This window comes from Metopolophium dirhodum, chromosome 7 (genome assembly GCF_019925205.1).
Source record: "Metopolophium dirhodum isolate CAU chromosome 7, ASM1992520v1, whole genome shotgun sequence".
Lineage (NCBI taxonomy): Eukaryota > Metazoa > Arthropoda > Insecta > Hemiptera > Aphididae > Metopolophium > Metopolophium dirhodum.
Genome location: NC_083566.1, coordinates 15,120,481 through 15,264,659, shown reverse-complemented (window position 1 = coordinate 15,264,659; position 144,179 = coordinate 15,120,481). Strand labels below are relative to the sequence as shown.

The following is a 144,179-nucleotide window of genomic DNA, read 5'->3' as shown; positions in this document are numbered from 1 at the left end:
AGAATTATTTATTTCATTATAAATCCTTAAATTTATCTTTTGAGAGTTCATTGAATGGACAGTTAAAAAAACTGTGTACTAGTTATAGTAAAGTATGTATAATATTCCATTTACGTTAAGGAACCTCAGCGATGATCAGTTTTATAACACTTATTTGTCAACTTTGACCATCTGTGTGGTTAAGCCACTCCGCTGTGCACAAATTGTCCGCTGATGTTCCTTCTTAACATGAATGTAGTAAAGGAATTCATGGTACCATTATGGTTTGTTTAATAAAGCGTTAAAAATTAGGTAAGGTGGTAAGGGGCATACAAGCATAGCATGCCCTACCCAAAATATTGAGTAAGAAAATAATTTATGAATAACTTAAATTAAATTAAAATATAAAATGTTATCAGTATCTATTGTGTAACTAATAATTATATTTAGGTAGGTATCCGAGCGGTCTAAGGCGTTGGTTGCGACATAGCCGACGCCAGCTCAATTCCTTGGTCACGGGCGGCATTTTTCTTCGGGCAAGTCACAGTGACCGGAGAACAAGTGCCGCCATCCCTCATCCGGGCATGGCATATACCTACGGGTGCCCTATCAAAAACTGCCAAACCCAACACGTGTTCCCCCCCCCCCTACCGACATTAAAAACGTACAAAACCAATACAGTTAATGGCCATAGATGCTGGGCTTAAGAACAAAAAAAAAAAGTATAGGTTTATTATTTACTTTTTTTTGGGGGGGGGGGTGGGGGTCTGTAGCCATAAAATTAAGAATTAGAAAATTAGTACACAATTTTAATTTTTGTTATGATTTTTTATGTTTTCAAAAAACGAAATAATATATATAATAATAATAATAATATGACAAAACATATTAAATTTAAATTTCTTTCTTTGCCACTGTTGGCAAATTTGTCAAATAAAATATCATCTGGTATGTCAATGTCTCTATGAATAGCTAAAAGTGCAAGTCCCACTAGTCTGGATTCTGAAGTTGTATTTCTTAAATACGTTTTGAGTCTTCAAATGTCGAAAAGCTGCGTTCAGCTGGTGGATACTGGTATTATAGCTGGTATTTTTAGTAATTCGTACATTTTTGGGTACATTAAATTATCACAGACACTCAAATCCTCTATAGCAGTTGTAGGCCTAAAGTTGTCTTAAATATTCTTCCACTTAGCTTGCCAAATTTCGTATACTCTGCTTCTATAACGTTTTAAATACGAATATGGTTTTTCAACTGCAATACTTGGTAATACATATTGACATATTGTAATGAAGTTATAGTTTCATTATGAGGTATAAATATATATTTTTAAAAATAAGTCAAAATTACGATAATTCAGCAGTATTGCACGTTAAAATTAAGCACCATGTACCGAACTCAAAGGTATAATCGTTACGATCGAAATCGTCAAGACACATTACACGAATAACTTGTTCGTTACTTATAATTCTTTATAAAATTATACTGAACTTTTACGATTTACATCTGATAGGACATAATAGCAGACTTAACAAACAATTCCTGGATTTCGGGGGTTCGTTCTCGTGGTCTTGGTCATCCGTAATTATAACAGAACAATATTGTTTTGTGGTACAAATGAATATTATTATATTTTCAGTATAGTTATGATGGGGAAAAATCTTTGTGTCCCAGTCACTAACCTAACTACACAAACCGCTGCCAATGAATAGAGTTATAAATGCTAAGTGTGTAATTGAAATTAAAACAATATTATTAAAAAACTACAGATCATTTATTCATTGTAATAATATTTTTGAATTTTTACAAAAAATGCATATAATATTATGGAATGTTGTATAGATTAAATTTGTTAGTTGAGTTAGTAATACGTGTATTGTAAAGTTATTATTTATTACTTTATTAGTATAATTGTGAAATTAAGCATAATTTAATTTTAGGTTATGTAAATAGTACTAGTAGGAACTTAACTTAGAAAAATACGTTGAAAATAAACTGCATATTAATACTATAATTTGTTTGGCACAAATCTAATACAATTTACATACCCATTTATAAAATAATACTTTCGAGATATTTTGAGCAAAATTAAAAATTAAATTGTATTATAATGGAAAAAACAAAAAAACAAAAAAATATACTAAGAGAGATCTAAGTTTGGTAAATAATGAAACATAATACAGAAATAACAAGAGTTGTAATTTTGGTTTAGCAAAGAATATCTTAATGAGGAAGAATAAACAAGAATTAAAAAAATAAAAACCAAAACCATAACTGTGCGTTCAAATTATAGGAAATTTGACTTCAGTCGTAAACACAAAATGTAATTTACGAGAGAATTCACACATATTTATACAATTATGTATAGTTAGTTTTTTCTTAAAAAAAATAATAATATAATATGGTGTCTATAATCTAATTTTGTTATGTGTGAGTGTGTGATGTATAATAGGGTATTAAGGATACATTGTTATGAAAATTGCCAATCAAACTTTATCGAGAACCAAAAAAAATCATAGAAGCATGTTCAATTAATCACTAAATAGTTGGACTACAATCTTTTTATCACTATTTTAGTTATGAAAAAATATTGATTAGGCTAAAAACCTCTTAAAAAAATGTATATATTTATAATCTTGTTTGTTCATTCCATCTAGTGCCACTTGCCTTTTTGCGCAAATATGTCAGCACGAAGATTTTGAGCAAAGCATATGCCTAAAATCTGAAATTTAAAATTAAACAATATCAACACACAAATTAAATTGAAAATTAGTATGCTATACATTAAGCTGATACCAAATTCAAAACATTTAAATAATAATATTTTAAAAACGTGCACTGATATAATAATATATCTACATTAATAAAGTTAAAATTGTTGCAAATAACTGTTAAAATATAATATAAAATTTATAAATTAAAAAAATAGGCAAGAGATCTCATCTTATAAAAAATATAAAGATTATATTATATGGTCAGTAATCAGAAAATTATTAAACAACAATATAGCCATGACAAATTAGTCTATTTTGTCACAAATTTAGCTACATTTTTATAGTGTATTATTGTAACAAACTTCAGTGATTTAACTCAAGTTAAATAATACAATAATTGTTACATACATAATATTATGTTAACAGAATATCAGGCTGTTTGAGTAATATCAAATATTTTGCTTGAATTAAATAAAAATATAGAAAAATAATGATTAAATAAACATAATATATAATAATATTATAAATCAATAACATAAACATTTTTAGTCGAAAGTAAAATTTTTATGTTTTGTAACATTTTCAAGTAAACTGTAAATTAGTATATACCCTCATTCCTTGTTTTAATTTTCATTAAATCTATAATAATTTTTCTAGGTTTTTATGTGTCCACTAACATTTTTTAACTATTTTATAATAAAAAACAAGAATTCAAAGTGTAATTTTAATTGTAAGTGGTGTAAAACCACACTAAATTATTTAGTATATTCATTGAGATTTAAAAATGATGGGGGTATTTTACTATTTTAAGTGTCTAAGAAATTTTCAATATAAGTATCATGTGGAAATTATCTCATACTCAATAAGGAAATAAAAATTACATTTGAATTAACGAGCAGAATTGTCTTATCTAATATATAAATATATATTTTTGGTTATTCAAAGGGTATTTTGTTTTAGGACTAAAACATTTTTAATTAATCTAACTCACCTTACAAAAAGCTGATATAAGACACACAGTAGCTATAAAAAGCATGTTTCTTTCTAGCCATTCTTCTCCAGATTGCAAACATCCTTTTTCATTAATGATGAGGTCCACCCGTTTTCCGACATCGTCGGTCTACGTACAATTATATACAAGCATTGGAAAAAAAAAAAATGAAAAAATAAATAAAAATGAACATACAAAATACTGGAAATGCAAAACAAACATGCACAAAAATAATAACTACACCATACAACCAAATATCAAAACACAAAAAGCACATGCCTAGTTAGCGAGAAATACCGAATACCTGTAATATGGTGACAGTCATAACTGTTGTTAAGACTCCAATAAAATTATCCTCAACCCATTCCTCAGCAGCCCGCATGCAACCTCTTTCATATATATTTCTTTCACCTGTTTGCGTTGGTAAATTTAAGCTTGTCCATTTTTCAGCATACTATAATCGCCAAAATATGACAGTATTAGAAGTATTAAATGTTAATAGTTATTAGAAGCTTTTATTAGATTACACTAGATTAGAGGTTTCCAAACTTTTCACGGTACAATTTATTTTGGAAATTGTTTAAATGTTGACAACCCATAACATACTAATGAGATTTTTTTTTAATCATTGTCAAATGCTATCTTTACAATCAGTGGCGTAGACAGGATTTCTGTAAGGAGGGGGGATCAAAAAAATAAAATGTCATAGGGAAGGGAAAATTGTAAGATCCCGACCCTCTCAAAACTTTTTACTTGGGTAGTAAAATATTTAACAATAAGGAACAATGAATATAATTTAAATTGATTCAACATTCACATCAAATATAATATGGAAGATTATCCACTCCAAAGCCAATGGGTGGAGATCTGACCCCCATGTCCCCGCCACTGTTTACGATAATTTAATTTCTTGCAGTGTTGTGGTAACACATCAATCATACACTTGTCATCATTGCGGATAATGATAAATTATGAAACTAAATTCATTTATCGATGTAAAATAGAGCCATACGGAAAATACTGTATCATATACTTGTATTTATACATACAATTATACAGGGTGATTCATAAAGCGTAAAACACTCATTATCTCAAAAAGTATTAATGTTTTTGAAAATATTTTTTTTACATAGTTTCAAGTTGTTAAAAAACTATGTTTTTATTAAAAAATTATATTTTTAAATATTTTTTATCTATATAATTTTTTAAGTTTTTTTTTTTTTTTTGAATGACAGCATAGAGTTTTAAATTCATATTCCAAAACAGAATATTTTTCTAAGTATTTTGATTTATAAAAATCTAATTTAGGGCAAGTAGTCTATGAGGTATAAGCATTTAAAGTTTAGATGGGCGGAGTGTAGTGGTATGGTGTTACCCCGCAAATGTGTGTCCACTATTCCCGCTTGTCTAAACCTTAAATACTTATAACTCATAAACTACTCGTCCTGAATTCAATATTTATGTATTAAAATACTTAAAAAAATATTCTGCTTTGGAAAATGAAATTATAACTCTATGCTGTCATTCAAAATAGTAAAAACTTAAAAAAATATAAGGATAAAAAATGTTTAAAAATATAATTTTTTAAATGTTGTTTTTTTAACAACTTGAAACTATGTAAAAAAATATTTTCAAAAACATTAATACTTTTTGAGATAATGAGTGTTTTACGCTTAATAAATCACCTTGTATATTAAATATTTTTTAGAAATCTAATATTAAATATTTTATATTATAAAAAGAAAATATAAGCGCAACCTACTTTTTGGAACCTCTGCACTAGAATATGTTTTATTAGATCTTTATAAACAAAATGTATTAGGTATATAATTTATATTAATTAGAATTATCTTAACATATTATTATAAATACATACAAACATTTTTATACTTACAAATCCTACTTTCCTCACGTCATATCCACACTGTTTGTTTTCTACTATTTCCTATGAATAATGTTTGAATTCTTTAAATATATGTATGGACCATAGAATTAAGATTGATATACTTATAAATAATAGCTTACATTAAGTTTACGTTTGCAACAAGAAAAAGGTACTCCACATGCTTCTCGGCTGCCCACCTTTTGTGAAGAGCAGTTAAAATAATTGTTAAAATCCCAATCTTCAGGACCTTTGATTCCACAACATTGTAACTTAAATAAAAAAAAATATATATATATATATATATTAATTATATATAATAGATATTATGAAAGAATATTATAACTGTGTTAAATAATATAAGATACCCAGTCTTCCTGTATCCAGTCAATAAGATTTTGCTGATCAGGGTCTTCCCTATAATGAACGATGAATGTTTGAAGTCCTTCAGTGGCTTGTGATTTAATCTATTATTTATTAATTCATTAATATATGTTTAAATAATTACTTCATAGTTAATAAAAGGAAAAAGTTAACTTACAGAATCTTTAAAAACAAATGTTAAAACTCCAGCAGTTAACTCAAGTATCAAAATAACAGCTAAGAGAACCGCATACTAAAATAAAATAAAATGCATTTTATTTTGATACATAATAGTAATATATATTAATTTAAAAAACAATTTATTATTCTTACACTCCCAAGTAAACATGTGTTTTCACGTAAAGCTCCAATGCAACCCGTGAAACCTATTATAAAAGTTATTCCACCTGAAAGAATTAAAACAATTGTATACCACATGAATGATCTGCAGAAAAAAAATCCCCAGTAAAATTATACTGGGGATTGACTAAATATAAATAATTTATAAGAATTATATCATTTACATACTTTAAGAAAATACTAGGCAATATAATCACATAATATATACTGTTACATATTATATTATTTACATTTTAATTTATATACAATTATTATTATTACTATAAGCATGGGTATCGTGGCATACATTTTATATAAACTAACAATTTTTAATATAATATAGATACAATATTAATTTTTTTTCTAATATATAATTTATAAAATAATTCTTATACATTATTTATATTTATTCAATCCTTGGTATAATGCCAATGAGGATTTTTTTTCTAACTACCCCATGTGAATACCTAAGTGTTAAATGTATTACTTACCAATTAAAATTAAAGCAAAAGCTGGATCAAGTGCTAAATGTGTGAGTTTACTGAGATTATTAAATGCATTTTTTTCTGTCCATGCCCAAACGCCCACTGCCATCACAGATAAACCAAACATCTAAAATTGTAAAATTAAAACATTAAAATAATAGTTATGATAAGAATTTAATTTTATATCTTACCCAAAATAACACATTAAAACTGAATATGATGTACTTAAGACAACAACTAACTTCACTAACTTCTTCTCGTCTATACTTCTGTTGAATAGCCATATCGACCTACTTCGACTAGATTATGTTGATATAAAAAAAAACTACTACTGAAACATATATACCAGTTAATATAATGCAAATATACATAAATGGGTGAGAAAATTGTTTCTTATGCGATGAGTTATTTACCGAAGATGAACTGGCTACTAATTGGTAGGTTACAAAACCATTAGTAATTAAACTAAATGTACTGCAAGACGATCAGGTTTAAAATTGATGAATAATTCATTTTAGTACGCATTAGTTAATATTAACTGAAATGTACGTTTGAATTAAGTTTTAAAAGAGTTTAGAAAAAAGTTGTTGGATTCATACATAACGATTTGCTGGTTGACTACAACCAAAACTCAAAAGTCAAAAGTAAATACTGGAAACAATATTAAGTAAGTATTAAAAAGTAAGTTGAGAGCTTCCAGTTGAGAGATTAGTTTTTTTCAGAGATAAGAAAAATAAGTACATTGTTATTGTGATTATGAGGTCGTAATCAGTGTGTCCATGTAACCAAGTGCAACTACAAGTGAACTGACTATTTCATATCACAAATCTAAGAGACATGTAAGGTTGGCGAACTGGGAATATATGTGATAAGTGATTACCATGATTTAAGATATTATTTACTGATTGTGCGTTTCGTAAACACGTGCTTCAGAATAGATTCAATACTTAGGCTGTTGCGTGTTTAAATAATAATAACAAGTACCTACCGTGTACAGAAGTACTTGCAGTCGCTACACACAATTTTAAATTAAAACTCTTGTTTTATCCAGTTCGACATAGGTATAAAACATTTTAAACATTGCATCTTATAAATATAATTCGTCTTACGAAACTAATTAGGAACAGTCAATTTTGAAAAGTGACTACATGCATTATTCATTTGATCGGTAATTATATTGTCAACTTGGTATTTTTTTTTATACTACTATAATATAAGTTAATTTAAAAATTTAAACATAAAATATTTTACAATAATATTGATTAATGTTGTGTTCAAAACTATTGCAGTATTCTTAACATTGTGTCTGAAAATTCGTTGGTCCAAACACTCCAAACTAGTGTAGAATTATCTTTCCTGAACCAGTTTAATTAAATAATTAATTGTATCAATAATATTATGATGCAAACATCCTGGTGAGTTTTTTTTTCACACTGGTTTGGGCGTACACATTTCTAATGTAACTATGAATTTGCATATTTGAAGTTCTGTGTCTTACATTTTGACCAGTGAAACTTGTCTGTGACATAATCTTTTGGGATAATATTGTATGTACAGTATTATAGTTAAGAGGTTAAGATAATTTTTTGGATTTAAAATATTCAGTCTCAGATAAGTTATGATAATATTTTAAAGTTTTTAGTCTTAGTAGTATTTTTATTTATTTCAAGGTTAATACTATTTCTAAACAGTTTCTAATCCATTATTTTAAATTAATATAATATTGTTCATTAACACTAAATATTTAGAATTAGTTGGTAGTGTTAATAGAATTTACAATTTTTATTGTACCTCATAAGCAAGGCGCGGAAGTTGTCGCAGATGCATATTTTTTTTTGGTTAGTCTTATAGAACATCCAAAGTAAGATTTAAATTTGTTTCACCTTCCATGATGCATACAACATTTTATTTTGCTATTTTTTGATAAGCTATTTTGGAAAAGCTCATGTATTGAAATTCATTTTTAGTAAAGGAACCTAATTCCTGAGCAGTGGTCACCTTAATACTACCATTTTTTAAAAATTGTATATTCCATGATTCCCAATTTATATCTAGTGCATATTTTGGCATTTATAATTTTATAAGTTCATATATATATATAAACCATATATTTACTATTTAGTGCTAACTTCTGAGCCCTGCTCATAAGTCTTATATTTTTATGGTGTGAATAATGTACACAAAAATACTATTATACTAAAAGAATGTTAGTGTTGTTATTATTACTGCTGTTTATGTTTGAAATTATAATTTATAATTTTTATTTCAGAAATCATTGAATTAAATTCTTACAACATGTATCGTCCAAACGGTCAGACAAATTTCACACCAAATGGGCCTTATCAACAATCACAGCCATATCAAACCCCTAGATCTTTTCAGCAGGGTCAACAATTTGGTCCACGATTTCAATCACCTCCCCAACAGTTTACACCACCCGCTTCATTTTATCAACCTTCCCAACAACATCATGACCTTTCAATCCCTCCCTACCAAGTTCCTGATACTGCAATACCTCCACCTTTTTATCAACCTCCTCTCCAAAATCAACTTCCAATTCAACATATTGAAACACCAGCAAATCCTAAATACCTACCCCCATCAGCTGGTCCTTGTTTCAACCAACTATCAGTATCTCCCTATAGAACACCTGGACAAATATATGTACCTCCTAACCAAAATTATAGCCAACCTCCCCCTGTTCAAAATTATAATAATTGTCCCCCAATTCAAAACTTCAACCACCCTCCTCCCATCCAAAACTTCAACCATCCTATTAAACCCCCATTTCAGTCTGTCAATCAAAGTTGTAATCAACCAATGGGCTCTCCATACCAGTCTCCTATTCCTGGTTTTAGTGCAACACCAAATAATATATATCAACCTCAAGTCCTGAGTCCTGAATCGTTGAAACGACCATACAAATTACCAGCAGATCAATGTTATCAACAACAGCAGTCTTCATTTAATTTACCTAGACATGAATTCAACCAAAGGCCTTCTTTTAGGCCTCTGGGACAACAAAGATTTCCTTTTAACAAGCAAAATCCAAGATATCAGCAATCACAACATGGTAATAGATTTCAATTTCAACCAAAACAGCAATATCAAAATTATCGCCCTAGAGGAGGCCCTCCTCCTAGTTTCAATAATCAGAGTAAAGAAAATTTTATATCTAAAAAGGATAAAAATCAAGTAGCATGTGAATTAGGTGATTGTGACTTTGTGGGACATGCAAGTGCTGTTAAAGAACATCAAAATTTGCATCATAGATTAGGACTGCACAAGAAAGTGTTATATAGTAATAATTCAGACGCTGTTCAAAATTGGATCGAAGAAAGAAAAAAGTGAGTATTGTAGTTTAGCTAGGATATTAGAACATATTATTCCAGTTATCAGATTTTTAACATTTAGTATAATATTTGCAGAAAATGGCCAACTAAAGAAACTATTCAAATAAAAGTAGATGTGGAGGATGAAAAAAATAAGAGAGGGGAACGTATAGCAGATGAAGATTTCCAGAGGTTTAATAAAAATAATAAATCTAATAATTCTGGTAACTAATAAATTATCTTTTATTGTAAAGTAGTAAAATTGTTTACTTCTTATAATATAATATCTTGTCTTTAGGAAATAAAAGGTTTAATAACAGAAAACGACCAAGATTTAATGGTGAGTTTATACAACCTGTTGAAGAACCAATGAACGGAAACTTGAAACGCTTTGCTGGAATAGTTGGTAATTTATATTTTATATTACATTTACACAATACTGTCTAATTATTTATACTAACAGACCTTGCATGTAAAAACTAAATGCATTACTTTTTTTAAAATGTATTGAGTTGAATAAAATAATGGCCTAATTCACCACATGTAATTCCCTAAATTAATTAAATTAAAATAATATTTAAATTTTAAGTGATGAAATATTGTTTTTCCAATATTATTTTATCACATCCAAATATTGATAGTCAAAGTTACAATTAATATTATAATACATATAATTTTCATAGATTTTAACTATCATTTAAGACAAAAACAGATTTTTTTACTTAACATTGATTTTTAGATTCTGAGCGAATGAATGTATTGATTTTACAATCTGTGGTTTTTTTAATTTCATCACCCTTTAGGGCAGTAAAAAAGGTTTCAATTTTATACTTCCGCATCTTATATTGTAAGAAAGTGAATCTAGTTAGTAATTTGAGGGGTCATAAGTAAAAAATTCCTATTAGTTATAAAAACCATCGGGGAAAAAAATTAGGGAAACCCAGTTTTTGACAAAATTGTTTTTATTTTTTTAGTGCAACTTAAAAACTAATGACCTTAGATACCAAAGGTTTATTTGAAAATGTTCCATATATAATACATTTGTCAACACATTTTAACTATTTTTGACCTAGTTATAGTTACAAGAAATTTTTTTTTCAATAAGGTATTGTCATTAAATAATTTTTTGTTAGGTCAAAAACCTTTAAAATTTAATACTTACAAGGTTCCTCATAAGTTATTATTTTTATAATTTAAAAATATTAAAGATATAGGCACAGTTTTTTTTTAATAATCATTTGAAGTTTAAATTATGCAAAATGTACCATATATTTACAAATAATTTTGTAGCTTAAAAATTTCTAAATTAATCAATTTTTATAGGTAGCTAAGGGTTAAAAAGTTTCACATAAGTATTTAAACAAATAATTTAAAAATTTGTAACTACTGTTTTTTATTATTATTGTTTTGTACACATAATACAATTTTCAAATTCAATCTTTTTGGCAAAAATAAATCAATGTTCTGTAGTTCCATGTTACTATTAAAAAAATTAATTACTTTAATAATTATGTCATATAATATATTTAGTAATATAGGCAGAAAGTCTTCGCTCAGAATCGTTTATCGTATATAATTATATAATATCATGGAATTCAAATTTAACAAATCCATTAAACTGACGCTTTGATCACCTAGAATGTACAGCAAAGCAGTGCAGTACCCACTTGCACACTTTTTTTTTTAGGTTTATCTTAAAATCATTCAAATTGGTATTATACATTATTTTGTTTTATCAATATATTAAATAATATAACGGTACCTATAATAATACCAACAAATTTCAAAGTTTTTGATTAATGAGAGAAGATTAGATGATAAGTGATATTGAACATTTCTAAAAAATAATAATTACTCACGCTAAGGATTATAAAAAAAATGAGTTTAAACTTTTTCTTAAATTGAATTTTTAACCGTTGTATTTTAATATTTTTAATTGGTTTTAAACATGGTTTTTATATTAAATTATTGTAAGTCATTAATTGTATTTAGGTATGTAGTATTTTATCATTATTAATGTATACACTGTGTAATATATTTAAATGTATTTATATTAATTAAATGTTATAATTTAGGTATATTGTTTTATTTTATTTCATGCAGATATCATTAAAGATGAACAATTAGAAGAAACCAATAAACCAGTTGCTTTAAAACTAATACAGGAATATGATCAATCTAGTGATAATCAAAGCGACAATGAACCACCTGAAGAAATGCCTATAGTTAAAAAATCAGGATCACCAGATAATAAGAATGTATCAGAACAAAGTGAGAACCCATGTACTACTTCAATTATAGAAGTTTTAATAACAGAGAAAAATGAAGATCCAAGTTCTACTTCAGTAATAAATGACAAAAAAGTAGATTCCACTACATTAATTGATAATGGCAGTAAAGCAATAAGTACAGATGTGAACATTGATATATGTACTAAAATAAACGATAAATATGTGAAAACCGTTAATGATCGTGGCCAAAAGCGTAAGAACACTTCCAAAAAAGAATCTAAACCATTAAAAAAAATGCCACCAATGAGAACACCGCGAACTGAAGTTGTTGAAAGGAAGGGTGCTCTGTTGGAAGCCGTAAGTTGATTTTTAAGTCTATCACACATAATATAATGTATTAAAAAAATATTTAAATCGTTTTAGTTGATGGGAGATTTAATGCGCAGTGAAAGAAACACTATAACTCAGTGTATTTGTTACATCAGAAACAACATGAATCGTTTCTGTAAAATTCAAGTCGCTTAAGTATTGGCATTTCGTTCTTATTTGTCTTTCTTTTGGAGCAACATACAATATAATAATATGTGTATTATTCTTTTAATTTACAATTGTTATGAATTCATTTGTATTTGAATATGGAGATTTGTTATGATTAAAACTACACTGGTAATTAATCTATATATAATATTTTTATATTACAACACTATTGACAACAGATTATATGTGGCGTATTACAAAATGTAAGTCCATACAGTACCATAAGTACACAATATTGAAATTATATTACTTTTTATGTAATTGACAAACGTCAAAATATGCATACTAAATAAATAATTATGAAGTATAATGTGTCGAGCGGTATTTATTATAAAAAAGACAATGCACATAATATCATGACAAAATAGATAAGTATGATACCAACATAAGTCATAAATAATAATAATATATAATATCGGAGAACAAATGACGTCCTTTTTGTGGTGGGAGAACCTGTGTGTTGCGTATCACAAAGTTGATAGCATACCTATCTATTTTGGCATGTATAATATAAATTATAATACAATACATAACTGTTGGAACTTGGAACACTAAAACTTAGTTTGATCTTAAAATTTATTTTATTACAAAATTTGTAAACTTTTAAATTTAATTCTAAATAATTAAGTTTAATACAATTAAAAATATAATTTTAATTATAACTACATAACAATTATATAAAACAATGAATTATAAGATAACATGTGTATAAATAAAAAGGAATTTCCCTTTGTATACACATGCAAGTTTTGATGTTTCCTGGTTGAGATCATAGACCTATAAACTAATGGACAGCGCATTCCACTTCGTTCTGCCATCAATGCTGGATGATCATATAACCATATAACTGAGAGACAAAAAACATTAAGTAGTGAAGGAGCCAGGATAAAGCCCGCTAAGGAACTGCATACATTTTACTATATCATTGGTCAACTTTTATGCTAATATTGTGTACTGACATATGGATTGTTAAATTATCTCTTTTAGAAAATAATTTCTTACACACCCCACATTGAAATAGTTTCTCCCCAGTGTGGATTCTTATATGACAATCAAGTCCGGATCTCTGAGAAAACCTTTTTTGACACACATGACAAATGAATGGTTTTTCTCCAGTGTGCGTTCTCATATGTCTAATTAAATATTGTTTCATAGAGAATTGTTTTTCGCAATAATCACAAACAAATTGCTTTTCTCCAGTATGAATTCTAATATGATTACTAAGTATATCTTTACGGCGAAATGATTCATTACAAAGCTCACAATTAAACGGTTTCTCACCCGTGTGAGTCCTAATGTGTGATATAAGGTGATGTTTTAGCGAAAATAATTTCAGACATATTTCACATTTAAAAGGTTTTTCACCAGTGTGTATTCTATAATGAGTATCGAAATGGTATTTACGGGTAAAAGATTTCTCACAAATTTTACATTTATACTTGTCCATTTTGTGATTTGTTATATGAGCATCAAAACGATACTTATAGAAAAATGACTTCTTACAAATTGTACATGTATAAGGTTGTTTCGTAGTATGACTTCTAATGTGAGAATCGAGATTTTGTTTATTAGAAAATAATTGCTGACACATATGACATTTATACGGCTTTTCTTTAAACTCTACACTACAGAATGTTTCAAGACATTTAACATCAGATTGAAATTCTTTAGTGTTATTCAACATTTCATTATATGGTTGATATGATAACATGTTTGATGCTGACATTAGAATTCTTGATTCAGTGTCACTACTTTCTGTGTTGTTTTCATATTTTATAGCTAAGACGTCTGTTGTTTCAATACATTTATCATTGTTATACATTTCTAAGCCAAAGTCATGATTTATATCAGTATCTATGTTGTTCACATTATTTGATTGAGGCTCGATCTGTTGGCACAAATGACAGAAGTATTGTTTCTCTCCTGTGTATGTTTTCATAGAAAATTGTTTATGACATTTTACACACATAAAAAGTTGTTCGCCTATGTGAGTTCTAACATGCTTGCTCAGTATATCTTTGCGGGTAAACGATTCATTACACATGTCACAAGTGTAAGGCTTTTCACCTGTATGAGTTCTGATGTGAGATAAGAGATGATGTTTCATTGAAAACAATTTCTCACATAGGTCACATTTATAAGGTTTTTCACCTGTATGTGTTCTATTATGGATGCTAATATGGTATTTACGTGTGAAAGATTTATCACAAATTTTACACTTATATTTTTGTTTATCGACATTGTGACTTTGTATATGAGCATCGTATCGGTATTTGTAGTGAAATAATTTTTGACAAACAGTACATGTATAGGACTGTTTTATTGGCAGTTGAATTCCGAGGTGAGTATCAAGGTTTAGTTTATTTAAGGACATTTGTTGACTTTTTTTACATTGATGTTCAAGTTTCTTTGATTTATCACTACAAACATCATAATTATCTTTTTCCAATTTCTTGTGAATGTCAGTTGGAATATATTTTTGATCACTATACGAATCTGATAGAATCATTTTGTTGTTAGTATTATTTAATTTATTATTTGTTTCATTAAAAAATAAACCATCAACAATAATATTTGATCCAAGCTTAATTTGTTGAATGCCGCAAGTGTCCATTTTTGAAATTTCTGCACAGGCAAGCATATTTCTTATATAGAAATACCAACTGAAAATTAAAACGTTTGTGAACACTTAATTAAAAGTATTTTAAAATAATCATAGTCAATAATAATATTGGTATATTATTTATTATATATATATAATATATAATATCTATCCCCATAATTACGCCCCTAATAGAGTATGTTAAAAATAACATACATTTGATAATTATTTGGGTTAAATGGTTTAGTTAAAAATTTAACACACTTAGGGCCAGTTGTACCATCTCCAATTAAAGTTAACCGGAGTTTAATCGGTCAAATTTTCCCGGTTAAATATCTGTTATCAGCTGATTAAGCGTAATCGGAGTTTAATGGTATAACTGGCCCTTATGTACTTATGTAGTCTATGGCAGAACCAATAACCATATTTTAATTTCTTATAAAGAATTATAAATATGAATGGTTTGGAATTCATTTAGAAATACTATTTTATACTCATTTATAAAATAATATTTTAAATGTAGAATTATCCTATATGACAGAAGACATTATAATTATTAATAGAACTGTAAGTAAACCACATGTTGTTTTAATAGTTAAAAATATACATTTTATTTTAAAATTGCTAAAATATGCATAGTCAAATTACGAACAACATGAAATCATTACAAATTCCATTTATAGTAAACTTTTAAAGTGTGACTTTTTTTAAACCAATCAGATAAGGTGCCCATAGAAGAGCTAATCAGAAAGCATTGACTAAATCAATTTACTATTATAGAAACATACGTGCCATTGACATGAAATTAATCATGTATTGTTATACATAAGCAATCTAGATGAGAGCCTTAATCTACAACCAAACGCATCAGTCTATCACTAATTGGTGCAAAATTAATGTCATGTATGTACTACAAGGTGTATGTTTTATCTAAAACATGTGCCTTCATTTTATAAATTTAGTGTTCAGTGGTTTAATGGAACTGTTTGTTTCTAAAAATTACATTGTGATCAATGAAATTTTGTAATTTTATCAAATTAGTCCATTTTCAATGATGGTCTATGCAATCAGTTTTTTTTTCCAGCTATAAATTAACCAAATCAATGAAATATAGTGAGATTTATATGATATAAATGTTGATATTTGATTTTAATTTTAGATTGTTGTGTTAAGCTACAGATAAATAATAATAATAATATCGTGGAATTTAAAACAATCGGACCCAAAACGGGTAATAATTTTTGAAAAGTTGAGAGAAAACAGGATCAGTTGTGGAGACTAGGCCTATTCCAAATAGCCAATAGGTACATAAATAATATGATTTGTAATAAAACAAAAAACAAACATTCACGCCTCACACACAATGTACATGATACATCGGGTACTTACTCTCAAGTCTCGGCTTGACGTGATTAGATTACCTACAGATGTGGGTAAAATTTCTAGTGACGGCACGCAGGGAAAACGAAATGCATAACCAACCCGTGTGTAAAACAAATTAGATTTTTTTCGAAAAATCATTTACATTTTTAGAAACGAAACAAACGTAGTCGTCACCCGGTCGGCCGTGTAAAAACAAATATTACTTACGTTACCGTCACCGAAAACTTTTCTGATTTTCACTTTTCAACTTCGGGAGTTCGGAAAACGGAAAATTGATCGCAGGTAGACAGGTAGGTTACTCATAATGGTTATAATAAATATTAATAAATAACAATTTTAGACACTGTGGTAGCTGGTTCGTGGTTATACAGTAGGTGGTGAGGATACTACTTGTGTGCTGTGGCGCTCAACTCACAAGTATCAACTTACTTCATTATTGCTTATCAGTCCGTGGTCCGTAGTAAATATTATTATCACCTATCTGTGCATTCTCGTATTCTTCTATTATCTATGTTCTCGTCCAATCACAGCACGGTTTAAGATATATATATAAATATCTCCCGGTTAACAAAAAACAATCCCATAAAGCGCTAATTGTCATGCCAAACAGTGAGAATCACGAGCGTCTAGAGACAGTAGAGACAGCTGCTGCACAAGACCAAATATATTATCAATTATCATATCGTATTTCTTATCAATTATCATCGTCATAAAATTACCATAATAAATTGATTTTTTTTATTCTGTGGTTAAATCTCTTTTAATTCATAATTATTGTTAACCTTAATCTTAAAAACGCTATCAAAAAAATAATTGTTACAGAATACATTATTCAGTATAATATTGTAGTAAGCAAGTTACTACTTAACAATAAAACAAATTACACAGGTGCATAATTCTACTATACGTCTATACTATAATTTAGATACTGTAATTCGGCATAAATCGGATAATAGTAACGACGTTAAGGGTTCTTTCTGTATATTACATTTTAATGTCTTGGGTAAGAGACGGTAGATATTAGGAACTCACTGAACCATAATTTGCTCTGTATACGACAGATGTTCAAATATAAAAATATATACTATATGATTATTTTGATTACAACGCTGTACGCTGTACGCGACGATAGTCATTATAAAAATATTAAAATTATATTAAAAAGATTATTTCAAATTTAATACACAGAATTATACTGGAAGTCATAATATGCGTGGGCTGGAACAATGTTCACACCAACCACATCCGTGAGACGAGATACAGTATCTATAGGCAAGGGGTACGGGGAACTGCATATAAAAGGGAGCCCGAATCGGCCTGTTTTCAGACGTGTACTACCACCCATTAGTGCAAGCACCTTCACGCCACTCTGTACGAGCATATTTTGGACTTAGAAAAATTATCAACAATATAATAAAATTCACAATAAAACAACAACTGTCTTTTATTTATTATCAACCACGACTACAACATCAAACAAATTGTCTGCGACCTGCAACTATAATATCTTGGCAGCCACTTATCTACTATCAGTACTACGATAGTAGGTACCAAGCTACCGAGTATATTACAATATAGATATTGTTGTCTTATAAATAATTAAAAAGTGTAGCTTATAAAAGTTATAAAAATAATAATAAATATATAAAAATTATTAAATAACAAGTCAACTTGTTGTTCATATGCATGGTCAAAATGTGGATCTATATGAACATAATGAGACTCTTCTTTGCCATTTAAGTCATCTATTATTTGCTGTCTTACATTTAATGTTGGCTTGTTTAATCGCTGTTCCTCAGGTATTTTTAATCTTAGTTTCTTTGATGAAAAAAATCGTAACTGCTTTCCAACATTTTTATTTGCTAGTTCAAGATTTTCATTTACTGAAATAGTAGCATTGCTCTCCTGTTCATTCATATTTTTACAACATTTGATATTCACTTGATTTCTCATGTAACAATTTTCTTATTTTATTGTAATTAAAAAACGAATGACAGTAGATACTTGAAAATTTCACTGAATGTTTATATTAGCATTTTCTATATACCATAAAATTTATAAAATATTTTGACTCTTTTTGAGCTGTTTAGGGACATTGTCAGTTTTCAATTTTTTTAGTTTTTTTTTTCTATAAATATCAATAAAATTTTATTTGTTGGGTAAAAAAGCGTGAAAATTGAATATAAGGCTCCTGATATATCGTTCTAATAGCAGTTGAAAAATATTAAAAATACATAGGCACAATTTTTTTTATAAGCATTTAAAGTTCATATTTTGACAACATTTATCAAATTTTTAATTTATTAATTATTTTGTAGTTAAAAATGTATAAAATGTTTAACTTTTATGGCTAAGGATTGAAAATTTAAAACAAGGCTCCACGTAAATAGTTAATATATAAATTACTTTATTCACAATAATATCATCAAATATACTGGGTAATATCATAGGCTGACTGACCGTTTTCGCTCAGAATCATTTTTCTTATACAATGATATTATATCATTGAATTCAAATTTAACACCATCCATTACAGTGACCCACTTGTAACCTACTGTACAGCAGAGCGACATCCACTTATCCACCCTTTTTTTAAATTATTTTTAAACAAGAGAATTGTACAATCTGTAATTTAAAGTTTTACAATAAGCACAAGTGATAAAAGAATAATATAGAAAAGACGAAATAATAGGGTAATGACAAACGAGTTGATAATTACGATTATTTACAACAATTCAGACAGGGGGCATGAGACAAGAGACCATCCATTGATGGGACTTCGTGGCGTGTGTCGGTTAAGGTTAGTCTAAAAGTAAATCACTACACCACGTTCGTTTTAGTCGCCTTCTGGGGTCACCAGGGATAGTGGGGATAGATAGTTCCGAAATCAAGGGATTGCGGTGATTGTGGAGATTGGTGTGCATGCGTTTGTAGAAAGACTTTGCAACGTTTTTAACTGTTTGCATGTAAAGATCTTTATGGAGAGTATCATTAGATATGTAAAATGGGGCATTAGTTATTTGTCGAAGGCATTTGGATTGAAAAGTTTAGATTTTATTAATATTGGAGGGTTTGGCAGCACCCCATAATTGGATGCCATATGTCCATATTGGTTTGAGGAGTAATTTGTATGAGATAAGTTTATGTTTAAGGTTTAGATGTTTAGATGTTAAGAGAAGGCGTAATTGACGAGTCCGATTATTTAGAGCAAGCTGTTTTGTGTGGTAGCGAACGTTTTGGGCAGATGGAAGCGGAAGGTGATTAAGGAACACAGGAGGGCAAACAGCTTGCCGAAGCGTGAACGTACAGTGGACGGATTTGGTTTCATTGACTTTTATCCCCCAATCTTTATACCATATTGATAGGAGATTTAGGTGGTTTTGGATGAAGTTTGAGGCCGTTTCAGGATTTGAGTGGAGAGTCAAGAGTGCCTTATCGTCGGCATAGTCCCCAGTAGTAGTATAGGCAGTAGTAGGTTGATCAGATATGAATAGATTGAATAGTAATGGAGCTGCAACTGCTCCTTGGGGGACACCAGTACAGATCGGAATATTTCGGATATAGCAGAACCTGAACGGACAGAGAAGTGTCTGTCTTTAAGATAGGATTTAAACAGCAAATAATAGTAGGGGGGAGAATAGTTTTAAGCTTAGGAGGAGACCTTCATGCCAGACAGTGACGAAAGCTTGCGCCACGTCGAGGAATACACCTGTGCATATTAGCTTTTTTTCCAGAGCGTAGGAGATGTTATCAACTAGGCGATGGATCTGGTGAACGGTTGAGTGATTATGACGAAAACGAAATTGGTTGTTTGGCAGGTTAGATTCAATGACGGGTAGCATGCGCTTTAGGGTAATTTTTTCAAAGATTTTTGAAAAAAATGGAAGAAGGCTGATTGGTCTGTAAGATTTAGGAGAGTCTGGTGGATTTCACTGCTACTTCAGATGTTATTAAGTCATAACCTGGGGTTTTGCGACGAGGAGAGTGCTGTATTGCGTGTTCTCCTTCGCTTGGGCGAATATGTTTAGGTGGAAGGGCCATAGGTAGAGTGCAGAATAGGGAGCGGTTTACTGTTTCGATTTGGATTGGGCATAAATTGTTGTGTGGTTGAAAGGTAGTGGGGAGGTGGTGGGGGAATATATTTGCTTTTTCCAGATCAGTGATGGCCCAAGACCCATCAGCTTTTTTCAAAGGAGGTACAAGAGTTCGGGAGCGAAGTATTTTTCTTGTGGTTCGCCACAATGAATTATCGGTAGTAGATAGAGAAACAAGATTCCTCGTAAAGTTTTCTGATCTAATTGAGGCCAATGTTCGTTTTAGTTTATTCGAGAGGTTGTTAAATTTACGTTTATCTGAGGGGTATTTAGTTCTCTGCCAGATGGATCGGGCTTTTCGTTTTTCTGAAATTAGGGCCCTAATATGTAGGGGTATGTAGGGCTTTTTCTGGGTGAAGAGGGCCAGTAGGTCGGAGAGGGAGGGGCGTGTATTTTATAGTTTTTGATGTAGGTTAGAGCTTTGAGGGTATTACCACGAGGATTATTTGTACGGCAGCCCTATTGTATGTGTTTTGCGTTAAAATCACCCCCTATGATAAATTTTTGTCCAAGGGTGTTGAAGAAGTCGTTAAGTTGGTTATGGGTAATAGTTTGGCGAAGAGGACTGTAAGCTGCATAGATGTTAATAGGTATATTATTTAGTGTTAAGGATATGCCACAGGCTTGAATATGATGTGACTGGATGTTAGGAAGAGGGAAGAAGATCAGTGATGATCTCACTATGATAGCGGCTCCAGCGTGTGCTGTGCCATCCGGGTGGTTAGTTTTGAAAGTTTGATATCCAGGTAGATAAAAGTTTGAAGAATTAGTGAAGTGTGTTTCAGAGATGAGTGCAATATCAATCCTATTGTTTTGGAGTGTAGCTAGAATTTCATTTTTGTGGTTTGCTAGTCCATTCGAGTTCCAGGTTAGGATGAGGAGAGACTTGGATGTAGGATTACTTGGCATTATTAATATTTGTGAGATTTGAGAGGACAGTGGTGAGGAGTGCAATTAGAGGGTTTAAGATGGCTTTGAACTCGTTGAGGAATTTAAGAAGATCACTTTCGTTGTTGTTAGAAGACATAGGGTTAGGTTTTGGAGGTAGGTGACCCTCAGTTACATTTGCATACGAACGTGGCTGTGGCTTGGACGAGAATTCGGTAGCTGGGGGGTGTTGTTGAGATTTCTTGCTTGAGAAGTTGTTGTGCTTGCGAGTTAGTTACTTGTATACAGTACATCCTTTATAGTTGGCTGGGTGCGCACCTTCGCAGAGGGCGCATTTAGCCGGAAGATCTGGAGATTTTTGACCGGAGGTAGAGGGGTGTTTTCCACCGCACTTGACGCACATGGGGTTGTGAGCGCAGTAAGTGCGGGTGTGGCCGTAAGATTGGCAGTTTTGGCACTGTGGTATTTGTCGCTTTTTGTATGGTTCTTCAATTCTGATTTTCGTGTGCAAAAGAGAGGTTATGGAGAAAATATCGCTATCACTGTCGTTTGGGTCCAAGTCGACAAAAAAAAGAGGTAGAGGTGTTTTAGTTTGTTGGTGTCAACATTAGTCACGTTTCTTACGGTGTGGCCAATTTCTTCTATAGCGGATGCGATGTCAGCCTCCGGAGTAGAGGGATGGTGGTTTCTGATAACTACCCTTAGGGGTTTATCAGATTGTGGTTGATATGTGTGGAATTGTGCGTTGGTTTCTTTTAGGTTATGAATTATATTTCTGTAGCTGTTAGGATTGTCCGCTTGGATTTTGAGGCGAGTAGTGGTCGATTTGCACGAGAAACTATCAGGGGCAGAGACTTCTGTTAAGTGGTTTCGTAGTCCAAGGTAGTCATGGACGCCTTTGATGAATATGGGTGGAGGCAAAATGATTTTAGGTGTGACTTCGGTGGTATTCTGTTGCCCCTGATTTGAGTTCTCTGATTGAGCGTCAATTTCATTATTATTATTGGTGTTGATATCGTTGTCGTCGTCCGTGGAGAGTGGTGCGAACCAGTTTGGCGTAAAGAAAAGTTTAGTTTTCTTAGAAGTTACGATAGGCGGTTATTGCGATGGAGAGGAGGATGATGATGAAAGGGAACGTTTATTTTTATTGTTACTAGTATTTTTACTACTGCGGCCCACGATGGAGTATTACTGTTTTGCGCATGCAGACTGTAGGCATTCCCCCACTTTGTGCCATTTAGTGTATGACAAATACGTGGCAATGCGCGGAATCGAACGTGTTTTCGTCGGGCGATAGTAATACTCTCTCGTGGGCCGCAGTATAGTAACAATTTTATTTTTCACAATCTTAATTGGGGATACAGTTGGCTTTGGTTTTGGCATATCGCAGGTTTATTGTTATCTGAGGTCCAAAGGTCGCCGCACGATACGGTGACCGTGGCCTTGCGTGGTTATGTAATCTTGTGGTTGTTACGTAACAGAAAATATTTGTCGTGATATTTAGAAACTATAATAGTAGAACTAGTAAATAAATTATACTACTGCATTTGAGAAGGTAGCTCTTCCCGTAATGTGTGGATTGGTCCTTGGTAAGACGTTGACGGAGAAGAAGTGAGATTTTATATTTTTTCCTGATGCAAGACAGAGGTACAATGGAGCGTAATCCGAGAGAAGCATCGAAATGCGTGCGCACTGTCGGACTGCTTGCGCGAGACTCCAAGTATATTTGATGATATTATTGTGGATAAAGTAATTTAAATCAAGACTTTTTAATCGTGTTAACTATGTAGGTACCTATACGTTTTTAAAATTAAGATAAACTATTAAATACAACGTATACATTATTTTATTTTCAAAATCTGGCACTTGTAAGATACAGCGGTAAATGGACTTTTTTATCACGCTGGATCCAAGTATTATATATTCAGTGGCGTAATTGGGGTGTCGCAAGTGTCGCACTTGCAACACCAAACAATTTTCAGGTGTTGCAAAAGTATTGTTTTCTAAAAGTATCGATGATGACATTAATTCCGGATTTGAAGTTAAAATCATTATTTAATAATATACAAAACTTTAAATTTGTATTCCGTTTAATTGTTTTAAATAATAACATGAAATACATAATATTTTATCAAAATATTTACAATTTGTGAATATTAATTATGCTACTGTAATCAACATGTCTAATAGCACTTCAAATTTACTAAAAAAGATGTTATCAGAAATTGAATGTAATAATAGATGGAATGAGGCAATGAAGATGACCAAAACCAATAACAATATAACATTGATCCTTCCAAAATACCTCGAAAAAAAATGTTCCGTGTAAGCTAGGTGGTGGGGAAAAGGGGTCTCAAACTTTGAATTTAAAAGATTACTATCGTATTGAAATTTACTATCCAGTCTTAGATATCATAATTAGAGAAAATTAACAACGTTTTCAAGAAAAATAGCTAGATATATTAAATTGATTAAAAGAAATAATAATCAATGATAATCCACCACATGAAGCATTAAATATTGTTTGTAACACCTATAACTTTGATTTAAAGTATCTGAAAACGAAATTGAAGTTTATAATAGAATGTTTAAGTTGAAGTACTCCAACATAGAAACAACTAGTATTATGGTAAAGAAAATAGAATTTATTAAGAATGATGATTTTCAAAATGGATTTCTCATGTTAACATCAATTATTCGTATATTTCTTACTATACCAACAACAACTGCCAGCTGTGAAAAATCATTTTCATGTTTAAAACGACTTAAGACTTATCTGAGGACCACAATGGGTCAAGAACGATAAAGTAATCTTGGTAGGTACATTACAAATTGAAAAAAGGTGGGTAAGTGGATGTCACTCTGCTGTACATTCATTACCGGCTGTGTGACGGGGAGTATAAGGCTATTCCCTCGGGGGTTGTTACACCTTTAGCCATTTATCGCGAAGGCGGCTCCTTCACGCCTTATGACACGGGCACATCCCTCCGGCGGGTTGGACCAGGGCGCCTTGGCGCCAGACTGGTTGTCCCCTGTCGGCTACTCTCTTACAGTGTAGATCGGTGGGTTTCGTTTTTACTCTGCTGTACAGTAGGTTACAAGTGGGTCACTGTAATGGATGGTGTTAAATTTGAATTCAATGATATAATATCATTGTATAAGAATAACGATTCTGAGCGAAAATGGTCAGTCAGCCTATGATATTACCAAGTATATTTGATGATATTGTGAATAAAGTAATTTATATATTATAACCTATTTACGTGGAGCCTTGTTATAAATTTTCAATCCTTAGTCATAAAAGTTAAACATTTTATACATTTTTAACCACAAAATAATTAATAAATTATAAATTTGATATATGTTGTCAAAATTTGAACTTTAAATGCTTATAAAAAAAATCGTGCCTATGTATTTTTAATATTTTTCAACTGCTATTGATATTTATAGAAAAAAAACTAAAAAAAATGGAAATTGACAATGTTATGGTGTATAGAAAATGCTAATATAAACATTCAGTCAAAATTTCATGTCCCTACGGTCATTTGTTTTAGAGTTACATCAAAAACCAAAATCGATTTTCTCGAAAACAGATTTTGCGTAAAAATTCCCGTTTTTCCTTAATTTTTCTTTTGTTTTTCACGTCGCTTGTGAAAACTACTGGGCTTTACTTTTACTTTTGACCCCCCAAAGTACCAACTAGATTCACTTTCCTATCAGAAAAGTTACTATTGAAGAAAATCCGAGCACTTTTACTGTCCTAAAAGGTGATGACAGACACAGAAATAAAAAAAAAATGGTGGATAAGTGGATGTTACTCTGCTGTACAGTAGGTTATAAGTGGGTCACTGTAATGGATGGTGTTAAATTTGAATTCAATGATATAATATCATTGTATAAGAAAAACGATTCTGAGCGAAAACGGTCAGTCAGCCTATGATATTACCCAGTATATTTGATGATATTATTGTGAATAAAGTAATTTATATATTAACTATTTACGTGGAGCCTTGTTTTAAATTTTCAATCCTTAGCCATAAAAGTTAAACATTTTATACATTTTTAACCACAAAATAATTAATAAATTATAAATTTGATAAATGTTGTCAAAATTAGAAATTTAAATGCTTATAAAAAAAATTGTGCCTATGTATTTTTAATATTTTTCAACTGCTATTAGAACGATACATCAGGAGCCTTATATTAAATTTTCACGCTTTTTTACCCAACAAATAAAAATTTATTGATATTTATAGAAAAATAAACTAAAAAAATTGAAAACTGACAATGTCCGTAAACAGCTCAAAAAGAATCAAAATATTTTCAAAATGTTATGGTGTATAGAAAATGCTAATATAAACATTCAGTGAAATTTTCAAGTATCTACAGTCATTCGTTTTTTAATTACAATAAAATAAGAAAATTGTTACATGAGAAATCGAGTGAATATCAAATGTTGTAAAAATATAAATTTCAAACGCTCATAAAAATTTAATTTAAGTTTCTTGTAGACATTTTTTTTTTTTGATAAGGGTAGACAAACTTATGAGTAATCTTATGTTACATTTTCAAATCTTAGATTTAAAAAGAAAAATTTTTATGAATTCTCAACTCAAAATAATTTGTTAATTTTCGTGATTTTTCCGTATTTTGTCAAAATTTGAACTTTAAATGCTTATAAATAAAAACTGTGACTAAGGATTTTTAATTTTTTTCATCTGGCTTTGAAACAATAACCTAGGAGCCTTCTATTAAATTTTCAAGCTTTTTTACTCAACAGATAAAATTGTATTGATATTTATAGAAAAAAAAACTAAAAAAATAAAAAAAAAACACACATCATTGTAAAATCAATACATTCATCGCTTCGCTCAGAATCTAAAACACACATCATTGTAAAATCAATACATTCATCGCTTCGCTCAGAATCTAAAAGAAATATCAATATGGAGAGAGGTGTATGCATATTATTTAAAGGTCCACGATCACATAATAAAAATTGCAACACCAAAAATATTAACCAAATTACGGCGCTGTAATATATTATTTAACCTAACCTATTTATATTAGTTTAGGTATTATGTATTATATATTATTGTAATATAGTGTAAATACTTAATACTAAATTAAAAATACTAAAAACTTAAAATTAATTTTAAAGAACTAGGGGTTTAGGACAGCGGTTCCCAAACTTTTACGACCACGGCTGCACCCTTTGGAAAAAGTTCGTGTTTCATGGAACCCCTGCAATGTCTGTAAAACGAATATTTTATAGCAATAGTAAATATACTATTATTTAACTGAATTTTTTTAATATCAAATAATTTTCTTAATATTCACATACATCTGGCGGAACCCTTAGGCAGGCGTGGACTGGTAAAAAAGGGCACGGGACATGTGCACAATTTAAAGGGCAAATAACAAAAACTGTTGGGGCAAATTTAAAACATGTATAGATTATTTATAAAATATTAATATATTTTATTTTGTTTTAAAAAAATATTAAAAATTGAATATACGTCGGAAACGTAAATAAGTACCAAGTTACAACAAACTTTCAAAATTAATTTATTAATTAATTAATCAAAATTGTACAATATTATAGATTACTAATAATCGTAAGTTGGTAATGATCTGCTGTTCATTAGGTATTTAGGTGTCTTGAATCTTTAAATATATAACAAATAATATTAGGCAAATATATTTTAGAGCAAGGGATTTAGATAGGTTCCGTGAAACATAATTTTGAATCAGTGGTCTAGAATATGTTGGAAATTTGGAATGCCTGCATTTTGGCATACGCTATAATATGTCTTAGCTGATTGGATCAGGAAAATGTAACGCAAACGTTATTAAAACGCAATTTTAAAAAACATGCTATTTTGTATTGAAAAACGAACCAGTTTTTGATTTTCACATTAATTAGAACTTAGATATTAAAATGAACACAATACATTTATTCAGATACGTGCAGAGTATAATATAATATCTACGTTAATTCATCCTTATCCTTACCATACTGAATAAGTGCTCCTCGTGTTTGTATTTTAATTATTTTATTATTGATACGCGTGATGTTTAAATTTTTAGTTCAAAAAGATAACAGTGTGTTACAATTATATAAATAATTATATTATAATATCATATTGACTGATTAAATAAGATTGATTTTATGACGTAATTATAAACTATTGTAATAATTATTTAATGCCGCAGCGAACTCTTTATTTTCATTGTACATATTATATTGATATTACAAAATGTATAGTGTATACCTTCTGTCATCATACAAAAATAGATTTAGTTAATTTAATTGGGTAAAATAATCATGTTTTCAAATTTTTTTTCAGTATTTTAACTAAAATCATAAATAATTATCTACATCTTTGTCAATCATAATATAGTTACTATAGTTACTATAGCAGGGATTCCCAACTGCTGTACCGCGAAATTATTCGGATGTGCCTTGTAATTTTTGTCTAATTATGTGTGCTAAATATTATAATCAAAAATATAATTTATATTTAAGATAACATTGATTTCGAAATTCCCTTGAAAATAAAAATTGATAAAATGTCCAGATAAAACAGGCAACGGCTATAATTATATATCTATACTTGTCTTATATTAGTACATTACTAGGCGATACGGATATTACAAGCAGTTGCATTAGCTATTGCATTGACTATTACCACAGGCTGACAGACTATAACGGTTATATGAAAACATAGTCTGTGCTGTTACTCAGTATAGTGAAAAAATTAAACACTATTTTCCATCGTTGACAATATCTGCAGATTGGGCTGTGTTGCCATTTGATTTCACAGACAATGTGAATGAACTTCATCTTACTAATGACGAAAAGAATGAGTTATTGATATAATGATATATTGTGTTCCAGTTCTACTATCCGAATATTATTCAATAGTCAGGAAAAAAACATAGATTCCTTCTGTTTAAGTTTAGCTTCATAATATCCAGCTATTTTTCAGAAAGCGATACTATTGTTATTAGTGTTATTACCATTCACCACGTCATATCTTTGCGAATAGGCATTTTCTGCACTAAACAATATAAATACACGCAGTAGAAATTGTTTGAAAAATATTGAACCCGATTTATGTATTGCTGTTTCAACTGTTTCACCCGAATAGAGGAACTATGTAAAAATTACCAGTCTCAAATATCACATCAAATTTTTATTTTTTTTACATTTATTTACATTTAATTTATCATTTAATAAAAACAATATATTATAATTAGGTATTATACATTAATATGACATTATTTATATTCATTATTATTTATTTAAGTGTGCCGTGGAAATTTTTAAAACGATCAAGTGTGCCGTTAAATAAAAAAGGTAGGAAATCGCTGTACTATAGTAAATTATGTCTTATATGACACATACATTGACTAGGTATGCATACGGGAATTAGTAATTTATTGTATTATAGTAGGTACCTAAAATAAAATCCTATGGGACATGAATATAATTATTTTGAATTACAACAAAATAATTACCCTCCCCCCCTCCCCCTACCCTAGAAGATGAGTCGAATCCGTCACTGATATGATTTAATTTTGGATATTACTACCTAAACCTACATATTATTATGATGATTAGCTCCGTTTTTTGTCTAATCTATATGTTTATTTTTATTCATTTGATTTTGATATATTATTATATGAATATGAGGGCGATTGTAAACTCTCCCGATTTTAATAACATGTAAACTCTCCCGGGTTTAGTCCAATACTACCTGACGGGAAGATGTAAACACTCCCGGGTCTACTTCAGTGCGAATTAAAAATTTTCCAGAGGTAAGTTACAAATATCCCAAGTATTAATGCATGATAATGTATTAATATAAAATAACTAATTAGATTTCAGATCGTTATTAACTATACCTATTGACTATAATATATCATATTACATTTACTTGGGGACCTACCGGTTATCAGTTACCACCCACCCCTCTATTTAAGAAAAATCTCAGAGGCAATTGCTTCTGAAATTACCATTCACCACGCCACTGCCCGGGTCTACTTCAGTACTACTAAGTTAGGGAGCTTAGGGCCTCCATCGGTATAACTAATAAGTAATAACGTCTTCCACATTGACAATTTCAATTTCTTCACATAATGTAGTGGCAAGTAAGAAATATGTAGCTGCAGAAATTAAACAAATGGGGATATTATATATTATAATATAAAATAAAAGTAACAGTATAAACAAAAAACAAATATTTGTACTATAATAAATATGAAAAATACCTCTTTTATAGATGGTACAGAAACAAATTTCAGTTTTTGTGATTAAACCCACTTTTTCTGTTACCTATTTAAGAAATCTATGTAACATAATCATTTTATGGATCCTATGGACTTAGATATTACGACGAAACAATTTGATAATGGTAATAATGATAATAGTTATAATGAAATAAAATACAATGTTTATTAAGAAAACATACAATGTAAAATAACACTAATGAATAATATTGTACTATACAGGGTGATCGCAAAAAAAGTGAATTATATAAAAATAATAATAAAAATCAAAATCAATGTTGCTGTGAGCAATAATATTATAGTATTATAGTATTTATAATATAAAATTTAAAATGATAATCACAATCTCTACAGTGTAGTCAATTCATAGGGTAGCAAAACATTTAAAACAACTCGGGAGAACTTTTCACACATTTCCTACAGGTAAACATAATACCTATTGACCTGGGAGAGTTTACTAGTTTTAAAAATCGGGTAGTTTACCACCGCCCGAATATGTAATAGTAATTGTAGTAAAGAGAGACGTGGAATCGTTGAACGGTGGCTCAGATTGGAAAACAAAAACCGCTGACAGAGAGACCTGGTTGTTCCGTTGTTCGACGGGATGGTCCTAGTGGACGGTAATACACAAGAAGAATTATATGAATATATAATACATTATATTTTTTTTGAATAAATTAATATATTACATGTTTACATAAAATTGTGCCTATATATAGTATATAGGCATATAGCTTTACAATATCCATAACTCATGGATGTTCCTATGCGATTAAAAATAAATCAATATTATGTATAAATATTAAAATATCTATATAATATGCATATTATGCGTGTTATCATTATGTATTTATGTGTAGTATTTAAGTAACTTGTAACCTTTAAACCATTTAAATTAATTTTATATTTCCGGATGTTTTCTCAGGTTTTTGTTTTACGTTTCATAAAAATTAAGTATAATTTCTCTATATTTTAACAAGTACAGTTAAACTTGAAAAACCATATGTCCTTATAATTTTTATTATGATATAGTTTATAATATTAAATATTAAAATGGCTAGGGTAAAATTTTAATTTAAAATTATATTTTAATTAAAAACTTAAAAACTTCAATACTTTTCAATACTTAAATAACAGTTAAATTAATTCTGTAGCCTATAGAAATTTAAGTTGACATAACAATGTGTTTAACTTTAACGTTACAGTATATTGTATATTATGTTTGTGTACATAACGTACGTAAACAGTCAATACAAACATAATACAACTTAATATTTACAAATCGATACAAAATACATTATATATGTGTGTATACGTGGGTAAATTGGTTGCAGCAGAATTAATGCAAATAAAAATGTTAAAATAATTTTTAATTCACTGTGAAATATTCAAGTGCAAAAAATACTCTGGTTATCATTATTCATTACTTATATTTATCTCCATTTTCATAATGTTAGTGTTAGTAATTAAAATGTAGAGGTACCTTCATATTTATATAAAAATGAGTGCGAGGGCCAAAAGGGTAATCTATATTTCCTAGCCTCGTTTCGTGTATTATCGTGTTGAAAATGAATAAAACATTTTACTTGCGGAGAAAACATATTTTGTAGGTTGCTGGTTAGCTATTAAGTGTTTTTTTTAGAGTGTTGCATGTCGCTTATTTATTATGGTACCTAAAATATTGATTACAGTCGTGTTCAGTCTATGCCGATTGCCGACTTGTAATTGAGTAGACCGAAAAAAAAGCGGCATTGAACTATTGAAGATCAGTCGTTAAGTCGAATAAGTGCATCGGCTATCAGCTGTAATGTGATGATGAAAAATATTCTCGATTGGTTATTCTATATGATGCCCGCGTTATTGATTTACCATACGTGCTCACTGCTTAGTGCTAATACGTCAAAGCATTTCGCACCACTATAAATTATAATAATCGTTTACATAATAGAACATAAAGTCACGGAAAATTGATTTAATTGTATTATACCTAAATACATTTTAGGACTTCGGGTAGTGCAATTGTGGGTACAAACGATAGGTATAACGGATAACAGTTATATCGTTAGGTACATATAGATAACTTGGCTATAAGTATCACTGTTATATTTAGATTAATTTTTGTTTACACTACACAACACAGGTAACACCTGCACTCTGTAGGAGCCTATCTAATATAATATTATTATTTATTATAATATATTACTAGTTATGAGTTATGACGAATGTGACCGTTCATTTGCTCATTATAGAAGAACTAAAAAGCCGTATACCACCGTAGCTTCGCGGGTTCCACACTTCAACAATCATAATATAGTCAGCCTTTGCCAAACAATACGTCATATTATTACATTATATATAGGTACTAAGGTACTTAAAATACTATCGTACGCTGAGAAATCGAAATAATAACCAATCGGTACGCGCGTAACAATATAGGGAAAGGAAAATAAGATGAACATTTTCCTTTATCATTATTTACCGATATGCTTTGACGCAATAATAATAAAAGTATACAACGTAATGACGGTACGGTAAACAATATGCCAATATAATAACATAATGTGTGCCTACGTTCGCTCGTACGCCTGTTAATAATTATGCTATCTCGTCACGCCGCCCGCCCGTCGAACTTAATAGGTATATACTATATTGTATATACGTAATAACGTCGATATTCACTTATATTATTGTAAATTTGCAACACAGTAATGTACGAGTTTGACATTATTGTATTTCATGCTAAGTAGGTTCACGTAACTTCATAAGACATAATTTATGTGTGCGACAAACCGCTCTGGAATGACTGAAAAACGCATTAAGAAATGCACACGGCTCCAGAAAAATCACAAATTGGAATTTTTCAAGCCCTCTCACCTCCCCCCCACCACTACACACTTACTGTACACACGATTTTATCACAGATTTTAATATTATGATCACAAATACATAATAGTTAGGTACAACCGAGTCAAAAGGCAAAATTGAATAAAATATCGTATAACAAAAATGTGTGAGACAATAACTTATAAGTCCCAGTCTAGTTTTATGGGGGAACGTTTAGGCCAGACCTCGCGCCGACTGGATTCAGCGACAGAGTACGTGATGTAAAGAAATTGCAAAAAGTCTGTCGATTCGCCACCGATTGCTGTGATGTCCCGAAAAACAAAAATCGCATACAGCACTACAGCGTACCTAATTCATTATTTTCGACCGGCAAATGAGTCACAGTCATCAGAACGGCGCGGGCGCACCCACCGACCCAACCACAGACACGCCGTTTGAAAACCACCAAGCACCGGGTGCCGGGTGGCGCAAATAATTCGTTCGGCCGCTACCGGCGGCAGCACATGCGGCGAAAACTGTCGGTTCTCCCGGCTGAAATGCCGAATGATTAAATCCGTATAGCACGGAGGGATCCGACGCCGCCGCCACGACTCGGGACCGCCTCGGTACGATATCGCTGTATCAGCAGTACGGCTTTTCTCGCGTCTCCCGCCGGCAGCGCCCCCATTTGTGCTCGTGACGCCGAGTCGTGTTTCGTCATCGTACTCATACTCGATACTTCATAGATTAAAGAATAGTAGTGTCGTAAGCGTAACGTAAAACATTGTTATTTAGTTTTGTCGTCGTGAGTCGAGACCGTTATCGTTCCATCCGTGAAATACTTATATCCGCCAACCACGTTACTACGTTAGTCGCGCGTCATCCGTAAATACTAAATAGGTGTGAACGTTTTATTCGTCGTTCTCGCACGTCGTCCGGCCCGGAAGATTTCAGAACGACCGGCCCCCGGTGGTGCCCAGTCGTACACATCCCATCACTAACGGAAAGTCCGTCATCGTGTGATGAACTTGGTCGTCCAGCAGTAGGGTAGTACATCGTTACAGGTACGTACGGATGCTATTACTTAACTCGAGCAAGCGTTTCCTCCGGTGAGCGAGCAGTGAGCGCGTGCGCGCGCGCGCCCGGTCGACCGACCGTACACGTGCCACGGAGAACTGTTGTAGCCGCCCGCCGCTGTAGGGCCTACAACAAGTGTTCTGCCGCAGCTTGTACGACTCTCGTGGTGCGACCTTGGGCACGTGTTGTTTGCCGAAATTGCATGTATGTCGAATGTGTTGCGGCGGCGATCGTCACTGGTCGTAGGTGACTACTGATTACTGACTAGTCGTTCATTCTGTCATTTTGACCACAACTTAAATTTAAAAATGTACAATGGTTATCTGTTTATCTTTCGCATTTGCCTCCCTCTTCTCCCGTATCACCCCTTCGTGATCCTAATGCCGCGCAGAGTATATTCCTAGCTGTCGTTTCTTTTCTTGCAAAATGTTTTTTTGTTCATACCACCCCACTCCCATTGGTCATCACCCGTCCGCTAAATTAAATTACCCCACCATCTGACGATCTGGGTCGTTTATGCACGCCGTGCACTATTCGAGCGTAAAACCCGTCCATTTGAATTCACACCGATATATTTAGATTTCGAGGCGAGCGTTGTAGCCTGTAAACACTGAGCAGTTCGTAGTTCGTACGCCGATAACCACAAATCCACAACTCACTATAGGCACCTACAGTGGTGTATTTACAATTTCCTTCTGGGAGGTGATATCACGAAAAAATCGGAGCATCAGATGATCAGTCAGCAGCTTTCCTGGGTTCCTTTAATCGTTATATTATACTGCATTTATGTAAGATGCTCTAATGAACTTATTATTTTAATGAAAAGATACTGAAATTGAACAAAATAAATAAAGTTCTGGGTGGCTAGATCTCCACTGAGTTACCAGTATTGTTCCAGCGCCAGTGGCTTAATGGACACCCTATAATAATGATAATGTGTACTTTGGACTTCTGTATGTTGAGGGGAGTTGTAGTCCTGACATTTTTTTTAAACAAAATAATGTATCTTGACAGAGTCACCCTTGTACAGTTATAACTCTATTGAATAGTATTAATTGTTTTAGCTTACATTAAACATAGTAGATACCTAGGTATTTTTAAAATTTTACAACAAAAATAAAGTTAACAATATTATCTATACACATTTACCCAACTAAATCTGAGTGAGCTCCAAACAATTATGGGGAAAAAGGATTCAGCCACCGCTAAGCTACGCCATATACATACTTCTGTGTACCAACCTAAATTATGTAACCAGCAATATTTATAGCCCACACATTGTTTGTCTAATCCTAGCTGTCCTTATTGTTCTGTCTCTGCTTAAAAACAAGTTGATTATTGTTATAGACAATAGGTACCTCATATTATATACTTATCGTTATCACTCATGTTTGTTGTGATTATTCATCTGTTTTTTTTTTTAAATTCATAAATTATAATTGAACATATTATTTCACATTGTGCAAAAGTTGCCAAGATAAATCATACACAGTATGGCAAACCAGGTTTTAAATTTTTAATCATAAGGTTGTTCAACTTTTATATTTTATATTAAAATGATGTTCATTAGTTAAAGAAGACATTTTCATGGTTGTGAATTGTGACAATATATAATTGAATATTTTTAATATGTAAAATATAATGTGTGATTTCTCTAATATAGATACTCAGTATGAGTAATATATCAGTATGATACTACGACAGTATAATATCACATTGTTGTAATATAAATATGTAATTACTAGGCATCTAGGCCTAATTAGTTTTATCTAAAACCTATTAAAGTTCTCAGAATATATTTTTAAATATGATGATATGTTAAACATTAAAATTACCAAGCACCAATTATGTTTTATTTAAAGTTAATACCTATTTTGTAAAAATATAATTTTATTAGTTAAATTAAGAGTACATGCTTGTCTCTTAATGGCATTTTATACGAATTTATTAACTAGTAATAAGTAATAACTGATAACTAATAACTTACTCAACTAAATAAATACATATAAATCAAATATATAGATACATATGGTATGGTTCAGGAGTTCAGGATGTAGAACTGTTGGTTTGGAATCAAATATATTAAATATTGAGATACTAATAGTCAATAATTGTTAAACTTTGTTCTTATTTACTAACTAATATATAATTTAATAATTCAGTACTCTAGTCACTTAGTATTTGAATTAATTAACAAAAATATTTTAGATGCTTGTTAAATTTTAATTTGATTAGGTAATTAAAAAAAAACCTTTGGCCAGTTTTTTGTTTGTTGTATTTATATCCAAGATACCAGTAAATTAACCCATTAACACCGTGCGTTGCCATATGGTACGAAGATTTTTTACAATAATTTTTGAGGTATAATATATGTTTTCAAAAATTTTTTTGTTAAAATTGTAAGTATAACTTTGACACCAATGGGTTAAGTACCTAAAGAATAGTGAATTTCTAAAAGAAATAGAAAATTCCCTAGGTATGCAAATTGATTTAAAATTTGTAAATAAAATACTACAATACACGTTTTCAAAAGAGAAAATGCTAATCGGCAACCAATTTATATCCGGTGGCGTGCATTCCCCACAATTTCCTATTGTTAGTGTGATCACATAGATCTCAACGCACCAATCGAATCATACGACATGCACGAAAAAGGTATGTTGTCTTTTAAAAACGGGTATAAACCTAACTATTCAGTTTGATTTCTTTTTTTCTTTTGGTATAAAATACAAATTATATTATGTATCACATATTATGTTTTATTTTATTTTTACCTAAATTTCATATTTTTCACAGTTAATTATATCAAGGTATGGAAGAATCCGAAGGAATTACCCAAAATGGGACAATACATCTCACCCAACGAAATAGGAAACAACCTCATCAAGCAATTGTATGGCGCAATGTCATGTTGTTTGGTTACCTTCATTTGGCTGCTGTTTATGGTGTATTACTAATGTTTACCTCCGCTAAAATTGCTACAACTATTTTTGGTATGTTCAACAACTTAAATATTTAATATTTCTAACCTAATAGTTAAATATATATTATTATTTTCATTTAGCAATATTGATGTATCAAGTATCTTCAATTGGTATTACAGCTGGAGCTCATAGACTTTGGTCACATCGGGCGTATAAAGCCAAATGGCCATTGCGTGTGATATTAATTGTATTCAATACAATAGCCTTTCAGGTATTTTTTTTTTTAATATTATTTTTTAACTATTAACTATTCTAAAAAGGTATTGAAAAAAATTGAGTTTTGTCATTGATTAAATATCCAATCAATATCGGTATATTTAATCAATGGTAGAACCTTACCTTGAAATTTGCTTTAAATCGTTTTCGTCACCATTCATCTGAAATCTGAGTTTATATAATTTGTTTTTATCCTGAGTAACAAGACGGATATTTTAATAGGTAGAAGTAGGTAGAGGTACCTATTAAAAAAAAATACAATTAAAATTCTTATTTAATGCATAAGTTACAACATGCTGGTGCAAGTATAATACCTAGACATGGCTTCAATTTAGTAATACATTATGTATATTGATGTTAAATATTAATAATTTTAATTTTGTTTGAAACCGTCTAAACATATGTTTTATTTGGTTAATATGATACACTCAGATCATTCAAACTTTTAATGATTTGGATAATTTGAATAAAATATTAAATATAAAAAGTAGCATATAATTTTCTTGAGTTTAATGACACAACTATCTAAAATATAAATATTAATACATTTTTTTGCAATTTGACCGATTTAGTAGATTCTAATTGTGATGTACAATGATTATATTTTATGTTTTTAGTTCTATACATTCATTTAAACATATCGATTTTATAAAAAATATTGAATTAGTTTTAAATTTGAATAAAATTAAATTCAATATATCTGTATCTTCAAAAACATGAAGGTACTATTATCTATTAATAAAATACCACTTTAGTCATAAATACTGGTTGTAATAGTAAGCCAATTTTCCAATTTTTATTAAGTTTTGGTTTTTTTATTATTAAACTTTAATCTGTGTTATGTGCCGAATAATTTTTAAATTATTTATTTGTTATAAACCTGTGCCTTTTTATTTAAAATATCTCGTTATTTATTTGGAAATGAAATGAAATATAAATAATCGATTCAATAACGGATATAATGTAATATGTTAAGCATTGAATCTATTATTTTGTGGATTTTGTTTAAAAATCCTTCAAAGTTCATCATTAAAGTATCGTATGTATAGACGATATTATAACTTTGAATTGTTTGTATCCATTGCATTAATTCTAAAATATAAATAAAACAATTCTTTTTCATCTTTTAATTCATTTATTCTAGACTGTATTTTATGTTGGTGAAAGTGCTCGTCAGACGAGATTAGGCACAGAATATGGAATATTTAAAAATAAGTATGTCCTCTTAAGCATTTTTAGTAATATATGAGTGAATTAGAGCCAATAGTTGAACTTCTAAATTACTCACGTATAAAACGTGTCTTATACTTATTGCATTTATCTTATTACCTTTAGTAATAGTACCTATACACAAATAAATATAATCATCAATAATTAAGGTTACTACCATTTGTACTACTTTAATAATACATCATGTATATAATATATTGCTTTTTAAAATATTAATATTTTAATTGGAAACTGATCGCTTCTATCATAGTTAAAGTATTTATGTAAATGTTATTTGTATGCTTACTTTAGTTGTTTGTTGATATATTTTGTCAAATACCATTTTTGGCAATAAATAACAAAAGATTCAATTTTAATAATTGTCAATGTTTATATATATTTTTTTAAATTGCAATTAAATATTATACATACAATAAAAAACCCATACATACAACAGACATTTAAATCCTATAAATCAAAGAAATTAGTTAACATCTTAAGAAAGTTACTTTAATAAAAATAATTTTAATTATACACCTATAACTTATCTAATCATTATAATCAGATAAATATTTTTAATTTTTTAATTTTAATAATTTTTTTAAATGTAGTTAGATTATTTGAATTATATTTGTACAATATAGTTTATCTCAATTGTAATATTTTGCTTTACGTCAGTTTTTCGTTTTAGAGTGTTAAATTTTTGTTTTATATAATATATTAAATATATCATTTATAAAACTATTTGTAGTTATTAGTCGTTCACAAATATTTTATTAAATTATGCATACTATGACAATTTTTTTATTTGGGATTTTAAAAATGTATTTATGTTTTAGAACCATGTGTATGAATGGGCTCGTGACCATAGACTACACCACAAGTACAGTGAAACAAATGCAGACCCGCATAACGCAAACAGAGGATTTTTTTTTTCACATGTTGGTTGGTTGTTATGCCGAAAACATCCAGAAATTATGGAAAAGGGACGTGGTATTGATATGGCTGATTTACTAGCTGATCCAGTTGTTTCCTTTCAAAAAAAGTAACGTTTTTATTAAAATGTCAATGCTATACATTTATTATGCAGTATAGTTGTGTAACAACTGCTTAGTTCTTAAATTTAGCTGCTTTTGTACTCAATTTGAGCATTTGTCTCACAACTACTCTCCACTACTCCAGTCTCTTGGCTTGTACTCTCTGGCTGACAGGAGGGTTGAAGCTAATGCAAGATTTCTTTGTAAGCTATTGAAAGATGATATTGACCTCCTAAACTATCTCAACTTCAAAATCCCATCCTTTAACTCTTGTATTTTCCCTCCTTTTCTTATTCCCGTGTGCATTGCCAATACGTAACCACTTGCCAACATTTTCAATTAATGTATTTATGTATAAAATTTACATATATATTTATGAGTTATACTTTTAAGTTTTACTGTTATGTTGAAAACTTTAGGCAGGTGACTGTATTTTTGAAAATAAATTAATAATTATTCATTATAAATTACAGGTATTACAAGTTCCTGATGCCATTGTTGTGCTTCATTTTACCTACAATACTACCGGTGTATTGTTGGGGTGAAAGCTGGGCAAATTCTTGGTTTGTGGCCACTATGTTTCGATACACTTTCTCACTTAATGTTACATGGTTAGTAAATAGTGCTGCACATATGTGGGGTGGAAGACCTTATGACAGGTAATAATTAAAGTTATTATTGTAATTTAACAATTAATGACGTACCATTTACTTTTTTATAACTTTTATTATTTATTTTAGGTTTATAAATCCTTCTGAAAACATAACTGTAGCTTTATTAGCTTTGGGAGAGGGTTGGCACAACTACCACCATGTATTCCCGTGGGATTACAAGGCGGCAGAATTGGGTGATTATAAACTCAATATGACAACTGCATTCATTGATTTTTTTGCTAAAATTGGATGGGCATATGACCTGAAGACCGTGTCACCCGATACTGTACGTAAACGTGTGGAACGTACTGGCATAAATGGCCGTGCAGATACTCGATCATCGTGGGGTTGGGATGACAAAGATTTGCCACAATCGGAACGCGAAGCAGCCACAATTATTAACAAGCAAGGATAACTTGAGCCAAAGAATGTATTTCAAATTTGTATTATGCTTCAGTTAATTGTATTCTGAGTGCCACCATCTGTATTATGTTGTATATATTAATATTATCTTTGCCACGATTAAAGTTTATTTGTTTATATATAATCATTATGGTTTATATTTGATAAAGGCTGTATTAAGGGACTATGTTTGGAGGAGTAAACATAACTTTGACGCCCCTAATTCAGTATACGTCATTTTTTACAAGTGAATAACCAAAAAAAAATTTCATCAGTCATCTAGTCTTGCTACACATTTTGTCTTTTACAACATATAGAAATACATAAACCAGATACTATTTATATAAATTATTTTATTTTGAAAAAAAAATATTATATTAAAGTATAACATGTTTACACCGTCAAGGCTATGATATTATTATAACAATAAAATCTATGATAAAAGTTTAAACAATATTGAATATAATCAAACAATAAACTACGGATTCGTAGTAGTAGGTACATAATAATTGTATGCAGGCAGTGCAGCGTCTATAGTATGTTAATATAATGATATTATTAAAAATAGTACTTAGGTATTACGGAAACAGAGTGCATAAGACCACAACACTACAACAGCGTTCTCTCCATAGACTTAAAATATTAATTTTAATGTTATCTTTGGCATAATATGCACAACTTACGTCTTGCACTGCTCCTGTCATATAAAGAAAAAAAAACGTAGAATTATTATTTATAATTCCTCTTATATTTGAGAGGTTTTAATAATTAATAATAACAAGTTTTTTTTTGATGGGTTGGTGTTTCCCCTATCCTGAAATTCCTAAATACTTACTGCACTGCTCATTTTATAGTGTGTCCCTGACAAAAACTTACTCATTTATTAAATAGTTAGTTATTGGGTTAATTATTATATATGTATTAACTTTTAAGATATGAATTACTCATATCACATTAAATAAAACCTTTCATATTATGTAAGTATTTCATATTTGGTTAAAATTATTATTCTTAACCTTAATAATAGTAATCTATTGTATGTACCAAGAATTACAATTGAAATATATTTAAACCAACCTATTTTTTTTTCGATACTATCTAGAAGAAATTTTAAGCTAAGGGTATAAATAATCTTATAATGGGAAAAATTAAAATTTTTGAAAATCATGATATCAAGTCTTGAAGTGTGTAAATGTAGCATTCAATATTAATATTTTTTGACTGGATTAATTTAAAAAACTTATTTGTAAATCTGTCATATTCACCTCAAATTATACATGTTTACACCAAATCATGTATATAGTAATTGTTTTTGGTATACATAATATATTGGTAATTAATATTATATTTATGTACAAACTCGTATTGAGTCTTGATGAACAATTACCAATTTATTACTTTACTTTAGAAACATTGTCCAGTCTTTGGCTGCAAATCAATCATTTTGTTAGGTTATGTATAGAGTGTGGGTTAATATGCATTAAAAACAAATCAAATAAGCGTTAAAAAATCATAAATATGCATAAAAATATTTAAAAAAAAATTTTATTTTTTAAACATTTAATTAAAACAATATTTTAAAATTATGAAACACTACTATAAATACTTTTCTTCATTTTTTCTGAAATAATGTCAATGGTCAATGGTTGTAATCGATATTTCCTTATCTCATTATACATTTTTTATTTAACCGATTATTGATCTAAGGTCATCTTTGGAAAAACCGATTATACCTACAAGTATATCTATTAATTTATTTTGATTTTAGCCGAAACAATAGAAGTGTAATATTTTTTTCTTATATTACAATAGTATATATTTCCAAAATGTCTAATAAAATATCGAAATATGCACTAAGTATTATGAGAGCTCCTAGTTATTTATTAAAATCAATGAAAATCCCAAAACTATTGTATATAAATATAATTAATAATATCTATATATATTACACAGTCATACTCGTAATATGATTAAGTATGTTAGGTAAGTTAAATGTGTCATGAGGCAAAACAATTATGAGTTTTCTCATTTTTCCTCGGACTCAAAAGCTAGGGTTCAACCCAATTATGCTTTACTTATTTTAAATAACAAAAACACTTAATAAAAAAATTATTATTGTAATTTAGGAACCATTCAAACAGTTCTCTTTAATTTTAATGAAATCCTGGTTGTCTCGTGCTGGTCCCTTCTCATCATTGGAAGTCCTCCGCTTCCGGTATAGTCTAATCCCTCCCGTGGTGTCATCGGTGTGGATGAACAGCGTGGTCGGTGACACCTTCGACGACTCGCGATTGTGCGTTGCGTGGTGTGCCTAGACGTGCTGTTCATCTTGGTCCCGTTCGTTGCGCCTCAGGCTGGAGCTTGACCCGCTTTTCGCCTGTTCAATACTCCTCTGTAGTAGGCCTCTTCTTCCCGTTCGTCTTCTTTTTTTGTAGTCATTATGGATTCAACCATTTTAACCAGTTCGTCCCGATTCGTTTTGGCCTGCATCAGCATACGTCTCCTCGAGACGGGTTCTTCGGGCAGGTCGGCTGGCAAGGGGCCGCACAGAATGTCCTCTACGTCCCCGGCGTTCAGGGATCGCCTCAGGATCTCGGTTAAGCGGGCGTGGTCGTCCAGCCATCTTGGGCAGGAGAACACTGTGTGCTCGGCTGTGTCATCTGGGTCCATGCAATAGACACAGTACCTGTCGTCGGCCTGTTTGAATCTGTGCAGGTAGCTCCGGAAACAGCTGTGTCCGGAGAGTGCCTGCGTCAGCTGAAAGGTGAGGCTCATTTCTGGTTTCGCTAGCTACCGTCCGATGTCGGGCAGCAACCGGTGCGTCCATCTCCGTCCGACGGCCTCCGGAGTGGCTGCTGACCGGTCCCATCTCGCTTGCCAGGAGTTTATGGATATTTTCCTCTCCTCGGCTTTGGTCGCGGCCGTTGTCGTCGGTCCTAGCTGCTCCGCTAGCTGATCCTTCACTCTGGCCCGTTCGTGGACGAGGAGGTCTGCCGGCAGCATAGACGACAGTACTGATGACGCGTCGGTGGATATCGTCCTGTAGCCTCTTATGGTGCGGAGGGCGGTGGTCATCTGAGACCTGGACATGGCGAGGCGATTTTTCGCGGTTTTCGTCCCTCGGACGGCCCAGGCGGGGGAGGCGTATAGCATTCTACTATTTGCGACCGACCCGAGTAACGCTCTCTTGCTTTGGGACGGCCTGCCGATGTTGGGCATGAGCCTGCCTATGGCGAGCGCCGATTGAGAAGCCTTGAGGGAACTCTGATGGATGTGTTTAGTAAACGACAGCCGCGTGTCGAGCTCAACGCCGAGGTACCGCATGGACGGTTTGATTGGGATCGCGTGACCTTCTACGAACGGCTCCGGGTCGACGTAAATGTTCTTCCTCGTTAGGACAACGGCCTCAGTTTTAGCAGGGGCTAGCTTCAGTCCGTTGCTCGTCATCCAGTCTGAAACCTTTTCCAGCACTGGATTGAGTAAGGTTGCTGCTGCCTCTCCGTTGCGGGCGATGCCTAAGACGCACACGTCGTCGACGAAGGCCACTAGTTGGACGCCCGACGGCATCTCCAGTTCCAGCAGTTTGTCGTAGAAGACGTTCCACAGGGATGGTCCAAGAACCGAGCCCTGGGGGACGCCGCAGGTGACGTTCCTGCTGAGCAGCGACTGGCCGACCTGGAGTTTCCTACCGTCAAAGTAAGATCGTATGGTGTTGTTCAGATATGGGGGGATCTGACTTGCTCGTAACGCGGCATCGATTTTCCTCCATGGCGCGGTGTTAAAAGCGTTTTTCACGTCTAGCGAGACGGCCACGCATATGTCCCGATGCTGAACGACGCCCGTGGCCGCGTCGTGAGCGGCTTGGAGCACTCGCTCGATTGCGTCGACGGTCGACCTGCCGTTGCGGAAGTCGTACTGGGGTTTTCGGACCGCTGACCTGTGTCGTCGAGATGTCGGTTGAGCCTGCCGAACACCAGGCGCTCTAACAGCTTGCCGGCCGAGTCGAGCATGCACAGTGGCCTGAAGCTCGATGGTTCGTCTATTGGATTGCCGGAACCTTTGTGGAGGAGCACCAGTCTGGCCGCCTTCCAACGTGTTGGAAACTCTCTGCGGGCCAGGCACGCGTTGAAGGTTTTTAGTAAAACCTGAGGACGGAGTCGCGATACGTGAAGTAGGACCTCGTTGGGTATGCCGTCGGGCCCTGTAGCCTTACCCGCTGGTAGTCTTTTGCAGGCCGTGAGGATGTCGACCATGGTAAACTCGTGGAAGTGGTGAGTCACTTAGTCTATATAACAGACACCTATATTATATTTATTATTATTTAAAATATACGATGCGTTTTCTTTACCGTTCCCAGACGTCGGGTAATGCCACAAAAAAAGTTATATCGGTACCACACTTATCTAATTAGTCGTCTACTACTGTTAATTAAACTGTATAATTTTCGTTCTTTCTGGGCTCTGTTGGCTGTTGGGAGTTCGGACCTCAAAATAATTGTTAATTAATAATATGATACGTCAATCGCTAATTATATCATATATTTTATAATTATTTTTTTATTATGTATGATCCTCAATAATTGTTATAATATAATCGTCGAACACACTTCTTCGAAACGAGTCCGCGCGTCGTATTTATACAATGCAATTCGTATTTCGTAGTACGTAGTATACGACACACAAATATGATATTATGATCGAATTATCTGAAGTCGACTTAATATAAATTTTTTATTAAACATGGTACATTAGTGATTGCCGATTGGTACGACAATGATAAACAATTGTACCGGCAAACGGACCGGTAGCCGGATGGCGGACCGACCTGTTGTTCTCGAATCCACGAACTCGTAACGTCACGGTTAAACATTTAATAAATAATCCAAGTTCGCGTTACAGAGTACTCGAATATGTTGGTATCAGTGCGGCGGCGATTCGGAAAATCCAGTTAAATTCTTTGTAGTTCTGTATTTTTGATTTTCTGAAATACCCCCGTCGGCCGGCGTCCACCTTTTTTTTCATTTTATTTGTTTCTAAATCTATTAAACCCGTCTCACGAAAAGCCCTAAATTCGTATTGAACAGCAAAAGAAATACGGAATATCTACGATGAATGTTTTCTTTGTATTATGATTTATGATACCAAGTATTAAGTAGGTATAGGGATATATAATAATGGTGTATTAGTGTGTATATTACAGCTTTAAGAATCATTTTATGCTCAGACAGCCCAACATTTTGTGAAAAAATAAAAAATGTTTATACTCTTATTACTATTCTATGGTATGTAATTTTGTTTATGCTATGAACAATAATATTATAAGCTTATTATATCATAATAAATAGGTAGGAACATTATCCATGTTCTCGTTGGTTTTTTAGATTACCTATATATCAATTTTCTAGCTAGTATTGAGAATTTTTAAATTTTAATATTTTACAAACTCATATAAGTTGGATTAAAAATTAAAATATCATGAAAAATCAAAGAGAAAACACAGATATTGTTCTTACCTTTAAGTTTGATAATAGCCAATAGGTTAATACATTTTTATATTTAATATAATAACACAAAACTGGAACTACTGAACGTACGTTTTGGTATGTTATGCGTTATTTCCATTCCCGATGTTTGTTTATGCTTAGGTATATACTTATTTTAATAATATGTATTCTAAAAAATGTATGCGTAATTATATATTTATTTTTTATAAACCTGCATAATTAATTTTATTTATACTTCCGGGACACAATATTACATCACATTCGTGTTGACATCAATTTTTTGGTGTCACTTATTTCATAACTATACTGTATAAATTTGAATATTTAACTATTTAAGTATTAAACTTTTTACTTTTTATACAGCAATTTAATTAGTGCATTGTTGACCACCTTTTCAGTTTTAGGTTCTGTGCGGAGCGATAAATGTATTGATTTTACATTGATGTGTGTTTTATTTATTTTTTTTTTATATAAATAATATTGAGCCATCTTTACCTATAATTTATTTTAGTTTTTAATAATATATTCATAATTTTTGAGCTGAAAGTTATATAATACGATTTGCAATTTAAATGTCTATAAAAACCTGAACGTTAATTCAAGGCTATTAACTTACTTTGCTTTATCAATATCCTCCCCATTTTCAATTGAAATAAAAAATCTATAATAAAGTTTTAATTCCTAAGGCCGGTGTCACCCTTGGAGATATTCCACAGAGGAATCCAGTTACCTATTAGTCCCAGGGTTGTTATGTTTAAAACACAAATTCTGCTTTTTACTTAAAAATCAGTCTATTGGAGTAAATAAATAGTTTAAGTAATAAGTATATTTTATAGATAATATAATTTTATTTTTTTGGTAGTTCGTTATATTCTTTATAGTCTTACATAATATACGGGATGTATATAGTAAATTAAACGTATATTATATTTCATATTTTTTACAGTTAATTATATCAAGGCATGGAAGAATCCGAAGGAATTACCCACAATGGGACAATACATCTCACCCAACGAAATAGGAAACAACCTCATCAAGCAATTGTATGGCGCAATGTCATGTTCTTAGGTTACCTTCATTTGGCTGCTGTTTATGGTGTGTTACTAATGTTTACCTCCGCTAAAATTGTTACAATTATTTTTGGTATGTTCAACAACTTAAATATTTAATATTTTTAACCTAATAGTTAATGTATATTATTATTTTCATTTAGCAATATTGATGTATCAAGTATCTTCAATTGGTATTACAGCTGGAGCTCATAGACTTTGGTCACATCGGGCGTATAAAGCCAAATGGCCATTGCGTGTGATATTAATTGTATTCAATACAATAGCCTTTCAGGTATTTTTTTTTTTAATATTATTTTTTAACTATTAACTATTCTAAAAAGGTATTGAAAAAAATTGAGTTTTGTCATTGATTAAATATCCAATCAATATCGGTATATTTAATCAATGGTAGAACCTTACCTTGAAATTTGCTTTAAATCGTTTTCGTCACCATTCATCTGAAATCTGAGTTTATATAATTTGTTTTTATCCTGAGTAACAAGACGGATATTTTAATAGGTAGAAGTAGGTAGGGGTACCTATTAAAAAAAAATACAATTAAAATTCTTATTTAATGCATAAGTTACAACATGCTGGTGCAAGTATAATACCTAGACATGGCTTCAATTTAGTAATACATTATGTATATTGATGTTAAATATTAATAGTTTTAATTTTGTTTGAAACCCTATAAAAATATGTTTTATTTGGTTAATATTATACATTCAGATCATTCAAACTTTTAATGATTTGGATAATTTGAATAAAATATTAAATATAAAAAGTAGCATATAATTTTCTTGAGTTTAATGACACAACTATCTAAAATTTAAATATTAATACATTTTTTTGCAATTTGACCGATTTAGTAGATTCTAATTGTGATGTACAATGATTATATTTTATGTTTTTAGTTCTATACATTCATTTAAACATATCGATTTTATAAAAAATATTGAATTAGTTTTAAATTTGAATAAAATTAAATTCAAGATATCTGTATCTTCAAAAACATGAAGGTACTATTATCTATTAATAAAATACCACTTTAGTCATAAATACTGGTTGTAATAGTAAGCCAATTTTCCAATTTTTATTAAGTTTTGGTTTTTTTATTATTAAACTTTAATCTGTGTTATGTTCCGAATAATTTTTAAATTATTTATTTGTTAAAAACCTGTGCCTTTTTATTTAAAATATCTCGTTATTTATTTGGAAATGAAATGAAATATAAATAATCGATTCAATAACGGATATAATGTAATATGTTAAGCATTGAATCTATTATTTTGTGGATTTTGTTTAAAAATCCTTCAAAGTTCATCATTAAAGTATCGTATGTATAGACGATATTATAACTTTGAATTGTTTGTATCCATTGCATTAATTCTAAAATATAAATAAAACAATTCTTTTTCATCTTTTAATTCATTTATTTTAGACTGTATTTTATGTTGGTGAATGTGCTCGTCAGACGAGATTAGGCACAGAATATGGAATATTTAAAAATAAGTATGTCCTCTTAAGCATTTTTAGTAATATATGAGTGAATTAGAGCCAGTTGAACTTCTAAATTACTCACGTATAAAACGTGTCTTATACTTATTGCATTTATCTTATTACCTTTAGTAATAGTACCTATACACAAATAAATATAATCATCAATAATTAAGGTTACTACCTTTGTACTACTTTAATAAATGTATATAATATATTGCTTTTTAAAATATTAATATTTTAATTGGAAACTGATCGCTTCTATCATAGTTAAAGTATTTATGTAAATGTTATTTGTATGCTTACTTTAGTTGTTTGTTGATATATTTTGTCAAATACCATTTTTGGCAATAAATAACTAAAGATTCAATTTTAATAATTGTCAATGCTTATATATATTTTTTTAAATTGCAATTAAATATTATACATGCAATAAAAAATCCATACATAAAACAGACATTTAAATCCTATAAATCAAAGAAATTAGTTAACATCTTAAGAAAGTTACTTTAATAAAAATAATTTTAATTATACACCTATAACTTATCTAATCATTATAATCAGGTAAATATTTTTAATTTTTTAATTTTAATAATTTTTTTAAATGTAGTTAGATTATTTGAATTATATTTGTACAATATAGTTTATCTCAATATTGTAATATTTTGCTTTACGTCAGTTTTTCGTTTTAGAGTGTTAAATTTTTGTTTTATATAATATATTAAATTTTATCATTTATAAAACTATTTGTAGTTATTAGTCGTTCACAAATATTTTATTAAATTATGCATACTATGACAATTTTTTTATTTGGGATTTTAAAAATGTATTTATGTTTTAGAACCATGTGTATGAATGGGCTCGTGACCATAGACTACACCACAAGTACAGTGAAACAAATGCAGACCCGCATAACGCAAACAGAGGATTTTTTTTTTCACATGTTGGTTGGTTGTTATGCCGAAAACATCCAGAAATTATGGAAAAGGGACGTGGTATTGATATGGCTGATTTACTAGCTGATCCAGTTGTTTCCTTTCAAAAAAAGTAACGTTTTTATTAAAATGTCAATGCTATACAATTATTATGCAGTATAATTGTGTAACAACTGCTTAGTTCTTAAAATTAGCTGCTTTTGTACTCACAACTACTCTCCACTACTCCAGTCTCTTGGCTTGTACTCTCTGGCTGACAGGAGGGTTGAAGCTAATGCAAGATTTCTTTGTAAGCTATTGAAAGATGATATTGACCTCCTAAACTATCTCAACTTCAAAATCCCATCCTTTAACTCTTGTATTTTCCCTCCTTTTCTTATTCCCGTGTGCATTGCCAATACGTAACCACTTGCCAACATTTTCAATTAATGTATTTATGTATAAAATTTACATATATATTTATGAGTTATACTTTTAAGTTTTACTGTTATGTTGAAAACTTTAGGCAGGTGACTGTATTTTTGAAAATAAATTAATAATTATTCATTATAAATTACAGGTATTACAAGTTCCTGATGCCATTGTTGTGCTTCATTTTACCTACAATACTACCGGTGTATTGTTGGGGTGAAAGCTGGGCAAATTCTTGGTTTGTGGCCACTATGTTTCGATACACTTTCTCACTTAATGTTACATGGTTAGTAAATAGTGCTGCACATATGTGGGGTGGAAGACCTTATGACAGGTAATAATTAAAGTTATTATTGTAATTTAACAATTAATGACGTACCATTTACTTTTTTATAACTTTTGTTATTTATTTTAGGTTTATAAATCCTTCTGAAAACATAACTGTAGCTTTATTAGCTTTGGGAGAGGGTTGGCACAACTACCACCATGTATTCCCGTGGGATTACAAGGCGGCAGAATTGGGTGATTATAAACTCAATATGACAACTGCATTCATTGATTTTTTTGCTAAAATTGGATGGGCATATGACTTGAAGACCGTGTCACCCGATACTGTACGTAAACGTGTGGAACGTACTGGCATAAATGGCCGTGCAGATACTCGATCATCGTGGGGTTGGGATGACAAAGATTTGCCACAATCGGAACGCGAAGCAGCCACAATTATTAACAAGCAAGGATAACTTGAGCCAAAGAATGTATTTCAAATTTGTATTATGCTTCAGTTAATTGTATTCTGAGTGCCACCATCTGTATTATGTTGTATATATTAATATTATCTTTGCCACGATTAAAGTTTATTTGTTTATATATAATCATTATGGTTTATATTTGATAAGGGCTGTATTAAGGGACTATGTTTGGAGGAGTAAACATAACTTTGACGCCCCTAATTCAGTATACGTCATTTTGTACAAGTGAATAACCAAAAAAAAATTTCATCAGTCATCTAGTCTTGCTACACATTTTGTCTTTTACAACATATAGAAATACATAAAAACCAGATACTATTTATATAAATTATTTTATTTTGAAAAAAAATATTATATTAAAGTATAACATGTTTACACCGTCAAGGCTATGATATTATTATAACAATAAAATCTATGATAAAAGTTTAAACAATATTGAATATAATCAAACAATAAACTACGGATTCGTAGTAGTAGGTACATAATAATTGTATGCAGGCAGTGCAGCGTAGTATGTCAATATAATGATAATATTAAAAATAGTACTTAGGTATTACGGAAACAGAGTCCATAAGACCACAACACTACAACAGTGTTCTCTCCATAGACTTAAAATATTAATTTTAAAGTTATCTTTGGCATAATATGCACAACTTACGTCTTGCACTACTCCTGTCATATAAAGAAAAAAAAACATAGAATTATTATTTATAATTCCTCTTATATTTGAGAGGTTTTAATAATTAATAATAACAAGTTTTTTTTTGATGGGTTGGTGTTTCCCCTATCCTGAAATTCCTAAATACTCTACTGCACTGCTCATTTTATAGTGTGTCCCTGACAAAAACTTACTCATTTATTAAATAGTTAGTTATTGGGTTAATTATTATATATGTATTAACTTTTAAGATATGAATTACTCATATCACATTAAATAAAACCTTTCATATTATGTAAGTATTTCATATTTGGTTAAAATTATTATTCTTAACCTTAATAATAGTAATCTATTGTATGTACCAAGAATTACAATTGAAATATATTTAAACCAACCTATTTTTTTTTCGATACTATCTAGAAGAAATTTTAAGCTAAGGGTATAAATAATCTTATAATGGGAAAAATTAAAATTTTTGAAAATCATAATATCAAGTCTTGAAGTGTGTAAATGTAGCATTCAATATTAATATTTTTTGACTGGATTAATTTAAAAAACTTATTTGTAAATCTGTCATATTCACCTCAAATTATACATGTTTACACCAAATCATGTATATAGTAATTGTTTTTGGTATACATAATATATTGGTAATTAATATTATATTTGTGTACAAACTCGTATTGAGTCTTGAAGAACAATTACCAATTTATTACTTTACTTTAGAAACATTGTCCAGTCTTTGGCTGCAAATCAATCATTTTGTTAGGTAATGTATAGAGCGTGGATTAATATGCATTAAAAACAAACCAAATAAGCGTTAAAAAATCATAAATATGCATAAAAATATTTAAAAAAAAATTGTATTTTTTAAACATTTAATTAAAACAATATTTTAAAATTATGAAACACTACTATAAATACTTTTCTTCATTTTTTTCTGAAATAATGTCAATGGTCAATGGTTGTAATCGATATTTCCTTATCTCAGTATACATTTTTTATTTCACCGATTATTGATCTAAGGTCATCTTTGGAAAAACCGATTATACCTACAAGTGTATCTATTAATTTATTTTGATTTTAACCGAAACAATAGAAGTGTAATATTTTTTTCTTATATTACAATAATATATATTTCTAAAATGTCTAATAAAATATCGAAATATGCAATTAAAATTGTAAAATAAGCCCTTAAAATAGAAAAAAAATGGGTAAATGTCAAATTATGCACTAAAAATGTTTTCATTTTTTGAATTGTTATGCCATGAAACAAATTTTGTGCTCACTTAGCATATCATGCAATTAACCAGAACAAATAAGCAAATGCATATAAATCCGCGCTCTAGTTATGTATAATAACTATTAGCTAACTTATAAATGTAATACACTAATACAATTCATTTGAAGATCATAATGACAATTTAAGTATAGTGGTGGTTATACCACTGATGTAGTGATGTGTAGGGATGCCCAAATAATATTGATGTTATCTCGATATTAATGGTTTGATATATTATCAGTCTTGTCAATATATTCGTCTCGATATATCGTAAATAATTTTTATATTTTTATTTTATATATCATGATATATAAATACAGAATATATGATTATATATAATTCCATAAATTGAATAAGGTATTTAAGTTTTATCAATATTAATATTTATCTTAAAATATATTTCAAATATCGATATTTATTATTTTGATATTGATGTCAATATAAATGAACAAAATTAAATTCAGTTTAGACATCCCTACCGATATGATAAAGGAATAATCATATTGTGTTCACACTCATAGGCAATAGGCCTAATTGGAATTACTTCTAGTAATAAGTCTTAATAAAATACAACTAAATTATTCGTACATTGTGTATATTTTCAGTGTAAATACAATTGTAATATTAACATGATCAACATAATTTTAAAAAAATGAAATCATTTGAAGTATAAAAAGAGATTTTAAATACATGTATATAATATTTATAAATACAATAAAATAAAAAATTTCATTTTATAATAATAAAGGCTAGGCGCCAGAAGGTATAGATGAACATTATTATAATTTTTTTTTTAATCATACTTTTTATTGATGACAGTTGTTAATTTTCGATCTTCAATTGAAATGTTAGAATCATCCCATCCCCAGATTCCATCACCATCAGGATGTGAACCATCTCCGGTCCTATTGGCTCTTTTTAAAACCATATCATTTGAGACCACTTTCATATCATAAGCCCAACCAATAAGTGAGAAAAAGTCTATGAATGCAGTTGTCAAGTTTGCTCTGTAATTTCCAAGTTCAGCCGCTTTGTAATCCCATGGAAACACATGATGGTAATTGTGCCATCCTTCGCCTAAAGCTCCAAGTGACACAGAGAGATTTTCAGATGGATTAATGGATCTAAAAATAATAGAATATTAACAAAAATAGATACCAATAGAATTAACTATTAAAGACTTACTCATCATATGGACGTTTACCCCAGATGTGAGCGGCACTGTTTACCAACCATGTCATATTCAAAGTGAAAATATACCGCAGCATTGTGGAAGTAAAAAATGCATTAACATATGTTTCGTTCCAAATATAAACAGGTACTATTGTGGGAATGAAAAAGCAAAACAATAATAGTAATGGAACATAAAATCTGAAACAAAAAGTTTTGAATTTTTGACTATCACAGATCACATATTAATTATTTAGTAAGAAATAAAGTTATTGAAAATTGGATCTTACGTTTTTTGAAACATAACTATGGAATCGTTTTTTAAATCAGACATATCAATTTTTGAGCATTTGTCGTAGTAATCTGGGTGTCTACGAACTACAAGCCACCCAATGTGTGAGAAAAAAAATCCCCTCTTAGCATTATGTGGGTCTGAGTTTGTATCTGTATATTTGTGATGAATTCGGTGGTCCATGCACCACTCATAAATATGATTCTAAAAATTAAAAATAAATACATTATTATGATAGGTTATAATATATAGGTTTATTAAATATATATTAACCTCAAATGCCATGGTACTCATCAACATTAAAATAAATCGTAAAGGCCATTTTGCTTTGTATGATTTATGTGACCACAAACGGTGAAGTCCAGCTGTTACACCTAAACCTGATATTATCCATGAACATATTCCTAAAGAAAAAAAAAACAGTAAAAAAATTAATTATAAGTATTATGAGAGCTCCTAGTTATTTATTAAAATCAATGAAAATCCCAAAACTATTGTATATAAATATAATTAATAATAACTACATATATTACACATTCATACTCGTAATATGATTAAATATGTTAGGTAAGTTAAATGTGTCATGAGGCAAAACAATTATGAGTTTTATCATTTTTTCTCGGACTCAAAAGCTAGGGCTCAACCCAATTATGCTTTACTTATTTTAAATAACAAAAACACTTAATAAAAAAATTATTATTGTAATTTAGGAACCATTCACACAATTCTATTTAATTTTAATGAAATAATTTATTTCAAACTACCTACATCATATTTATTTTCAAGATTAAGCTAATAAGTAGGTTACTAATTATTGAACTGATTAAAAATTAGTAGATATTTAAACATAATATAAACGTACCATAAAATGTTGTGAGTAATTTAGTTGATGTAAACATTAAGTATAATCCATAAATAGCTGACAGATGACCAAAAACAAAGAATAATACAATGCTCCATATTATTTCAATCTTTACTGGTTCGAGAGAACTCGACATGTTATTCACTCTGTCTTGTTTATTATTGTCCACTGAAGTGATATCTGTCTAATATATAAAACAAGTATAAAAAATCTATTCCACTCATATTGTCACGTAAAATCCTGGAGACAAAACGACGATTAGACGTCAAAAAGTCAACCAAAATGCCATTTTCAAAAACATAAAATAATTAATTTTCTTCAACATAACAATTTACCTCCATCATCGTGTTCGTCGCCGTGTCCTCGGCTCCGGTGGCGTCCATGGCTCTGGAAGTGTTCATTCTTTCACTGGTTGCGGTGGATTCACGTAAACTAATGATTATCCAAGAACCGCGATTGATTTTATATACCTGTGGAGAAGTTCGGAATTCAGATTGTTGAGATTAGAGCCGGGTCAAAGGTGGTAGACATACACATCTTTGGAACGCGGCTGAAAATAAAAACAAGATTATATATAACAAGTGTCACAGACCACAGTCCAAACACCACATGCACAACTGATCACATGCAACGTGCAGTAAGTGGTGAGTCACTTAGTCTATATAACAGACACCTTAATTATATTTATTATTATTTAAAATATACGATGCGTTTTCTTTATCGTTTCAGACGTCGGGTAATGCCACAAAAAAAGGTATATCGGTACCACACTTATCTAATTAGTCGTCTACTACTGTTAATTAAACTGTATAATTTTCGTTCTTTCCGGGCTCTGTTGGGAGTTTGGACCTCAAAATATTTGTTAATTAATAATATGATCAATCGCTAATTATATCATATATTTTATAATTTTTTTTTATTATGTATGATCCTTAATAATTGTTATAATATAATCGTCGAACTCACTTCTTCGAAACGAGTCCGCGCGTCGTATTTATACAATGCAATTCGTATTTCGTAGTTCGTACCTTCGTAGTACGTAGTATACGACACACAAATATGATATTTTAATCAAATTAACTGAAGTCGACTTAATATAAATTTTTTATTAAACATTTTTAAACATTTTTTTGTACATTAGTGATTGCCGATTGGTACGAGAATGATAAACAATTGTACCGGCAAACGGACCGGTTGCCGCCTTGCCGGATGACGGACCTACCTGTTGTTGTCGAATCCACGAACTCGTAACGTCATGACCACGGTTAAATATTTAATAAATAATCCAAGTTCGTGCAACGCAGTACTCGAATATGTTGGTATCAGTGCGGCGGCGATTCGGAAAATCCAGTTAAATTCTTTGTAGTTCTGTATTTTTGATTTTCTAAAATACCCCCGTCGGCCGGCGTCCACCTTTTTTTTCATTTTATTTGTTTCTAAATCTATTAAACCCGTCTCACGAAAAGCCCTAAATTCGTATTGAACAGCAAAAGAAATACGGAATATCTACGATGAATGTTGTCTTTGTATTATGATTTATGATACTAAGTATTAAGTAGGTATAGGTATATCTAATAATGGTGTATTGGTGTGTATATTACAGCTTTAAGAATCATTTTATTGCTCAAACAGCCCAACATTTTGTGAAAAAATAAAAAATGATTATACTCTTATTACTATTCTATGGTATGTAATTTTGTTTATGTTATGAACAATAATATTATAAGCTTATTGTATCATAATAAATAGGTAGGAACATTATCCACGTTCTCATTGGTTTTAAATTCTGAGTGGAACGATGAATATATTGATTTTACAATGATATGTGTGTTTTTTTTTTAAATTTTTTTAAATTTTTTAAATTTTTTTATTTTTGTGTCTGTCATCACCTTTTAGGACAGTAAAAGTGCTTGGATTTTCTTCAACAGTAACTTTTCTGATAGGAAACTGAATCTAGTTGGTACTTTGAGGGGGTCAAAAGTAAAAATTTCTCAGTAGTTTTCAAAAGTGACGTGAAAAACAAAAGAAAAATTAAGGAAAAACGGGAATTTTTACGCAAAATCTGTTTTCGAGAAAATCGATTTTGGTTTTTGGTGTAACTCTAAAACAAATGACCGTAGGGACATGAAATTTTTACTCTTTTTGAGCTGTTTACGGACATTGTCAGTTTTCAATTTTTCAAATTTTCAAGTTTTTATTTCTGTAAATATCAATAAAATTTTATCTGTTGAGTAAAAAAGCTTGACAATTTAATAGAAGGCTCCTATGTTATTTTTTCAAAGGCAGATGAAAAAAATTAAAAATCCTTAGTCATAGTTTTTATTTATAAGCATTTAAAGTTCAAATTTTGACAAAATTCGGAAAAATCACGAAAATTAGCAAATTATTTTGAGTCGAGAATACAAAAAAATTTTTCTTTTTAAATCTAAGATTTGAAAATGTAATTTAAGATTACTCATAAGTTTGTCTACCTTTTCAAAAATAAAATGTCTACAAGAAGCTTAAATTAAATTTTTATGAGCGTCTGAAGTTAATATTTTTACAACATTTGATATTCACTCGATTTCTCATGTAACAATTTTCTTATTTTATGAAAATATTTTGACTCTTTTTAAGCTGTTTACGGACATTGTCAGTTTTCAATTTTTAACATAAGGCTCCTAATATATCGTTCTAATAGCAGTTGAAAAATATTAAAAATACATAGGCACAATTTTTTTTTATAAGCATTTAAAGTTCAAATTTTGACAACATTTATCAAATTTATAATTTATTAATTATTTTGTAGTTAAAAATGTATAAAATGTTTAACTTTTATGGCTAAGGATTGAAAATTTAAAACAAGGCTCCACGTAAATAGGTTATATATAAATTACTTTATTCACAATAATTTCATCAAATATGCTTGGTAATATCATAGGCTGTATGACCGTTTTCGCTCAGAATCGTTTTTCTTATACAATGATATTATATCATTGAATTCAAATTTAACTCCATATATTACAGTGACCCACTTGTAACCTGATGTACAGCAGAGCGACATCCACTTACCCACCTTTTTTAGATTACCTATATATCAATTTTCTAGCGAGTATTGAGAATTTTTAAATTTTAATATTTTACACACTCATTTAAGTTGGATTAAAAATTAAAATATCGTGAAAAATCAAAGAGAAAACACAGATATTGTTCTAACCTTTAAGTTTGATAATAGCCAATAGGTTAATATATTTTTATATTTAATCTAATAACACAAAACTGGAACTACTGAACGTACGTTTTGGTATGTTATGCGTTATTTCCATTCCCGATGTTTGTTTATGCTTAGGTATATACTTATTTTAATAATATGTATTCTAAAAAATGTATGTGTAATTATATATTTATTTTTTATAAACCTGCATAAATAATTTTATTTATACTTCCGGGACACAATATTACATCACATTCGTGTTGACATCAATTTTTTGGTGTCACTTACTTCATAACTATACTGTATAAATTTGAATATTTAACTATTTAAGTATTAAACTTTTTACTTTTTATACAGCAATTTAATTAGTGCATTGTTGACCACCTTTTCAGTTTTAGGTTCTGTGTGGAGCGATAAATGTATTGATTTTACAATGATGTGTGTTTTATTTATTTTTTTTATATAAATAATATTGAGCCATCTTTACCTATAATTTATTTTAGTTTTTAGTAATATATTCATAATTTTTGAGCTGAAAGTTATATAATACGATTTGCAATTTAAATGTCTATAAAGACCCAGACGTTAATTCAAGGCTATTATCTTACTTTGCTTTATCGATGTCCTCCCCATTTCCAATTAAAATAAAAAAACTATAACAAAATTTTAATTCCTAAGGCCGGTGTCACTCTTGGGAATATTCCACAGCGGAATCCAGTTACCTATTAGTCCCAGGGTTGTTATGTTTAAAACACAAATTCTGCTTTTTACTTAAAAATCGGTCTATCGGAGTAAATACGTAGTTTAAGTAATAAGTATATTTTATAGATAATATAATTTTATTTTTTTGGTAGTTCGTTATATTCTTTATAGTCTTACATAATATAGTATAGTCGTGTACATACTTATATGTTATAAGAGTAGTTTTTTATTAAAAATATTTTATGTAATTTATTTGTTAATTATATAAAAAAATAACGGAATGGGTATAAGCTATTATCTATAATTTATACATTTATTATGATATATATACCTTTAAGTATTAACTTCAGTTATTACCTAGAACTTTACTTTACTTTAATATTATCTAAATTTGAACTTTAAATATCAATAGTAAAAAAATCAAGTTTAGGTATATACTATAGATTTTTTTGGTTTCAGTTACTACTAGGTACTTATGAATAACCTTCTATTAAATGTACAAGACTTAGTTATAACAATTTAACTTTGACCTCTTAAAAATAGCAACTCTATTGAACTATATATATCTAATTCTTATTAGAAACTATCCTTCTTAATTATTCCTAATTTATAATAACTATCAATTAAACTTTTGCCTAATGTGTGATAGGTATTCATTAGTCATTATTAAAATTATTTGAGAAGTTGTTTTTACTTTTTATTTATATTAATTATACGGAACAACATTGATTATTGTTTGGATAAGTTAATTTTTTTATTATAATAATATGACGATTTTTTTATACGAACATTATTTATTTTAATTTTTACAAAGGTAGTCAAGTTAAGAGGACGCCACACCCACATGTGTTGTCTCCGTCTTACAAACGCGTAACATACCAAATTTACGCTTAGAAATTCACGTTTTATGCCGTTAGCTTAAAAATATTAGAGTGAATACCTATTATGAAACTGGATGGTAACAACATTATCTGTGTTTTGTTGTAAGATTTTTTACGGTAATTTAGTTTTTAAGTGAGTTACGCGTGTATAATAAATGTAAATTAAAAATGCTCATAACTTACTTAAAAACTGAATTATCGCAAAAAAACTTCCAACGGAACACAGGTAATATTCTTACCATCAATTTTCATAATAGGTCGATTCACTCTAATTTTTTAATTTACATTTATTTTACACGCATAACTCACTTAAAATCTGAATTATCGTAAAAAATCTTACAACAAAACACAGATATAGCAGTCATACTAATTTAAGTCGTAATATGACCATGACTGGTATAGCAGTTATATACCTATTAAAAGTCGTAAAATGACATGACTGCTAGAGCAGTTGCGTTTCTTATGGCTTCACCACATTGGAAATTATCTAGTGCCCTATTGTGATTTACTAACAATTCGGGCAAAAAAAATATATAAAAATCTATAGACTATGCCCAATCAGAGTGATTATACCTACCAAATTATAGTAATGTGCATAACTGAATTAGCAGTCATGTCCGTCAACGTGGTAGTTAGTATATTGTTGTTTATATGTCCAAATTATAAATAACATTACAATTTTGGTTTAGTCTTATTTATTTATTATATTGATAATTGATTGGACCAATTAAACTTTGATATAATGTATTTAATATTTATTAGGTAGCACACAGTTCAATAATTGTGATTTTTTGCGATAAAACCCCAATAAAAATTAAATAAATAAAGATAAGATATTGTTATTCATAAAATGAAGGTTTATTGATTGGTCCAATACTCCAATGTTCTACATGATACACTTAAAATTACTGAATCACGGATGAATTCAAAAATCAAACCACTTAGTTATATTAGTATCAATATTAATTAATAATAATTGTTTAAATTTGCGTATTGATAACGTAAATATTTACCAATATAGAGGTATTTTCACAAATAATAAACAACTGTTTATGTTGCTGTATACTTATTTTTATTTCCGATAAAAATATATAATATGGCATTTGAATCTTATCATATAAAATAATTTATATTCAAATTTAAATTGTATTACTGCTTACTTATCTACGAGTACTAATTATAATTTATAATATGTTACATAATAATTATTATAGTATTAAAATATTATAATATGTATTATTATTATAAACAATACCAATGTACCATTACAACGATGTGAATAGGTTCGTGTTTATGTTTGTCTGATGAAACTTTTTTAGTTTAAAAATTGCTCATAATTTAATTTAAACAAAATGTCGGCAAGATTAACGACCCTGAAATAATGCAATAGTGGTGTGAACTGTGAATTAAAGCGGTAAAGCACGATTCCAAACATTGCACTAAAATCTTGGGTACAAAACGTACGGAATCGTGTGCCTTAAAATGTGCACGATTCCGTACGCTGATAAGGACCGTACGGAATCGTGTTCTACCCGAATTAGGGTATTGATACTAATATAACTAAGTGGTTTGATTTTTGAATTCATCCGAGATTCAGTAATTTTAAGTGTATCATGCAGAACATTGAAGTATTGGACCAATCAATAAACCTTAATTTTATGAATAACAATATCTTAATTTTATTTATCTAATTTTTATTGGGTTTTAGGGGTGTTTTTACTCAAAACCTGTTTTGACAAAATCAATTTTGTTTTTTGTTGTAATTAAAAAAAAATTCTCGTAGAGATTTGAAAATTTCATTAAATATTTATACTACTCAAATAGCTTTTATTAGAAATGATTTAATTTTCCAAATATTTTGGATCTTTTAGAACTATTTATCTATTAATAGATGTATGCAATTTTCTACTTTTTTAGTTTATTTTTGATTAATGTTTGATAAAATATTTGTTTCAGACCGAAAAACCTTGGCAACTTACTACAAGGTTCCTTATAAGTGTTCTTACATCAAAGTTTTTTATAATCGTTTAAAGTTGAATTTTTTACAAAATTTGTAAGAATCACAAAAATATGTAATTTATTTTGTAGGTAGTTAAAAATGCATAACATTTTTAATTTTAACAACTAAGGCTTGACTATTATTAGAACAATATTTGTCACTTGTTTTTTAATGAAAATACAATAAAAAATTAAGTGAACAGCCACATTCATTTTTAAGAGTAATTGAAGTTCAAATTTCAATTCAAATGTATAATGTATAACGATATCTATTCACATTTCTCAGCAACTTAACGTTTTTCACCATAACTTATATTATTATTTCATAGACACAAAAAATAATTTGGTTAATTTTAAGCTATCTATAAGTTATAACATTAATTTATCACCCCGTTATATAAGGTACCTACGTCAGTATTTATAATAATTAATAACAGCTACAAAATTATATTATAATCAGGGCCTCAGGACTTAATGAATTTGCACATTCATATTTATTATAATTATTAATCTCTACAACATATATGATTTGTTTTTGGCAACAATTATTTCAACCTACCGTTTACTATTTAGTATTTTCTAATGGAAAAATAAATTACTAATAGCAATAATATAATAAATATATAATAAAATATCATTAAAAATGTAGGCTAACAGACTGTATCCACTTAGAATCGTTTTTCGTACCTAATTCGCATATACCACATCCTTTACAGCAACTTACTCAATGATGAATACAGTAGTACACACTACGCCTACACATACACACTCGACAGCTACATTAGGTACAGTAAATCATCTTCTCCATATTTTAGAATAACAACGTAACCAAAATCTTTATTATTCATTTAAATATCAAATTATTGTATATAAGATATACGATATACGATATAGGTACGTGATTTGAAATTCAATCTCTAAAATAAAATTGAATGCATTTATGTATTTTTATATTTTTAAAATGTTGTATGAAACACATAGGGATTTTTACTGGCCTCGTATTAAAACTCCAAACTTTTTTATTTAAAAAATAAAAACTAAAAAAAGTTATAAATTTTAAATACCTATCTATAATTTAGATATAGATAAATAAAAGCTAAAATATTTTGAAAATTGAATGATGCCTATAGACAATTTGATTATTTAAATATTTTATGACAATTATTTCAAGTAGGTACTATACAGTTTATCATTTTTGATTCACAATTAAATATTAAAATCAATTTTGTATTTTTGTCTTAAATTGGTATTTCATAAATATTCCCGGTTTTTTTCGATTATTTTGAAAACTACCATGGAATTTTTACCCTGAAGTACTTACTAGATCCAATTTTCTACCAGAAACCACCCTCAAAGTTGAAGATTGAAGCATTTTTACTAACCCAAATGTAGATGACGGACATAACAAAAAAAAAAAATAAAAAACAGATCATTGTAAATCCAATACATTAATCAGAGGCTCAGAATCTAAAACATACACGGACGGACAGCTTGATTGAATTAGGTATGACACAGTGTCATTGACACTAGTTACTTCTAATGTTATTACATCCATACTTTCTTACTTATAATGGTAATATATATATATTTAAAAGGTGTTTAAGCGGCCCTTCAGATTATTTTATAGTATATAGGTACCATAAATAAAATAAAATGATTTGGATGAATTATTTAAAATTAAAAAATATATGTCAAAGAAGTTTCCATTTTTAGATATAATTTTAAATATTTCATTTAAGTTTGGTTAACAAAGGTCTGTATGTTATTATCATTTTTATATTCTTCTTGAGTAACTCTATAAGTATAGTAACTAAGAAGTAATATGTGATACCTATACTCTATAGACTATATTAATATGATGTGTATTGTTTATGGAAAACAACAAATTAACATATTAAATTTGGTATTCATTTAGTCTTGAAAATAATATAACAATTTAATCCATATATTTTAAATGCAGTGTATAGATCTGGTACTACATAGGTAATATCTCAATATCTCATTTGTATTTTCTATCTATATAGATATTTTTTCATATATAGTTGCATTATAATACATGCAAAATAAAATTCTTGTTAACTAGTACCAACTAAAATGAGTATAACATAAATTGATCACTTTCATTAAAAGTCGCACAATTTTAATGAGTTTGTTAGAATTCCAAATGCGTTAATTGCCATATAGCGATTGTCTTTTCAGCATAATAGTGTACCTATTGTTATGTACTGCTGTATTAGTACAGCCATTGATTAAATATTTAATTATTGTATATTTAATCAATGGTATAGCATCGGTAAGTTCTGGTTTTTTTCGTCATGAGCATATAATTATTATATAAACAATTATATTATATGTATATATTAGGCACATTTAATCATATAAGCATAGTACTATCATTTCCGTCATTTCAACAAATGCACTAGGTAATAAATACACAATGTAAGAAATAATTAAGAACCCAAAACTGAAGATCTATATTACAATCATTGCATGATACAGGTACTGCAGTTGTTCGTTGATATGTGTGCTTGTATCTGTTATAATATCATTATAAACATATTTTATTTCAATGTAAGACTAACGGGTAAATATCGTGTAAATATGTACAGTAGTGTACAGTACAGGATTTCCGGGATACATTGATTTCATATATTATTGTAGTTGTCTGGTAAATCAATATCACTTGACAACATAGGTACATATTGCATATTATTTAGTCAAACTATTGTCCAACCGAAATAACAAGTACAATATATTGAATAGGTACGCATAATAATTACTATGCGACAAACGTAGACGCCATACTATAAATCTATTCTATCAAATCGTATGTATGTAAAACCAACAGGTCGACGAATACGATTGACCTTCAAGAGGTGCATACGTTCGCACAGTTGTTCGCCGGACTTCGACGAAGAATTTTTCAACATTAAGGTAAGTACCTACGTTTATTTAAGGTAAATCAATAAATTATACTCTACACGTTTATGCTATACAAATAACGAATCATATTTGGTATATGGTATATTTTATAGATATCAATTTCTACGGATGCTTGTATTTAATTTAATTATACATAATTTAATTATTTTTTTTGGCAGAAATGCGTATCTGAATTAGTATCATTTGACATATCGATCTCAACATATATTTTAAATAAAAGGACGTGCATAAATAAAAGTTTTAAAGTCGGTAATTTTGGTCAGACCTATTTATAATGGCGGATAAGGACACCAGAATACCGAGAGAAACGCGATGGCCAAGTGTTCTTTATTATTTATACCTTCATTTTTCTGCTTTGATCGGACTCTACTTCGTAGTTTTCCAAGCTAAATGGACTACTATATTTTATAGTAATTATTTAGATTTTACAGATAACTATTCATATTTGTATTTATTTATACTACCTTGGTAGGTAACCTATTTTAAATAGTAAATTGCAATCATTTCCATAGCGATATGTCTTGTCTATGTATCTGTCCTCGGCTTAAGTGCTGGGGCTCATCGATTATGGGCACATTTAAGCTTCACAGCCAGTACCGTGCTCAGAGGATTTTTGGCTTTTGCACAGACTTTAATATGTCAAGTATGTACAAATCATCAAAATGTTAATACATACGATATCCTAATACAATAATATTATTTTCAGGGATCACTTTACGACTGGGTGTTAGAACACCGATTGCATCATGCGCATTTTGGTACAGAAAAAGATCCTTTTAACCCACACCGAGGCTTTTTCTATGCCTATTTTACAAACAAATTGGTAACAAGTCATCCTGATCATGAGAAATTGTTAAAAACTATTAATGTCAAAGATTTGGAGCAAGATCCTATTGTAATGTGGCAAAAAAGGTAAAACTTTCCAATTAAGTTTTCATTAATAATACTATTTGTATGTTTTGCTTTAGACTTTATTGGTTGCTGGCTCCATTGTTGGTGATGGTCACCGTGTTTTTGCCGTCTGAACTCTGGGATGAGTCACTTATGTGTTCAATTTTTATCGTTGGATTCCTCAGAGTCACCGTATCGTTACATTACAGTTGGATTTTAAATGCAGCCACCATAATTTGGGGACTAGAACCACTTAACAAGTAATTTACAAATTTACAATTAATACATTTCGTACTATTAAATTATTAAAAAAGCCAACAAAATATACCAATAAATCAACATAGGTATTTAATTTATTAAACTATAAATAGGTAGTGAAAATTAATTTAATTTCTTATGTAATATCTATATGGTTTTAATATGTTGTGCTATAATATAATTTATAAGTTATATCTTACAACATATATTATAACTTATAACTTGCAACTATAAAAATAACTTCAGACGCTCATCGAATTTATGCTCTATTTTTTCCAACCCATTTTAACTTATTTTTTTTTAAATTTAAAATTGTTATATATTTTTTAATCAATAATGTATTGTGTAGGTAGTATGACGTACTATGTACCTATAATACCTATTGTATCTACTGAAAATAAAACGAGCCATATAAGTATAATATGACGAATGATGACATTACAGTCCATGAATTTTGATTTATTTATTATTGTCTATATGTATACACTGTATACACAGTATACATATATCTATAAACAATAAACATAGCCCATATTAAAAGTACAATATTGGCAGAATTACGGCGTTTTAAATTCTTTATCTAATACCTACTTAATGTCATATACCTGTATATACATTAACAAATCCGATTATTATTTCGTTCAAATTTAAACTTAAGAGTAACGTAAGCAATAATAATACAATTTCCTACTATAAACAAAATTTCCAAACTAACATGTAAAAATATTAAAATAACATCCAATTTTTTAAATAATCATATTAGTTTTATAAACTGAAAATATGGGTATATTAATTATTTGGTATTTAAGTTCCTGACAGCTATGGGTACTGATTACAAAATAGGTACTTACAAATGAAGTTAAAAATATTTAAGTAGTTATTGGTTCATAAAATCATATAAATTGATGTATAATAGATACTATGCGTTACCGTTACCTGTTATTAAGTCTTAAGATAAATAAGATGACTCTTATTAATATTAACCTTGTCGATGAAAAATCTGACTTTACCTAAACGGTATAAACTAGATTTAAATTAAACCCAGTTTGTTTGATACAGGTATTCTATTCAAACAAATCTGGTATTCGTCATAAACAAAAGCCTGTGGCCTCAATACCATTATACGTTACCGTGGGACTATCAATGTGGTGAATACGGAAATTATAATCACGGGTGCATTACGGCTCACATAAGAGTGTGGGCAGCATTACGATTAGTGACCAACTTGAGAACAATAGATACCGATGGAATGAGAAAAGCTATGATTGAGGCGGCCAGCACAGGACAAGAATTCAACCATTGTGCAGAAAAATATGCGTTTGATCCAAATCTTCTTAAAATAAAATGTGAATTAGATTTAGAAAGGATACCTTCTTGATTACAATTAATATATATATTATTATAATTTATCATTTGTTCATCTATAATATGATTAAGAAAAATGTACCTACTTGGCTACTTACTACCATTGATTATAATAACTCAAACTTCTATGTTTGATTCATTGTCAGTAAAACTTAATTAATTAATAATTAGGTATGGTTTATAATCGATGGTAATAAATAGGTACTATACCTATTACATACTAACCTATGTGATTATGAATAAAAAAAAATATTTTTTTTTAAAGTTACCTAGGTAATTATATGTTAATTTATTTTACTAATATTGCGTAAAACCATAGCCTAAGGGCTGAGTATTTTTATTAACATATAAGAAAATAAATTAAATACTATGAATCACCAAACTAAATGCTATAATATTAAATAATAAATCGTGAACAAATTTGATATTAAATTTGTGTATAAATATTTAAAATATTGGTTTAAAATTTTGGAATACCAAATTTAATAAATATCAGTTTAGGTATTAGATTTCTTATAATATTTAATTGATACAGATAATTTGTATACAAATTAGAAATATATAATACTTAAAGACGTTTAAATTATAAACTATAATAATACGTTTATCAAATAATAATTAATCAACCAACATTAAATTAGGTACCTATATAATAATAAATTAATAAACTTACTTCCTAACGATTATTGTTAAAAAATATTTCAAAATGGATATTAAATTCTTAAAAATCATGTATTATTTTTTAATCTATATAATTATGTTTAGATAGTTGATTCGTTTTTGTTCTAAGCTCTAATATCATTGTAGGGGTAGGTAGTTAGTTAATTATATATACGATTATATTCCAGACTCAAGTACAAGTTATAAAAAACAAGTTGATAGAACAACTAAATAATAAGGTGTGTGTTTACAGTTAGCAACAATTAACCGTTGGGTGTACCTAATACAAGTTAGTATTTTAATGTAAGTAAGTAATAAATAATAATAAATTTAAAATAATTTATAAATTATGATTTTATAAACGACCGTTGCCAGTAGGTATAATATCAGCCATGACTCATGAGTCATACTGCTATTTATATTTTATATGTATGTATTATGTTTTTCAATTACAATAACAACATTTGGAAATAATAAAAAATACTTATAGTTCTACAATAATAAAACTGTATTAGGTACGTAATAAAGTTTATCAAATTATATCAATATAGGTACCTAGGTATTATATAATATTATTGAGTATAAGTTGTATTAAATTTAAACTTAATGATAATACATTGTTATTGCTTATTTAATGTATATATTATATAGCATCAAACAATATTAGTGTAAGTACATATTAACAAATAACAATGGTCAACAAATGTTCAATGTCGCATTCAAACTTTAAAATTTTTATTACCTGCTGTTACCATACTATGCATTTACTATTAAGATATGTTTACCTCGGAATTCGTTTCAAAGCTTATTGGTAATTAATAATTATAGTTCTAACAAATTACAATAATACCTACGATTGTGATAATACCACATACAATTTTATATGTCGAGTATCGGCTATTAAATTGGCATTAATTATCTTAATTTATTATTGTACCTATTCAATTATTAGGTACATTAATATCATACATCATGACGATACATTTGCATCTCAGACGAAACAAATAATAAATCACACTGTACTGTGTACTTTAAAACCATATATATTTTTGTTAACTTGATAAAATTAAAACCGTAGAAATATGGAAACACTCAATCACTATAGATAATGTGTAGAAATCCAGAAAAATATTATGTAGGTTAGGTTAGGTCGAGTAATCAGCTATTAAATTGGCATTAATTATCTTAATTTATTATTGTACCTATTTAATTATTACATTAATATCATACATCATAACGATGCATTTGCATCTCAGACGAAACAAATAATAAATCACACTGTACTGTGTACTTTAAAAACATATATATTTTTGTTAACTTGATAAAATTAAAACCGTAGGAATATGGAAACACTCAATCACTATAGATAATGAGTAGAAATCCAGAAAAATATTATGTAGGTTAGGTTTGTTTAACGTTCAAAGTTTCAAATGAAAACTATTAATTGATGAGCAACATGACCTTCTAAGTTCAAGTTATGTTTATATACATCGATATATTAGTGTATATGAATATGATTCAGGCAAAACTCCTCATTAATTACATTCATTATAATTACCTATCTATTGACCTTTAACTAGACTTCGTATCTATGTATATCGATGAATATTTTTGATTGTCATTTTCATAAATACTTCCATTGAACGATTTTTTGATTACTCTGCATATCATAAAGACTATTATTATCACAATAAGTTTGTATTTATTAAAAACTTTAATTATACAATAAAATTACAAGTTGAATATGACGTTATATTATAATATTACATATTTACATACCTCCTATTATAATGTTTGTCATGTCAATAAAAATACGTTAGTTGTTTAAAAACTGTTTTAATAGTTACAGTAATTATACTTAAATAAAATATATTGTTGTTAAATCAGTATTAATACATTTTGTTACGTATAATCATAAAAAAACATTTACTAAAAAGTAGAAAAATATCATCTTATGTAAGAGACGTAACTTGTAGCTTAAGGCGTAGAACCTTTCGATTTTCGTTTATCAAGACATTTTGTTGCAATTGCAAAAGTATATTTAGGAATTAATCAATTTATATAATTTTTTTTGGTAAGTCGTCATTTTTATAGTATAGTATTATAAATTTGTAAATACTTGCGAATTATATCGACTTATAATTTTAGATCTGATGAGCGGAGAGAGTTTTTTTTTTGATATGTGTGTGAATGATAAGTGGTTGAAATAATGATTAAATTTTCAACTTAAGTAACTTTTGTTGACGGGAAAGTGAATCTGGTTGATGCATTTGAGAGGTCAACATTGACCGTTGACTCCTAAAACCGCACACTTGCGATAAAATATAGGACAAAACCGCACACTTTTGGTAGGTTAAAACCGTACAATTTTTAAAATTGTTATATCCAAAAACCGCAATAGTACTTTATAATATATATGTACAATATTTAAACATTTAAACAAGTGCTCCAAAAAACAAATGTAATTTTATCAAAAATCAAAAATATTACTATTAGATATTTACTAACTTGTTTTTGTTTGTAATTTGAGAATCGAAAACCGATAACCGCTTTTAGTTTTGGAATGCTGGAAGCGGTTATTGGCTATCGGTAATCAAGGTAAATATCTAAATATTAACATCAAAGCGGTTACCTCGTATTTTCAATCCCGGTTTTATAACCAAAACCTATTCCCGACCAAAAAAATTAACGGTTTTTTCGTGGAATTTAATACTTGAATTATGTCATGAATCATGATTACATTATAATTTAATTTAATTTTCCAGCTATTTTTAAATTTTTTTCCCCAATTAATTGCCGTCAAGTATTGCTTATCTGTTGTGAATATCACATATATTATAGGTATAAGTGTTTAACTATATATTATAAATACTGTCATAAACGTCGTCGTTCATGATTATTTTTTTATTGATCTTTGTTTCTTAGAAATATACACATTTATATACAGTGCCACAATTTACTATATAAGGTCCCCCACCTTCCAAGTTTAATTTTAAGCAATTTGTTTCAAAATTGTTAGGGGTTTATCATATTATACTTTGTTTTGCATACATTTATAAATAGTTTTGTATTAAATTATGACTCCCAGAGCCCAAACCCTCCTGGTTCTGCATTCGTTATTTGTAGTGTTTGCTCCAAGGGTCGATCCGAGGGCTAGCGTAGAAGGGCATGGACCAATTGCGCCTAAAACAAAATTTGTATTTTAGGGTCAGTCTACCAATTGCGCCTCTTATATTTTACGGTTAGTACACCAATTGCGCTCTTTATATTTTACGGTCAATATACCAATTGCGCTTGTATCCAAATTAACCTAGCGGCTACCTTCAGATATAAAAATATTGTTGTTCGATCTAAGTCCATCAACATCAACATAAAAACACCAAAATTCTTAAAAATTAAAAACGTTTTTATTGATCAATAATTGATTACTGGTTATAATATTATATTTTATAACAGTATCGGGAATTTTATCAAACGTCGTGTTATTATTATTGTAAAAATGTTTAAATGTGAATTATAATACTCCCAAAAATCATTTATTTGTTCATATATATTTTTACTATTTTTTTAATTACAATTTAATTTTGAATAATTGACGATCAAACTTGTGATCAGTGTACCTATTCGTTTATTTTTATTATATTTATAATTACAACTAACTAATAAGTTTTCCTTATCCTATATTATTTTATTGTTTAATTTGAAATAAACTTATTTATTTATTAATATTATATTATGTAGGCATTTGATACTTGGCGTACTTACCAGAAAATATTTTTTTAAAACAGCATGTTATTATTGACCAAATGTATTATTTTACTGTAGTTGCCCTGCTATTAATATAGCCATCTTATTACTTTATGATTTAACCACCTATTATTTTATTTTAGTTTAGGCCTTAGGGTCAACACGTGACTTATATGTCATGAGTTAAGTGCTGCCCTTAATTCATGTGCGGTAAGTAGTGCTAAGGTAATACAATTAACAGAAATATTATAACCTATTATACAGAAAAACCAAAAATAAGGAACTTCACATAGTTTGTTTTAAGAAATTACGGGTCGACATTTTTACAGTCGGCATAAATTAAATTATATTTCAGTCACCAAATACTTGATCTCAACCCCCCGTAAAAATCGTATAACTCCGGTCGAGCATTTATTATATAATTATAACTGACTAATAAGTTTTCCTTAGGTAGTGTAAAATGTATAAGCGCAATTGGTCTATCGACCCTAAACATTTTAGAGCGCAATTGGTATATCAACCCTAAAATGTTTAGAGCGCAATTGGTATATGAAAAGGTAATTTTAAGCGCAATTGGTAAACTCCCGCGTAGAATGCTCGATCTGCAGACCTAGGTTTTGGGGTACTATAATATATACAATACAACTAAAAAGTTCCATGTCAATGTATCACTCTTAGTGTTATCGTAGAAAGTTATTATATTTAATTTTGGTTTTTTACAGTTATAAATAAGAAAATTATAATAATAACATTTTTTTATGCAATTTATTTTTTTGATTTATGAAGATCGCCATTATCTTGATCATTTGTTTTAAGCTTTAAAGCAGTTTGAAAAAATAAATAATAAATATTTAAATTGAGGGAAATCGACCAAATTAAAGCATATTAAGTTTTTGATTTTGTAATATTAGTTATGTTATCAACCCACGAATGGCCTGAATAAACTGTTTTAAAAATATGATAAAAAAATTGAAAAAAGTTATTTTTAAAAACCGGTTTTAACCAGTAATCGATTACCAAAAAAACCTTGTCAATGGTTTTTAAACGATTAACGGTTATCATAGTGTTTGAAATATCTTTTAAGAAACGGTTACCGGTTACCAAAATATCAAAATTAAACAATAACCGGTTACCGGTGTTCAAAAAATGTCGGCTCCTACCAGAGCTGATTACCGACTTTATTGATAACGGTTTTAAGCCCTGGTTATATTTCTTCATTTTTTATTACATTAGAGATTAAATGTAGGTAGGTAATATAATATTATATTTATTTAAACAATTTTAGTTTTTACTGAAATAGTTTTATAATTTATAATAATATACATGACATACGGCTATAAACATAATATGAACTGTGTATTTCTTTTACAAAAATATGTTTTTTTGTGTCAGTCATTGTCTCTTGGTGTAAAAAACGCCCAATACTTTTCAAAATATTTAGACTAATTTTATAATTTATATCACGATCCTATTATTACAAGTATATACGGTACGAGTTAGTTAATAATAATAATTCAATAATATTACAATAATTATAGCCTTAATAATAAATTATATATTTCTGGCAAAAATTAGTTCAACTTACCTCATACGACATAGGTATTCATAGAAAAATATATTACCGTCTCGCCATAAATGTTTTTCAATCAGTATATTGTAAAATCCTTCGGTTTTTCTCGACAAAAACATCTGGTGGACTTCGTTTTTTTCAGTTGTTAAAATATATTGTATTATTGTATTATTTTAAAAACTTTTTTTGTTTTTTTGTCATAGGCATACTTGACAAAAATAGGAGAAACACACTTGAAACTGTTCAAAATACACCGAACACTAAAGAGTGAACACTGAATCAATTACCAAAAATAATCAGTGCTCACTAGGAAATGTAATGTTAAATCCCCTACCAAAATAGAATAATATTTTGATCGATTGTAAATATTATTTAAAAATGTAATATTTATAGCCGCGCCGTACCGCTGCGCGGTTGTATAGGAATCTATATTTTGGCATGCGGTTAGAAAAACAACAGAGCGGCTGGAATTCAAACCGCGCCGCGTTGCCGCGCGTCTCTAGACACGTACATAGGAATCGTACCTTAATAGTAACATAAATAAATTATAAAATATCCGCACAGAAACAGTCACCCCTTCTTTTCTTGCACTAGTTTACTTAATTCTTAATTGTTCATGTTCTGATGTTCAATGGGGTGATTGTAAACTCTCCCAGTTTTGTTATACCGCGTTTGATGCACCCGCAATAGTAGGTACTTCTACATTTTTCATTTCACAACAAATTATTTAAAAAGCGAGCATATTATTGCCCGTATGACGAGGTTAGCCAATGATCATCCGTAACTTTTTCTTTATAGGTCCCGGTGCCAGTTTTTCAAGATTTCCACAATTCAATAAAATTTGAAAATTAAATTTTATATTTTAGCTGCCCCTCAATTATATGACTTTTCCACTTATCTACTACCCGATACCTATTTAGAGGGGGGGGGGGGGGGTTGATAGAGTGTATTATATCGAAAAATATGACTTTACAGGAATAACTCTCAAGCTTTGTAGTATTGTCGGATTTTGATGACTATTTTTTTATCTGAAAGAAGAAGACTTCCTACTGCCCGCATCGATCTCTGATTTTGTATTTTATTTCAAATAGTTGTATAAAATAAAAATTGTAAAAAAATGCTTTTTATCTTGTATTTTTTTAGACATATTATAAAGTTTGAGAATAAAATATTGAAAAACCGAGATCGCTGCGGGCTGTAGAATATTCCCCTCTGACAATTAAAAAAAAATTATGAAATTGGACAAAATGGCAACATTGTATTCATTTATCATAATATACTATATTGAATGTATTTTTTTCAGTTATCTTATACCATTATAATAAATTGTAACTTGCAGGGCTTATGCCCATTTGTATTTAAAAAATAAATAAAAAATGTATAATATTTTAAGGTTTAACCATATTATTAAAATCTACGTAACTATGTACTCGTATAGTCGTTTAGTAAATATTATTTTCTATAGAAACGGATCTGTTTCATTTACCCTATGATATTACTATCAGTTATAACTTATTACTATGGATACAGACGAATATTATCGATTAAAACATTATATTCACTCTGGATTCTAGAACTTGACTAAACATAAAAAGCACTGTAATAAAAAATATTTGTAAAATAATATAAACACCAATCATAAGTAATTATTGGCAAAATGGGAAAAACTGATGAATTGAACGATTGTTTTCATAAACGTCTCGAGCCTGGGTACGTTACAATTAATATTATATTACACTGTATTATATTGTATTGCATTACTATTTAATTGTGATTTATTTATCCATAAAGATAAATTGCTGTTATATTAGGACGGTTAGTCAGCCTATGATATTATTAAATATATTTGATGATATTATTGTGAATAAAGTAATTGATATATAACCTATTTACGGCGAACCTCGTTTTACATTTTAAATACTTAGCTAGAACAGTTGAACATTTTATACATTTTTAAAAGAAAAATCGTTTTTAAATATGATGAATTTTGTCAAAATTCGAAATTTAAATGCTTATAAAAAATAATTGTGCCTATGTATTTTATTTTTAATATTTTCAACTGCTATTGTAAGAGTATATCAGGAGCCTTGTATTAAATTTTCACGATTTTTGACCCAACAAATAAAATTTTATTGCATTTGAATAAAAAACTAAAAAAAATTAAAAACTGAAAATGTTCGTTAACAGCTCAAATAACGAGTCAAAATACTTTCAAAATTTTATTATGTATAGAAAATACGAATATTAACAACTAGGTATTGAAAATGTGATGTATCTACGGTTATTATTTTTAATGTTACACCAAAAACCAAAATCGATTTTGTCAAAAACTGATTTTGCGTAAAAATTATTGTTTTTCCTTAATTTTTATGTTGTTTATCCCGGCGCTTTTGAAAACGATTGGGCATTTTAAATTTTTACCTTCCGAATACACCAACTAGATTCACTTTCCCATCGAACAAGATATTGTTGAAGAAAATCGAAGTAGTTTCACTGCCCCAAACGGCAAAGACAGACACAAGAATATATATAATAAAAAAATAAAAAAATATAACACACATCATTGTAAAATCAATACATTCATCGCTCCACTCAAAATCTAAAATGTATTAAATACATAATATATGTCAAATCAAGTGATAGAGCACCACAATCCAATTTTAATTAGAGTATAATTTTTTAAATGTAAATGCTAGCATATAATAAAACAATGTATAATGTATTTTGCACTAAATGGAACTATCATACTTTGTTTTTATTTTAATTAATAAAAATATGAATAAATAAAATTAGATATAAATATAATTTTCAGAATGACAAAAGAAACGATCAAGGAAAGTTGCAAACAAAATAAATTGTACTTAATCCCTAGTCACAATGATGTACTGTATCTTCATTTTAGAGGTATGTGAAAAATATGCTTACTGCGTAGATTACGCATATTATATATAAATGAACCATGATAATTATTTGGACAGACATTTCTGCCCAGCTCTTTAAATAAGTCTACAGATATGTGGCTATTTGTAATTAATATATCTAATGTCATAATGTTATTTCAAGGATTTTCAAAGATTGAAAACTTGGAAGAATATACTGGGCTAAAATGTCTGTGGTTAGAAAACAATTGCTTAACGAACATTTCTGGACTCGACAATCAAACAAAGCTCGTCGGTTTGTACATGCACAACAACGCAATCTCCAAAATCGAAAATCTTGATTTCTTGATCAAACTCAACACGATAAATTTGAGCCATAATTTCGTTAAAATTATTGAAAATTTAGGCAAGTCATGCAACAGGCGAGTTTAATTGAAAAATAATAGTTATTATTATTTTTTTTTTAATGAATTTCAGATCACTTGCAGGACCTAAATTCGTTGATTATATCTCACAACAAGCTTTCTACAGCGAGCGACATTGCTCATTTGGTCAACTGTAAAACCTTGTCTATACTCGATCTTTCATTTAACTACTTAGATGATCCAGAAATCATTGATGTAAGTCGCTATTTAGCAAACTACTAAGTACCTACTAACTATAGTAACTATAACTAATAGACAATAGTGCATAAAATATTCAATTTTAGATTCTGAGTGGAACGATAAATGTATTGATTTTACAATGATATGTGTTTTTTTTTTTAAATTTTAAAATTTTATTTTTATTTTTGTACAGCAGAGCGACATCCACTTATCCACATTTATTTTTTTATTTTTGTGTCTGTCATCACCTTTTAGGACAGTAAAAGTGCTTGGATTTTCTTCAACAGTAACTTTTCTGATAGGAAAGTGAATCTAGTTGGTACTTTGGGGGGTCAATAGTAAATATTTCCTAAGAAAAGTTAAGGGAAAACGGGAATTTTTACGCAAAATCTGTTTTTGAGAAAATCGATTTTGATTTTTGGTGTAATTCTAAAACAAATGACCGTAGGGACATGAAATTTTGACTGAATGTTTATAATTGCATTTCATATACACCATAACATTTACCAAATATTTTGACTTATTTTGAGCTGTTTACGGACATTGTCAATTTCCATTTTTTTTAGTTTTTTTTTCTATAAATATCAATAAAATTTTATTTGTTGAGTAAAAAAGCTTGAAAATTTAATAGAAGGCTCCTAGGTTAGGTTATAAAATTAAAAATCCTTAATCACAGTTTTTATTTATAAGCATTTAAAGTTCAAATTTTGACTAAATACGGAAAATTCACGAAAATTAGCAAATTATTTTGAGTTGAGAATTCATAAAAATTTTTCTCTTTAAATCTAAGATTTGAAAATGTAATATAAGATTACTCATAAGATCGTACTACCTTTATCAACAAAAAATGTCTACAAGAAACTTAAATTACATTTTTATGAGCGTCCGAAATTTATATTTTTACAATATTTGATATTCACTCATTTCTCATGTAACAATTTTCTTATTTTATTGTAATTAAAAAACGAATAACTGTAGATACTTGAAATTTTGACTGAATGTTTATATTAGTATTTTCTATACACCATAAAATTTTGAAAATATTTTGACTCTTTTTGAGCTGTTTACGGACATTGTCAGTTTTCAATTTTTTTAGTTTTTTTTTCTATAAATATCAATGAAATTTTATTTGTTGGGTAAAAAAGCGTGAAAATTTAACATAAGGCTCCCGATATATCATTCTAATAGCAGTTGAAAAATATTAAAAATACATAGGCACAATTTTTTTTTATAAGCATTTAAAGTTCAAATTTTGACAACATTTATCAAATTTATAATTTATTAATTATTTTCTAGTTAAAAATGTATGAAATTTTTAACTTTTATGGCTAAGGATTGAAAATTTAAAAATTACTTTATTCACAATAATATCATCAAACATACTTGGAAATATCATAGGCTGACTGACCGTTTTAGTTCAGAATCGTTTTTCTTATACAATGATATTATATCATTGAATTCAAATTTAACACTATCCATTATAGTGACCCACTTGTAACCTACTGTACAGCAGAGCGAAATCCTCTTATTCACCTTTTTTATTTGTTTACTTATTTTATAGGTTTTTACCAACATGGAATCTTTGCGCGTTTTGTCTTTAACTGGAAATAGCGTGATTTCGAAGATAAAAAACTATCGGAAAACATTAACTATAAAATGTGTAAGTTGTAAAATTATGTTAAATACTAAACAGTATATAATATCGTTTTATTTGTTTGTAGTAGTAGATAGCTTCGTTGCTCAACTTATATAACTTATGTTTTTGTCTTTTACAAAATCAAGTGGAGAATATTATACTCAAGTAGAAAAATAATAAACGTTTTCATACTTTATTTTGTTATTTGATAAACATACAATATTTTATATTTTATTTGAGTAAGTCGAATATTGTGTTTATCTTTACAGAAAGAACTTCGTAATCTAGACGAGAGGCCAATATTCAAAAAGGACCGTTTGTGTGCTGAAGCTTGGTGAGAATTAATTATAAATTTCAGTTAAAAACAATACTTATACCGCAGGTACCCACTTAGGTACAATAGTGAAATACGTTTTTTTATATATCCAGGAGTACGGGTGGTATCGAAGCGGAACAAGCCATGAGAACCAAATTAAACGAAGTCGAACAAAAAACGATTTCGGATTCCGTAAACGCACTAATGAGTATGCGTCGAAATAGGAATGTACAAATTACTCCGTCAGCCTTCGGGGACAGCGGCCATTGGGAAGGCGTCGACGTGAGAGATTCTACGGACAGTTTGATCGTGTCCAAAGACTATTACAATGAATGCGATTCTTCAGACGACGATTCCACCGACGACGGATCGTCCGTCAAAGACGCAAATCCATTGGTACGCGAAATCAACGGTAATAACGATGGCGGAGACGGCTCTGCAGCTGCTGACGGTTCTGTTGATCGGTCGACACGCGACAACGTTGGCCATAACGATAAAGGCTTAAGTGACGCCGAGAGTGACATCGTAGATTACCCGCGTGATCGAATGCCTGCTGGTGACCGGAGTACCTGCATCACCACGGTGGACTGCAGCAGCGGATACATCGATACAGGCCACCCCCCGATCATCACTGTCGCAGAAGATGGTGACGAACTTGCAGAACGATTAGATGAAAAATGTGAACACTTCGTCGACAGTAAAACCGACGCGTCTCCGAATAACGTCGAGACGAACAATACTGTAGAACCATCTCTTGAACAGTGTACCGATGACCGTTTATGTTCAAACGAATCGGCCGAGCTGACGATTGAATATATCGAAAATGAATTCGTTTCTGCAGAGATGAATTACGCGAATGACGAATTAAATCCAGATGAAAGTGGAAAACTTGACGACGAGAATAGTAACAAAAACTATAACAATAAGAATGTGGTAAATAATCATTATCGAAATGTCGGCGGTTCAATCGAAATTAACAACACATTAAAGGACAACGATTCTGAAACGTGCAAAAATTCCGATTTAAATGAAAGACAAGGCGTCGAAGGTTTACCTTTATTATGTTCAGAGCAAATTATTAACACTTCACAAATATTATACGCAGAAAGGTCACACACTCTTGACATAATTGGTCATGATAATGCCGAAGAAGAATCAAGTTTAACTACAACCTGCAAATCTGATCGAAGTGAAATTAAAGCAATTCCTATTCAACTTCCATGGCTGTTGACACCTCAAATAAAAGAAGAGTTTCATATTAAAAAAAGTTCTGAATAAAATCATCAAAAACTGATTAAAAGATATACACATTTTTGTAAAGTATACTAAAATAAATTATATTTCATTTAGAGCTTTGGTTAGTTCTATAGTTATTAAATGTAATGTTATAAAACTAATCTTTGTTTTTTGAAAAATTAACAACCGTTACTGAACATAACGCACCAAAGCAATAGTATACATTTGTTTATTTTCATTCTATATTAATTAATATTTAAATAAATACCCATGTTCTTACAAATCAAAATAATTTCATTAACAATAAGATCAGTTTAAATTAAATATTATTATATTATACTAGCTGCATTACCAGAAGTTGCCCGGAAAAAAATTGTGATCGTTCAACTCATTTGGGTGTAACACGCAACACGCCGCAGTAGGAGCAATGTCTTTTTAAATGTAAATGATATTATATTTTAATATATAGTCATCCCGACCGGGCGTTGTCCGTGAGATTCGCTTGTGATTATGCGAGCAGTATTTTATCAGGTAGGCAATCTAACTGCGGTAGATCGCGGACCCCGTGTGGTTTGTACGTAAGTGTATAATTTAACTCTAAAGTATCAAAGTTATACCAAATTTGTGGTTTTTACTTAATTCAACCTACAACGCATTAAATACAATCCAAAAATACAAAATCCTAACCTTACCTAACCGTACTAAAATAGTAAAATCCGATAAATAAAAAAACCAAACATTCGTATGTATAGATAAAGAAGAAACACAAACAAGTAAAAATAAGAAAAAATAATGCAAAAAATTGGTCCACCAAAAAAGTTGTTTAATCTTGAGACATTTTGTACTAAAATTCATAAGCACATTAGTGCCACTGCGCCAACAGGTATTAACAGTTATTATTATTAAAACCCTTTTTAAATTAGCCTATCTTTTTCCCAGAGGTCTAATCTATCTCTGTACCAAATTTCATCACAATCGGATGAACGGTTTAGGAATACATCAAGGACACACAAACATTCTTTTTTATATATTATACAGATCATTTTTATTTGTATATATATTTGTATGCATAATATTTGGAATGAAAAGTTTTTAAATAGTTCTTATATTCTTTATTATTTTATCTACCTACCAGTAGTTTGTATTTATTTATTTTTAAAATTTTAAATTTATACGAACTATATTATGTACAATTATATACCTAATTATTAAAGACTGGATTTTGAATAAAATGCATATCGCTATTTTCAACATCATATACATGCAGTCAATGAGTGTCCATAAATCATTACTTATGATTGATTAAATATCAACATTTTATACTGTATATTTATTATTTTTGCATACTCTGACGTTAGTGCATGGATTGCATATTTTTGCATATTTTAACAAAAAGCATACAAATAGGTAGTTAACCTAACGGTCCAAATAGGTGTTGAGGAAAAAAAAAGATTATATTATGTAAGTACGTTTATAGATCAAATATTTTACGATTCCAAGAATTACATTTTTCGTACTTACTAAAATGTTATTTGCTTGGTTTACAATCTTTTAACGATTGAATTTAATAAATTACATTTTTGTACTGCACATCTCAATATCTGTGCCATAATACATATGTTATACATTTTACTTTTTGTTTATACAAATTTTAAAAAACTTAATAAATAATTAACACTGTAAAATTAAAATTTAATAAAAATTGAAATTTAATCTTGCATGTTTTGTATTTTTTTCTTGTCTATTTTGACTTTTTTTAGTGTATGTTTTTTACAGTTTAAAATTTATATAAATCCGGTCTTTACTAATTTATGTAAGCAGGAACCTAGTCCAAACATTAAACTCAAAAATAATTGTCTTTTTATATTGCTGTTGAAGTGTTAAATAGTGCTATATTGTTGATCCATTATTTATAAATTATATACGTATATGGTCTATATTTCTATAAGAAGTATGACGTTAGGGTGTTTCACTGCCGGTTGTGAAATAGTTATACACCAACACGCCTCGTGGCTCATATACTGAGTATAATGAACAGTAATTTATTGCTATAGTGAATAGTGATTAAAGATGGTATAGGTACCCAAGTTAAAGTTATAGTTTCGTGATTTCATCATTAAGAGTTGTTTAACTTTATTAAAACATTTAATCAACAGAAAAATATTTTTCCTTGTCGACATTTTCTACGTATTTGTCCATGAATTGTATATGGAGATTATTTGTTATGTCTTGATCTTTCTCGTTTCCAATGATCTCGCGAATTTCTTCCAATTGTTTCTATAAATTGGGTTGGTTAGTTTTATTATTTTACTCTAAGTATCTAACCAAACCTATAATGTTATGTATATTATATAATATATAATATATATGAACTATGAACATGTATATATAGGATGCTAATTGCTAATACTTATAGTATTGCTTAGTATACTATTACTCACAGCTAATAGCAAAACAATTTCTTTTTGGTTCTCGTTGGGCACCGTTAACTCATTATTTTCATTCTCCAATCGTTTTAAGTGCGAATAGATAATTGATAACTGCAATATTATAGACATTTTAATACTTCATATTGATTGTTGACATAATAATATTGATATATCGCTAAAAATCTATGATATGGACATGAAATTCGATAATATTTCGATACGTATAAATAATAATAATTTAGGCACATACCTACATACACTGCGTATAATAGATGAGCTATATTGCGTGTTATATATACTTTATACGCAGCACAATAATTATTAATGTTATTTTATTAATTATATGTAATTAAAAAAAAACCTGATAAGTTTTCAATAAAGGCGATTAATTACATATCCATTTTCCCTATGGTATAATAAATTTTGTATCTACCGCTTATACGCACAAATGAATACCAATGAATTAAACCACACACGGATTCGATACAGCCGCGTATAGAAATTATGCCAATCATCATCATCATCATCATCATTATCGATAATTGATGTCAGTAAATATTAAACGTATAAATTATAATTTATATTACTGTATATAGTGTATACCATATCGGCAATGTACTTTTCGATGCGTGTCATCATTTCCTGTTGCAAATCAATGCAAAGTTGTTGATCGGCGTTGCGCTTTTCCAGCTCATCGACTTTAATGGCTTTGGTACCCACGTCCGCCTTTAACTGGTCCATTTCACTCGCGTTCTTTCTGATCTGCTCTGTAAAGTTCCGTTGATCTTCGGTCATCTGCAAATAATATTGATTCTTCATATACTCGGACAGCTCCATTATTTGTGTCATGATTTTTTTATTTTCACACGCCTCTTCGACAGCGGTCTCCAATCCGTTTACTGTCACATTAAACTGGTTGACATGGCTATGGATTCCCACCATTTTGTCCACAATGGTTTTAAAGAATACTACATAATCCAATTCGTTTTTTATTTTCCGGTTGTGTATTTGTTCAATTTCTTTTTGAATTCTATATTTAGGTAAATGTAACGAGAACGTCATAATTAAAAATATAATATAATACCGCGATAAAAACGATTATTTAATATATTATTATGCATAATATGAAATATGAATGGGATATAAATACGTAATGTGCATACTTGTCCATTTGATCTTTGACCGTTGTTATCTGATCATTTCTAAACTTGTATATGTTGGTAATTAACTGGACTTTATCCGCAATTAACTCGTTTTGTATCTAAATAATATTTATTATAAGGTATTAATTATTCTAAAAACGTAATGATATCCACAGACTGTCAAACGCATGCACAGCGTATAAATAACCTTTAATCCATCGAACTCGTTTTCGATCGCCTTTAATTGCATTTTATTCTCGTAGTTCAATTGTAATCCATCGCCACTGTAATGATCTACTATTTTCCACTGTATAACGTCGGAAAAATATAATAGAAACAAACGAACTAAATACATTCAATGTACATACCTATTGCATAATTTTTCTGCACGAGTAATTGCAAGATTCTGTGGCGTATTTAGGTTTTTGTCATGGAGGGAGGGATATGATTTTATCCAGTAGCCCCGCTTTTAAAGCTAGAAACCTTAAGTTAGGACTCCGAAAAACTGTGCATATTACATACCCCCCAATTATATAAATCCCCTTAATCCCCCCCCCCCTTGTAAATACGCCACTGCTAAGATTTATAGATTCTTAGTTCTTACTATTCCTATACCAGCGGTTCTCAACCTTTTTTGATTCATGTCACCTTTAGTCGCTAGAATCAAACACTGCGTCACCCTGACATCAAAATAATACTCTTAACTGTATATTTTAGAATTTTTCTTTTATTAAAAAAAAAATACAGTACGCGGAAAAATAATAAGTATACACTTTATTTGAGTTGCTGAGTTCAATAAACATTGACACTTTAAACTTTAAATTGGTTAAATTTTGTTAACTGTCAATATGTTAAGATGGCCACTGTTAAGATAAAATAATAATGTGAATTTTGTTCTGAATAATAATTTATCAGTATTAAATTAGTAAAATTTACTTACGGCGTTTATCCTTAGTAAATAAAAGTATAAACAGCTTTTATTGCTAAGTGATAACATAAAAGTAACTTTTATTCGTACAATAAGCAAATTAATAATACTTTTAAATTATTATTTCATTGCATTCCTCGTCAAAAAAACTGGTGGCTATGTTTTATACTAAATCAAATAGACTAATAAATAATAAAGATATAGTAAAACATAAAAACCTATAAACAAAAAAATAGCTAATGGCCTTAGTTGCCGGGCTCAAGATCAAAAAAAAAAACAGATACGAACTTTGAGGTATTATATTATTATTATATTATTACATATTTACATGACAGCGGCGGCAATAAATAACAATATGATTTTTTTTAAAATAATTAATTATTTTTTTTTCCTTTTCCCGTGGAGATTTTGTGTAACCCCGCGGTTGAAAACCACTGTCCTATACACAGTGAAAGTTTAACTGTTATTTAAAATAATATTACACAATAAATTAAGCTCAGCTTGTTATTACTGATTGTTGACAAAGATAGTAGGTATAATAGGTATATATATAGGTAAGTTTAACTTCGATATTTCTTATTTCTTGTACGATATTCTACTTTTCTAAATTGATATCTATATTAATTTACGGAACAGTTTTCGTACCTGTACATCTTTTAAAGAATCAGAAACATCACTAACATCATATGGTTTTCCGTTATTGAAATGCTCTTTCACTAAATCAAGTAATAAAATACAGAATATTATGTATAATGTATTATATTCTATGAATAATACTAATATACTATATATAATCATTAATAATTATTGTCTATAGTATTACCTAATAGTTTTTTAAAACTATAGTACGCGAGGCAAAAAGAGATCCGTGATCATTGCGCTCCGTGTGGCATTTTTTCGGTAGGACTATCTAAACTACTATAGCCTTACCGAAAAAATGCCACCCGGGGCGCTCTGAGCTGCACGGCTCGCTTTTCAACTCGTGTACTATAGTGGGGCTCACGCACCTAAATAACTTTTACACCAACGTGTTTAATAATTTATAATAAATTCTATTCAAATAGAAAATTTACTTTCGGGTTGTTTGAGACACTCGTTTGAATCTTCACGATTTCCTATGTATTTTTTAGTCATAGGATCATTTAACACGTCTTGCTTATTAAAAATATGTGATTCTTGTGGGTTATTCATTTCTTTGACACAAATATGTTAGAATTCTGATGGGAGAAAAATTCGGTTATGAAATTAGGTACAGGTATAAAAGTATTTCAAATTATGTACACTAAAGCGGATGAATGTAAAAGTTAAATTGCAATCATGTATGACAACGTTAACCAGCTTAAAGTCACATAAGTTGTTTCATTATTAAAATATTTCTTTAAATTTTATTCTCAACGCTTTTAAAATGTAACATTGTCAAACATAAAATCAATATTTGAGTTTAAATATAACAATACATTTCTTACCATTGACAGATATGTATAGTTAAAAGGCTACAGCACGGTTCGTCCAACAGTAAAAAAAAAAGTTATACTTATTCGAAATTAAGTGTTTATAAATTACAATTATTTTATTGATTAAATTTTCGTCGTTATAGAACCACAATCGTGTATATTTTAAACGGTTATAATAATTATGTATATACCTGAAGGTGCGTTTAATTACATTAAAAATTCTAATAATAATCCCTTTGACTTCTTATTATTTAGTCGTTGCTTCACGCATTTAAGTCATTTGATATTCAGGCATTCACCCTTTTGAAGAGCGCCCTAAATAGTCTACAAATAGCTATCTAAAATAATTCAAATTCATTATAATTAACAATATTGTAGTAGGTACGTTCATCGGCCAGCATCAGTTAAGGATTTATGGCCCGTTAATTTTTTTTTAAAGACAATTATTATTAATAATTACCTATGCGTAGGTAAATTTTATATTAGATTCTGGGTGGAGCGATGAATGTATTGATTTTACAATATGTGTTTTTTTTGTGTATCTATGTGTAGTGTGTACACGTTGAAATAATGCTTCAATTTTGAACTTCAATATCTCAATTTTCCGGCGAGAAAATGAATCTAGTTAGTACATATGATGGGAGTACATATATATCAAAATTTTAAATTCCCATGGGAACTACTGCAGTAGTTTCCAAAAGCGCCAGGAAAAAAAAAATAAAAAAATAAGGAAAAATGGTAATTTTTACGTAAAATCTGTTTTTGACAAAATCAATATTGCTTTCTGGTGTAACTCTAAAAAAAAGACCGACGATACATGTTATTTTCAATGAATGTTTATATTAGCATTTTCTATACACTATACAATTTTAAAAATATTTTGACTCATGTTAAGCTATTTAAAAGCATATGATATTTTCGATTAGGTATTATTAGTTTTTTTTTTATTGTCTAGCTGATATATATTTTTTTTTATTGATCCAAAAAAGTGAAAACAGACACTTTAAAAATTAAAATCTTTAAGCTTGAAAGCTTGTGTTGAAGAGAGGGAGTTATTATAGTTAAAAATATTAAATAATATACATAACATAACATAATAAACATAATAGAACAATAAGATAATGAAATAATATAAAAATCTAAACAATATAGTTATAAAAATTTTACAACTGTAAAAGTATAATATAATATAGACTTAATATTATAACATTACATTTCAAAATAGATAAACAAAGAAAAATCAAATAGACTTTACATAAATACAAATATTTGTGTACAGTATACAACATAATATTTAATATTCATAGAATCACCCATTATTGTATTTTTTTAAAATTCATATAGCATAGAATTAAAAATTGTTGGTCCCAAATAGTCTACAAAAGACTGACCATCAGATTTATTTGTATATTTAACAGGTGAGTCATAATTTCTAAATTCTCTTTTAGTCTTTAATTGCCCAAGTTCTTGGATAGTGATAATCTAATTTAGCATGCTTCAATAAATGTATTATCACTATTTATTTATATAATTATCTTAATTGTAAGATACCAAATTCCCTGTAATTTTATTTTGTAGATCCTGTAACATAAATTTATTTAGACAAATTCTGACAATATTATTTTGGTTAATTACTGCATTTAGAATGTTATCGCGAAGGCCATTCCATACTAATGTACCATATTGGAAATTAAACTGATACAGTGCATAGTGAATTATTCTAATTAGCTTACCTTATAAGTTACTAATATGTAAATTCCATTTCAAGTTAATATCGAATATTACACCTATGTATCGAATTCTATCCACTTATATCCAATATATTACTATATACAACGTCACCCACTTACCATCTTTTTATTTTAGATTCTGAGCGAAGCAACAAATGTATTGATTTAATAATGATGTGTGTTTTTTTTAAATTTTTTTTTATTTTTGTGTGTTATCACCTTTTATAGGACAGTAAAAATGCTTGGATTTTCTTCAACAGTAACTTTTCTGATAGGAAAGTGAATCTAGTTGGTACTTTGTGGGGTCAAAAGTAAACATTTCCCAAGAAAAGTTAAGGAAAAACGGGAATTTTTATGCAAAATCTGTTTTTGAGAAAATCGATTTTGGTTTTTGGTGCAACTCTAGAACAAATGACCGTAGGTATACATGACATTTTTACTGAATGTTTATATTAGCATTTTCTATACACCATAACATTTTCCAAATATTTTGAATTATTTTGAGCTGTTTACGCAGTAGCGTATTTTGGGTGATTTATCGGGGGGTGTCCAACATTTAATTGAACCTCTCAAACAAGTCATCAAAATCAAAATCGAAACATATTACATTTTCTGTAAGCCCATTAAAATAAACTTTTACAAACTTAGTTGCCAAATAAATTGAGACGGCGACGGCGGCGCTTTTCAGTAGGTGTAGCCCAAACTATAGCCACGGTGTGTTTCGCCTCACCTATTTATTTATTATAAATGTATAAAAATTTATTTGGAAACGACTGAAAAATTACTTTTAAAACTTCACTTTTTTTGTAATACGTAAAAACTTAGACATAACTGGTTTATTTTGCATTTTGAAGTATAATTTTAGAATAATAATAAAAATAACAATATTATTTTAAACATTTTAAATTATAATAATATTGTATAATAGTTGATGACACATTGATTCGTTATTTCTATAATTCTTATTAACACATTGGAGACCAACTATTTTTATTTTGTTATTGCGTTTGAGACAAGCACCGTGTTTAACTTTAACGCGACTATTGTTATGTTACAGAACTATTTTTAATATGTTGATGCGATAAGACAAGCACCGTTTCTAACGCGGTACTTGCTTGCACGTCTAAAAGACGAGCACCGTGTTTAGAACGGTGTCGGTGTGTACAAAAAAATCGATTTATAATATCAATATTTTATTTTTTTATTAACTGAAATGAAAAAGTCTGGATTTTGAAAACTTCAAGAATTTGTTTTAAATAGGAAAATAAGAAAAATGTAACTCAGTAATGATAAGTTGGTGGGTAATTTAGCTAGCTTTAATATAAAATATTAATGAGAGAGATTTTATATCACACCTAAGCGCCAAGCGGTATAATAGTATAAGCGGTTGAATCCATAAAAACGTCGGCGTAAACAGTCCAAAATTTCTATTTTTTAACTTTTCTCCTCAACTATGATAGCTAGAAAGTTGGTCGATAAGTTATCAATGATAACTCATTAAAAAGGGATTATCAAGTAGATACAAAATGTGGAATTAAAATTTTTTTAAAAATATTATTTTACTTTTCACAGATAAAAAAAGTTAATAATTTTGTTGCGGCCTGTGGGTATTTCAACTATTGTAATGACCCGGTGAGATTCAAATAATTTCTGGATATCCCTGATAAATTGTAGATAAGTCTCTGTCTCGTCGAATCTAATCAAATTAATTTCAGTTTTGCCGTTTATATAAAAATACCATTTATTTTATAATTACTAAAATAAATGATAACACTAATGTCCAATATATTAGGATTTTTTTTAAGTCGGGGGTGTCCAGACATGAAGAACACCCCCCCCCCCCCCCCAAAAAAAAAAAAAAAATACGCCACTCTGTTTACGGACTTTTTTAGTTTGTTTTTCTATAAATATCAATAAAATTTTATTTGTTGGTTAAAAATGCTTGAAAATTTAATAGAAGGCTCCTAGTATATTGTTTCAAAGGCAGATGAAAAAAATTACAAATCCATTGACACAATTTTTTTTATAAGCATTTTAAGTTCAAATTTTGACAAAATTTAAAATTTAATAATTATTTTGTAGTTAAAAACTTATAAAATGTTCAACTTTTATAGCTAAGGATTGAACATTTAAAACAAGGTTCCACATAAATAGGTAATATGAATTACTTTATTCACAATAATATCATGGCTGACTGACCGTTTTCGCTCAGAATCGTTTTTATTAAACAATGATATTATATCATTGAATTCAAATTTAACACTATCCATTACAGTGACCCACTTGTAATCAGTTGTACAGCTGAACGACATCCACTTACTCACTTTTTTTATTTTTAATATTAAAAATAATTACAATATGACAAATAATTGTCAATTTATGTTTTTAGAAAACTTTTGACTGTAAAAACATTTATCAAAGTAAAGTAGTTTATTATTTTTAAATTGTAATTGTTTTTGAAGACGTTAGACTCATTCATTTAACAGGAATAACTTTTCCTATTTATCTAAGTAACCTTTTTTAGGACACCATTGAGTGATTCTTTCTATAAATATACTCATGATTATTTTTACTCTTAGCATAAATGCATATATTATAATATATGCTTATGTTAACTAATACAGATTGCATACTACTTATTTAAAAAATGTTTTTTATGACTAGATCAACTTTATTTAACGAAAAAAAATTACATTTAAAAATAAACTACAAGACTTAAACAAATGTTTTTACAATCAACATATTTCTAAATACCAGAATTACAAATTGGCTATTTTTTATTTTTTATTTTCAGAACCTAGGTGGCTAGGTGTTTAAAAATAAAAATTTGAAGATTTTATAATATTATACATTTAGCGTATGTCAATGAAATATATATACAAAACAAGTAAAAAAATATTGATAAGAACAAAAGTTATTTAATTGGTATCAGGTCTTGAGCACCCGCAAAACTATTAATTATATGATACGCTGCACGTATAGACTACTATGTTATTGTTACTACAGTATCTTTAACTTTATACGTTTAATTCTTCTGTGCCTACGGGTGTTTCATTAAACTCCTCCTAAAGGCTGGACCGATTTTGAAGAATTTATTTGTGCGTGTTTGAGTGAGTTCCTCAGGTTCCTGGATGGTTTAGACTTTAGATTCGCAATTGGGCCTTATAAGCGACTCTCCACACCAGGATTTAGAGATATACGATTGGTTACAGATATACAGCTTACATATTATAATATTAATAAGAGAAATCAATTTAAATTTTTTTTTTTTATTTATTTGGTTGCCACTGGTTAATCAGGCAGATGATTTAAAAGCATGTATCAAATAGTCATGTTTATGGTTGCAAATAAAGAAATTATATCTTAAAACAAATACGAGAGTTTGTTGTTTGAAGCTTATATACTATATAATATATAGGTCATAGGTGCTCAAAAACTACTTAAATGATTTTGTAAAAATCTAATATTGTTCTTGTAGGTATCAGGGAAGTTTAAAGAGTAGTTTGTACCACGTTCGATTTATATCGATTTATATTATCCAATCCACCACAGGCGAATTTTCCATCTTGGTCAAATTAGTTAACAAAGCGAAATACACCGACGCAAATTTTCCAGTGAACCGAGGTATATCAAAACCAAAATACACCTATATATCGCTATATTTTATAGATATTTTTTCATTTTTTCACGGGCAAATTTGGGTGACACAGCTAAAAATGGATGTTTGTTTATTCGAAGTTTATTGACTAAAAATCTACTAGAACGTTCTACTAAATTAGATTCCTTGAGACTTGGAGGGTGATTATTGCTCTTTATCAACTCCTATAGGTAGCTAAAGGGTAGTTCACTGATGAAATTTTTTTCAGCTTACCTACTAAAAAAGAAAATTTTTTTTATCTAAGCGGATTCCATTGGTCACATATTACTTTTAAAATTAAAAAAATATGGCATATACATTTGTTTACAGATGAATTTATAAAAAAAATACAAATCTTTGGCACGGGCAACGTCGAGCGGAACAGTTAGTTATAACAATATAATTTGTAATTTTGACTAGGCACCTATATTTGTTGTAAACTATTTAGGTATAACTGTACAAAGTATAATAAGTATCGATTATCTAATAGAAAAATTGGTTCAGATCCATTTTATCTTCACCTTATATTTAATATAGTATTTCCCCGGCTAACCACCGACTGTTACTAAGCTGCTAGACTTCCATCACCGTAACTCACAGGCCAATCAATTGATCCCAAAATATTTTCAGATGTTGCACCGCACCTTCTTCTGCATCCGTGGGCATGCCTATGTAGTCGGCACTCATACACGTTGTCTCTGCCGAGAATATCTTGTCGTTTAGTCCGATGTCTTTAGTCCATAGATACTGTAACACTAATTTGTGTATACTTATTAGTTATTAATTATTATATTATTAATTATAAAATATTATAATAGTGTATGTACCTACTGAATTGTATGGTGTGTGGTTGCTTTTAATGTCATTAATTCAAGTAATGTAAATTTGTTGGTTAGTCTTTAACAGCACTGAAGGGCGAAGACCTCGTATTATAATATGAGTAGGTAGGTGCATAGAAATATAATACGATATTATACTCTATGGCCTATATACCAACTATATAATATATAATATGACGTCTGTCAAATGTTTCTTTTTATTTGTGAGTTTTGCATCCATATGCATAGTCAAATAATACATATATATTATATATACAAAGAATAATTATGTACAACATACAATAGTATATGACCGTTTTACATTAAAATAACATTTGAATGTATCAGATCATCATGATACACTCTATATAGGGAATATGACTGGAGGATTTGACAATATAATCGCTCATTTATAGCGATTGTTATTTACATTGTTAAATCCTCCAAATAAACCCTGTATGTATATTAATTATTATATATAATATGTATATATTTACCTATATAGTTTAATAATGATTAATGAATATTAAAATGGTAATGAAATTAGCAGCAGGTCACTCGGTTAGCAACATGTTTAGTAGTTATATACCCCCACCGTTCAGCTATACGGGAGTTTTTTTTTACATGTAGACAAGGAAATGATGGCAAGATTCAGCCAGTTTGTGAACTCAATTGAGCTGGTGTATATAGTCCTCGAAAAATTAGTGCTTCTCGTAAGTATATACAATATTGATTATAATGTTATAAAATTTAAATTTTATAAGGATTAGATTTCGATTTTATTTTATTTTAAAACGATATTTATTTGGATTAATATACACTATAAATTATAATATTGTCTTGTTCAAAATATTTATTTATATTTTAATTACTTGGGTGAACTAATAATTTATTAAACTCATTTACTACATTTACTCTCAATCAAAATCATTTTTTACATTTATTTTCAAATCATAACGAATACATAAAAAACTGAATTAATTGGTGTGTCTATAAAATAGAAAAAAAAAATGGTAGAAATGTTATTTATACATGAAAATAACTAATTATTTTTTTGTATAGTTTATTATTTTAATTTATTATTTTTTTCTATGATTTCATATAATAACTTATGAGCTATTATAATTTGATAGACAAAAATTTAATTAAATATAGGTACTACGATAATATTTTCAGAATTTGTACTTACCTAGTTAATTTCAGGTATATCACTCAATAAAATCGTTTATTTATTAAATGTTATAATACATGAGGTGAAGTTGTGAAATATTTTGAACAACCAATTGGCTATTCATATTCCTTATATATAATAATGTGGCAATATCCAATGGGCAATATTAAATGTTTAGTAAGAACCATTTCGATAATAATTAAAGTTGTTGATATAACTGTTAGTTATTTAGTTATCAGCTAAAATATAAACAAAATATTATGAATATTTTAATCGTTATTTAATTTTTGATTTTTCTTTTAATTAAACTGGTTTATTATTTTATTAGTTTTTATTTAATATCGACTTATGTAGATACCAATTACATATCCGGGGGGGAGCAAGGGTCTAAGACCCTCGAGAGTCCAGAAACTAACCACGCAAATATTTTCTATGTATATTAATTCTTATTTTTAAAGAAATTGTATAGGTAATCTAATTATTTAATTATTTATGGTGTTAAAGTTATTTATTTAATAAATGTTCAAGATTCTTAATATTATTTGCATTTGTTGTATATTTGTCCCCCCCCTCTATATCCTCTTTCAGGACCCGTCGCTGGTAGATCTGCAAACGTGAAGTAGGTAACCAAAAAACTTTTTTTACCATTTACCTGTAAAGGTATTATTATTATTGAACTAAACTTGTTTAACTAGCTTAATTCCATTGAACTTTCGTGAGAATAGAAATAACTGCATAATATTATGAGAAAACATATTATTGTCCAATGGTTCCGTCTAGACAACTCGCCAAAACGATTATTTTTTTGTTGGCATTTTGGATTATTATCACCCCAAGTTTCTTAGAAATAGCTAGGAGTGGGTATATAATACGTGCACGGCGCTGTCGTTGAAATAACACAGTTTAAATAAATATGCCCAGAAGTAACGATTAATCATTGGTAAGATTAAAATCGTGTATGCTAATCAGTAAGCAAACCGGTTGGTCTGTGCTTATGACGGTAAACAGTGCCGGGGGAGCTTATACCGTGTCCGTCACCTTTCCTCCAGTCGTAATTAGTTGCAATCGTCATGAATGGAACAATTTCTCGAGAGAAGACTTTGGATGGTTGCCAAAAGTAGATTTACTCCAGGTCGATGATCCCCGGCATAACCGGCTCGTATATATTTTTTTATTAATTCATTTCGAGTGTGAAATAATCATGTAAAATAAAAGCAAGTACTGCAGATATCGTAATTATTACAATGTACCTCGTCTACTTGCACCTATACATACATGCGTTTTTGGAAAATTTAAATATTGCAGGGATATTTGACGCCGGGCCCCGCCGAAAACATGTATTATAATATGTTTACTGAACCTACATGTATGCATAATAATATACGGTACCTATATAATATAATATACATTTCTAGTAACGAGATTCGATTCATTCAATGGGCCTCCCGTTCTCGTAATTAATATCATCCTACCTCAACCCGAAGCGCGTCGTTTACCACGTGGCTACCTGCCAAAATATTACTTGAATGATACGGCGATGTAGTCTTCCGATACACAAATACTATAGATGAATGGATATTGGGTATGTTATACGCGAGACTGTATTCGCTAAGAATCGTCTTGTATGTCGTTATTCGTTACTGGATGGTGGGTTGTATATGACCTAATAATATAATGGTTTAAACGTAGGCTAATGGCCTTAGGAGCCAAAGCCTATGCATTCCAAATAAAAAAAAAAAATTAACTGTAATGGTGGCATGAAACATTTTATTGAAACTTTCACGGTAAATATACCTACTTTCAAGCGGCTGAGGTTCGCACGAACGAGAGCATGCAGATGGTGCCTAATTGGTAAACAGTAATAAATAATAATGATAATATTCATAAAATATATATTAGGTATATGATAATTGACCAGATTGGTATATAATATATTAAGCAGTACCTATATAACAATAAACTGTTTCACGTGTATCGGATTTCACGATTATATAGTACAGAAAATATCGGTCACTGAAATTATGTCAACTATTCAGAGGTGCTCGCTATTTAGAGGTCTAGGGGTCTAGGGGCTAGTTAGGGGAGGTTTAACTATATATATTATATTCTTTCGATTTTCGTTCGATGTAGTAGATTGTAGATATAGATGATATAAAATATAAATATTCCTACTGGGATCTGCATTCTCCAATAGTCTCAGACACACGCGGTAATACGCGGTACCTACACGAACCTCATTAATTATACGATCAAATCATAACCTGATTATGTATTTAATTAATTTTGTATTATTTGTTTTTATTTATCAGGTGTATTTAAGGATAAATCGTTTATTCAAATGATTCCAAGCTCTTTAGATACCAAAAAACCCGTCATGAATTATTTGCTATACACATCTGTGTTGATGTTCGGCGTACGAGCGTCTGCAGTGGGGTCGAACAATAATTATACTCTCAGGCGACACAAGGTACGTAGGGTACTACCGTGTAACAACTACCTTCACAATGACGTCATATTTGTATGATAAATAATAATACGTTTACACTTGCCCTGTAAACGATGCAATTATTGAACCACAGGTCCACAATATAGTTTTGTACCCGGACAAGCATTCGTGGTGCACGAGCACGCCCATTAAACAAGTCATATCCGACGTCGATTGCGATCCCGTGGAGATTGACAACCTCGTTTGCCTGGGCGCGTGTTTCAGTTATTCCATACCGAGGACGGTTCCCGCCAACAACGGCGATGAAGTCAACTCGTATTGCGACTCGTGCCAACCCGTAAACACGCTATGGATTCCTGTGAGCATGATGGGAAATATAATTATTATACACAGGCACTGAGGCACTAGGCAGTACTTACTTCCTGTTGCTATATAAATTATACTTTTTGATTCAATAATTATTATACGTCGAAATAGGTACTCAAAAAAATATTCTGCTTCGAAGTACGAAATTAAAAATGTATTTTGCCAAAAAAAACACGTTTGGTATGGCTTCAAATTATTTAAATTATATACCAAAAGATTTCTAATAACGTTTATAGTTTTCAAAATAATGAGTGGCTTACATTAACTGAATTACCTACCTATTTTATGTAGAATGTATATCAAATATTGATGTATAGGTATTACTTCCGTGTGCCAGTGTGAAACTTTAGGTATATACAACATACCATATATACCTATCCAGAGAGGTGCTAAATTATTATTGTTGATAATAATTACCATTGTGCATATATTTATATGTATAACTTTTAGTTAGTGACAACATCGTACCTACATTACGATTTGAAATATCTATACTAAAAATCATAGGGCTATAATCTTATGTATTAGAACGATATAATGATTGTTGTTGAACCATTTTCCGGACCAAAATAAAAAGTTTCAAAGCATTAAGCAATAGTGTTGTCGTTGTCTATGTCACAGTCACTTGGTACCTATATGGCAGAATAACATTCAAAATGTTTAAAAAAATATTTGAAACCCAATAAAAATGGGCTTGGTCGTTGGAGGGGTTGGGAGGCAAAGTCCACCCTCAGTTTTTCCCGGTACCTGCAGTGTTTATGCGTTTTAATAATATACCCTCGCTAGTCAGAAAATTAGGTTACTTTTTATCTATAAAATTAATAATTATAATCTATATAGGTAAAACTGAAGTGCAGCGATGGGTCGAATCATACGAAACGTGTACAGCTGATCAAAGAGTGCCGGTGCTCGTCCTGTAGCCGACACTGGGAATTGGAAAATCCTCCGGCGGACGTCACGGACGAGGGAACCTCCATACAGACATCGAGGTGAGCTGGTTGGGCAATTGCCGTTTGTTATAATTATATACCGATTAACTCACTGATCAGTGATAGAATGATTCAGATTTATGCAACTAATGAAACTTGAACAAAATGATAACGCCGAAAACGAAGAGTCTTCTACGGACGCGGTCTCGAGGTCGGCGGAAGACGTCAGTACATTTATGTTATATTAATAGTTATTATAGTTATTACCTAATTACCTACGTATTTACGTACAAATTTGAAAACCCACTTGTACGCGATTTATCATTTATGTATAATTATCAGTGTATCGTTTTCACGTGGATTTTTAGATACTGGACGCTGTCAACTTGACTAGGCTAGCTTACGAGAAAAACATTTGGATCCGAGGTCCGCATCATTCGAAGGTGAGTTTTAAACGAAACAAATATAATATATTATACTTGTACATGTCAAGTAAATAAGTGTAGTATATATACCATGACCACGTCGCTTCAGTTACCTATAACGAAATCGGATTTTCAGGTGCTATTAAGAAAAGAAAATATGGTAAGCGCGTCAAACGTCGCGGCAAATGACGATATCGCAGCCAACGACGATATTGCCCAACAATATTTGGGAGAAGACGTGGCCGATAAGAATAATAAACTTTAACACGGATTCTTAACTATTTTATAATATTATATAATTATATAATTTTTTTTTCACTATTTGCATCAGTTATAAATATAATAATATAAAATCACAATTATGTTGAATTCACAATAATATTATACGATCTCGATGGTTAGGAAAACTCCTGATATAAAGGCAAATTATCACATGGGTGCGCTGCCGATCGATTCGTGTAATTTTTTTAACAACAAGTCCAAATCTATGGCGTTCTGTTTGCACTGGGCGGCCATTTGACCTTCAGGCAATTCTTTCGGTTCGTATTTCAACAAATTTTCGGCTTGTTCCAGATAGGACTTGGATCTCTGTGCAAAAATTAATACATTATGACTATAATCGTTACATATATGGATATATCTATATAATAATTTATTAAAAACCACGTGAGCTACAAAGACCCGAGCGCGCGTGAAAACTCACCAACAGAGCCTCCATTACGGCATGGGTGTCATGCTGGGATCTCCTAGCGTCTTCCGCCATTACGGCGTGCAACTCGAACATCAGGGCGCCGCGTATTCGGCATTCGGCTACCGAAACAAAAACGATAATAATAATGATAAATAAACAAATACAACTCCCTCTCGTGAATACGGCATAATATATAGCTATAATACCTAGGTACGCAAAACTCACCAGGGAACAACGCGTCCGCTACTTTTAAGACTTTCAGACACAGCTCTCGTTTGTGGCTCAGCTGTTCCGTGGACAACGTATCCAACGGCTGGCCTTCCAGCTGCCCGTAGAGTTGTGCCAAGTTCAGGCGGACTTCGGTGAAGTAATAGTGGTTGGGGTGCAAGTCGCCGGCCGACACGTAGTGGTCAAGGAACATATGACAGTGTTTCGGGTCGCGGCGGTTCATCGCTGCCATATCTCGACCCACGTGGGCCAGCGAGAGTTCGATCCGGTTTGGGTCGGCGACAGTGGAACAAAAGTTGCACGTCCATTCGACGTCGAACGGGTCATCGGTAGACGGATGGACGTTCGGCAACGAGTATCCCATACAGTCTCTGAAAAAGCGAACGCATGTAACACATATTATATTTTGCATGTAAAACGATATAAGCTATATTGCCTATTTGTATGTACAATCTACATTGTACATGGTACATAAACAATATTATCGATAATAATAGTAAATTACCGTATTCAAACCATTTTTTACACATAATTGTTCATCATAATTATATTTCTAAACATTTATAATATTTTTAGTTGTATACATATAGCACGGCTTATACATAATATATATTATGCAATAAATTATAAATCTATTTATCTATATTTTATAATAGATAGCCATATATTTACTAATAAACATTAATATTTTCTAAATTTATTTTTGTGAATATTTAACCTTTACGTTCCTCTAAATTTTAAAATCTAATTTTGAAATTCACTTGACACTCGTTCCCGCAAAATCAAAATTACATATTTAGCGGGCGCTAGAAACATGTCTTTTCATCTTTTTTATAAGTACCTATAATATATTAATCCAACGTATTTAATATTGGGTTAGGTACCTACCAGGCCCCCCACATCAAATGTTGGGACCGTGTACTAAATGTATTTTCGGACCCTATAAAATAAGTATTCCTATCAAAATTTCAAAATTTCAATGGGCCCCAGCCGGGCCCCTGAACTCCAAGTCCAATCACCCTCCCCTTGTGGGAGCTCTGGTACCTACTATAAAAAAACTAACTTACTCAGTGGCGCACTTGACTCCGCTAAAGTACGTTCCGAGTTCCGTGGGGTCGGAACACCTAGGACACTTGCAAACGAAGAATTTCGTGTCGGCCAGATGGGCGAGCCGCTGTGCGGTGCCCCACAGCACGTCTGTGTACGAGATGGACAGGTGTCCACCGCTCTCGACAGCCGTGGCCGCGGTCCTGATTAACAGGTGGCCGTCACGCGTGAACGACTTGGAGCAGTTTGGCACGCAGCTGTGCTCCAGCATCGAGCCCGCGTCGTAGATGGCCACGTACGGTGGATCGGTAAGCGGGACTTCGTGTCCGTTGACCTGCACGATCCCGCACACTCTGAGTATCTCGTCGGCCGGCCATTCTGTCGGGTCTAATTTGAAAAACCTCCGCAAGTGGTCCGCAATCCATATGCGGTCCGTTTCGTACTTGGACCCACCTCGACGACTGGCGCAGTGGGACTCCAGCTTGGTTAGTTTGGCCCAGACTTCCGGGTTGTTGTGCTTCTGGTACAGGCACCTGATCACCGTGATCGACTGGTAGCTGGGATGCGGGTTCGTGAAGTCTTTGATCTCTATCTACAGAGGGATAGGGTGCAATAATCATCACAGTTGTATTTGTATACGCAATAATCATCTATCAACATTTATATAGAGAGTCAGACAGAAGCGTATTTAAGGGCTCAGGCTGCACATATCAAGGGGGCGTAAAAATCTTAATATACCTATCGCAAAATAGAAGGTAATCTATCATGATGAAATAGGTTTTTTTTAAATTTAAATTTAAAACTCATAAACCATAGCCCACAATGCATATAGCCTGTAACGTCGTTTTCTTTTTAAAACTTACACGTAACTACGCAAGTACAAGTAGGTATACTATTTTCGCATTGTTTTCTTGTTCCCAACGTTTTATTATGTTATGACACTCCAACCTAAGTAATAATTGTAGTATATTAGTATGGCAGTATGCCTTTTAATTCTTACGGCCATCAGTATCCAGTCTACTCAGTAGATGTATATTAATATTAGTTGATGCAACTAACTGTATACGCAGTGCGCTTATATTCCAAATAGGTTTTCCTGATTTAAAAAAATAAAATTGTTATAGGTATAAGTTCTAGTAGCCAGTAGGTATGTCCTTATACATAAGTACTATTGTTAGAGTTATTATTTTTATATTTATAACACCAGGAACAATATTAAAAAAGAAAAATCTACTATATTCATTACCTAGCATGTTATAATTAATTTTCCGGTCTTTCATCAACAATATAGTATGTACCTACCTATTTTCAATTTAATATTCGGAAACAGAACAAAAAATATCCCGCAATTATTATACTTTTTTTTGTCTAAAAAAACTATTAAAATATTTGAGAAGTCAGTTAAACGGTTCATATCGTATTATGTAGGTACCATTTGCTATATTATATAAAATCATAAAATATTGTTGAAGAATTGTTTTCTATTTACAAAACGGTACATTTCCGTTTTACCACCTGCGGAATTCGCGGGTAAAACGGTGCGCCTCCATCACTTATTGACTAATTGTCCCTCACTCACCTTCTGCTTTCTACGCGTCACTGTCCAGTCGCATTCGGCCTTGTGCCATTCGTCATCCGAACAGTTGCTATCCGGACACATCGGCCAACCGCACCGTTCGCACCTCACCGCTGAGTCCGCCGTAATCGACTTCAGACATCCCAGACACACAGGCCGTGTGACCTGCGACGGGCCCCGGATAAGCGGCCGTTCGACGAGCGCCACTTGCCACGCAGCCAAGTCCACATTAGCGGCCACGTACCTGCCGACCGTAGGGTCTTCCGCCACCTGAAAGACCGCGCGGCGTTATAGCGCGACGATGTCATTCGGGTGACACTAGAAATTATTTTTAGCCGCGTTTGTGCTTATCCGGATCCTGATTTTTAGACACTTATCAAGTATATACACTTATTATAAGACCACGTAATATTTTTTAAACATTTTTTGATTTTCACGGCATTTCAGCCTCAAGAATAACTGTACGGTGATGACATTTAAGTAGGAAGACGGAGCTAGTTGTCACACGGGTTAGTTGTTATACTTGTTATACACATATACAATGTTAATAACTGTGAAACCAGATGGTATCTAGCCATCTAGGCACCTATTTATGTTCGTTATAGTGACTAAGTTTATTTACTTGAGACAACTATAACCCCACGTCAATATTCCATATTTAAAAAAAAATAGTCCCCCTCCAAAAAAAAAATCGAAACTTTACACTGGATTATTTCTGGAAACTATAGAATATACTAGTCTGAATTTCGCATTGAATATAACGCCGTTTTTGAATTAATCAACTGAATTTTAACCAAAAATAAATTAAAAAACTTGAGACATTAAACTAAAGACGGAAGTATTTCACAAACGACAAAATGCTTATAAATTAATCTTATATAACTATTTGGACGGCGTTTTCTATTCAGTGTGATGCCAGATAAGTGACGTAGGTATCTACCACGTTTCAAAAAACACAATTATATTATGAAACGCGTTTTCTCTTACCTTGATCAATTGTTTAACCATGATGGTTGTCCAGATCGTCGCGTTGTACTGAGACGTGCGATCGCGGAGCATATCGCGCCGGGATATACCTATAAATAGAAAGCATATGGAACGTCGTTACACGAGAAAATGGTGGCGGGAGAACGTGTATAATATCGTAAGTTTAAAAATAGGATCGATCTCAGAACAAAAATTAGATCACAGCGTTCAACGCTATGTGATCATATTGTGCACATCATCTTGGACTTTAGAAATCGTCAGTTAGGTTTTCCACCGCTTATACAGTTATATACCGGTTTCATAAACCACAACAGTTATTGGCAGAAACGGCGCCAGAATCTTTTCCATGGGCGGTATACCTATAGGTTAAAGGCAACTAATAATATTTTTAGGAGGGCAAGACAAATTTTCTACTTTTAAAAGCTCCATTTTATAACTTGCATAGTATGATACTATGATATACCTACGTATATACATTATATTGTACAGGAAGACCTGACGGCTGACAAATTACATAACTTTTGTTCCAATCAATATTTATTTTTCTATATCATTTATTGACACGTACACTACACGTTTAATATAACATTTTAACATAAATATATTTTTGGGCAGGGTACGGTTTTATTTTTTAATGTCTAACCGATTTTGCGCAGGGCCAGCGTTAGGTTTTGCGAGGCACTGGGTGGAATACATTCCGCGAGGCCTTAAATTTATGGAATATTTTGCACCCTCACTCATCACCAAAGAAGAAATAACCTAATTTTCATAATTATTTACCTGAATATACCTACAGTTAATGATTATTTATACATTATACACCTAACACCTATAATAATATTAATATAATTTCGAATATCCTATATTTATATTTAATATCTTAATAATTTATTAAGAAAATTATTTATTGTTATAATAAAATTGAGTTTTACTTTTACCATAAGCTTTACCTCCCTAATAATTATTTAAGTAGGTATTTAAAGTAAAAATTAAATAAACTAAAAAACAAAAAAGGTGGGTAAGTGGATGTCGTTCTGCTGTACAGTAGGTTACAAGTGGGTCCCTGTAATAGATAGTGTTAAATTTGAATTCAATGATATAATATCATTGTATAAGAAAAACGATTCTGAGCGAAAACGGTCAGTCAGCCTATGATATATTACCAAGTATATTTGATGACATTATTGTAAATAAAGTAATTTATAAATAACCTATTTACGTGGAGCCTTGTTTTCAATTTTCAATCCTTAGCTATAAAAGTTGAACATTTTATAAATTTTTAACTAAAAAATAATTATTAAATTATAAATTTGATAAATTTTGTCAAAATTTGAACTTTAAATGCTTATAAAAAAAAATTGTGACCATGTATTTTGAATATTTTTCAAGTGCTATTAGAAAACTATATCAGGAGCCTTATATTAAATTTTCATGTTTTTTTACCAAACAAAAAAAATTTTATTGATATTTATAGAAAAAAAAACTAAAAAAATTGAAAACTGACAATGTCCGTAAACAGCTCAAAAAGAGTCAAAATATTTGGAAAATGTTATGGTGTATAGAAAATGCTTATAAAAACATTCAGACAAAATTGCATGTACCTACAGTCATACGTTTTTTAATTACAACAAAATAAGAAAATCGTTACATGAGATATCGAGTGAATATCAAATGTAGTAAAAATATGAATTTCAAACGCTCATAAAAATTTAATTTGATTTTCTTGTAGACATTTTTTTTTTTTGATAAAGGTAGTCAAACTTATGGATAATCTTGTATTACATTTTCAAATTTTAGATTTAAAAAGAAAAATTTTTATGAATTCCCAACTCAAAATAATTTGCTAATTTTCGTGATTATTCCGTATTTTGTCAATATTTGAACTTTAAATGCTTATAAATAAAAACCGTGACTAAGGATTTTTAATTTTTTTCATCTGCATTTGAAATAATAACCTAGGAGCCTTCTATTAAATTTTTAAGCTTTTTTACCCAACAGATAAAATTTTATTGATATTTATAGAAAAAAAAAACTAAAAAAAATGGAAACTGAAAATGTCCGTAAACAGCTCAAAATAAGTCAAAATATTTGGAAAATGTTATAGTGTATAGAAAATGCTTATAAAAACATTCAGACTAAATTTCATGTACCTACGGTCATTTGTTTTAGAGTTGCACCAAAAACCAAAATTACTGGGACATTTTTACTTTTGACCCCCCCCCCCCCCCCCCCCAAAGTACCAACTGTTCTGCTAAGCGTAAAATTTGCTATGGTATGCACTTGTGAGACAGAGACAACAGTAAAACACATATAGAAACATATTAAGGCTTGTAAATATTACAAGTTATTCTTGATATTTAAGACAGTACTAATACTAAGTGGATTATTTAATAATATAAATATTAATCAAACCTTATGTTGGTCAACTTACCACACTCTCCCCCACACACTAAATTTTAACTATAATAATTGGATTTAAAATTTGTTAACAATTTATCCAGTTTATATATTATTTTTAATATTAGTTAACATAATCAGATAATAGTATAATAAGTATGTATTATTTTTTCACATAAGATGCATAAATTACTATAAAATCATTTTTAGATTCTGAGCGGAACAATGAATGTATTTATTTTCCAATTTTTTTTTTGTGTTTACATTGTACAATGTTTATGATTCATATAAGAAAAAATGCTTTGATTTTCAACGGTCGGTTAGGAACACATGTATGTATGGGTAGCAAGGGTTTTGCACACTACGAACCCAGGTGGTCGCCCATTTGAGAACTGGTGGCAGCAGCAGTTGCTTACTCTCAATCACATCACTTGATTGTTTTCAGCCACTGCGCCGGTGCCGAGCCACAAATGCCTTAAATATAAGTTTATTTATTTATTTATTCATTCAGCCAAAACAATTACAATTAAATAATTACAATAAAATAAATTAATAATAGCTGATACGAATACCAACTGAGCTATAAGCTCATATCTGGTATAAATCTCAAAAAACTTTGTTTTTATCAAATAATCATATACAGTAGAACCTCATTGTTGTCAGAATTAAACAAAATAACCTATCTAATGAGCCAAGCCACCAAGGTGCATATTTAAAAATTATATTTAGTAAAAAAAATGCTGTATTATAGATTTGAGAAATACAATCGTTAATAAATAATAAGCATAGAACCACAATATAATGCACATAGTATTAGGCACTTCAAAATATAAAATAACTAGTTATTCCGATAATTTTCTGATAATACTAATTATACGTGTTATTAAACAGCTGTTCAGATTAAGCCAAGTTCTAATGAACATAAATAATTCAAATAAACTAAATAAAAATAAATTAGGTAAACCAAAAAAATTACTTTTTTAATAATGGTGGTTATCAAGGTTTAAATTAAACAAAATATGTACAAATTAAATTATAGAAATATGTGCAATATAAAAACTATATGTTTATTAATCATAGACATCTGACAAGTAAAATAGCTTTTATATAATATAGATATACATAATGTACAAATGTTTAATTTGATATAATATTGTAATGTATTACGTTTCCATAGATTGTTGTTTATTATTTGTAAATAGTCTGGCATATAAATCACCGAATTGTGATATATTTTCAATCATTGTGAGCCTTAAAGAATCCGAGTATGGTTTTGGCACAGCGACGGTCGTTGTGTCCCTCCACATACCACCAATATTATTTCGTAGAAAAAGAGCTGGTGCTGGAATATGATCTCTAGTGTATGTCCAAACGCAATCCCGTAACACTATCAGTATCTATGGTTTCAAACAATATTTTATTTTTCTATGATATCAATGAACATAATAATTTTTACTCATAAAAATAGTGAAAATGATTTACTTGTTGTGGTGTGAGTTCTGGAATGATAACACCCAAGACGTCTAATGGTTTAGGTAAAAGCTGACCTAGTGACATAGTGTTTAATAGCTTCACAGTATCATCCAATAATTGTCGATTATCCTTTGACTTTCCCTTAGTATGGTTAACTGCTCCCCAATGATTTATCAAACATGCACAGACTGCTCGTAACAGGACTGAACAATAGCAAAGTGCTGGGCGATGACCGGCCAATATTCCAAGTATTGTCCAGAGTATTGGTTTAGTAGTGATTGTGTGGTAAATATGAACATCTCTTTCTATAGTGACCTAAAGTTTAAAAAAAAAATTGTTATCAATTATTTCTAATACTACAAATTGTTATTATTTTACTTTTGTAAAATCTTCATCAGGCCAGGGCAAACCATTGTACATTACATCTGGTGATACAAACTGAACAACTAATAATGCTAAAGATACTACTGTGTCCAATGTTGGTTCAAATGAATAACATTCATCAGACGAATAACAAGAACGTAAAAATGAAACAAGACGCTGTTCATTGAAACGTACACTTTTAGCATCAAAAACAGGTGTTTTATATTTTGGATGTAATTCATCTTTATCAAATTTAATACTTATTTCTTCACCAAACATTAAATTGAATTCCTTTAGAGTTAAAAAATAAACAGTATTTAAATAATCATTATTCAATTTTTAATTTTTAATTTTTACAATTATAATTGTATACCTGTTGAAAGAATGATCCCATTAATGAAGTTTTTTCAAGCGGCTGAATAATATAGTCATTACGTCGATTATCAGGCATGACAAATAACAATGAAAATGGTTCCTTCAGAACACCATCCAAAATATATTTCATGGCAGCTGTTCTAGCTATTGACGACCGATAACTAACAGTATTGACAAATTTATTCATTCGAAGACATGCTTTCAGCTTGAACATCTCATCTGCAATAAAAATGTATTTAAGTTAACAATAACAAAATATGACAAAAATTTATAAACAAACCTTTTTCTTTAAATAGACAAGTGAAGAAGTATAATACAGCTGCTTTTACACAATATAAAACTTTAGGTACAGACATTTCTTTCATGCATAACTTTGTGGCAATTTTAGATAATATTGATGACAACAAATGAGCAGAGTGCATGTCTCCACTATGACAACATTCAATCATTGATCGACATATCTTGTCCAAATGAGATACTACAGCCAATGAAACACCATATAATGAAATACCCTCGGGTGGATCAGATTCCAAACTTAAATCAAAGTTAATTGTATAACAGTTAGGTGATATACTGGCAGGATATTGGTATGATACAATAACTATACTGTAATTTACCTCAGTAAAGTATTTATATTATTCCAAACATTGGATAAAGAAACATCTGTTTTAACCAGAGCGTAAACTAAGCCTCCATCAAAATGAGCCATGTTGACACCAAACGATAGAATTTCTACTAGCGTCTCCAGTTGTGTGCTATTTTCACATTCAATTAACATTGTTGATATGTATGGTAACAAACACTCTTGGTCCCTAATCGCTATAATGAAAAAATATTTTTATATTAATTTTATTATAATTTAGAACCATATTAAGATTACTAACCAATACAACTTAGGAGCCTTGCAGCCGGCTGAGCAACATTTATATTTGTTGATAATAAATATAATTTGATTGAATGTAAGTTTGTTACTAGTGCTTTGACTATGGGAGGTGTAGTGCGATTTGTTCTCAGTGAATATTCAAGTTCAGCAAGAAACAGTTCTTTGTATAAAACACAAATAAGGATTTGAATTAGTTCATTATTAATACAGCAGTAATTACTAATTATTATTAATCTCATTTACCAAATAATGTCTGGGCACCAGTTTTTAGAATTTTTAATTTTGGATCATCACAATCAATTAATTGAAATATTAAATTTAAAACATGCTTAATTCCTCGATCTGCATTCAACAATACTTGTACCATAATATTTAATAAACTACATTGTTCATCAAAATATTTTTTCCACTGTGGATATAACGGCAATAATTTATTTAATACCTCTGGAGTGACTGAAACAATTTATTGAATAATAAAAAATCAACAGAAGTAGTATGATCCAAAAGTGTAATACCACATACAAAAGTATTATATATCAAACCATATTATACTTTATTTTATTTAAAGGTAAAATTTAACACTTACTTTGAGTTAAATTTTCACACAACATAGACTTAAGTAATGTTGAGGAACACATAGCCATATGCAAAAGGAAAGGAACTATAGCAACATTTTCAACAGTCATTTTTTGGTGTTCTTCGCCGAGACTCAACTATATTATACAACAATTATTTAATTTTAAATTAGTTTAAAAAATTCATTAGTTTATAGTGTTTACAAACCTTGAATAATTTGAACACAACATCTTTTATGTTGTTGAAGTATGTTATCGAAAGGTGATCAAGAATTCTAATAAAGGAATTTAGCTTTTCAGTCTGAATAAATAAATATTTATGTGATGTATTACATATTAATTATGTTAAAATAATATAAAATAATTAATTAACTCACATGTTTGAATTTTTTAGTTATGCACATCTCTTTAATACCACATAGTAACATATCTTTGATGACTAATGACGGAAAACTATCACCAATTTGAGCTAATACCCATTCAAAACTTGAACTTTTATACCCTAACATGGTTTCTAAAAAAACAATTACCTATTGAATTATTCATTTTAAGAATAATAATTGTTATAACTTATAATAGATTAAAAAATATTTTATAAATGCTTACCAATCATGGAATCAACAGACCGTTCTCCCTCTGCTTTCATCATTTTAGCAATTGTCTTGTTATTAATGTCTACTAGAATATAAGCAACTGAACACTGAGACCAAAACCGAAGCATATCTCCCAAAGGCATTCTAGCAAATTCATGCATATTGTAATGTTTAGATACTTTTCCTAAGAAATTAATAATTATAATTACATTTTATTACTTTATATTTATAAAGAAAATTGTTCTATCAGTAATATATTATATTATTATAAGATTTAGTATTTACCTAACAACTTATAAGACCAATGCAAAACAACAGGAGCCCAAACCAAGTGATCTTCTTCAACTAGTCGCAAAAGAACATCTCTTATATTGGTCACATTTTCAATGATTTCTGGTGGTGTAATTGGAGGTTCAAGCCGTGATGATGTACTAGATGATTCAACCCATGACGGCTGTATGAAAATGTTTTGATTAGTTTACTAGTAATGTTGTTATACAGAAACATTATTATTTTTAAGATCTGTTGTTTTAGACAATCAAGCTTGACCATTATTTACAATGAACATAAACATAATATCTCAATACCATAACATAATACCTGAACTTTAAGTTGTTTCAAATATGTAGAAATAGCATAATCAAAAAACTTTGCATAATACTCAAAAACAGCATCCTGTGCAGCTGGCAGTACTTTGAGTAATTCCATTGCACAAGTAATCTGAGCCGTTTGAACATTGATGAAGGGTTGTTTCGTTTCACTGAGAAACGCTGCTAATTTAGCAAACTGATCTTCTTGATGTTTCTTCATCTCCATCATGATCTAATGTATGAAATAAAAGGGACATAAAAAATGTGTCAGAAACATATTATAATATTAAAATGGGAAATACAAATCATAAAATTTGAACACAATGCTACTTCATAAATAATTTATGCCGTACTACCATCTACAAACTAATGTCATTGTAATTTTTTTTAATATTTAAACAAATAAAATAACTAACTTACTACTTTGAAATGTACAGCTTTAGTTCATAATATACTAGTGCATAACAACACGGCAAGTCTTGTTAATCAGATTATGATTTATGTTTGTAAATTGTAATTACCAACTAGGTTTATATTACTAGTATAGTCACAGATCACGAAGATTTTATAATTTAATTTTTTAATTTCTTATAGTTTGTGCTATGGTAACAAGTTAGTATAATATAGGTACCATTATTATTATTATTATTTCATAATATTGTTATAACATGTTTTATTTCTAATCATTTAAATTTATTATGTCTTGATAACAGATATCGGTAATTCGGAACCATACATTTACCATAATCACGGTATAATTTGAACTGGTTAGAACCACGATTTAAGATACTATCTTAAATCCTGGTTAGAACCATGATGTAGATAATAATATGCAGGTTACTCAACTCAGTATTATCACAGAATAACCAGGAGGAGCACTCAAAAATCTGTTTAATTTATTGGAATATCAGTGGACCCATGAATATAACAAAAATGTAAAATTCTTTCTGTCTCTAATTGTATTCTGTGGTATTATTTTAATATTTTCGATATAATCACGGACTACGAGCTATTTGTTAAACTTTTTTTTGGTGAATGTAGGATAACTTAAAAACTTTAGGGGAATCTTATATTCAAATTTCAAAGCATAAATTGAAAAATGTTTATGAATTTTATCAACATTTTGACTTTAGACCAGCATGGAAAATTATGGTGAATTTACTCTCAACTTTTTTTTTAATTTCCGCTAACATCAACTTACGAGGAACGTTGTATAACATTCGACCTGCAAAAAATGTTGTACCAACAGTCAAAAAAAAAAAAGTAGTATATTATAAAGTATATTATATTATATACGCATATGTATATGAATGTTTAACTATATTATGAGTCATATAATTTATAAATATTTGTGGTTAAATATATTGCATATTATGTTTTCCAAAGAAAGTAAAAAAACATGAATAATTCCTATTACATATTTGCATGGTTCATTACATTTTACAAGGTTCCCACGCACTGCTGCGGTAGGGGTGGCATTATGATAATAATATGAATCCGGACACAATTTACCCTCCACCGCGGCTGCAGCGTGTGGCAATCTTTATGCAGGTTGAACTACCTAAAATTGGATGCGATAGCTGCTTAGTTGATTAATCATAATCCAATAATTCTGAAAACATCCAGAAGAGAGTACTTTTTTAGAAGCGGAGTGTGTATCTTTATTCTAGACTTCTTATTTCTTTGGTCCTTCTGGATGTAACTGCGACTTGTGAGTCTTGATAACAACCAATTTATTTTGAAGTTTATTATTATATTATAATTAAAAATATAATAAAATGGGTATATAATTGTAAAATATTTATTACCTTTATCTAGGGTATAATGTACTAAGCTAAATATCGGTGTAAATATTTATTACAAATTAAACCTGTGAATTTAAACTTTCTAACTCTCTTAAAGCAATTTTTTGTTTGGGATCCTCAGACTACTGAGGCTTGCAAGCAGCTTGAACGTGTCCAGCGAAGGTTCCTTAGATTCGTTAAATTTAACTTTAACATTACTACTTGCGAACCTCATGACTACACTCCCGTCCTCCGTCTTCTTCATCTCTCCACCCTATCCGATCGTCGTTACCAATATAATAATTTATCTTCTCTCTGGCTCTATTGACTCCCCTTACCTCCTTGCACTTATTAATATAAAGGTACCAATTAGAAGCACCCGCAATAGTGCTTTTTTTCTTATACCACATTGCTCTACCAATTATTTAAGAAATGAACCACTTTTCAGGATGATGAAAACTACCAATGAAGATCCGTCAATCTTCTTTTAATTTATTTTTTTCTCCTAAATTATTTATTATGTATATATTCAAAACACGCCTTTGTATAAATTGGGCTCTGTAAGTTATTGTTATTAAATAAATAAATAAATAAGAGTATATATAAAGACATAAAGTATAAATAATAAATATTAACAATATTATAGTTTTTAATACTTTTCGTAAACATGAATGGCGGACATTTCCCCCCCCCCCCCGGACATTTCCCCCTGACTGTTTTCGGCGTAGTAAGACATTCCCCCCCCCGGTAAATTTTGTTTTTTTTATTTTTTATTATTTACCTTCGAATATAAAATTATTATTTTTAAGCTTTTGTTCATATTTATTTTTTTTATTTTTGTAAAAACTGTACCTTAACTAAAAAATCTTGAATCTTAATTTCAATAAAAAAATAATAAATAATATGTATTTAAAACAAGTTAAGTAAAAATATAATTTTGAATAAAAGATAGTCTAAATAATATAATATAGTACAATACAACTGGCCAAAAAATCCGACATAAAAATAAAAAAAGATTGTCTAAACAAAATATAATTAATAGCTAATACAATTGGCCAAAAAATACGGAGACGCTGGAGACGGTGGATGGTTCTTGTGTTCAATATTTTTCAATTCATTTAAAATCATTTGATCAGTTATTACACTACCTTTACAATTTTTCTTTTTTTTACACACTCCTATCTAATTTTGTCTTTAAAACAATTTTTCAACCTCTTCTGTCTGTTTTAAGAATTTGTATTTTATCCATGACCACAAAAAAAAAAAATTTAAAACAAGATTTTTTTTTTTAAACTTATATAACCACTATAACTACTAAACCACTACTAAACTGCTTTGAACAGTTTTGATATAAAATATTGACTCAATGCTCATGACGATGTAAGATTGTAGAAGAATGTTATCTTAATAGTCTTAGTAATTGACTGGGTTTTGGACACAATTTTAGATTTTAATGTTACCCATCTAATTAAATATTAGTATACTACTGTTTTTCTTTTATTTAAAACTATATTTTTACTTAACTTGTTTTAAATATTATTTATTATTTTTTTTATTGAAATTAAAATTAAAGAATTTTTAGTTAACGTAGTTTTTACAAAAATAAAAAAAATAAATATGAACAAAAGCTAAAAAATATATTGTGTTAAAAATTATAATTTTATATTCGAAAGTAAATAATGAAAAAATAAGAAAACAAAAAAAATATCCGTATCCAAAAATTTATCGGGAAGGAAATGTCCTACTACGCCGAAAACAGCCGGGTGGGAAATGTCCGGATATCCGTAAACATATAGTGTTGCCCGGCGTATAGTATAGGCAAAATGGGTACATAACTGCAGCAGTGTTTAATATTGTACATAATTATAATATAATATAATTACCTATATTTTGGCTCTTCGCTACTCTCGTTTGCCGGTAGAGAATAGAGTTGCACACTTGCACACAATCTAAAACGCGTCATATTCCACCGAAAAAACCCGAATTCCCTCACTACAGCACCAGTTGTACAAAATGTACAAACAATAATCACATTAATTCCAAAATTGAAAATACTATTAAAATGTAATTTAATGTAATTTAGAATGGCCATACGCGCTAGTACTACATACCGAGTGACTGGTATTGTAGTATCTATTCTAATCTTACATTCGGAAGTAAAAGGTACAAAAATATCATCATTGGAATAATATTAATATAAATTAACATACAATGCATCCAATATATTTAGGTTATCTAAATTTAACATATTATTATGCATATTTTTAAGATAAATTTAATATATTAACTAATTACAACTTATCAATGTCTTTAGATGATCTAATTTTTATTATTGTAAAATTTTCATTTTTCCTCAGCATTAAATTTTCAGAAAAAATTTTTTCATTTTCAAGTTTAATGATTTTCAATTCATTAATAACACTATTGATTTTCTCGGTAAAATTCTCATAAAAGAAAATGTTTCATTAGCTCTTCGATGTTTTTTCCATAGAATTTTCACGTTGTGACACTTGTCTAGTTAATCTATTTTTGAATTCGGAGATTTTGAGCGTTTTTAAGCAATTAGTGCAAGTAAATTTTGTTTTAGGGTTGTTAGACATTTTATTAAAATTCGCCTCAGTACATCCTATACAATAAAAATGTGCAATATTATTACACACCGAACATTTCAGAGAATCATTGCTACACTAATTTAACACAATTTAATGGCATTGTGGATAAACGTAATTGCCATCGAAAACAATAACAATCTGATAAATTAGGTATGGTTTAAATACAGACTATATCAATAGCATATAACGAAAGGGTCTTTGACAAAATTGATATATTATAATATATAGACAAAAATATTATACTGATAAACTGTGATATAGGTACGGAGGACAAACTCACAACTTGCCTTAATCGAAGTCGGAACAGAACTAGTATGATACATCATCGTAGCCATAGTAAAAATATAATTTATAAGCCTGAGACTGTAGAAAATAAAACCATGAGTAAGAAATGATAATAAACATTTTGTGATAATGTCAAGTATTTCCACAGTTATTTGTTTTTGAATTACAATAAAATAGTAATGACATAATAGATTTTCTTCTATTATGTCATTACTATTTTGGCGTAAAAAATATATTACTCTATGTATGTATTGATCGCACAAGAATATTTTTTTTTAATGAAAATTACGAGTTATTAATTAGGAATATAGTATTAAAGGTGAGAGCTTAAAGGAAAAACAAGAATTGGTAAGAGAAGAAGTTTAAATATCTTTTGATTTTCTTGTATGTAAAATAAATTTTATACAAAAAAAAACTGTATTTTATACAAATTATAATGTAAAAGAATACAATTTATATATTTTTACATTTTAATTATTGACATTATATTCAGTTTTGTATAATTCTTTTACCCATCATAATTAACTGACCATAGAAGAGGTAAATGTTTTGGTTTCATTGTGTCAAGGAAATGCTGTCGCCACATTGCTTTTAATTCACTTATTGCATCTTGTTCTAAAAAATGTTTTACTACTTTTTCTGCTGCACTGTTATGTTGACAGTCATTTTCATACCTTTAAACAGCATCAATTTAATAAGTACATAAAACATTTAAACTTTTATAAAACTAACTTACTTTAAGGATTTGATAGTGAGTAAAGTTTCTAGGAATGTATCAAACACTCGATTCGGTTCCATATTATACGTTTCTGCAATTTCTAGTCTTAATTCATTCGCTACTTTATCTGGTAATGAATGTCGAGATTTTAAAAGAGTTTTAGCAAGACTTTTTGATCTCATAATTTTTACATATGCTGGAATCTAAAATAAATATATTGAGTTTCAAACATTATTTTTTAGTATTTGAAGATAAACTTTTGATTTAATAAAAATTACTTTTTGGTATTCATTCGGATTTAGCTCTTTAATTTGACACATATTGAATAGTTTTTTACGTATTGTGAAATCAAAGGCATTTGATTTGATATGACACCAATAACATAATAGCAATGTATCGTGAGGGATATGAGTTTTGTGTATAGCTACAATGAACATGTAAGATAAGTATGAAAACTAAAAATAAAATTTGAATATGATACATACTTGGCATATGTCGAACAAATTCTTTTGGTATGATACTTTTCTTACGGAAATATTCAGAGCGACCACAAACTGTGCATATATTTTCTCGGGGAAGAACAGAAAAATTGTCTTTTCTATTTTTTAAGTCGGCTGAGAAGTTAAGTCTTATAGTTTTTGGTTCATTATTGACCAATTCGGCTAAACCTTGAGATATATACCTACATATGACAACGCAACAAAATTAAATATCTACTGTATACAATAGCTAATTATAATAATTATTGCTATACTTACCAATCAACTTTTTTATGACTACAAGTTGACATTACAGTTCCATCAACATTTTCCATCAAGCAATTGTCATACACTTTAGCAGATTTTATTGTTGAAGTTGAATATAAGCGAACATTAGATTTTGGTTTATATTTAGTATTTCCATTAGTTCGAACATTTTGATACGGAAGATCTTTATAATTTGAGTATATTTCAATAACCTTATCCCATTTTTGTTTGTCTGTTAAAAATAACCAGTTCCACCATGATATCTATTTAAAATGAGCATACATACATTCATTGGTTCAATTATAAATCAGCATAAATTACTTTTTTATTTCTCAGTTGCTCAAAAATCTTGACAGCTACATAAGCATCCAATGCAGCATATTCAATCTGGCGATCATTTAATTCTTCAGCTTCCCAATCACTAGCTCGAACATGCCAATCCTTATCTAATTCACATCCCAGCAATTTATATGCAAGAGCTGCCAAACTTCTTTCTTCTAAACAAGATTCTTTAGCTAAATATCTCAAATCAATGCATCCAGATACATTGATATTGTAATCACTCATCAGTAAATGAGCATCGTCCAAAATAGCAACACCAACTTTAATTATATTTGAGTTGCTCAAAATGTCCTATAGTAAGTATTCAAAAGTAATGTCCAATTAGGTATAACGAGGAATATTAATTTGATTTTGCAGTATTATACCTACAGATAAAGATGATGGAATAGTTTTAAACTTAGACAATCTAATCAAAGAACACATTCCATTGTTGTCAGCAATTTGTAACAACGCCACGGGTTGACGAATTCCATTTTGAGTTACCCACTCACAATCTAGTCCGAGAATTGGCAAGTAAGTGGCTGATCTAAAAAGGAGTTTTTTTTAAATAAATAGGTAATATAATTACTAATTAATTAGGTAATGATAGTACTTACTTTTCAAATTTCACTGCTATCTGTTCACATTGTTCAACTGTATCCACAATATCAATTTGTCGGGCACGTAATTTCATATATGATCTAAGTAATGGTACTTTAGTAAATATTTTGATCATTATTAATTTAATTACAGAAAATAACATTTTTGCCGTTACATTGTCAGTAAAATGTCATGTAATAAAAATTGAAGAATTAGGATTTAGGATTAATTACTTTGTTGATTGCTGAAATCTGAATACCGTTATCAGTTATCAATTATAAATATTTTTAACGGTTATCATAGAAATGTCTTGTGATATGATAATATTCGCATAGACATATTATAATAGATCTTTATATGTATATGATATGTCATATATGATCTACATAATGATAAATGATAATAATATATGTCTATATGTTTGGCTGTTTTTAATTCTGTAATTAAACATTCGATCAATCTATGTTCTAGCTGTTTTTTTTTCTGGAACATTATAATATTTATATGGGTCCATATCATAGACCTAAAAACTAGCTAATATGAATAACTTAGTTAATAGATCTATGGTCCATATCCGTCACCATCCCAGACTAAGGTATATGGGTATTGGGTATATTATCTTAAATCGTGGTCACCATCACGGACTTATATAATACTAGATGATATACATGTATTATCTGTGATCGCCTTTTAAAAAAATATCACTTTTTTTTAAAACTGACTAAAATAACAACAGCAGACATTAGGATACCTGCTGAGCTTTTAAAAAATGAATATAATACAGATTAGGGAACTGAATTTTCCAATAAATGTATTCATTTTGGCTGTTATTTAAAAACCATTTCCAATTCTCCTCTAAGTATACAACACATGTTAGTGTGTACTGTGTATAAGAAAAAATGATTTAAACGATATCTTACCTTAAGATGTTAACTTGGGAGCTACATCCGCATGCGATCTCTACGTCTTACAAACGCATTGCTACAAATTGTAGGTACGTCCAGCAGATCACATTTAGCTCTGTTAGTTTAAAAACTAGAATGAATTGAACTCTTATAAAATTTAGAAGTGAGAATATTATCAAGTGGAGTATAGTAAACCTCATACGGTTTTTAGATTCGGAGTGGAACGATGAATGTATTGATTTTACAATGATGTGTGTTTTTTTAAGCTTTTTTTGTGTCTGTCATCAAGGTTTGGGGCAGTAAAACTGCTTCGATTTTCTTCAACAGTATCTTGTTCGATAGGAAAGTAAATCTAGCTGATGCATTTGGGAGTTCAAAATTTATTCCAATAGTTTTCAAAAGCGCTGGGAAAAACAACATACAATTTAAGGAAAACCGGGAATTTTTACGCAAAATCGGTTTTTGAGAAAATCAATTTTGGTTTTTGACGTAACTCTAAAACAAATTACCATAGATACATGCAATTTTCACTGAACATTAATATTAGCATTTGCTATAAATCATATATTTTTTTTTACTTGTTTTGAGGTGTTTACGGACATTATCAATTTTCAATATTTTTAGTTTTTTTTTTTATGAATGTCAATGAAATTTTATTTTTTTGGTAAAAATGCGTGTAATACATGGTTTCTAATGTATTGTTACAATGACATTTGAAAAATATTAAAAATCTATAGTGACAATTTTTTTTTTTTATAAGCATTTAAAATTTTAAAGTTTAAATTTTGACAAAAAGCTTAAAAATCACGAAAAAGTGCAAATTATTTTGAATTAGATGTTTTGTTTTAAATCTAAAATTATAAATAGTAATACAAGAATCCTTATAATTTTGACTTGTTTTGAGCTGTTTACAGATGACAATTTCAATATTAAATGTATATTTATTAAGGGCGAGGGGGCGTTAGTAAAATATTGCCCCAGGGCGTTTAATGTCTAAATGCACCACTGTAAATATTACAAAATAAATTTTTTTGTAGCTATCGCTGGAAGTTGAAGCGTGGAAAAATTACCTTTTTCCGTCCAGTAAAGTAACAGTCCAGTCATAGTAAATTATGATATTCAGCCCTGGGGGATCGGAAAAGTTACTACTTACTACCCAAATCACATTAATATACCTACATGATTACATGAACGATGGACGTATCAGTGGCGACAAAATATATATTTACCTATGACAATTATAACCTATAGGTGATTTTAGTAGGTAAGGGGTCATCTTTATCATTCTATAGTTATTTTATGAAAATTTGTTTAATAGACAACATAAAAACTATACTTGGTGTATGGTAAGGTAATTATAAGAAATAGGTGGGTGTCAAAATTTTATGTGGAGGTGTCTAATGTCATAGGTAAAATTTTGGACTTCGGTGCCACTGGGATACAAATAACAATACTTAAGAGGACGCTATACCCATGCATTTGTTGTCTCCGTCTAACACACGTACGACATAGCAAATTTTCGTTCACTAGTTTTATAATAGTGTGTTGTTATTATAGTTTTGATAATAGAGTGAATTGACCTATTATCAAACTTTAAGGTAAGAACATAATCTGTGTTTAAGCATTGGCGATTTTTCAATATTTTCATTTTCAAGCAAGATATGGGTATACTATGAAATAGCAAAAATTAAAAATGCTCATATCTGGCTTAGGAATTAAAATATCAAATAAAGGTCATGTGTACGTACGACGGGGACAATACGACGGAGTAGCGTCCTCTCAAGTAGTTAATACAATAATACGTCTATCGTGCTGTTATAAATGTACAATAGTTATTAATTAAGAGGATGTCAGAGCACTATTTGTTTTATCTCTCTGGCCCACGCGCAACATAGACAAAACGAATTTACGCAGAATCGTTTTTTCTATGTTTTTAAGTAATCTTGGAGTAAAAGCACCCATTACAAAAAAAATAGAGAATAATATTTTTAAGGGAAGACATATCGATTTGTCTAAATATTGTCTCAAAACTATTTAAACATAATTTAGATGTACAACATTTTTTTGTTTGTTTATTTTGAAAGTCAAAAACAAAGTCAAATAACAATAAAATATAAAATCGAAATGTCATTCCCTCAAAAATAATATTATTCTCTATTTTTAATGGGTAATTTTACTCTAAGATTACTTAAAAACATAGAAAAAATGATTCTGTGTTAATGCGTTTTGCCTATGTTGCGCGTCAGTGCCGTGGTCAGAAAATTTTTTTTTTGGGGGGCACTTAATTTTTTTCTCTAGCCTTTGAAATGCTATAATATCTAATTATGACCCATTTGTTCATAAAGTTTATCTACACTTTTTTATGACTATATATTTATGTTAACAACTATATGGTACTTACATTTACATGTATTAATATTATTGTAAACCATAGGTTAATATATTAATTAATATAAGCATATTATGATATTATCATTATATCAAAATGTGTTGTAAACAAAACATTCCATTTTTTGTTCGAATGTTATTAAAATTTACTAACAAAAATACAAGACTATAAGGCTGTTGAAAGCTGGTCGTTTTTTGTGGATTTAGACCTATACGCGGGAAAAAATATACTTCCAGTAGTCCAATTTTAATTTCGAAAAAATATAAGAATTTCTCCCCTTTATGTCTGTGTTTTGTAGGAAACGAATTTTTTTTTTTAGTAATACTAAAGTAAAATTGAATTTTGAATAAAAAAGAAAATTAATTTGGTACTATACTAATTAAACAATACTACAAAGTACAAATCAAAAATCCATTTCCATTTTCATAACCTAGAAAAGAGATTAAGGAATTCAAATATGTTTTCAAAATTAAAATAGGGCTCTTGGTACTGGGTGCATTTTTCTTTCGCTTTTTGGGAGTTTCGTGGCACATAGTAGTTGAACATTTTTTTATCACAAAATATAGAGACGTGACTGCGCGTGTGTACGTTACCGATGTCCTTTAATTACATAAAGCTTTCGGGGAACTCACACACTCTACTACACAGTCACACAGCACTAACGATAGATGTACAATTTTTCCTAAATCCGACCACTTCAAAATGAATCGCTTTGACAGCCTTAACTTTTAATTTTTATCAAATATATAATATTATATAAATCAAGCCAAAAAAAATTTCAGGGGGGTGGACGTCCCCCCACTGGCGCGTTTGGTATGTTATGCGTTTGTAAGACGGAGACAACACATGCGGGAGTGGCGTCCTCTTAATAACCGAATAACGATAATAATAACAATAATAATTAATATGTACAATGTACCTATAATACTGTCCTACTATGTGTACAAAAAATAGAAAATATATTTTATACATTTATACATACCTACAGAGTACAGGCTATAGTATAATAATATTATATTGTATTACTTCATATTATTTTATATAATATTTAATATTTATTATTATGTCGTTATATACTTAAATGTGAATCGCGCTCAGCTGCCCGGCGTCACCGTGACGACGGGATGGGTTCAACTGTTGCGCCAGGGCTTATGCTTATCGCGATTGCGACGGCGGGCGGTCACGTGCGTTTCGCCATTAGCAGCTGGAGGCCGAGAACGCGCCGAAATTTCGCCATTTCTAGTGGCGACTGGCGACTAGCGGTGGCAACTGACGAGATGTTTTTACTCGCTGCTCGATTTAGTTAAAAAAAAAAAACAATACATATTTATGTTACCTCTCTCCAGTCTCCCGTTTTTACATTTCCCATTTTCCCACTCGTCGCACTCACCACGCGCTCTTATTATAATATAATAATATAATAATAATATAATATTAATATAATAATATAATATTATAATACAACGATTATGCATTTTAGCATTTTTTCGTATACTAATATACTATATTATAGATATATTATATTCGTATATGTGCGAGTGCATATGTATAATAATAATGATATTGTATATATTATGGGTGTGCTGCACGTGTATCGCGTTGTGCCGTTGTGTACGAACGCAGACTTAGCGACGAGAGCAACGCATACGACTATAATACGAGAGCCGAGAGGTTGCACAATATAATAATAATATTATTTCGTTTATATCGTACGTTGGTTTCACGTCAACATTCCCGTCGCAGCCGCCGGCATTCCGCGCATTTCTCAACATACATATACATATTATAACACGAGGCGGAGCTCGCGCCGCAACAACACATTTTAATTTATAATATATATATATATTATATACGAACGTCCGGACGACGACGATCCGAACGAGCCATCGGCCGTCCGAGTGCATAATAATAATAAAAATAATAATCGTAATATCGTGGCGGTACACACTATAGGTAGATATTTTTTTGGAAGTATACTTCCATATAATATGATATTATATGGAAGTATACTTCCATATAATATGATATTATTACTATTGTTATCATAATGAGATCGATACACATATTATGATAATATTATACCCAAACTTAAATACTATAGAGTGTCAGTAGTGTCACAGTGAGTTGTATATTGTATCTGCCCGCGAGATATCTATAGTAAGTTCCATTATTATAAGTTTTCAGTTTTAAGGTTTTGTGTATATAATATGTTCGGACGGTTGGTAGATGGTTGTTCCCGTCATTTACTGCAGGTCTGGCGTCTGCAGGTGAATGTAACGCCCAGATGGGCTAGATGAAATCGAGAAAAATAATTACGTTTTCGGGTAGCACCTAATATGCTGTAACGCGTACACCCTACGCTTCTACGGCCCTACCTATCTACTCTGAAAAAATAATTTACAAGGTTTTATTTGTATTTTTTTACCACCCCGTCTCCTAATTTTGGGTGGTTATATAAAGATTGTTTACCGTTTTGGCGTTTCGGTTTTAAAGAAAAAAATTGTGTGCGTCTCCTCATTTTTTCTGTTTGTGGTCCGGGACTTGGAGGCGACACCGTCACACCGACGCTGCGGGTACGTGCACGGGGCAACACTCACACGCACGTCGCACACGCACTCACACTTACTCGGCCGCCGTAGAACGATACACCGACACCGCCGTGTGATATTATTGTTGTCGGATTTTTTTTCTATAATAATAAAATACGAATTTATTAATATATTACGATAAAGAAAATACCGAAAAAGGTCGTGACGTGAGAAATGAACAGAAAAAAAATGAAAGAAGATTTATTTACGATCGTTCTCGTGTATTTGTGTTAATTAACCGTGCAGTTATTTTTCGACTAGTTTTAATTATCTCCCGGTGGTGGGGGGACATCGGAATGTTGTAGCAATATGGCGGCGGCCATGATAATGGCACACTCGACAACGTAGACTCTTTGTTTTCGTTTCTCGATAATATTGTTTTATATTTTTCACCGCGTTCGCGCCCGCTAACTCGACGCCCGACGGTCGCCTTTGCGCGCATCCGCTGTGTGCTTCGTCCCGTGGAAACGCCGATTCGCATTCGTTCTAAATGTGTGAAAAGTGTCGCGAGTTCTGCGTCCATCGTCCAAAGGCTGCGTTGGTGGTTACGTGCACTGAACACGGACACCGGACACCCTCCGAAGACTGGATAACGATGCGCCGCCGGTCCTGAGGTCAGTACTCAAATGATAGTCTGTACCTAGGTCCAATTACAGGTTAACCTATACACGATGGCCGGGTGCCCTGCTATGGTAATATGTCCTCTTCCCATTTTGTCTCGAGTCCCATCCAACATCTCAAAAGTTATGTGGTAATCGGTGTGTACCACGTAATAAAAGTTGTCAGCCGCTTATCTGATTGATAGATTTATGTTATATGTAACCGTTGACAAACGCATGTATTAATGGTATACGTTTGAAGATATCGATGATCATCGATTGACAAGCATCTGACCATCGGACAAAATTTTTGAATGTTCTTATGAATTGTTTGAGAAGAATATAAAATATTGTTTGTTGATTAGGTCTTTCTTATAAATTATAAAATATTGTGTGGTTATCTTATGCTCAAATTAATTTGTTTAGTTTTTTTAAAGTTTTTGTTTTTACATGAACATTAAGTCTTCGTATATTTATTGAATACTACTATATATACCTATACCTCAACTGGAGTTAAAGGTTTATCCATGCAATGACAAAGTTAAATTATACCTGTTATATTATACCTATATAGTGGTATAATCCTTAATATTTATTATTTATAATAAAATGTTAAAACTAAAAGGTCAATATTTAAATTCCTTTGTTTTAAATAATACTGAGTAATACTGTGTAATACCTAATTGTGTTCATAAAATATTTAAATTACATTTTTGTTGCAAAGGATTTAATATAATTTCAAATTCTATTTATTTTTTTATTTCATACAAATTATAAAATTAATAAAATAACAGGTAAAGTAAACAGTAAATTAATTAACTTCCTACCTACCTACCTACTATTATGGTAAGGTATATTTCATATTATGTAAATGTAATGTTACATATTATATTAACAACATCATTATTAGGTAAACCATATATTTTCATTGAGTTATTCCACTATTTAAATCTCGATTTAAATAGTACCTATATAAAATATAAATCTGAATTTAATATACCAATAAATAAATGTTTGTAAATAAATAGATGAGTACCCATATATTTTTCAATTTTTATATAATATATACCTTTCTAGACATCTTACATAGTAGGTATAATATAGAATTTAAATTTTATATGAGTACAATATTTCTTTTACTTAAACTTACATCAAACAAAATATTCTGTGAAAAAAATAAATATAACTAATTTTTTAAAACAACGGTTGAGAAATAATATATAGTAGATGTTTGTATTCACCTATTTTACTTAAATACATTTTTATAGACTTACATACAATAGTATTAATACTTATTTCTGGTTTTAATTATGGACTTTTAGTTATGGATTAGTTGGCCAAGTACTTATTATGTCTTAAGATACTTAATTAATTATTGTATTCATTTTCCAGTGATTTGAACATAGTATTCATGGTTTGGTGAATTGTGTTTCTGAGGCTTTTAGATTTTAAATTTAGAAATCAATAATTGGTATAACGCAAAGTAGATACAGACATTTACAATTACAAGACTTGATGACTTGAGTGGAGAATTTGCCCACTAGCGACACTCCGACTATTACCTATTTACCTATATTTATTTTTAATTTTTGCTTTTATTGGAACAATTTCAATCTTGTACCTACCTGAGTAACTATTTATTTTTAATCAAAAGTTAGTTTATTTTACAGAATTATAATACATTTTATAAAAAGACATTTGAAAATTGCACTATTTAGTACTTAAGCACTTATACAATTTGTTTCTATATTTCAGGTGTTTATTTTCATCTACAAAGATCTGGATATTTTACTTTTAATTAAGTAACTACAGTTGCTTATATCGACCATGTGATTGCTATATTAAGTTGAATCATCACATATACCATCACATGTTGTGTTCAAAATTGCAATGTGTGTGAGTGCGTAGTCTGTGTGTCCTCGGCCCCAGTTAGCCATGGGCCGCCCGAGGAAGCCGTCGCCAGCATGAACTCTGCGGCGCCTGCATCGGGCAAACCATCTACCCGATCATCATCTTCGGGCTACCGCCAAAAGGCATTAGCAGAGATCCGCAACTCACTATTGCCCTTTGCAAATATTGGTGGCTGCGACAGCAGCGCTGCCAGCTGCGTGTCAAGTATTTCAAGTGCTTCAGGATCAGCCACATCTGGTATTGGGTCTGTATCTGGTCTTAGTTCTCTTTCAAACAACTGTGTCGATAAAGAGCTTAACGCATTACGGCAGACACTTTCTCAATTAATCGCAATGGGATATACCGAAGTAAGAATTATTTGTTTTACTAATTTAACACTTAAGTTATTTTATTTAAAATATAAATTAAGACTATTAATTCATAACAGAAACTATAACTATTTAAATAGTATAATGTATTAAATCTGCACAGTTTATTTAATTTTATTAAAAAGAAAAATATTTGAATAATGTATAGATGTATATTTATATTATTGCATATCTATATTAAATCATTTTAGTGGGTCCTTAAATAATAATTTTTATTTTAGAACATGATTGCTGAATAATTTGATATTGCTGATCATAATTATTGAAATATTGAATCTTATATTAATAAGGCTCTAACTATTTTGCATTTTTGCTCTAAAAATATCTTAAAAATTGCACAAAATTTAATTTAAAAAAATATAAATTTGTTAAACAGTGGTTTTTTATAAGATTTCGACATTTTCATCATTTTTAATTCTAAAACTTTTCTTTTAAAATATCAAAAAATAAATATTTTTGAAAAATTAAAATCCATTAGGTACCTTTTTTAAAATATATTTTTGTCTTTGAGGTAGTCTCACTATGCCTCTTTTCACTCTAAGTTAATCCATCACAACAATCCATTAATAAAAAGGCCAATCTTCTTTTATAATCCCTGAAAACCCCCAGAGACGTCTTAAACAATCCTGATCTAGAGATCTCCTAATTTAATCTGTCGGGTGGCACTACTAAGTGCCCTCCCTTATTTGTCAGTCTCGCTATGTAAATATCTTAAATCAAAATTACTTATTGTACAGATGTTGTAATTAAATATTTTTTATAAAAAAAAAAAAGTGAAGTTGAACGGTGGGCAGCGTGTGCAGTCAGTTGTTGAAATCTATTTATTATATACTCCATACTCTATAACACAAAATAGGTTGAAGCCAAATGTTGGCGATTTCCTGAAAAAAATTTTTCTAATTTACCTAATAACAAAACACAACTTCTTAAAAATAGGCAAATTTTCAAATTGTCATGAACAGTTACGTATATAATTCAAATATTTAAACATTTTACTATAAAAGTAAAATTTGCAGAAGTAATAAATTTTGAGCCTTACTATTCATTGTTTACTGAAAATCAACCTTTTAAAACGTTTTTACATTAATTAAAATTTGTTAAGAAGATTTATTAGATTTGAAAAAAAAAAATCCTCAAAAATATTACCTATATTAAGAACCTATAGTAGAAATGATAAAACAAGGCATTTTTTTTTATTTATTATTCTTTCATTACTTGTGTTGAAAGACATAGATAAATAGACAATTTATACCTATAAAACTAATCTATTCCATTTTGACTTCCAATAGGATCCAAATCGACGACTGGAATTTGCTGGCCGGTTTTATTTATGTATCGAGTTAGATTATAATAAATAGACAGTGATGTTTTTGTCGGCCAGTCAGTTCAGGCATAATTTTTGAACGTCGACCACACTTGATGGAACATGATAATCGGCCGGCCAAATCCGGTGGTCTGTATGGACCCATAATGTTATATCCATCAACAAAACCCTTAAAGAAAATGCTACACCCACATATTTTGTCTTCGTCTTATAAATGTACAACATATTAAAAACTGTTTTGCACAGAACAACTATACTCTGTATTTATAGTAGAATTATCAAAACTTAAAATGCACAGAGAAGAATTTTATCTGTGTCGTAGCGTTACTTTTTATTGTTTTGGAATAATTATAATTGATGTTATCAGTTTGAGAACATTAGGGTTTTTTTCATTTAATTATTAAAATTTATTGGTTAAAAAATAAAAAAGCTACGGCTGATACGTTCTTACCTATGCTTTGTAGAATTTTGGTGATTCTACTATAAATACAGACGTAGTTTAGTTCTGGGCAAAACAGTTTTTATTATGTTGTACATTTGTAAGATGGAGACAACACAGGTGGGTGTAACATTCTCTTAATACCTTTTTGTATGTTCTAAATTATAGGCAAGGCTGGGCAAGTTAATGATTTTTTTTAACTCAGTTAAGTTAAGTTAATATGTAGCAATAACAAAAAGTTAAAAGTTAATTTAACTATAGGTTAACTCAGTTAAGTTAAAAGTTAATACACACATTTTATTAACGTTTTATTAAGCTACAAAAAAAGTTAATTTGTTTATACAACGCTAGCGTACTTAATTTTTTTCCAACCCAAAACTAAATTATAGGATATAGTGTTAATACTTCATACAGTATTTCCACATAAGTTAGATTCGAATGATATAAATTTTTAATTTTAAACAATTTACGATACATATTTTTTTACATGAAAACAAAATAGACTGAAATAGTGAAATATTATAAAATTAAAAACAAAATAAATTAACTTAACTTCTTAAAATGAAAAAACTCGTTAATTTCACGTTAATTAAGAAAGAAATTTAGTAAGTTAACAGTTAAGTTAATGAAAAGCCAAAAGTAACTAGTTGAGTTAAAAAGTTAAAATAAAATTAACTTTTTAACTCGTTAATGCCTAGCCTTGATTATAGGTACTAGGTATATGCATACATTATTATTATAACTTATAAAGTGCCTTTTTTATAGCCAATGTTTTCATCTTTGAACTCGGTTTGTTACATAACTCCACAAATTTTAACTAACAAACCCTTGTTATAACATAAATGGTGTTTAAAGCCTAAGTCCCCCCCTTGTAATAACTAAATCTTGATTAAAAAATGGGAAATATTTAACAATAAACAACCTTAGTTGTAATAAATATTTTATATTTCGGAAAATATAAGATAGATACATGCGTAGCGAGGCAGTCAGTGCCGGATTGGTTAGACGAGCTACCGAGAAAATCTCGGTGGGCCGGTCGTGTGAGTGAAAATAAATTCATGTTTAAAATACGATTGACCACCATATAAGCCCGTAATAATTATAGACGTATAATTTTGGGTTGCTGTAAATGGGCCGCTTAGAAGTGAAAATATCGATGGGCCAATACATACCAATCCGGCCCTGGAGGCAGTTGTTTTTGAGCCGCGGCTCCGTTGATAATTAGGGTTGGTGGTAGATTTGTAAAACGTATTGCTTCTATATTATGAACTTGAGAGTTAAGATATCAGGACATTTTGGTAAACATCCTGTTCTGAATGGGTAAGTGAGTGGGTGGATGAATAAAATATATTTGGCTGCTTCAATTAAAATTGTTCACCACGCTTCTGATTCTGACAGATTTTTATAATCTCATCTAAACTAATATACATGATAAATAAAATTTTAAAAATACTAAGCTTTTAAATGCTATTAAATACTAAAAGATGATTAAATTAATCAGTTTTTCACCAGGATTAAAAAAAATTAGCATTAGGTATAAAATATTAGAACTGCATGTAGGCAAAGCCTGATGGGGGGGGGGGGGGGGGGCTATAGCTTACTGACTTGACCGTATACATTTTTATTAATTTAAATCCACGGATATATTTTAAATCAATCTAGCCCCAAAACTTTTTCAAATACCATGTTTATAAATAAATACATCATCCACATTTGTATCATTTTGTATCATGTAAATGTGTGTATAATATCGTAAATAAAATTATATGAAGCTATTTTGTATACTGAAAAAATATGAACATTCTCTTAAAGCTCATAAAAAATCATAACTAAAGTACAACTAATCAAAAATTATTAAAAGTTAAGTTGAATTGCCAAAAACAAAAACAAAATGTATCATAAAGTAAAATAATTTAAAATAATTATGTTCATTTTAAAGTTATCATAATTTTTACTAAAAATGTTCATTTAACCTATATCTAACCTTTTGTTTTTGTTAACTCTGTCACACTGACTAGTTTTTGTCATTCTTTTGGGAAAAATCTTCAATTGCATTCTTTGAATTAATATTACTTAGTTATACTTTTTTCAATAATCATTAATTATGAATCTTTTCTGAGGTTGTCTTTCCTAAGCATGTTCTCTTATCCTTTTTTAGCAAAAAAATGTCTTTCACTTGTACAATCATATTATATACCTAAGTTATAAATATAGAGTTTGAATATCAGGGTGAGATATGTATGATGAAAGTTAATTTGAACAAATATTGTAATTGTATACTTGGATCTAAATACTCTATAGTAAGTTCCGGGCTGGTAAATGATTGTAAAAAAAAAGGTTAGGTTAGTTTTTGAATTGATTGTGAGAAGGAGCAGCAACACAAAAATCTATATGGGTTGAATGTTTAAATCTTGAGTGCATTGTTGTGATATGTACTAGTTATTAGTTATCACTTACCTATGTCATTTATGTATTAATTTATAATTTTTAAGTTAATAATAAGTATTTTTAAGTTTTAAATTTCAAAATTTTGCATCAGAACTTCCTTTAAAATTAAAATATAAAAAACTTACACAAGGCCCTAGATAATATTCTTACCTTCAATATTAGGTCAATCACTAAGATATTAAAAATAAATCAGGTTAAATGGATTGTATGTTTTGGTATGTAATGTATTTGTACAGAGACAATTCATGTGGATATCACGTCATTATAACTGATCAAAAAAACTATCCAATATTCTGAAAATAAATGTAAACTCTATAATTCCTTATTATTTTAATATCTTAGTAATATGTTTGATGATTTATGAAACAAAAAAAAAAAAAATCACAAAAAGGAGGAAATTAGATATACGCTAGGTGTCAAGTTTACTCCCAAGATTTGAATTCATTGTTAAATAATTACATACAAAAAACAATTCTGAGCAAAGTCTAACAGCCTATATTACTAAGTATATTTCATGATATGTTTTTTGATATATATTTTACTATTAGTATTACGGTAGGGCAATATTACCGTTGATAGGGTTGTAGGGTTGATTTAATTATATCTGAAAACAGCATTTATTAACATAAATATATTTTTGGCCTGACTATAACTTTTTTTCTGCCCGATTTTCATAACACTTATAATTTTATAAAATGTATTATTGTTACCATAGTAACCCTCTCCCAAAAACATATTTATGATTCATAGATTTTCCTTGCAGACAAAATACATCAAGTAGCATGCGTGCTACGTATTTTATTATTAATACTTAATTATTATAATAGTAACTATATTGGGCCTGGTGGGGCTCGGTGGTTGCCCTCAGTCACTAACGTGTTCTAAGGTCAATCATCAGCCAACGGGGCTAGTTCCCGGACGTTTGATCACCCGGGTTTTTAGTGACAAATCCTGGCCCCATAAACATGTGTTCCTCAACCAACTATTACCCCCCCAACAAAATGCTAATGGCCATAGTTGCCAATGCTTAAAAAAATAGAGTGACAGAGAGTAAGACATAAGTTCAAGGTATATTAAGCAATAGCTCAAAAGAAAATTGATATTTTAAAAATGTTATTGTGTAGGTGTATAGTAAAATTTAATAATTTATGTAACAGTTTCAAATCTACAAATAATATTTTTGAAAAACAACAAAATAATTGAAGTAGTTATTCTTTGTTTAAGTATCTAATATTGTTCAAATTTGAACTAAAACTGTCTAAAATAAAAAATTGTGATATTTAAATCATATATTTCTTTAGGTTTTTTGTTTCACAATAAACTACTTATGAAGGGCACTAAATAAAATTTTCAAGCCTTATCTATAAAATTAAATGAGGACAATTTATACATTTTTGTGATTTTAGCGCATTTTGTCGTCAACATTTGTCAAAATTTTAACTTCAAATGATTAAAATAAAAAATTGTGTATAATATTATGTACCTATCTATAATAACTTAAATAGCTATACTAAAAACTTATGAGGAAAACCTTGTATTCAATTGTAAGACTTTCAGACCAAAAGAGAATTGTTTTATCAATATTTGTAAAATATTATTAACAAAAAAATGTCAATTGTCTATAAATAGCTGACAAATAGTTAAAATATTTTGAAAATGTACATAAAATGCTAATATAAACATTTGGTGAAAATTTCAAGTAGCTATGGTTATTTGTTTTTGAATTACAACAAAATATGAAATTCAATTTTTCAGAAACTTGATTTGCGTAAAAATCCCTGTTTTTCGTAATTTATTTTTTGTTTTTTCCATTTTTAAGAAAATTACTTAGCATTTTTTTACTTTTGACCCCTTTTCTCTTCCCCAAGTACCGACTAGATTCAATTTCCTATCAGGAAAAATATTGAAGCTGAACATTTTTTCTAAAAAGATTCACAATAAAAAACAACATATTGTAAAATTAATACATTCATCAAGTGAATACCAAACATATATAGTATATACATGAATATTTTTTTTTAAACATTTCCAGTTTGTTTGTTTAAACTAAAAAGTGTAGGAATGTAGAAAGTAACCTAACCTAATCTACCAATTCAAAATAGATATTAGTTCTATGGATTCTTTCATTATTTACTTTAGTAACCACTGTCACATGATTGCATGAACACATGTCTCTGGAATGTAAGATCCAATAAAAAGGTGTAAGTGACCTTGTCCCAATCCTCTGAAATGATGTCCGACTGTGAGACCTTTCGAACGTAAAAATAATTTGAACGAATCACAATCTTAAAAATATTCATCTTCATCCTTATATCAATAAGTTTTCAATTTATCTCTATTTATAAAAGGTATTAGTTATTACCTAATATTAATATTATCTTTTTTGTAATTGCACTGCATTCCAGTAAGTTCGATTCACGAAATTTGTATACTTACTATACTATATTATATTTTATTATTTTTTTTTTAATGTAAAATATTTCGTTATACCTAATGAAAATTTCATCATTATTTGTCAAAATACCAACTTGATAGTTATTATAGTTTACATAAAAGCATTACAAATTCTGAAAAATGTAAATGGTAAACCCCGTTAAGACCAAACAGGTTTTTATGATTTTATTGTAAGAAGTGAGATAAAACATTTTATAATAGTTCCGGTTTTTTTTTATGTATATTGAGGAACCCCGGTAAGGTAATTATGTCCAATGTCCCCATGAATTTGTACTTTGTAGAAGTATCTATGTAGGTATATTATCTTTGTTGGTCTTATGATTGATCGAGTAAGAAGGATAGACGAAACCGGTCCGTGTAATTGCAAAAGTATAGACACGTTTTTCGAGTTTAATTACATTTGATTATAAAAATATATCGGTCCGTGTGTATGAAATTGGGTATTTTGGTACGTTCGTGTTTAATGTTTGGCTTTTAGTTCTGGATTAGAACTGCTTATTAGTTATTATTGCGCGACATATTATGCTTATATGCGTATATGATATTATGGTAAAAAGTTATACCAATTTAAATTGAAATTAAAATTTCTAGATCAAGTAGGGGACCAACCCAATATTATCGTGCTACTTTCACTAGGTATCATTAATATTCTTGGTTAACCCGATGAACAAACCCCGTCTAGATGCTAAAATAAGGCCAATGTAAATTGTTCTCGTAAAACTTTAATTTTAATTGTATTAATTTTAAATTTAAATTTTAAAAGATTGCTGTTATAGATAATCACATTCAGTAATTTCGACACGAATACATTTAATGGTTTGAAACACCACACGTCCACACCTTATATTACAATATGACATCGGTTGCAAGTGCAACTTGTAATCATACGTATTAATTGTTTGTATTTTATCCATTTAGTTTTAGATTAATTGGTTAATACCAACCTATTACTATAGTCTATAATGATTTTTTTAAACTCTCCAATACTTATTATTTTACCTATATTCCCAAAGTTGGATAGAATTAGTTCACGTTGACGGACAGTCGTAAACAGCATTTTGTTCCATAGGCATGCTTAAATGTAACACTATGTGAACTTCTAAATAAATGGAAATAACTATCTATAATAATTCGCTTTAAATTGACAGTGTCCGAATGTCCCATTTGCCTAATGTGAGCTACACAATTTCCTCTTTCATAAGAAACCATTGGAATTATTACTGCTATTACAGTAATGCCATATTTTAGAAGGTTTTTAGAGTACTGCTATAGGTAATAAATAATAATAGATGATTGCTGCAATAACAGTAAAATTGATCGATTATCCGTCAACGTGTTATATACATTTTATTTTGATCAAAAATATTACACATTGGTAATATTTTACTACATAAAAATTAAAAATGGCATTTGCTCCTTTGATCTCGTGTACATTTTTGACTCTTGAAAATAGTGTCATATTTGTTCATACATCGAAGTTCGATGGGGTTAGTAAATAATTGTGATAGATTGTGAAGAACTGATAAATTACCAAAAAAATACGTAAACGTAACGTTTAACTATACCTACTACGATACCATAAGGTGTTTTATAAACATGGACGAAACTTAAATGAGTGGTATTTTTATTTTGTTATCATGGCAGCACCTGGTTTTATTTTTATCATCCGTTATTCTTTCGATTTAATATTTTAAATGATTATAGTCTAACGAAATTTGTTTTATTGTGTCAAATGTTAATCATGGTGCGTCTTTAATCGAGCAACGCATTTTAGTACTCAAAACGCATTATTAACATAGGGAAAGTGGTTGTTCGCGTTTGTCATCGCAGCCAGGGTGCGCTAATGCCCGATATTGTGTTTGAAACTTAATTCGGAATATATATATTATGTACAAAATATTAACATACGTAGTTTTGTAAAAAACTTCTTTTACAAAGTTATCTCTAAAAAATGTCCACCCATGTTTATGAAACATACAATATAAAGATAAAATTGTGTATGCACAATTAATGTACAATGATATATATATATATATGATATTAATATTATATAAGTTATTATGAATATTAAAAAAAAAGGTCATGGGAATCTATCGGGGAGGGGGGCTCCCACCGTTTGACCATCACTGCTATTGTGAAATCAACTATCATGCACGATGCATGCATGTTAGTTTAGTTTAGTTAATAGTTTATTTTGTAACCAACAATAACAATTTAAATTTCGAAAAGAAGGTTACTCATCCCCTGGAAGCTATTGCTTGTGTTAGGGAAACATAGTATGGATAGCCGTATCACGATTGTAAGAAAGTAACTTTGATATTGTCTAATGTCCACACGACACAGTTTTTTCCAACTAACTGTTAATTGTTACAACTTGCATTCATAATTTATTGTCATGACAGCTGCTAGTATCACACATAACTCTTATCGTGTGACGTCGCTTTACAGTTTATATAAAAGTAAAAAATTTTCCTTCACCTCATAATATTTAATTTTTTTGTTTTTTTTTTGTATGCTGTATAAAATGAGTTATAATATATAATATTGGAAAATTTGACTTTTTAATATTGTTTTTGTTTTTTATTTTAATGCAAAATAATACTTCATATTGTAGTAAGAATGTCTTGTATTTATTTTACAATAATGTTATGGTTTACAATTGAAAATGTATCTCATGTTAAATTTTAATTTTGTACAATGACTTAAATAATACCTAACAATAAAACATTGTTGAAACTTATGTATGAGATTGCAGTAAGGTTATGCAACAGATAATTATTTTTGTCAGGCAAGAAGCCATTTAATATTTTAGATATGACATTTTATAGCATAAATATTAATCATAACATTTTCATGTCTATATTGTTTATTTTATTTAAAACTATACCTAATAATAATTGTTTTATTAAGCCATTTTAAGAAAATATATGATTACTACTTAGTTTACTTAGTAAACTATGGTTTAAATAAGATTAAAATGTATGAAACATCTTTTATTAGTTTACTCAATAGTGAATAATTAAATGTTCGATTAACCATTATGATATTTATTAATTATTTTATACAAATTTAATTTGAATATTAAATAAGCTTTTTTAGTCTTGAGCCAAAGAAATAAACATAGAAATTGAATTAATAATACATCATTTTTGTTTACTTTAGATTGGTGACATTACCTATACTTTTTGATATACATTTATTCTAATTTAATACATTTTTTTTTTAGGAAGCATCATTAAGAGCACTTAAAGTATCTGGAGGACGGTTTGAAGGGGCTCTAGATTTTTTAACTAAACAACAGCAATGTGATCTGTCTAACGGATGCAGCAAATCTTCATCAGGTAATATTTTTTTTATTAATATAATAAATAATATTATAATTTATAAATTTCAATCTTTAGTTTTATTTATACTTTTATTTTACAGGATTATGTAGTAGTAGTAAATTGATCAGAAAATCAAGTTTAGAAAGAAGTGGAGTTGGACCAAGGAGTAGTCCTGGCCAAGACAGTGGTGCAGGAAGCTCAAGGTCAGATAGTCCAAGACAACCTGATCTAGTCATTCACTCTCATCCACCCTTATCGCGCCAATATTCTCCTTCTGCATATTCAGAAACTCCTCCACCACCCCCTCCTAGGAACAATAGTACACCACCACCTCCTCATGTACCGACACACATGCAACAATTGCTTAAGCGCATGTCACCAGCCCCTGCTGTTCCTTCACGACCACCTGCACCTACACCAGGAACTTCAAGTAGTTCCAATCAAAGAGGTAGTTCACCGATGGTAGTTCAAAATGGTCCTCAAGCACAGCAACAATTATCTCAACAGATGCAAGCCTTAAGTATGACTACTGCTGAACCACCCCCACCTTATCCAATAGTTGGTGCTCCACTACCACCACCCTCATACTCTGTATCAATTCAAGAATACCGGAAATCGCCTTCTTCTGGAGTGTTTTCAAATGCAGGTTCATCTAGTCCTGTATCTGGATCAACAAATGGAAGTATGTCATCCTTAACTCGACCTACACCTTTGCTAGCTTGGGGAGCTAGACAAACTAAAACTCAGTCACCAATTATAATGCAATCTGTACGAAGTACTTTAGTCCAAAAACCTGTACTTCAAACTGCTGTTGCACCACAAGCTCCAGTACCTACTTCTCCCTCCCCAGTTCCACCACCGTCTTATGCATCATCTATTCAACAAAAACAACAAGCTCAAAAAGCAGTTCAACAACCTCAACAAGCGTCATTGTCTTCGCCCCCATCAGTTGTACCAACAACTGAACCTCCTAGCTATGCAAGTACTATGCAAGCGCTGGCTGCCCAACGAGTAATTACTAATCCATTGCCACCACCACCACCATATGCTGAGGATCATCAACATAGGAAACCTACTCCTCCATTACCACCTATTCCATCATCATCTGTGGCTAAAAACAAAATGATGAACTGCATTAACTATCATCATCCTTTTCATAATAATAATAATAATAATAATAATAATGGCATTACTAACGGTCATGATGAAGAAGATGATAATCAGTCAAAAATTGATCACCAGTCTCCTATTCCAGAGCGCAAACATATTAGTAAAGAGAAAGAAGAAGAAAGACGGGAGTGTAAAGTAAAAAATTATTCTCCTCAAGCATTTAAATTCTTCATGGAACAACATGTAGAAAATGTTATCAAGTCACATAAACAAAGAGTGTTTAGACGTGTCCAGCTCGAGACAGAAATGGCTAAAATAGGTTTGAGTGATGAAGCTCAGTGTCAAATGAGAAAAATGTTATCACAAAAAGAATCAAATTACATACGTCTTAAACGAGCAAAAATGGACAAATCAATGTTTACGAAAATCAAACCGATTGGAGTTGGTGCTTTTGGTGAAGTTACATTAGTTAGGAAAATAGATACAAACCATTTATATGCCATGAAAACATTGAAAAAAGCACATGTACTTAAGCGTAATCAAGTTGCCCATGTAAAAGCTGAAAGGGATATACTTGCAGAAGCGGATAATGAGTGGGTTGTTAAACTATATTATTCGTTTCAAGATAAAGATCATTTATACTTTGTTATGGACTATATACCTGGTGGAGATTTAATGTCATTGTTAATCAAATTGGGAATATTTGAAGAACATTTGGCTAGGTGAGTGGTTTCATTTTAATTGACAATGATTAATCTATACTTATTAACTAAATAATGATATTTGTTTATAGATTTTATATTGCTGAATTGACTTGTGCAGTAGAGAGTGTGCATAAAATGGGTTTTATCCATCGAGACATCAAGCCAGATAATATATTGATTGATAGAGATGGTCACATTAAACTTACCGACTTTGGATTGTGTACTGGGTTCAGATGGACTCATAATTCAAAATATTACCAAGATGGTAAATATTTAATGATTTTAAAAAGTAAAGTTCTAATCAGTCATGACTATTTTAGGTGAACACTGTAGACAAGACTCAATGGGTGGTGGTGAAGAGTGGGGTATAACTGGTGCAGAGTGTAGATGTCACCAGTTAAAACCTTTAGAGAGGCGACGCCGGCGAGAACACCAAAGGTGTGAAGCTCATTCTTTGGTTGGAACGCCAAACTATATTGCCCCTGAAGTATTGCTTCGAACTGGTTACACACAATTATGTGATTGGTGGAGTGTAGGAGTCATTCTTTATGAGATGTTGGTTGGATCGCCTCCATTTCTTGCCAATACTCCCTCAGAAACTCAATACAAGGTACATAAACCATTGTTTATAAACTATGAAGTGATATTTTGCAATTATTTTAATTAATTTTTTGCAGGTTATACATTGGGAAAATACTCTTCAAATACCAGCATCTGCTAACCTATCACCGGAAGGTGCTGATCTTATACTAAAGTTGTGCACTTGTAAAGAAAACCGCTTAGGTAAGAATGCTGATGAAGTCAAAATTCATCCATTCTTCCAAGACATAGATTTTGAGAGAGGAATGAGACGTCATAATCCTCCACATGTACCACGCATACAATTTTCAACTGACACATCTAACTTTGATCCTATTGATCCAGAACGTCTTCAGAACTCTGATTCTTCTGATCCGGATAATAGGAGTTCTGATTCGGATGGTAATCGTCCATTCCATGGATTCTTTGAGTTCACATTCAGGCGTTTTTTTGATGATGGCGGTGGTCCATCATTCCATACCAGAATTAGTCTGGATGATAATGATGGCCAAGGTGCTGTTTATGTTTGAAAATGTTTCAACATAATGAAAATTCTGTGATGGTTGAACTTTTGGTATATGTGGGGACATTAATGAATGCTCAATTAAAGCCATTTTAATAGTTTGAATAAAGCATTCATAGTGTGTAAGTAAAGAAGTTAAAAACTTATAAAAAATTCATAAATATAAAATAAAATGTTTTTAATCATGATGAAAACTAGAATAAGGTGATAAATAAAAAAAAATTAAGAATAAAATAATGTTCATTAAAATAAGATATGCCACATATTGTACTGAGTATAGCTTGTTTTCAGCTTTTCTATTGCAACACAATTATTTGTGACAAAAAGCTCAGTTTGAGGTGTTTGCCTCCTTTAGAACATAAGCTTTATTTAGTTACCAAAATTGTCTTTGTATTTTAATATTTTAGTTCCCTGTTCTTCATAAATTAATACCCCTTTCCGAATTCTAACACACTCTTTTCCTGTTATATTTATCTCTTTTAAAATTAAACTATTTTTAAGTTAATTTTAGGATTTAATGTGTTTCATCATTCATCTTATTATTATTATCTTTTAAATATTTTTTTTACTTAAGAAAAATGAACCAATTATGGGCTGTGCAAAATGACAGGGATTAACTTACTGAGCTTAAAAAACGAATTTAACATATTTATTTAAATTTATATATACAAACAAAATTATCATCTTTCTATGCAGTTACCAAATTTGATTAAAAAAAATAATAATAATAACTAATTTTTTTGTAATTTTAAATAATTTAAGATACCTGCTCTCTTTACTTCTCTCTGATTATTATTAATACTACTACTATTATAATAATTATTATTATTATTATTATTATTATTATTATTATTATTATTATTGTTTGTTTGTTTTAATGATCTAGTTGAATTTGCTCATTTCAATAATGTTTCGGCGTCATTTTAGTTGACTTGTCTGTGATAAACGATTATTTAGAGAATATAAAATCTAAAAACAATTCGGCTAAAATGACGCCAGGCTTGTTTATTACAGATCTGCTTAGTGTTTTTTATTATTTATAAGTAATATTGCATTCATATTGTATTATATTACTCATGTGTATTGTACAAGTTGATTTAAAGTCATACTTTTGTCACAGTGTATATTTTTATTATTATTTTTTTTTTTTAGGAAAAGTGATATGTAAACATAAATGTAATGTATATTTTTTTATTACAAAAAGTCAATAACATATTTTTATTGCATTTTTACTGATTCATTTTTATTCTCATTTGCCTTTTTTGCCACCTTTCTTTTTCTTCTTCTTTTGTGCCTGTGGCCATGGAAAACCCCGGCACTTCAGCAGATCTTGTACATTGTGACATGTATGGTAAGCATTATCCATAGCACATTCATTAAATACATCCACCAAGTTCCTCGACTTTTTACCCTCCTTCCGTGTTTTTATTGTTGTTGGTGTCTGCTTCTTTGTTTTTTTGTCATCTTTAGAATTTATCTCTTTTTTCTTTTCACTTCCTTGTTTACTCATTTTTTCCTGAAATTTGCTAATTTTAACATCTAGAGTGTAAACATTAAAGTTAAATTATTAAGGTATTAATATTAGATGAGCTTTTAGTTGGTTGTTATCGTGTGTACATTTATTGATCTAACTAGCACCAGTTCCATAGAAACTGTATTGTGGGTGGTTCTTAGAACTCCATGAACACTAAGTTGATAAAGAGGGCCTACAAACATATATGTATTACTTAGAAGTAAGATAGTACCATTTATGTACTATATATTTTAGATTCTGAGCAGAGCAATGAATGTATTGATTTTTCAATGTGTGTATTCTGGGTAGGACTGGCCAGGTGTGCTAGTTTGCCGTAGCATACCGGGCTGGCATAATATGTATGGGCTAAGGCATCTGAACATTTGACGATATTACTAATAATTAATGTATTTTAATTCATTTTTAAATAATATGAAACAGTTTAAAAACCACCACTTTTGGTTGGTACAATACTACAATAACTTCATAGTCGAACCATACATTTATAATAATAATAATATTATGACCATATTATTAGGTATGTTGTATATTGTATTATAATTCCTTAACCAACAATTTTAAAAATCAGTTTAATCCAGAAAAATGTTTTAAGACTATCCGATTTGGTTGGTACATTAACCGCCAGAGAGTTATTGCTAAACTACAATCATTGAACCATTTGCAAATATTTATGAAAATATTGTAGGTTTGTTGAAATAGCGAATAGAAAACATTTATAAAAAGCTTGAAGTTTATATTAAAAGTAGGTAAAGACTATAATAATGTGACGATTCTGAAACTGATGAAGATGATTTTGCCATTTTGGTTTAATACGAGTATGAAATTAATGATAAAAACAATATTAAACAAACGTTAAAAATATCAAGGCTTTGCACCCAAGTGATTTATTCGGGTTATGGTTTCGGGTGCTTCAAAAAAAAATAGAGGTGGTTTCAGGTTTTCTTCATATTAAAGAATATGGGTTTTATTTAGTGAGTATAATTTTAGGGTTATGGGTTATTTAAAATCGAGTGATATATAAATTTTTTTGCGCGCAGTGTTAAATTTTATTAAGCAAAGTTTAAAGTTATACAACTTTTCAGTACTAATGTAAAATACAATAGTGACACACGTAATATAATTTAATTTAATATTTTATAATATTAAAAATGGAGGACGGAGTAGCCGAGCTGACTAAGGCGTTGGTAGCGACGCACACCGTCGCCGGTTCGAACTCGGCCACTGGTGGCATTTTTATTCGGGCAGTCACGGTGTCCGGTGAGATAGACCGCCATCCCCAACCCTGGCATAATAGATACCTACGGGTTAGATGCTCATTTGAAAATTCTGCCAAAACAACCATACACGTGTTCAAAACCTACAGTACCCTCCTCTATAGTTCCACAGGTTAATGACCTAAGTAAGTTGTCGAAGCCTCAACTCAAAACAAAATATTAAATAATAATAAAATAAAATAAAATATTAAAATGTCATTTTGAATAAATACATTTATAATGTATTGATTATTGCTTTTAACTAAAATGTTATCATCTTATAAGAGATATACAAAGATCGGTTGCAATAAACTTTAAGCTTGAATAAAATATAAATTATAAATAGGTAAATTTTAATATCTTAAAATACTTTTATTTCACTGTTAAAAACAAGTACAATCCACAACTTATGATAGTTACACTTAAGATTTAGAATAAATATTATTACTTCTTATAATTAGAATATTTTGTAAGCTTTGCGGAATTAGGGACATACGCACATAATAATATATTAAAAATTTAAAAATAACACAATTCAAAACAATAGATCAATTGTATCACACTTGTCACATGTAAGTATGTAACCAGAGTTCCCAATTATGAAAAACTGAATTCTCCATGAAATGTACTTACAAATTTATTGTCACTTGAAATTGTAATATTTTTTTTACACGGGTTTTGTTTTAAAACCAGAATTTAATTTCAGTTTTGGGTGTATCGGGTTATATATCAACAAAATTAATCGGGTTCTATGGGCTTACGGTTTTGGCTATACGGGCTAAACGGGTGCAAAGCCTGAAACATATCAAAAGGATCATTATTACATTCATGATTCTTATAAAATAAATATATAAAACCTTAGTACTGTCTGTTCATAATTTATATACAGACTGTAACAGGATGACATGACAAAAAAAAGGTGGTAAGTGGATGTTTCTCTGCTGTACAGTAGGTTACCTACAAGTGGGTCACTGTATAATGGATGGTATTAAATTTGAATTCAATGATTTAAAATCATTGTACCTATACGAAAAACGATTCTGAGCGGTGACAGTGTAGATATTTTATATTATATTTATATTGTTATTACTCATTATCAGGGCCGGATTAAGGGGGGGGCCTGGACCCCGGGCCTCCACAAAATGAGGGCCGTTAATGGTACTTTTTTGCGCCCAAGTGTAACACACACAATATAATGTTTGCAAAATAAATTTAAATCACAAATCGAATAATATTGTTCAATCATATTTTATATAGTAAAATTATTAAAGTAATTTAAAATAGATTATTATGACTCGTAGAGTAGGATAAGCGATAAGGACAACTAAATAATATTGCTAATTTGGTATGGTTTTAAATTTTGAGACTATCAGTTAATACGAAATAAATATGAAGAATACTAAGAAAAGGCAAAAGACATGTCAGGATTAAAAGATTATGCGCCAATTCAAAATCGGAAAAAAAATGTTAGACTCAGTTCATTAAATAATAATCAAACAGGCTCAACTCAGTTATCACCAAGAGAAAAATTCAGATCAGAAAGCTTCATATCAGTAATTGATCAATTGACAGTATCATTAACCGAAAGAATAGCTGCTTACGAAACAATTTGTCAACGTTTTGGTTTTTTAAAAACATTTGAAAAATTAGAAACTTCTGAGCTACAATCTGCTGCAAATTATCTTGTTAGCATTTACCCCAATGATTTAGAATCTTCACTTGGTAATGAATTCATACAGTTCAGTTCATTTGTCAAAATATATGTAGAAACGCGTAAAGATAATGAGCAATGGGAAATATTTGTATACAGGATTATTGTGGAAAATAATTTACAATATACATTTCCTAATATAGAAGTAGTGCTGCGTATATATTTGGTTTTGATGGTGTCCAACTGCAGTGGGGAACGATCGTTTTCAAAAATGAAGTTGATAAAAAACCGACTACGAACTTCGATGACACAAAGTCGACTATCAACCCCGGGCCTCCACAAAATGAGGGCCCCCACTTAATGGGACTTTTTTGCACCCAAGTGTAACACACACACAATATAATGTTTGCAAAATAAATTTAAATCACAAATCGAATAATATTGTTCAATCATATTTTATATAGTAAAATTATTAAAGTAATTTAAAATAGATTATTATGACTCGTAGAGTAGGATAAGCGATAAGGACAACTAAATAATATTGCTAATTTGGTATGGTTTTAAATTTTGAGACTCTCAGTTAGTATAACTAAACACATATTACTTGTATAGCAAGCCGCCCGACCGCTGTTGTTGATAAATACGTGCCGAATACGTTTTATATAAAAACATGCAATAACGTAGATAAAGATTATATTTAACATTGATGTGATATAGACGAGTACGGTGAGTAGTGAGTACCCTCTTTATTCGTCTTCAACCATACGTCCACACGAGTACCCGAGTATCCAGGTTAGTTTAATGTATTATTTCTCACTATTAAATTTATTATTCCGACGATATTATTTATTACAATTTGTCAACGTTTTGGTTTTTTAAATACATTTGAAAAATTAGAAACTTCTGAGCTACAATCTGCTGCAAATTATCTTGTTAGCATTTACCCCAATGATTTAGAATCATCACTTGGTAATGAATTCATACAGTTCAGTTCATTTGTCAAAATATATGTAGAAACGCGTAAAGATAATGAGCAATGGGAAATATTTTTATACAGGATTATTGTGGAAAATAATTTACAATATACATTTCCTAATATAGAAGTAGTGCTGCGTATATATTTGGTTTTGATGGTGTCCAACTGCAGTGGGGAACGATCGTTTTCAAAAATGAAGTTGATAAAAAACCGACTACGAACTTTGATGACACAAAGTCGACTATCAACCCTTGCACTGTTAAGTATAGAAAGTGACATACTTAGAGCATTGGATTTTTCTCAAGTAGTTGACAAATTTGCAGCGACGAAATCTCGCAAAGTTGCAATATAATAAAAATTATTATTAATTATATACTATTTAGTATTATATTATTAATATTATTATTATAGACTATGTAATATGTAGGTATATATACGATATAAATATTTAATGAACATAATTTACTACCAACTTTTATGGTATTACATTTTTTTTTGTTATTAATATTTTGGCATTATAATATAATTATTTTTAAACCATGATTTTATTTCTAATTAAATATTGTTTTTCGGTAAATGTTAATATACCTATTATTAAATTAAATTCACTTATAAAGTTATAATAATATATTAAAATATTAAATATATGTTATCGAAAAATAATATATACTTCTAAGGTGGGCCCAGGGCCCCCACATTCCTAAATCCGGCCCTGCTCATTATTAATATACAGTAGCAGGTAAGTTGAATTTATTAATATTATAAAATTACAACAAAATAACTAAAATTGTTATTCTTGGTTATTTAATATGTAATTTCCTCCAAATTTGAACATAAAATAATTAAAAAAACTGTTTATATTTTTCAAATTTTTTGGTTACAGAATAAACAGTTACCTTAAGTTTTCAATCCTAAACTATGAAATTTAAACATTTTAATACATTTTTAACTACAAAATCATTTTTCAAT

The 144,179-nt window shown here is 29.8% G+C and overlaps 16 protein-coding genes, 1 long non-coding RNA gene and 2 pseudogenes across 27 annotated transcripts; 9 read left to right on the top strand and 10 right to left on the bottom strand.

Annotated features, from left to right (window-relative positions):
• Positions 1–1,342: 1,342 nt before the first annotated feature.
• On the bottom strand, positions 1,343–7,478 carry LOC132949612 (tetraspanin-5). 4 transcript variants are annotated; one of them, XM_061020592.1, is made up of 11 exons: positions 7,167–7,478; positions 6,945–7,084; positions 6,760–6,880; positions 6,263–6,336; positions 6,108–6,182; positions 5,935–6,033; positions 5,710–5,838; positions 5,579–5,629; positions 3,989–4,138; positions 3,685–3,813; positions 1,345–2,701 (listed from the first exon to the last, which is right to left on the bottom strand). In XM_061020592.1, the coding sequence occupies exons 2-11, from the start codon at positions 7,035–7,037 to the stop codon at positions 2,633–2,635; spliced, it is 990 nt and encodes a 329-aa protein (XP_060876575.1). In that variant the 5' UTR covers positions 7,038–7,084; positions 7,167–7,478; the 3' UTR covers positions 1,345–2,632. The 4 variants fall into 4 exon arrangements, with proteins under 4 accessions (XP_060876576.1, XP_060876575.1, XP_060876574.1 ...); XM_061020591.1 differs by having other exon boundaries at positions 1,346–2,701; positions 6,945–7,081; XM_061020593.1 differs by lacking the exon at positions 3,685–3,813 and having other exon boundaries at positions 1,343–2,701; positions 6,945–7,081.
• Positions 7,479–7,667: 189 nt separating this feature from the next.
• Positions 7,668–13,036, top strand: LOC132949608 (FMR1-interacting protein NUFIP1-like). Its single transcript, XM_061020588.1, has 6 exons — positions 7,668–7,921; positions 9,023–10,100; positions 10,182–10,309; positions 10,384–10,491; positions 12,189–12,673; positions 12,740–13,036. Exons 2-6 carry the CDS (start codon positions 9,049–9,051, stop codon positions 12,839–12,841), a joined length of 1,875 nt encoding a protein of 624 aa, XP_060876571.1. The 5' UTR covers positions 7,668–7,921; positions 9,023–9,048; the 3' UTR covers positions 12,842–13,036.
• Positions 13,037–13,307: 271 nt separating this feature from the next.
• LOC132949609 (zinc finger protein 84-like) lies at positions 13,308–17,267 on the bottom strand. Of its 2 annotated transcripts, none has more exons than XM_061020589.1 (2): positions 16,845–17,267; positions 13,308–15,516 (listed from the first exon to the last, which is right to left on the bottom strand). In XM_061020589.1, the coding sequence occupies exon 2, from the start codon at positions 15,492–15,494 to the stop codon at positions 13,776–13,778; it is 1,719 nt and encodes a 572-aa protein (XP_060876572.1). In that variant the 5' UTR covers positions 15,495–15,516; positions 16,845–17,267; the 3' UTR covers positions 13,308–13,775. The 2 variants fall into 2 exon arrangements, with proteins under 2 accessions (XP_060876572.1, XP_060876573.1); XM_061020590.1 differs by having other exon boundaries at positions 17,046–17,267.
• A 17,041-nt stretch (positions 17,268–34,308) lies between these two features.
• LOC132948927 (acyl-CoA Delta-9 desaturase-like) lies at positions 34,309–40,661 on the top strand (annotated as a pseudogene).
• A 773-nt stretch (positions 40,662–41,434) lies between these two features.
• On the bottom strand, positions 41,435–46,459 carry LOC132948929 (uncharacterized). Of its 2 annotated transcripts, none has more exons than XM_061019629.1 (2): positions 46,029–46,459; positions 41,435–44,801 (listed from the first exon to the last, which is right to left on the bottom strand). In XM_061019629.1, the coding sequence occupies exon 2, from the start codon at positions 44,081–44,083 to the stop codon at positions 43,307–43,309; it is 777 nt and encodes a 258-aa protein (XP_060875612.1). In that variant the 5' UTR covers positions 44,084–44,801; positions 46,029–46,459; the 3' UTR covers positions 41,435–43,306. The 2 variants fall into 2 exon arrangements, with proteins under 2 accessions (XP_060875612.1, XP_060875610.1); XM_061019627.1 differs by lacking the exon at positions 46,029–46,459 and adding an exon at positions 44,865–45,662.
• On the bottom strand, positions 42,866–43,291 carry LOC132948437 (uncharacterized). Its single transcript, XM_061018890.1, has one exon. It carries the CDS (start codon positions 43,289–43,291, stop codon positions 42,866–42,868), a length of 426 nt encoding a protein of 141 aa, XP_060874873.1.
• A 397-nt stretch (positions 46,460–46,856) lies between the features above and the next one.
• LOC132948928 (acyl-CoA Delta-9 desaturase-like) lies at positions 46,857–50,789 on the top strand (annotated as a pseudogene).
• A 2,395-nt stretch (positions 50,790–53,184) lies between these two features.
• On the bottom strand, positions 53,185–56,139 carry LOC132948734 (acyl-CoA Delta-9 desaturase-like). 3 transcript variants are annotated; one of them, XM_061019361.1, is made up of 7 exons: positions 55,897–56,139; positions 55,266–55,480; positions 54,931–55,170; positions 54,342–54,472; positions 54,067–54,272; positions 53,792–53,977; positions 53,185–53,730 (listed from the first exon to the last, which is right to left on the bottom strand). In XM_061019361.1, exons 3-7 carry the CDS (start codon positions 55,064–55,066, stop codon positions 53,400–53,402), a joined length of 990 nt encoding a protein of 329 aa, XP_060875344.1. In that variant the 5' UTR covers positions 55,067–55,170; positions 55,266–55,480; positions 55,897–56,139; the 3' UTR covers positions 53,185–53,399. The 3 variants fall into 3 exon arrangements, with proteins under 3 accessions (XP_060875344.1, XP_060875342.1, XP_060875343.1); XM_061019359.1 differs by having other exon boundaries at positions 54,931–55,114; XM_061019360.1 differs by having other exon boundaries at positions 54,931–55,114; positions 55,266–55,400.
• LOC132948735 (uncharacterized) lies at positions 55,439–56,187 on the top strand. Its single transcript, XR_009665041.1, has 3 exons — positions 55,439–55,574; positions 55,660–55,684; positions 56,072–56,187. It is a non-coding gene; the product is annotated as an uncharacterized LOC132948735 (long non-coding RNA).
• Positions 56,188–64,416: 8,229 nt separating this feature from the next.
• Positions 64,417–67,205, top strand: LOC132948733 (acyl-CoA Delta-9 desaturase). Its single transcript, XM_061019358.1, is given in 7 exon segments — positions 64,417–64,638; positions 64,806–64,910; positions 64,913–65,057; positions 65,160–65,290; positions 65,354–65,559; positions 65,616–65,798; positions 66,856–67,205. Coding segments are annotated over 7 exon segments (1,194 nt in total). The 5' UTR covers positions 64,417–64,533; the 3' UTR covers positions 67,175–67,205.
• Positions 67,206–74,714: 7,509 nt separating this feature from the next.
• LOC132948436 (dynein axonemal assembly factor 1-like) lies at positions 74,715–76,664 on the top strand. Its single transcript, XM_061018888.1, has 4 exons — positions 74,715–74,848; positions 75,951–76,042; positions 76,202–76,423; positions 76,495–76,664. Exons 1-4 carry the CDS (start codon positions 74,796–74,798, stop codon positions 76,662–76,664), a joined length of 537 nt encoding a protein of 178 aa, XP_060874871.1. The 5' UTR covers positions 74,715–74,795.
• Positions 76,512–80,065, top strand: LOC132949365 (dynein axonemal assembly factor 1 homolog). Its single transcript, XM_061020224.1, has 4 exons — positions 76,512–76,637; positions 78,184–78,282; positions 78,528–78,592; positions 78,688–80,065. Exons 2-4 carry the CDS (start codon positions 78,196–78,198, stop codon positions 79,850–79,852), a joined length of 1,317 nt encoding a protein of 438 aa, XP_060876207.1. The 5' UTR covers positions 76,512–76,637; positions 78,184–78,195; the 3' UTR covers positions 79,853–80,065.
• A 1,890-nt stretch (positions 80,066–81,955) lies between these two features.
• Positions 81,956–85,515, bottom strand: LOC132948435 (uncharacterized; the record flags this gene model as incomplete). The annotated part of the gene is made up of 7 exons (XM_061018887.1): positions 81,956–82,087; positions 82,252–82,350; positions 82,843–83,269; positions 83,403–83,500; positions 83,590–83,688; positions 84,955–85,025; positions 85,383–85,515. Coding segments are annotated over 7 exons (1,059 nt in total), but the record flags the coding sequence as incomplete, so codon positions are not given.
• Positions 85,516–92,593: 7,078 nt separating this feature from the next.
• LOC132949252 (uncharacterized) lies at positions 92,594–97,644 on the top strand. Of its 2 annotated transcripts, XM_061020037.1 has the most exons (8): positions 92,594–92,661; positions 94,535–94,701; positions 95,429–95,586; positions 95,699–95,923; positions 96,772–96,920; positions 96,997–97,084; positions 97,229–97,303; positions 97,422–97,644. In XM_061020037.1, the coding sequence occupies exons 3-8, from the start codon at positions 95,458–95,460 to the stop codon at positions 97,548–97,550; spliced, it is 795 nt and encodes a 264-aa protein (XP_060876020.1). In that variant the 5' UTR covers positions 92,594–92,661; positions 94,535–94,701; positions 95,429–95,457; the 3' UTR covers positions 97,551–97,644. The 2 variants fall into 2 exon arrangements, with proteins under 2 accessions (XP_060876020.1, XP_060876021.1); XM_061020038.1 differs by lacking the exon at positions 94,535–94,701 and having other exon boundaries at positions 92,597–92,661.
• Positions 97,565–101,889, bottom strand: LOC132949251 (SET domain-containing protein SmydA-8-like). The gene is made up of 6 exons (XM_061020035.1): positions 101,815–101,889; positions 100,831–101,097; positions 99,272–99,843; positions 98,202–98,575; positions 97,989–98,095; positions 97,565–97,873 (listed from the first exon to the last, which is right to left on the bottom strand). The coding sequence occupies exons 1-6, from the start codon at positions 101,884–101,886 to the stop codon at positions 97,715–97,717; spliced, it is 1,551 nt and encodes a 516-aa protein (XP_060876018.1). The 5' UTR covers positions 101,887–101,889; the 3' UTR covers positions 97,565–97,714.
• A 3,281-nt stretch (positions 101,890–105,170) lies between these two features.
• On the bottom strand, positions 105,171–109,732 carry LOC132949353 (integrator complex subunit 5). 2 transcript variants are annotated; one of them, XM_061020204.1, is made up of 15 exons: positions 109,480–109,732; positions 109,074–109,295; positions 108,759–108,927; positions 108,487–108,657; positions 108,258–108,394; positions 108,089–108,181; positions 107,892–108,018; positions 107,549–107,758; positions 107,307–107,465; positions 107,040–107,241; positions 106,703–106,956; positions 106,421–106,641; positions 106,063–106,338; positions 105,694–105,999; positions 105,171–105,608 (listed from the first exon to the last, which is right to left on the bottom strand). In XM_061020204.1, the coding sequence occupies exons 2-15, from the start codon at positions 109,290–109,292 to the stop codon at positions 105,375–105,377; spliced, it is 2,778 nt and encodes a 925-aa protein (XP_060876187.1). In that variant the 5' UTR covers positions 109,293–109,295; positions 109,480–109,732; the 3' UTR covers positions 105,171–105,374. The 2 variants fall into 2 exon arrangements, with proteins under 2 accessions (XP_060876187.1, XP_060876186.1); XM_061020203.1 differs by having other exon boundaries at positions 109,484–109,731.
• Positions 109,733–114,111: 4,379 nt separating this feature from the next.
• Positions 114,112–119,064, bottom strand: LOC132948120 (exonuclease 3'-5' domain-containing protein 2). Of its 2 annotated transcripts, XM_061018443.1 has the most exons (9): positions 117,050–119,064; positions 116,147–116,230; positions 115,920–116,076; positions 115,530–115,841; positions 115,221–115,471; positions 114,948–115,144; positions 114,741–114,886; positions 114,481–114,665; positions 114,112–114,418 (listed from the first exon to the last, which is right to left on the bottom strand). In XM_061018443.1, exons 2-9 carry the CDS (start codon positions 116,221–116,223, stop codon positions 114,253–114,255), a joined length of 1,491 nt encoding a protein of 496 aa, XP_060874426.1. In that variant the 5' UTR covers positions 116,224–116,230; positions 117,050–119,064; the 3' UTR covers positions 114,112–114,252. The 2 variants fall into 2 exon arrangements, with proteins under 2 accessions (XP_060874426.1, XP_060874425.1); XM_061018442.1 differs by lacking the exon at positions 117,050–119,064 and having other exon boundaries at positions 116,147–117,017.
• A 2,982-nt stretch (positions 119,065–122,046) lies between these two features.
• LOC132948118 (serine/threonine-protein kinase Warts) lies at positions 122,047–139,022 on the top strand. Its single transcript, XM_061018441.1, has 7 exons — positions 122,047–122,625; positions 124,366–124,868; positions 134,781–134,895; positions 134,981–136,712; positions 136,784–136,959; positions 137,015–137,304; positions 137,372–139,022. The coding sequence occupies exons 2-7, from the start codon at positions 124,575–124,577 to the stop codon at positions 137,801–137,803; spliced, it is 3,039 nt and encodes a 1,012-aa protein (XP_060874424.1). The 5' UTR covers positions 122,047–122,625; positions 124,366–124,574; the 3' UTR covers positions 137,804–139,022.
• Positions 139,023–139,029: 7 nt separating this feature from the next.
• On the bottom strand, positions 139,030–139,565 carry LOC132948121 (small lysine-rich protein 1). Its single transcript, XM_061018444.1, has one exon. The coding sequence runs from the start codon at positions 139,304–139,306 to the stop codon at positions 139,046–139,048; it is 261 nt and encodes an 86-aa protein (XP_060874427.1). The 5' UTR covers positions 139,307–139,565; the 3' UTR covers positions 139,030–139,045.
• Positions 139,566–144,179: the final 4,614 nt, after the last annotated feature.

What these genes read in the sequence shown, in the direction of transcription:
- LOC132949612 (XM_061020592.1), bottom strand. Translation starts at nt 7,037, where the DNA reads ATGGCTATTCAACAGAAGTATAGACGAGAAGAAGTTAGTGAAGTTAGT. An exon ending in TTTTGCTTTAATTTTAATTG is followed by an intron (nt 6,337 to 6,759) that starts GTAAGTAATACA and finishes TAATTCTTTCAG; the next exon opens with GTGGAATAACTTTTATAATA. An exon ending in ACGTGAGGAAAGTAGGATTT is followed by an intron (nt 4,139 to 5,578) that starts GTAAGTATAAAA and finishes TGGCGATTATAG; the next exon opens with TATGCTGAAAAATGGACAAG.
- LOC132949608 (XM_061020588.1), top strand. Translation starts at nt 9,049, where the DNA reads ATGTATCGTCCAAACGGTCAGACAAATTTCACACCAAATGGGCCTTAT. An exon ending in TGGATCGAAGAAAGAAAAAA is followed by an intron (nt 10,101 to 10,181) that starts GTGAGTATTGTA and finishes TAATATTTGCAG; the next exon opens with AAAATGGCCAACTAAAGAAA. An exon ending in ACGCTTTGCTGGAATAGTTG is followed by an intron (nt 10,492 to 12,188) that starts GTAATTTATATT and finishes TATTTCATGCAG; the next exon opens with ATATCATTAAAGATGAACAA.
- LOC132949609 (XM_061020589.1), bottom strand. Translation starts at nt 15,494, where the DNA reads ATGCTTGCCTGTGCAGAAATTTCAAAAATGGACACTTGCGGCATTCAA.
- LOC132948437 (XM_061018890.1), bottom strand. Translation starts at nt 43,291, where the DNA reads ATGAGCCTCACCTTTCAGCTGACGCAGGCACTCTCCGGACACAGCTGT.
- LOC132948929 (XM_061019629.1), bottom strand. Translation starts at nt 44,083, where the DNA reads ATGCCGTCGGGCGTCCAACTAGTGGCCTTCGTCGACGACGTGTGCGTC.
- LOC132948734 (XM_061019359.1), bottom strand. Translation starts at nt 55,331, where the DNA reads ATGAACACTTCCAGAGCCATGGACGCCACCGGAGCCGAGGACACGGCG. An exon ending in CGACGAACACGATGATGGAG is followed by an intron (nt 55,115 to 55,265) that starts GTAAATTGTTAT and finishes TTTATATATTAG; the next exon opens with ACAGATATCACTTCAGTGGA. An exon ending in TGAGTACCATGGCATTTGAG is followed by an intron (nt 54,273 to 54,341) that starts GTTAATATATAT and finishes TTTAATTTTTAG; the next exon opens with AATCATATTTATGAGTGGTG.
- LOC132948436 (XM_061018888.1), top strand. Translation starts at nt 74,796, where the DNA reads ATGGGAAAAACTGATGAATTGAACGATTGTTTTCATAAACGTCTCGAG. An exon ending in ACTGTATCTTCATTTTAGAG is followed by an intron (nt 76,043 to 76,201) that starts GTATGTGAAAAA and finishes TGTTATTTCAAG; the next exon opens with GATTTTCAAAGATTGAAAAC. An exon ending in TAAAATTATTGAAAATTTAG is followed by an intron (nt 76,424 to 76,494) that starts GCAAGTCATGCA and finishes AATGAATTTCAG; the next exon opens with ATCACTTGCAGGACCTAAAT.
- LOC132949365 (XM_061020224.1), top strand. Translation starts at nt 78,196, where the DNA reads ATGGAATCTTTGCGCGTTTTGTCTTTAACTGGAAATAGCGTGATTTCG. An exon ending in AAACATTAACTATAAAATGT is followed by an intron (nt 78,283 to 78,527) that starts GTAAGTTGTAAA and finishes TTATCTTTACAG; the next exon opens with AAAGAACTTCGTAATCTAGA. An exon ending in CGTTTGTGTGCTGAAGCTTG is followed by an intron (nt 78,593 to 78,687) that starts GTGAGAATTAAT and finishes TTATATATCCAG; the next exon opens with GAGTACGGGTGGTATCGAAG.
- LOC132949252 (XM_061020037.1), top strand. Translation starts at nt 95,458, where the DNA reads ATGATTCCAAGCTCTTTAGATACCAAAAAACCCGTCATGAATTATTTG. An exon ending in ATACTCTCAGGCGACACAAG is followed by an intron (nt 95,587 to 95,698) that starts GTACGTAGGGTA and finishes ATTGAACCACAG; the next exon opens with GTCCACAATATAGTTTTGTA. An exon ending in GAGGTCCGCATCATTCGAAG is followed by an intron (nt 97,304 to 97,421) that starts GTGAGTTTTAAA and finishes TCGGATTTTCAG; the next exon opens with GTGCTATTAAGAAAAGAAAA.
- LOC132949251 (XM_061020035.1), bottom strand. Translation starts at nt 101,886, where the DNA reads ATGCTCCGCGATCGCACGTCTCAGTACAACGCGACGATCTGGACAACC. An exon ending in TGACGCGTAGAAAGCAGAAG is followed by an intron (nt 99,844 to 100,830) that starts GTGAGTGAGGGA and finishes ATCCCTCTGTAG; the next exon opens with ATAGAGATCAAAGACTTCAC. An exon ending in CCGTAATGGAGGCTCTGTTG is followed by an intron (nt 97,874 to 97,988) that starts GTGAGTTTTCAC and finishes ATTTTTGCACAG; the next exon opens with AGATCCAAGTCCTATCTGGA.
- LOC132949353 (XM_061020204.1), bottom strand. Translation starts at nt 109,292, where the DNA reads ATGATGGAGATGAAGAAACATCAAGAAGATCAGTTTGCTAAATTAGCA. An exon ending in TTGGTCTTATAAGTTGTTAG is followed by an intron (nt 108,658 to 108,758) that starts GTAAATACTAAA and finishes TTAATTTCTTAG; the next exon opens with GAAAAGTATCTAAACATTAC. An exon ending in TGGTGCCCAGACATTATTTG is followed by an intron (nt 107,466 to 107,548) that starts GTAAATGAGATT and finishes TTTTATACAAAG; the next exon opens with AACTGTTTCTTGCTGAACTT.
- LOC132948120 (XM_061018442.1), bottom strand. Translation starts at nt 116,292, where the DNA reads ATGTTATTTTCTGTAATTAAATTAATAATGATCAAAATATTTACTAAA. An exon ending in AGCAACTGAGAAATAAAAAA is followed by an intron (nt 115,472 to 115,529) that starts GTAATTTATGCT and finishes CATTTTAAATAG; the next exon opens with ATATCATGGTGGAACTGGTT. An exon ending in AGTCATAAAAAAGTTGATTG is followed by an intron (nt 115,145 to 115,220) that starts GTAAGTATAGCA and finishes TGTCATATGTAG; the next exon opens with GTATATATCTCAAGGTTTAG.
- LOC132948118 (XM_061018441.1), top strand. Translation starts at nt 124,575, where the DNA reads ATGAACTCTGCGGCGCCTGCATCGGGCAAACCATCTACCCGATCATCA. An exon ending in TCGCAATGGGATATACCGAA is followed by an intron (nt 124,869 to 134,780) that starts GTAAGAATTATT and finishes TTTTTTTTTTAG; the next exon opens with GAAGCATCATTAAGAGCACT. An exon ending in TTTGAAGAACATTTGGCTAG is followed by an intron (nt 136,713 to 136,783) that starts GTGAGTGGTTTC and finishes ATTTGTTTATAG; the next exon opens with ATTTTATATTGCTGAATTGA.
- LOC132948121 (XM_061018444.1), bottom strand. Translation starts at nt 139,306, where the DNA reads ATGAGTAAACAAGGAAGTGAAAAGAAAAAAGAGATAAATTCTAAAGAT.